At 43.9% G+C, this 135,432-nt stretch overlaps 7 protein-coding genes across 10 annotated transcripts; 5 read left to right on the top strand and 2 right to left on the bottom strand.

The window, feature by feature from the left end:
* The first annotated feature begins 28,228 nt into the window (after positions 1–28,228).
* Positions 28,229–47,692, top strand: LOC120034520 (calcium-binding mitochondrial carrier protein SCaMC-3-like). Its single transcript, XM_038981112.1, has 10 exons — positions 28,229–28,447; positions 41,116–41,239; positions 41,992–42,079; positions 42,260–42,371; positions 42,766–42,924; positions 43,116–43,268; positions 43,739–43,852; positions 43,990–44,157; positions 45,453–45,603; positions 47,511–47,692. Exons 1-10 carry the CDS (start codon positions 28,229–28,231, stop codon positions 47,690–47,692), a joined length of 1,470 nt encoding a protein of 489 aa, XP_038837040.1.
* A 14,539-nt stretch (positions 47,693–62,231) lies between these two features.
* Positions 62,232–76,447, top strand: LOC120034114 (pyridoxal-dependent decarboxylase domain-containing protein 1-like). 3 transcript variants are annotated; one of them, XM_038980552.1, is made up of 24 exons: positions 62,232–62,387; positions 63,836–63,912; positions 64,079–64,147; positions 64,302–64,382; positions 64,956–65,105; positions 65,184–65,373; positions 65,525–65,593; positions 68,348–68,426; positions 68,915–68,999; positions 69,110–69,158; positions 69,287–69,388; positions 69,587–69,712; positions 69,801–69,851; positions 71,521–71,581; positions 71,798–71,868; positions 71,951–72,056; positions 72,352–72,523; positions 72,695–72,813; positions 72,962–73,083; positions 73,267–73,359; positions 73,473–73,569; positions 73,656–73,754; positions 73,895–74,115; positions 74,452–76,447. In XM_038980552.1, exons 2-24 carry the CDS (start codon positions 63,836–63,838, stop codon positions 74,527–74,529), a joined length of 2,367 nt encoding a protein of 788 aa, XP_038836480.1. In that variant the 5' UTR covers positions 62,232–62,387; the 3' UTR covers positions 74,530–76,447. The 3 variants fall into 3 exon arrangements, with proteins under 3 accessions (XP_038836480.1, XP_038836481.1, XP_038836479.1); XM_038980553.1 differs by having other exon boundaries at positions 64,959–65,105; positions 73,895–76,447; XM_038980551.1 differs by having other exon boundaries at positions 73,895–76,447.
* An 838-nt stretch (positions 76,448–77,285) lies between these two features.
* On the top strand, positions 77,286–93,961 carry LOC120034092 (eukaryotic peptide chain release factor GTP-binding subunit ERF3A-like). Its single transcript, XM_038980522.1, has 14 exons — positions 77,286–77,732; positions 79,708–79,752; positions 87,115–87,366; positions 87,753–87,786; positions 87,934–88,011; positions 88,131–88,311; positions 88,583–88,737; positions 89,036–89,176; positions 89,414–89,507; positions 89,832–89,912; positions 90,183–90,356; positions 90,485–90,574; positions 90,722–90,890; positions 93,134–93,961. Exons 1-14 carry the CDS (start codon positions 77,540–77,542, stop codon positions 93,184–93,186), a joined length of 1,740 nt encoding a protein of 579 aa, XP_038836450.1. The 5' UTR covers positions 77,286–77,539; the 3' UTR covers positions 93,187–93,961.
* Positions 93,962–97,203: 3,242 nt separating this feature from the next.
* Positions 97,204–99,098, top strand: LOC120034458 (transmembrane protein 238-like). Its single transcript, XM_038981023.1, has one exon. The coding sequence runs from the start codon at positions 97,376–97,378 to the stop codon at positions 97,898–97,900; it is 525 nt and encodes a 174-aa protein (XP_038836951.1). The 5' UTR covers positions 97,204–97,375; the 3' UTR covers positions 97,901–99,098.
* Positions 99,099–109,867: 10,769 nt separating this feature from the next.
* Positions 109,868–117,043, top strand: LOC120034282 (zinc-binding protein A33-like). Its single transcript, XM_038980786.1, has 7 exons — positions 109,868–110,206; positions 111,603–111,941; positions 112,878–112,973; positions 113,128–113,358; positions 113,501–113,523; positions 116,230–116,348; positions 116,502–117,043. The coding sequence occupies exons 1-7, from the start codon at positions 109,868–109,870 to the stop codon at positions 117,041–117,043; spliced, it is 1,689 nt and encodes a 562-aa protein (XP_038836714.1).
* Positions 117,044–117,859: 816 nt separating this feature from the next.
* LOC120034197 (long-chain fatty acid transport protein 1-like) lies at positions 117,860–129,626 on the bottom strand. 2 transcript variants are annotated; one of them, XM_038980667.1, is made up of 13 exons: positions 129,133–129,626; positions 128,570–128,737; positions 127,975–128,369; positions 126,891–127,058; positions 122,381–122,450; positions 122,133–122,224; positions 121,860–121,969; positions 121,501–121,710; positions 121,163–121,289; positions 120,837–120,974; positions 120,520–120,684; positions 119,702–119,848; positions 117,860–119,554 (listed from the first exon to the last, which is right to left on the bottom strand). In XM_038980667.1, the coding sequence occupies exons 2-13, from the start codon at positions 128,734–128,736 to the stop codon at positions 119,397–119,399; spliced, it is 1,947 nt and encodes a 648-aa protein (XP_038836595.1). In that variant the 5' UTR covers position 128,737; positions 129,133–129,626; the 3' UTR covers positions 117,860–119,396. The 2 variants fall into 2 exon arrangements, with proteins under 2 accessions (XP_038836595.1, XP_038836596.1); XM_038980668.1 differs by lacking the exon at positions 129,133–129,626 and having other exon boundaries at positions 128,570–129,106.
* A 1,132-nt stretch (positions 129,627–130,758) lies between these two features.
* On the bottom strand, positions 130,759–132,193 carry LOC120034281 (prostaglandin E2 receptor EP1 subtype-like). Its single transcript, XM_038980785.1, has 2 exons — positions 131,276–132,193; positions 130,759–131,022 (listed from the first exon to the last, which is right to left on the bottom strand). The coding sequence occupies exons 1-2, from the start codon at positions 132,191–132,193 to the stop codon at positions 130,759–130,761; spliced, it is 1,182 nt and encodes a 393-aa protein (XP_038836713.1).
* Between the last annotated feature and the right edge of the window lie 3,239 nt (positions 132,194–135,432).

Genomic DNA, 135,432 nt, shown 5'->3' with positions numbered 1-135,432 from the left:
AACACTACCTCTCCAGGTGCCTGATCTATAACACTCCTCAAACACTACCTGTCCAGGTGCCTGATCTTTAACACTCCTCAAACACTACCTGTCCAGGTGCCTGCTATATAACACTCCTCAAACACTACCTGTCCAGGTACCTGCTATATAACACTCCTCAAACACTACCTGTCCAGGTGCCTGCTATATAACACTCCTCAAACACTACCTGTCCAGGTACCTGCTATATAACACTCCTCAAACACTACCTGTCCAGGTACCTGCTCTATAACACTCCTCAAACACTACCTGTCCAGGTGCCTGCTCTATAACACTCCTCAAACACTACCTGTCCAGGTGCCTGCTCTATAACACTCCTCAAACACTACCTGTCAAGGGAACATGCTATATAACACTCCACAAACACTACCTGTCCAGGTACCTGCTATATAACACTCCTCAAATACTACCTGTCCAGGTACCTGCTATATAGCACTCCTCAAACACTACCTGTCCAGGTACCTGCTCTATAACACTCCTCAAACACTACCTGTCCAGGTACCTGCTCTATAACACTCCTCAAACACTACCTGTCTAGGTACCTGCTATATAACAGTCCTCAAACACTACCTGTCTATGTACCTGCTATATAACACTCCTCAAACACTACCTGTCCAGGTACCTGCTATATAACACTCCTCAAACACTACCTGTCCAGGTGCCTGATCTTTAACACTCCTCAAACACTACCTGTCCAGGTGCCTGATCTATAACACTTCTCAAACACTACCTGTACAGGTGCCTGATCTTTAACACTCCTCAAACACTACCTGTCCAGGTGCCTGATCTATAACACTTCTCAAACACTACCTGTACAGGTGCCTGATCTTTAACACTCCTCAAACACTACCTGTCCAGGTACCTGCTATATAACACTCCTAAAACACTACCTGTCCAGGTGCCTGATCTATAACACTCCTCAAACACTACCTGTCCAGGTACCTGCTCTATAACACTCCTCAAACACTACCTGTCTAGGTACCTGCTATATAACACTCCTCAAACACTACCTGTCCAGGTACCTGCTATATAACACTCCTCAAACACTACCTGTCCAGGTGCCTGATCTATAACACTCCTCAAACACTACCTGTCCAGGTACCTGCTCTATAACACTCCTCAAACACTACCTGTCCAGGTACCTGTTATATAACACTCCTCAAACACTACCTGTCCAGGTACCTGCTCTATAACACTCCTCAAACACTACCTGTCCAGGTGCCTGCTATATAACACTCCTCAAACACTTCCTGTCCAGGTACCTGCTCTATAACACTCCTCAAACACTACCTGTCCAGGTACCTGCTCTATAACACTCCTCAAACACTACCTGTCCAGGTACCTGCTATATAACACTCCTCAAACACTACCTGTCTAGGTACCTGCTATATAACACTCCTCAAACACTACCTGTCTATGTACCTGCTATATAACACTCCTCAAACACTACCTGTCCAGGTACCTGCTATATAACACTCCTCAAACACTACCTGTCCAGGTACCTGCTCTATAACACTCCTCAAACACTACCTGTCTAGGTACCTGCTATATAACACTCCTCAAACACTACCTGTCTATGTACCTGCTATATAACACTCCTCAAACACTACCTGTCCAGGTACCTGCTATATAACACTCCTCAAACACTACCTGTCCAGGTGCCTGATCTTTAACACTCCTCAAACACTACCTGTCCAGGTGCCTGATCTATAACACTTCTCAAACACTACCTGTCCAGGTGCCTGATCTTTAACACTCCTCAAACACTACCTGTCCAGGTGCCTGATCTTTAACACTCCTCAAACACTACCTGTCCAGGTGCCTGATCTATAACACTCCTCAAACACTACCTGTCCATGTACCTGCTATATAACACTCCTCAAACACTACCTGTCCAGGTACCTGCTATATAACATTCCTCAAACACTACCTGTCCAGGTACCTGCTATATAACACTCCTCAAACACTACCTGTCCAGGTACATGCTATATAACACTCCTCAAACACTACCTGTCCAGGTACCTGCTATATAACACTCCTCAAACACTACCTGTCCAGGTACCTGCTCTATAACACTCCTCAAACACTACCTGTCCAGGTGCCTGCTATATAACACTCCTCAAACACTACCTGTCCAGGTACCTGCTATATAACACTCCTCAAACACTACCTGTCCAGGTACCTGCTCTATAACACTCCTCAAACACTACCTGTCCAGGTGCCTGCTATATAACACTCCTCAAACACTACCTGTCCAGGTGCCTGCTCTATAACACTCCTCAAACACTACCTGTCCAGGTACCTGCTATATAACACTCCTCAAACACTACCTGTCCAGGTACCTGATATATAACACTCCTCAAACACTACCTGTCCAGGTACCTGCTATATAACACTCCTCAAACACTACCTGTCCAGGTACCTGATCTATAACACTCCTCAAACACTACCTGTCTAGGTACCTGCTATATAACACTCCTCAAACACTACCTGTCCAGGTACCTGCTCTATAACACTCCTCAAACACTACCTGTCTATGTACCTGCTATATAACACTCCTCAAACACTACCTGTCTATGTACCTGCTATATAACACTCCTCAAACACTACCTGTCCAGGTTCCTGCTATATAACACTCCTCAAACACTACCTGTCCAGGTGCCTGATCTATAACACTCCTCAAACACTACCTGTCCAGGTACCTGCTCTATAACACTCCTCAAACACTACCTGTCCAGGTACCTGTTATATAACACTCCTCAAACACTACCTGTCCAGGTACCTGCTCTATAACACTCCTCAAACACTACCTGTCCAGGTGCCTGCTATATAACACTCCTCAAACACTTCCTGTCCAGGTACATGCTCTATAACACTCCTCAAACACTACCTGTCCAGGTACCTGCTCTATAACACTCCTCAAACACTACCTGTCCAGGTACCTGCTATATAACACTCCTCAAACACTACCTGTCTAGGTACCTGCTATATAACACTCCTCAAACACTACCTGTCTATGTACCTGCTATATAACACTCCTCAAACACTACCTGTCTATGTACCTGTTATATAACACTCCTCAAACACTACCTGTCCAGGTACCTGCTATATAACACTCCTCAAACACTACCTGTCCAGGTGCCTGATCTTTAACACTCCTCAAACACTACCTGTCCAGGTGCCTGATCTATAACACTTCTCAAACACTACCTGTCCAGGTGCCTGATCTTTAACACTCCTCAAACACTACCTGTCCAGGTGCCTGATCTTTAACACTCCTCAAACACTACCTGTCCAGGTGCCTGATCTATAACACTCCTCAAACACTACCTGTCCATGTACCTGCTATATAACACTCCTCAAACACTACCTGTCCAGGTACCTGCTATATAACACTCCTCAAACACTACCTGTCCAGGTACCTGCTATATAACACTCCTCAAACACTACCTGTCCAGGTACATGCTATATAACACTCCTCAAACACTACCTGTCCAGGTACCTGCTATATAACACTCCTCAAACACTACCTGTCCAGGTACCTGCTCTATAACACTCCTCAAACACTACCTGTCCAGGTGCCTGCTATATAACACTCCTCAAACACTACCTGTCCAGGTACCTGCTATATAACACTCCTCAAACACTACCTGTCCAGGTACCTGCTCTATAACACTCCTCAAACACTACCTGTCCAGGTGCCTGCTATATAACACTCCTCAAACACTACCTGTCCAGGTGCCTGCTCTATAACACTCCTCAAACACTACCTGTCCAGGTACCTGCTATATAACACTCCTCAAACACTACCTGTCCAGGTACCTGCTATATAACACTCCTCAAACACTACCTGTCCAGGTACCTGCTATATAACACTCCTCAAACACTACCTGTCCAGGTACCTGATCTATAACACTCCTCAAACACTACCTGTCTAGGTACCTGCTATATAACACTCCTCAAACACTACCTGTCCAGGTACCTGCTCTATAACACTCCTCAAACACTACCTGTCTATGTACCTGCTATATAACACTCCTCAAACACTACCTGTCTATGTACCTGCTATATAACACTCCTCAAACACTACCTGTCCAGGTTCCTGCTATATAACACTCCTCAAACACTACCTGTCCAGGTGCCTGATCTATAACACTCCTCAAACACTACCTGTCCAGGTACCTGCTCTATAACACTCCTCAAACACTACCTGTCCAGGTACCTGTTATATAACACTCCTCAAACACTACCTGTCCAGGTACCTGCTCTATAACACTCCTCAAACACTACCTGTCCAGGTGCCTGCTATATAACACTCCTCAAACACTTCCTGTCCAGGTACCTGCTCTATAACACTCCTCAAACACTACCTGTCCAGGTACCTGCTCTATAACACTCCTCAAACACTACCTGTCCAGGTACCTGCTATATAACACTCCTCAAACACTACCTGTCTAGGTACCTGCTATATAACACTCCTCAAACACTACCTGTCTATGTACCTGCTATATAACACTCCTCAAACACTACCTGTCCAGGTACCTGCTATATAACACTCCTCAAACACTACCTGTCCAGGTACCTGCTCTATAACACTCCTCAAACACTACCTGTCTAGGTACCTGCTATATAACACTCCTCAAACACTACCTGTCTATGTACCTGCTATATAACACTCCTCAAACACTACCTGTCCAGGTACCTGCTATATAACACTCCTCAAACACTACCTGTCCAGGTGCCTGATCTTTAACACTCCTCAAACACTACCTGTCCAGGTGCCTGATCTATAACACTTCTCAAACACTACCTGTACAGGTGCCTGATCTTTAACACTCCTCAAACACTACCTGTCCAGGTGCCTGATCTATAACACTTCTCAAACACTACCTGTCCAGGTGCCTGATCTTTAACACTCCTCAAACACTACCTGTCCAGGTGCCTGATCTTTAACACTCCTCAAACACTACCTGTCCAGGTGCCTGATCTATAACACTCCTCAAACACTACCTGTCCATGTACCTGCTATATAACACTCCTCAAACACTACCTGTCCAGGTACCTGCTATATAACACTCCTCAAACACTACCTGTCCAGGTACCTGCTATATAACACTCCTCAAACACTACCTGTCCAGGTACATGCTATATAACACTCCTCAAACACTACCTGTCCAGGTACCTGCTATATAACACTCCTCGAACACTACCTGTCCAGGTACCTGCTCTATAACACTCCTCAAACACTACCTGTCCATGTGCCTGCTATATAACACTCCTCAAACACTACCTGTCCAGGTACCTGCTATATAACACTCCTCAAACACTACCTGTCCAGGTACCTGCTCTATAACACTCCTCAAACACTACCTGTCCAGGTGCCTGCTATATAACACTCCTCAAACACTACCTGTCCAGGTGCCTGCTCTATAACACTCCTCAAACACTACCTGTCCAGGTACCTGCTATATAACACTCCTCAAACACTACCTGTCCAGGTACCTGATCTATAACACTCCTCAAACACTACCTGTCTAGGTACCTGCTATATAACACTCCTCAAACACTACCTGTCCAGGTACCTGCTCTATAACACTCCTCAAACACTACCTGTCTATGTACCTGCTATATAACACTCCTCAAACACTACCTGTCTATGTACCTGCTATATAACACTCCTCAAACACTACCTGTCCAGGTACCTGCTATATAACACTCCTCAAACACTACCTGTCCAGGTGCCTGATCTTTAACACTCCTCAAACACTACCTGTCCAGGTGCCTGATCTTTAACACTCCTCAAACACAACCTGTCTAGGTACCTGATCTTTAACACTCCTCAAACACTACCTGTCCAGGTGCCTGATCTATAACACTCCTCAAACACTACCTGTCCAGGTGCCTGATCTTTAACACTCCTCAAACACTACCTGTCCAGGTGCCTGATCTATAACACTCCTCAAACACTACCTGTCCAGGTGCCTGATCTTTAACACTCCTCAAACACTACCTGTCCATGTACCTGCTATATAACACTCCTCAAACACTACCTGTCCAGGTACCTGCTATATAACACTCCTCAAACACTACCTGTCCAGGTACCTGCTATATAACACTCCTCAAACACTACCTGTCCAGGTACCTGCTCTATAACACTCCTCAAACACTACCTGTCTAGGTACCTGCTATATAACAATGATGCTCGTCTCCATAAGACAGTTCTGTTTGAGGTTTTTGAATCCTTACTCTTCTATCCATCTGTCATTACTCCTTCCTCACTCATTCTCTCTCTATATCTCTATTTATTCTTATTTTATCCTATATTTTTCTCTATCCCCATCTGTCATTACCTCTTCATTTTGTTGCTTTGCCCCCCTCCCTTCAGTGAGGATTTTAAGCTGGACATCAAACGATCTCGCCGTAGATTTAAAAGTCCAAAGGCATCAAGTTTAGGTTGTTCAAAAAGGGTGAGTGAGTTTATCTCTTTGTGACTCAATTGACATTCTAACTGGTGTCTGCCGTTTTGACTGTTGTTTCTCTGTGTCAGTAGCTGTCTTCTCTTTCTGTAATACTTTCATATTTGTGGATCTTTGTCTGTCTCTGTTTTTTTGATTGTTTGTTTGTATCACTTTCCCTTTCTTCCTCTCTTATTCCATCTCGCTCACCCTCCCTCTCTCCAGTCTCTCTCTCTCTCTCTGCAGTGGGCTGTTTAAGACTGATAAAGGGATTGGCGGTGCTGGTATGAAGCTGGACTCTCTGGAAATGCAGTTTGAGACCAAACAGCTAATAAAGGTGAAATCACACACACACACCAAAATAGCATTCCAAGCTAATGTTGAGTTGTGTGTGTATGGTTGTGTTTGTGCGGTATGTGTACACATGTCAGCTGGCTGACCATATCTGGCCTGCCGGCCGACACATCCCATCTGGCCGGCCGACTGGTACTATCTGGCCGGCTGAACAGACTGGTCCTTTCTGGCCGGACGACTGGTACTAGCTGGCCGGCCGGCTGACTGGTACTATCTTGCCAGTCGAATGGTCCCATCTGGCTGGCCGACCTGTCCCATCTGTCTGGCCGATCTGTCCCATCTGTCTGGCCGACCTGTCCCATCTGTTTGGCCGACTTGTCCAATCTGTCCGGCCGACCTGTCCCATCTGGCCAACCGGCCGACTGGTCCTATTTAGCCAGCCGACTGATCTTATCTGGCCGGCCGACCGGTCTTATCTGTCTGGCCGACCGGTCCCATCTGTCTGGCCAACCTGTCCCATCTGTCTGGCCGACCTGTCCCATCTGTCTGGCCGACCTGTCCCATGTGTCCGGCCGACCGGTCCTATCTTTCCGGCCGACTGGTCCTATCTGACCGGCTGGCCGACTGGTCCTATCTATCTATTCTTTGTGTTTTGAGGGTGGACTGATTGTATTATTTGGCATTAATAGACTGGTTTTACACTCAACAATTTTCTATCCAAGCTGGGAGAGAGCGTGAGGATGGCTCATGTCATGCAGGTTCATGTAGCCTATACAAGACAGTTATATATTATAAAAAATATATATATTGGTAGCTGATTAGTATGCTGTTACATCGAAAATGTATTTTACAATCTGCAATGTTTGAATTTCACTAAGAACACATTGAGAACACCTTCCTAAACCCCCCACCCCTTTGCCCTCAGAACAGCCTCAATTCGTCGGGGCATGGACTCTACAAGGTGGCGAAATAAGTTCCACAGGGATGCTGGCCCATGTTGATTCCAATGCTTCCCACAGTTGCATGGTGGACCATTGTTGATACACACAGTAAACTGTTGAGTGTGAAAAACCCAGCAGCGTTTCAGTTCTTGACACAAACTGGTGCACCTGGCACCAACAACCATAACCTGTTCAAAGGCACTTGCATCTTTTATCTTGCCCATTCACCCTCTGAATGGCGTACATACACAATCCATGTCTCAATTGTCTCAAGGCTTAAACATCCTTCTTTAATCGGTCTCCTCCCGTTCATGCACACTGATTGAAGTGGATTTAACAAGTGACATCAATAAGGGATCATAGCTTTCACCTAGATGCACCTGGTCAGTCTATGTCATGTTTTGTCCACTCAGGGTATATCTGTGTGTCGTCTCCCCTCATCCATTCCTCACCTGTCCTATGTCCGCTGCAGAGACTGCCTCCTACCAGTGTCTGCAGGGCAGAGCGTCTCAACTGCTATCTACTCAGCCCTCTTCGGCCCCCGGGCATGACCAGGCACGGGCATCACCTCCACTGCAGGTTCCTCCTGCCTCTGCCTCTCTGCCTAGACCAGCACCCAGAGACCAGCACCACCTCACAGCCCGGTCCAACGCAGCCAGGCCGCTGGGGAAATAAGAACAGAGGACAACTTCGTCAAAACAACAACAATAAAAACAGGCCACTAGAGAGACAGACAGAGAAGAAGTCAGTAAAGGACAGGGTAATGTTCATAAGTTACAACACAAGAAAACACAGTGAAACAGGTCGAATACCATCTGAACTTATACAATATCAAATGCTTGTTTTGTTTTTTTCATTGCAACATATTTTGTTATGGTGTGTGTTCTAATGAACACAACCCGGTTTCAGTAAAGAACATGTTCAAATGAATAGAGGACAGCATCAACAGGGTTGAGTTCAGGTGGATGACAATGTACACGTTTAGTGTTTGTATGTGTGTGAATGAACAGACAATGGAGGAGCATCCTAGAATGGATGCCTGGCTGGACACACTGTAAAGTTTGCGGGAACAGTACACACACACACAGCCTCTTGATTGAATGGATACAACACAATGGAGTTAGTGGGAGGCACGCAATGGACACCACAAAAACAAAGCCAGGTAGCTAGCTAGGAGGCCTATACCTTTATTACTGAAGGAGCAGGGAATTGGATGGAAAGGTGCCACCACAGCCACACTCAACTTAGTATAGCAAGTTAATGAGAAATATACAGTGGTAAGCTAGATTGTTTTTCCATTCTTCCACACTGGTGTTGAGTGAAACTGCAGGCTCTAGTTTTATCTTGTCTTGATTATTGTCCAGACATATGGTCAAGTGCTGCAAAGAAAGACCTAGTTAAGCTGCAGCTGGCCCAGAACACAGTGGCTGGTCTTGCTCTTCATTTTAATCAGAGGGCTGACATGCTGACCACACTGCTCGTGTTACGTGCACGAGAGTTGCAAAATAAATTTACACACCTGTTATTCAATAATTTCATCCAAACTGTTCGCTCGCGTCAACAAGCCCCTACCTGGTCAGGCGCTAAAATAGAACTTGGTTCTACTTTTGACACTTCACACGCTGCAAGTCCCACCTCTCCTATCTCCTCATTGGATTTTAGTAGCATGTACCCACGTGGGTGATTGAAAGGTGAGGTCCACACTCCAGTCCAGTTGGTGGTGGAAATGCACCTTAAGGTTAGTTGCCAACTGCGATTATAAAGTCCACAGAAGAAGAAGAAGAATATGACTGAAGGAGGATATATTACTAGAAACTAACTAGGTTTCCCCTTTTATCTGTGGATTAATTGTCGGAGTAGAGAACACACAATATTGTGACAAAAAATGGGTCAAAATTATACAAAGATCCAGAGAAAAAGGATATTGTGCATTTAAGGTAAAATAACAAACCAATGGTTATATCCCAGGACAAATTAGCTAGCAACAATAAGCTAGCAAGCTAAATGGCCATGTATGTTCCATGTGTTTCGACCTGTTCATAGATTAATATAGTTGGTTCAGTTTGTTTTGATATTTCAACCTGCGTGTCCTGATTGCATCTGTGGATGAACTAAATCAACATGTGTGCCCGGTCTATTCAGCATGTGATCTTAATAATATGCATGCCAGTCTCTCTTGGCTGAGAGTTGAGGAAAGACTGACTGTGTCACTTCTTGTTTTTATAAGAAACATTCATGTGTAGGAAATTCCAAATTGTTTGCGTAGTCAATTTACACACAACACTGACACACACACTTACACCACCAGACATACTAGCAGGGTTTTTTCACAGTCCCCAGGTCCAGAACAAATTCAAGGAAAAGTACAGTATTATACAGAGCCATGAGTGCATGGAACTCCCTTCAACCTTATCTAGCACAATTGAACAGAAAACCTGGATTTAAAAAAACGAATAAAGCAACACCTCACGGCTGTCACGTTCCTGACCTGTTTTCCCTTGTTTTTGTATTTGTTTAGTATGGTCAGGGCGTGAGTTGGGGTGGGCATTCTATGTTGTGTGTCTAGTTTGTCTGTTTCTGTGTCCAGCCTAATATGGTTCTCAATCAGAGACAGCTGTCAATCGTTGTCCCTGATTGAGAATCATATATAGGTGGCTTGTTTTGTGTTGGGGATTGTGGGTGGTTGTTTCCTGTCTTTGTGTTTGTGTTCTGCACCAGATAGGACTGTCTCGGCTTTCACGTTTGTTATTTTGTTATTTGTTAATGTTCACCGTTTATCGTCTTATTAAACATGTTGAACAATAACCGCGCTGCATTGGTCCTCTCCTTCATCCCAGGAAGAAAGCCGTTACAACGGCACGCCTCTCCCCCGTGTGACTTACTTGATGTGTGTATGTACTGACATGTGTAACTGATAGATGCACACACACACTACATGTAAATATTTTTAAATGTATGTAAAGTATGTTTGTCTGGAATGTCTTTTTCATTATGTGTCAGACCTCAGTAAGACTAGCTATTGCCGACGGCAATCCTAATAAATCAAAAACAAACAAAAAATACGTTAAAAACATAAAACGTATCCATGATCCAGGCTGTATCACAACCGGCCGTGATTGGGAGTCCCATAGGACGGCGCACAATTGGCCCAGAGTCGTCTGGATTTGGCCGGTGTAGGCTGTCATTGTAAATAAGAATTTGTTCTTAACTGACTTGCCTAGTTAAATTAAGGTTAAATAAAAAATAAATAATAATAATAATAATTACATCAGACACAAGAAACTAGCTGGGTTAGCCCTTGCCAGAAGATATCGACCCTGCCGCTACACTTGTTTACACTGAGCTGCACTGAGGTTTGAACGCAATCATGGTTGCATTAAGACATCGTGGAGCCAGCACGAGATATGGGTCGGAAATCGTGCCTCAATGCAGGGATGGGATGCACTGTACTCCAAATTTGACCTTCATCCACACTGCTCCTTCGAGAAGATTGAAGTACTGCTAATTTACCTGGAAAACTGATGCTAGCTACCAGTTACCCACAGCAGACATTTTGGTATGGCACATTGTGTAGAACAACAAAGGAGCTGATTGGCTGACACTGCCATTCCAAAATGGCTGCGGTGGCTACATACAACAGTATAACAACATGCTCCACCTGGCTAACATTATGATTAGCTAACATTGATAACAATTTACCACAATTCATCAATGTGGACCTGAGGGAATAGCTGAGTTACTGCTCCAAAAATAGCACATGGCTAGCATCACGTTTGGCATCGATTTAGCTAGGCTAGCTAGATAACAGGCTAGCTAATCTAGCTAACATTAGCTAACGTTGGTGATGATATGAATCTGAAATAAGAACCTTAACTGCTTTTTGAGGAGTTTTTCAATGGATAACAGATGGAAAGTTCAATGTAATAGCCTACACATTCTTACCTTGGAAAGCAGCACTTGCATGTGTGTTGTGTGTCTTTGTGTTGTGTCTTTGTGTTCAAAATCAAATCAAGTGTTATTTGTCACATGCGCCGAATACAACAGGTGTAGTAGACCTTACCGTGAAATGCTTACTTAAAAGCCCTTAACCAACAATGTTGTGTGTCTTCTTGTATGTATTCCTGTTGGTCACTATTTGGGAATGGGTGATGGTGGTTTAGATTGTCTCCCTAGCCTCTTGGGAACGTTTTACAATTTGTGAGCTTGTTTTATCAATCATGAGCACATTTTATATCAATTCATGCACACGTTTTAGTAATTTGTGAGCGTGTTTTACATTTCATGAGCTTGTTTTATAAATCATGAGCATGTTTTATATCAATTCATGCACACGTTTAAGTAATTCATGTGCATTTTTTATAATCGTGAGCTCGTTTTATAAATCATGACAGGTTTTATATCAATGGGGCGTGCTCGGTCCTCCTTTTCCTGTAGTCCACAATTATCTCCTTTGTCTTGATCACGTTGAGGGAGAGGTTGTCCTTGTACCACACGGTCAGGTCTCTGACCTCCTCCCAATAGGCTGTCTCGTCGTTGATCAGGCCTACCACTGTGGTGTCAACGGCAAACTTAATGATGGTGTTGGAGTTGTGCCTGGTCGTGCAGTCATGAGTGAGCAGGGAGTACAGGAGGGGACTGAGCCCCTGAGGGGCCCCCGTGTTGAGGATCAGCGTGACGGATGTGTTGTAACCTACCCTTACCACCTTGGGGCGGCCCGTCAGAAAGTCCAGGACCCAGTTGCAGAGGGAGGTGTTTAGTCCCAGGGTCCTTAGCTTAGTGATGAGCTTTGAGGGCACTATGATGTTGAAAGCTGAGCTGTAGTCAATGAATAGCATTCTCACATAGGTGTTCCTTTTGTCCAGGTGTGAAAGTGCAGTGTGGACTGCAATAGAGATTGCATCATCTGTGGATCTGTTTGGGCGGTATGCAAATTGGAGTGGGTCTAGGGTTTCTGGGATAATGGTGTTGATGTGAGCCATGACCAGCCTTTCAAAGCACTTCATGGCTACAGACGTGAGTGCTACGGGTCGGTAGTCATTTAGGCAGCTTACCTTAGTGTTCTTGGGCACAGGGACTATGGTGGTCTGCTTGAAACATGTTGGTATTACAGACTTAATCAGGGACATGTTGAAAATGTCAGTGAAGACACTTTCCAGTTGGTCAGCACATGCTCGGAGTACACGTCCTGGTAATCCGTCTGGCCCCGCGGCCTTGTGAATGTTGACCTGTTTAAAGGTTTTACTCACATCGGCTGCGGAGAGCGTGATCACACAGTCGTCCGGAACAGCGGATGCTCTCATGCATGTCTCAGTGTTACTTGCCTCGAAGCGAGCATAGAAGTTATTTAGCTCGTCTGGTAGGCTCGTGTCACTGGGCAGCTCTCGGCTGTGCTTCCCTTTGTAGTCTGTAATAGTTTATAGCCGAGTCACTGGTGCTTCCTACTTTAATTTTTGCTTGTAAGCAGGAATCAGGAGGAAAGAATTATGGTCAGATTTGCCAAATGGAGGGCGAAGGAGAGCTTTGTACACGTCTCTGTGTGTGGAGTAAAGGTGGTCTAGAGTTTTTTTCCCTCTGGTTGCACATTGAAGATGCTGATAGAAATTAGGTAAAACTAATTGAAGTTTCCCTGCATTAAAGTCCCCGCCCACTAGGAGTGCGTTTTCCTATTTTCTTATGGCGGTTAACAGCTCATTGAGTGCGGTTTTAGTGCCAGCCTCGGTCTGTGGTGGTATGTAGACAGCTACGAAAAATACAGATGAAAACTCTCTATGTAGATAGTGTGGTCTACAGGTTATCATGAGATATTCCACGCAAGGCGAGCAAAACCTTAACACTTCCTTAGATATCGTGCACCAGCTGTTGTTTAGAAATATACATAGGCCGCCGCCCCATGTTTTACCAGAGGCTGCTGTTCTGTCCTGCCGATAGAGTGTATAACCCGCCAGCTGTATGTTAATAATGTCGTTGTTCAGCCACGACTCGTGAAACATAAGATATTACATCTTTTAAATGTCCCTTTGATAGGATATACATACTTTCAGTTCGTCCCATTTATTTTCCAGCGATTGAACGTTGGCTAACAGTACGGATGGCAAAGGCAGATTAGCCACTCGTCGCCTGATCCTCACAACGCACCCCAATCTCTTTCCGCAAAATCTCAGTTTCTTTATCCAACGAATGAAGGGGATGAGGGCTTGTTCGGGTATTTGGAGTATATCCTTCCAGTCCGACTCATTAAAGAAAAAGTATTTGTCCAGTTCTAGGTGAGTAATCGCTGTTCTGATGTCCAGAAGCTCTTTTCAGTCATAAGACACAGTAGCAGCAACATTATGTACAAAATTCACTACAAACAATGCAAAAAAACTAACAAAATAGCACTGTTGGTTAAAAGCCAATAAAACGGCAGCCATCCTCTCCTGCGCCATCTCATCTCAGCTGGGGTTATAATTTACGCAATAGGCTACAAACACACACATTCACTATAATGTCCCATGGACAGGCTCTTAAAAAGGACAGATGGCAACTGAATTCACAACAGTGTGACATGCCACGATATGTATACTGAAGAAAAATAATAACGCAACATACAACAATTTAATTGATTTAACTGAGTTACAGTTCATATGAGGAAGTCAGTCAATTGAAAAAAATGCATTAGGCCCTAATCTATGGATTTCACATGACTTGGAATACAGATGTGCATCTGTTGGTCACAGATACCTTATTTTTGTGCATTCAAATTTCCAGCAATAAAATGCAATTGTGTTCGTAGTCCATAGTTTATGCCTTCCCTTATACCATAACCACACTGCCATCATGGGGCACTCTGTTCACAATGTTGACATCAGCAAACCGCTCACCCCCACAACCTCATACAAGTGGTTTGCGGTTGTGAGGCCGGTTGGACGTACTGCCAAATTCTCTAAAACAACATTGAAGGCAGCTTATGGTAGAGAAATTCAAATTTAATTATCTGGCAACATCTCTGGTGGACACAATTGGACGCTCCCTCAGAACTTGAGACATCTGTGGCATTGTGTTGTGTGACAAAACTTCACATTTTAGAGTGGCCTTTTATTGTCCCCAGCACAAGGTGCACCTGTTGGTTTGATTATCCTGTTTGGTCAGCTTCTTGACATGCCATGCCTATCAGGTGGATGGATTATCTTAGCAAAGGAGAAATGCTCACTAACAGGGATGTAAGCAAATTTGTGCACAAAGCTTGAGATAAATAAGCTTTTTGTGCATTTCTGGGATCTTTTATTTCAGCTCATGAATCATGGGTCCAACACTTTACATGTTGCATTTATATTTTTGTTCAGTGTAGGTTATGGTTAAACAACTGTAGCCCATAAGTAGGGGATTTGGTTAAAAATAAATATTAAAATGATGGCGATGTTGATAATTATAATGATAAAAATAATTATAGTGATATTGATGATGACTGCAATAATGTTGGTGGTGATGATTTTGAGTCTGTATGTCATTGTGTCTGTCTGTTCAGTTGGTAGTAATGTTGATGAATAGCGGTTGCCCCTAGGAACCCCAAAATCAACACCACTCACCCTCCTGCTGACAGATGGCCAATCATCTAAAGCACCGTGAGATACCTTTATGTGTATGAACAGGAATGTTCTGTGTATGTGTGTGTTTGTCCATCCGCCCTTCCGTCCATTTGTCTGTGTATACCGGTATGTTAGAATCAGTATTTGTATATGACCACATGCTAGCTGGCGATTGCTGTAAAGCCCAATGGGATGGCTTTATATACTATGCACCCAGGGGGTCATTGGAGTGTGGAGAGGTGTGCTGTGACCACACACTGGCTCACACTCTACATGGAAAGACAGAGAGCCATTCATTTTGTGTCCATGACAGCAAGATAAACAGAGAGATTGAATGAGAGAGGGAGAGGGAAAGAGAGAGAGATGGAAAAAGTAACAGAAAAGGGGAAATAATAATGGAAGAGACTCAAAAAGAGAAGGAGAGAGCAAGAAAGGGAGAGGAATATAGCGACGAACAATAAAGGGAAGAACGTTACAATGAGTTTATAATAAATAAGTACTGTGAAGAAAGTGGACGGAGCAGTCAGAAGAACGAGAAGAGAATAGCAGATAGCATATTGTAGTCGTATCTGAGCAAGAGGAAGTCATTAAACACTACTCTGAGTGAATTAGGCTCAATGTAATATAGCTAACTGTATTCATTCCATCATCTGAACACTGTTGGTTCTTGGCAGTTTGCCATACTTTAGGGACCCCAAGAGTATTACAGTTGTAATTGCACTCACTTTCCAATCCAATCTCATTCAAATGCGGTAGCAGGCTGGTTACCAAATTTCTTGGAGCCAGGGAACCATGAAATACACTGAACAAATGTGTCTTGCCACAATTTACTCCTTAGCCACGAAGGAACTAGCCATGACCTGCTGTTTGATATGCAGATCCAAAGCACACTCTCTGCACGCCCACCACACAACCTGCGTGTGTGTGTGTGTGTGTGTGTGTGTGTGTGTGTGTGTGTGTGTGTGTGTGTGTGTGTGTGTGTGTGTGTGTGTGTGTGTGTGTGTGTGTGTGTGTGTGTGAAAAAATGTGTGCGTGCGTGTCTGTGCATTTGACCAAACTCACCCCTGACAGCGTACAACAATCCACCTCAATGGCACCATAGCAACCGAGAAAGCAATTTACACTGGAGTCCAGTAAACGCCAAATTAAAAGACTTCTGTGAAAATAGTTAGTTATATCCACATGCATTGCTGCTCACCGAGGCGTGAGTCTGTTCTTCGGTGCTTCACTTCAGAGCAGCAGTCCTCAGCAGTCCTCACTCCTCATTGTGTAGTCACAATCGTGGCCAGAGCCTCGGGGTGAAGCTCTATTCAGGTTTAGGATGAATCTCAAAAGTGGCTGCCTTTCCTCATCTCCTCCCTTTCATTTACACTGAATCTATGGACAGGATTGGTGAAAGCTTCTGTATATAATCGATGTCCACCAGGTATTTTCTCGCAACTGTCATGCACTTTCACCACAGTGCCTCAGAAATTTGACGAATAGAGAAAGCCGCTATAAACAATTGAGATGCACAGATTAGCTAAAGAGAAGTTCAGCAGAAGGAAAGGAGTTGAGGGGAGAAGGCCACTTGAGACTATTGAGATGTACCCTTGACTCTAGAGGGGGAGAAGGTCTTTGTTGTGGGACTGGAGAGTTGCCTCAGTGATGATGGAACACAACAAGTCAGTGCCAGTAAGGCCGACTGATTTCCTGCTATCAACACTAGGCTGCTATTCATCACTGTTATCACACTGCTAAAGTATTGCAGTTGGTGAGGTTTCATTTTATCTAATCAAATCCTGTAGCCTACAGACTTACTTACATATTAGCTAGATTGCATCTGGTTTTCCTTGTTTCATCTTTTGCTCAGGTACACCAACTTAATACCAGCTGATCTTACAGTCTACACTCCTTGAAAAAAAGGGTTCCAAAAGGGTTCTTTGGCTGTCTCCATAGGAGAAAACTTTTTAGTTCCATGTAGAATCTTTATAGGTTCCGGCTGGAATCTTTTTGGGTTCATTGTCAAACCCTCTGTGAAAAGGGTTCTATATGGAACCCAAAAAGGTTCTAACTGGAACCAAAAGGGTTGTACCTGGAATTGAAAGGGGTTCTCCAATGGGTTGTCCTATGGGGACAGCCGACTAACCCTTTCAGGTTCTAAATTGCACCTGTGCAATCATAAAGTCTGGGATCGTATAATATAGCAATATATGTCCTATACTCTAATACACTACTGTAGGATATAGTGAGACTTCATTTCACAGAGAGGCCCATGGTTTAATGGCTGTTCTGGTAAGGGAAGCGATCAGACAGGACTATGATAGGTGGCAGCTGCAGACAGTCACATCAAGCTGTTCACAAGGTGATACCCTCTGTGCATGTGTGTGTGGGAGAGAAAGAGAGAGCGAGCGAGAGAGAGAGAAAAGGAGAGAGAAAAGGAGAGAGAAAAGGAGAGAGAGACATGGAAAGAGAGCAGGAGGGAGTAAGAGAGGTGGGGAGAGAGAGATGTGGAGAGCAGTGGCGTGTCCAGGGGGTGGCCTGTGTGGCCACGAACCCACCTAAAATTTGATTGTTCCCCTCTGAAATGGTCACCTCTGAAAATGTTGATAGTTTTGACGAAGATGCACACCGACAGCAAGACTCATCCATCTCACCAGAGAAAGCATTTCGCTACACCCACAATAACATCTGCTAAACATGCGTATGATACCAATAAAATTTGATTTGATTTGATTTTGAAACAGCGCCCCTCTGTCTTAGTGTGTGTACCCCATGTATATGATACTGTCTGGCCAAAAAGAGTATGACAGGTCATATTCTTTTTGACCCGACGGCATCAGATACATGGGCTACAGATACTATGACAGAGGTGTAAAGCGTCTGTGTGTAGCTGGTGAGATGAGTCAGGCGCAGGACAGCAGATATGAATAATGAAAGCAATTTTACTCAAATATATCACAATACACGTCGTAATAAATACAAGGCCACAAATACGGACTGCAATACAATAAACAATTACTCACAAACAAACATGGGGGAACAGAGGGTTAAATAATGAACAAGTAATTGGGGGATTGAAACCAGGTGTGTAAGACAAAACAAATGGAAAATCAAAAGTGGATCGGCGATGGCTAGAAGGCCGGTGACGTCAACCGCTGAACGCCGCCCGAACAAGGAGAGGGACCGACTTCGGCGGAAGTCGTGACAGTACCCCCCCCTTGACGCGCGGCTCCGGCAGCACGCCAACACCGACCTCGGGGACAATCCGGAGGACGAGGCGCAGGGCGATCCGGATGGAGACGGTGGAACTCCCGCAGCAACGAAGGGTCCAAGACGTCCTCCACCGGCACCCAGCATCTCTCCTCCGGACCGTACCCCTCCCACTCCACGAGGTACTGAAGGCCCCTTGCCCGACGCCTCGATTCCAGGATGGCTCGAACAGCATACGCCGGGGCCCCCTCAAGGAGTCTGAGGAACCTCCCGCACCTCAGACTCCTGGAGCAGACCAGCCACCACCGGCCTGAGGAGAGACACATGGAACAAGGGGTTCATTCGATAATCGGGGGGAAGCTGTAACCTGTAACATACCTCGTTCAGTCTCCTCAGGACTTTGAATGGTCCCACAAACCGCGGACCCAGCCTCCGGCAGGGAAGGCGAAGGGGCAGGTTTTGGGTCGAGAGCCAGACCCGGTCCCCCGGTGCGAACACCAGGGCCTCACTGCGGTGGTGGTCGGTGCTCGCCTTCTGCCGCCTCACGGCCCGTTGCAGGTGCACATGGGCGGCGTCCCAGGTCTCCTCCGAGTGCTTAAACCATTCGTCCACCGCAGGAGCTTCGATCTGGCTCTGATGCCAAGGTGCCAGAACCGGCTGATACCCCAGTACGCACTGGAAGGGAGAGAGGTTAGTGGAGGAGTGGCGGAGTGAGTTTTGGGCCATCTCTGCCCAGGGGATGAACGCCGCCCACTCCCCCGGCCGGTCCTGGCAATAGGACCGCAGAAACCTACCCACATCCTGGTTTACTCTCTCCACCTGCCCGTTACTCTCGGGGTGAAAACCTGAGGAGAGGATGACCGAGACCCCCAGACGTTCCAAATCAAATCAAATCAAATTTTATTTGTCACATACACATGGTTAGCAGATGTTAATGCGAGTGTAGCGAAATGCTTGTGCTTCTAGTTCCGACAATGCAGTAATAACCAACAAGTAATCTAACCTAACAATTCCACAACTACTACCTTATACACACAAGTGTAAAGGGATAAAGAATATGTACATAAAGATATATGAATGAGTGATGGTACAGAACGGCATAGGCAAGATGCAGTAGATGGTATAGAGTACAGTCTATACATATGATATGAGTAATGTAGGGTATATAAACATAAAGTGGCATAGTTTAAAGTGGCTAGTGATACATGTATTACATAAAGATGGCAAGATGCAGTAGATGATATAGAGTACAGTATATACATATACATATGAGATGGGTAATGTAGGGTATGTAAACATTATATTAAGTGGCATTGTTTAAAGTGGCTAGTGATACATTTTTACATCATTTCCATCCATTCCCATTATTAAAGTGGCTGGAGTTGAGTCAGTATGTTGGCAGTGGCCACTAAATGTTAGTGGTGGCTGTTTAACAGTCTGATGGCCTTGAGATAGAAGCTGTTTTTCAGTCTCTCGGTCCCTGCTTTGATGCACCTGTACTGACCTCGCCTTCTGGATGATAGCGGGGTGAACAGGCAGCGGCTCGGGTGGTTGTTGTCCTTGATGATCTTTATGGCCTTCCTGTGACATCGGGTGGTGTAGGTGTCCTGGAGGGCAGGTAGTTTGCCCCCGGTGATGCGTTGTGCAGACCTCACTACCCTCTGGAGAGCCTTACGGTTGTGGGCGGAGCAGTTGCCGTACCAGGCGGTGATACAGCCCGACAGGATGCTCTCGATTGTGCATTTGTAGAAGTTTGTGAGTGCTTTTGGTGACAAGCCGAATTTCTTCAGCCTCCTGAGGTTGAAGAGGCGCTGCTGCGCCTTCTTCACAACGTTGTCTGTGCGGGTGGACCAATTCCGTTTGTCCGTGATGTGTACACTACTGTCCCGTCGATGTGGACAGGGGGGGGGGCTCCTTCTGCTGTTTCCTGAAGTCCACAATCATCTCCTTTGTTTTGTTGACGTTGAGTGTGAGGTTATTTTCCTGACACCACACTCCGAGGGCCCTCACCTCCTCCCTGTAGGTCGTCTCGTCGTTGTTGGTAATCAAGCCTACCACTGTAGTGTCGTCCGCAAACTTGATGATTGAGTTGGAGGCGTGCATGGCCACGCAGTCGTGGGTGAACAGGGAGTACAGGAGAGGGCTCAGAACGCACCCTTGTGGGGCCCCAGTGTTGAGGATCAGCGGGGTGGAGATGTTGTTACCTACCCTCACCACCTGGGGGCGGCCCGTCAGGAAGTCCAGGACCCAGTTGCACAGGGCGGGGTCGAGACCCAGGGTCTCGAGCTTGATGACAAGTTTGGAGGGTACTATGGTGTTAAATGCTGAGCTGTAGTCGATGAACAGCATTCTCACATAGGTATTCATCTTGTCCAGATGGGTTAGGGCAGTGTGCAGGGTAGTTGCGATTGCGTCGTCTGTGGACCTATTGGGTCGGTAAGCAAATTGAAGTGGGTCTAGGGTGTCAGGTAGGGTGGAGGTGATATGGTCCTTGACTAGTCTCTCAAAGCACTTCATGATGACGGAAGTGAGTGCTACGGGGCGGTAGTCGTTTAGCTCATTTACCTTAGCTTTCTTGGGAACAGGAACAATGGTGGCCCTCTTGAAGCATGTGGGAACAGCAGACTGGGATAAGGATTGATTGAATATGTCCTTAAACACACCAGCCAGCTGGTCTGCGCATGCTCTGAGGACGCGGCTGGGAATGCCGTCTGGGCCTGCAGCCTTGCGAGGGTTAACACGTTTAAATGTTTTACTCACTTCGGCTGCAGTGAAGGAGAGCCCGCAGGTTTTGGTAGCGGGCCGTGTCAGTGGCACTGTATTGTCCTCAAAGCGAGCAAAAAAGTTATTTAGCCTGTCTGGGAGCAAGACATCCTGGTCCGCGACGGGGCTGGTTTTCTTTTTGTAATCCATGATTGACCTTAGACCCTGCCACATACCTCTTGTGTCTGAGCTGTTGAATTGCGACTCTACTTTGTCTCTATACTGGCACTTAGCTTGTTTGATTGCCTTGCGGAGGGAATAGCTACACTGTTTGTATTCGGTCATGTTTCCGGTCACCTTGCCCTGGTTAAAAGCAGGGGTTCGCGCTTTCAGTTTCACGCGAATGCTGCCATCAATCCACGGTTTCTGGTTTGGGAATGTTTTAATCGTTGCTGTGGGTACGACATCGTCAATGCACTTTCTAATGAACTCGCTCACCGAATCAGCGTATTCGTCAATGGTGTTGTTGGACGCAATGCGGAACATATCCCAATCCACGTGATCGAAGCAGTCTTGAAGCGTGGAATCAGATTGGTCGGACCAGCGTTGAACAGACCTGAGCGTGGGAGCTTGCTGTTTTAGTTTCTGTTTGTAGGCTGGAAGCAACAAAATGGAGTCGTGGTCAGCTTTTCCAAAAGGAGGGCGGGGGAGGGCCTTATATGTGTCGCGGAAGTTAGTATAACAATGATCCAAGGTTTTACCAGCCCTGGTAGCACAATCGATATGCTGATAGAATTTAGGGAGTTTTGTTTTCAGATTAGCCTTGTTAAAATCCCCAGCTACGATGAATGCAGCCTCAGGGTGTGTGGTTTCCAGTTTACATAAAGTCAGATAAAGTTCGTTCAGGGCCATCGAACGCTCTCCAGACTCTGGACGTGAACTGGGGACCCCGATCAGAGACTATGTCCTCAGGCACCCCATAGTGCCGGAAGACGTGAGTGAACAGGGCCTCCGCAGTCTGTAGGGCCGTAGGGAGACCGGGCAAAGGGAGGAGACGGCAGGACTTAGAAAACCGATCCACAACGACCAGGATTCTGGTGTTGCCCTGTGAGGGAGGAAGATCCGTCAAGAAGTCCACGGCTGTTTTGGAACAGGTAGGGGTTGTAACTTCCCTCTGGGCAGGTGCCTGGGAGCCTTTGCCAAGGTGGACCACCAGTACTTCCCACTAAGGCAACGCACCGTCCGACCGATGCCAGGATGACCAGAGGAGGGTGACGTGTGGGCCCAATAGATCAAACGGTCGCAGACAGCAGACGGAATGTACAGGCGCCCAGCTGGACACTGGGGGGGAGTGGGCTCTGTGCGTAACGCCCGCTTAATGTCCGCGTCCAGCTCCCACACCACCGGTGCCACCAGGCAAGAGGCCGGAAGTATGGGAGTGTGATCCATGGACTGCTCCTCTGTGTCATACATCCGGGACAGTGCGTCTGCCTTAGCGTTCTGGGAACCTGGTCTGTAGGACAGAGTGAAAACAAAACGGGTAAAGAACATGGCCCACCTTGCCTGGCGAGGGTCCAGTCTCCTCGCCGCCCGGATGTACTCCAGATTGCGATGGTCAGTCCAGATGAGGAAGGGGTGTTTAGCCCCCTCAAGCCAATGTCTCCACGCCTTCAGAGTCTTGACAACAGCCAACAGCTCCCGGTCCCCCACATCATAGTTTCGCTCCGCCGGGCTGAGTTTCTTCGAAAAGAAATCACAGGGGCGGAGCTTTGGTGGCGTGCCCGAGCGCTGAGAGAGCACGGCTCCTATCCCAGCCTCGGACGCGTCCAACTCCACTATGAACGCCAAAGAGGGATCCGGATGAGCCAGCACGGGAGCCGAGGTAAACAGAGCCTTCAGGTGACCAAAAGCCCTGTCCGCCTCAGCCGACCACTGCAGTCGCACCGGTCCCCCCTTCAGCAGTGAGGTAATGGGAGCAGCTACCTGACCAAAACCCCGGATAAACCTCCGGTAGTAGTTGGCAAACCCTAGAAACCGCTGCACTTCCTTTACCGTGGTGGGAGTCGGCCAATTATGCACGGCTGAAATGCGGTCACTCTCCATCTCCACCCCTGAAGTGGAAATGCGGTACCCTAGGAAGGAGACGGACTGTTGGAAGAACAGACATTTCTCAGCCTTGACATAAAGGTCATGCTTCAACAGTCGACCAAGTACCCTGCGCACCAGGGACACATGCTCGGCGCGTGTAGCGGAGTATATCAGAATGTCGTCGATATACACCACTACACCCTGCCCTTGCAGGTCCCAGAAAATCTCGTCAACAAAGGCCTGGAAGACTGATGGAGCATTCATCAACCCTTACAGCATGACGAGGTACACATAGTGCCCTGAGGGGGTACTAAATTCTGTCTTCCACTCGTCTCCCTCCCGGGTACGCACCAGGTTGTAAGCGCTCCTGAGATCCAATTTTGTGAAGAAGCGCGCCCCATGCATTGACTCCATCGCACTGGCAATGAGAGGCAGCGGGTAGCTGTACCTCACTGTGATCTGATTGATACCCCGATAGTCAATACACGGGCGCAGACCTCCATCCTTCTTCTTCACAAAAAAGAAACTCGAGGAGGCAGGTGAAGTGGAGGGCTGAATGTATCCCTGCCCCAGGGATTCGGAGACATATGTTTCCATAGCTGCCGTCTCCTCCTGTGACAGAGGATACACGTGACTCCTGGGAAGTGCTGTGTCTACCAGGAGAATTATCGCACAATCCCCCCGTCGATGGGGTGGTAATTGAGTCGCCTTCTTCTTATAGAAGGCGAGAGCCAAACCTGGTCTGGACTTTCCACCGTAGTCGCACCGATGGAAACTCCTACACACCTCCCTGAGCACTTTCGTGACCACCCCTTGAGAGCCCTCTGTTGCCACGAAATAGTGGGGTCATGACAGGCCAACCAGGGTAGGCCCAGCACCACGGGAAACGCAGGAGAATCAATAACGAAGAGACTGATTCTGTCCTTGTGACTTTCCTGCGTAACCATGCTTAGTGGAGTGGTGGCCTCCCTAATCAACCCTGACCCTAATGGTCGACTATCTAGGGTGTGCACAGGGAAGGGCATATCCACAGGAACAAGGGGGATCCCTAAACTATGAGCAAATGAACGTTCAATAAAATTCCCAGCTGCACCTGAATCTACGAGCGCCTTATGCTGGGAATGCGGGGAAAACTCAGGAAATTTAATAAACACATACATGTGAGCAACAGGGGGCTATGGGTGAGCCTGGTGTCGACTCACCTGGGGTGACACGATAGTGCCCTGCCTGCTGCCTCGACTCCCTGAGGAACCTCCCCAGCACCGACCAGCGGTGTTACCTCTGCGGCCACAGATGGTGCAGGGAATGGCCCCTCCTCCGGTCACCCTAAGCTCAGCACCTCCCAGCTCCATGGGCGTGGGAGCGGAGGTGCTGGGGGATGGAACTGACAGGCCCCGATCCGGACGTCCGCTGGCAGCCAGAAGGTTGTCCAGCCGGAAGGAATGATCCACCAGCTGGTCCAACGTGAGGGTGGTGTCTCGGCAGGCCAACTCCCGACGGACGTCCTCGCGCGGACTGAACCGATAGGGTTGTTCCATCCCGCCCTGGCGGCCAGGGTCCGGAAGTCCAAAGCAAAATCCTGCGCGCTCCTCGTCCCCTGCCTCAGGTGGAACAGACGTTCACCTCTGCGTAATGGTCCAACGCCGCGTCTCCTTCACTCCATACGGCGTCGGCCCACTCCAGGGCTTTTCCTGAGAGGCAGGAGACGAGGGCGGACACGCTCTCACATCCCGAAGGAGCTGGGTGGATGGTCGCCAGGTAGAGCTCCAGCTGGAGTAGGAACCCCTGGCATCCGGCAGCCGTCCCATCATACTCCCTCGGGAGCGCGAGTCGAATCCCGCTGGGACCGGGTGAAGGAGGGGTGGACAGTGGGGCCTGCTGTAGTGGGGCTGGTGGAGGCGCTGGACGACCTCCTCCTCTCTCCCAGTGATGCAGCACGCGGCCCATGGCGGTGCCCAGGCGTTGCAACATGGTCGCGTGCTGCTGGACGCGCTCCTCTACCGCCACCAGGAGGGCGTCTGCTCCTGCTGACTCCATTCACAGGTGAGTAATTCTGTAAAGCGTCTGTGTGTAACTGGTGAGGTGAGTCAGACGCAGGACAGCAGATATGAGTAATGAAAGCAATTTTACTCAAATATATCACAATACGCGTCGTAATAAATACAAGGCCACAAATACGGACCGCAATACAATAAACAATTACTCACAAACAAACATGGGGGAACAGAGGGTTAAATAATGAACAAGTAATTGGGGGATTGAAACCAGGTGTGTAAGACAAAGACAAAACAAATGGAAAATGAAAAGTGGATGGTCGATGGCTAGAAGGCCGGTGACGTCAACCTCCGAACGCAGCCCGAACAAGGAGAGGGACCGACTTGGGTGGAAGTCGTGACAAGAGGAGAGCTGTTTGTCTCACTCGGATGCTTTCTCTGGTGAAATAGATTCAGCTTTGTAACGGCGTTCCTCCTCCTCTTCATCCGAAGAGGAGGAGCAGGGATTGAACCAAAATGCAGCGTTGGAATATGACATACTGATTTATTAAACAAAACGAAAAAACACGAAAACACTTTAACAAACTACAAAACAACAAACGACATAGACGCACCTGAACATAAGAACTTACATATAACGAAGAACGCATGAAACAGGAACAGACTACATAAACCGAACAAACGAACAAACAAACCGAAAACAGTCCTGTGTGGCGCAACGTACATAGACACAGACACAGGAGACAACCACCCACAAACAAACAGTGTGAAAACACCTACCTTAATATGACTCTCAATCAGAGGAAATGAAAACCACCTGCCTCTAATTGAGAGCCATATCAGGTCACCCTTTAAACCAACATAGAAATAGAAAACATAGACTGCCCACCCAAACTCACATCCTGACCAACTAACACATACAAAACTAACAGAAAACAGGTCAGGAACGTGACAAGCTTCTTGTGAACTGGTGGAAAATTATGAAACACGGATAGACAAGAATGATAAATAATACGTTTTTCCCTTTTTTTATTGTTAAAATTTTGAGGGAATCCTGGCTTCCCTTGGCATCCATGAATACGTGCCACTTTGTAGGCTGAATTACATTACACTTATGGTGTTTGTAATAGATGTCCCTTACCATTCAAATGGCGTGTGCACAGTGCACTGGTCGGATGCTGGACTTATTTTGGAGTAGACTAATGTGAGCAGGTGACCTACTTAACCTGCTTTTTTAAGTGATTTGTTTGACTACATGTATATATTACCTCAATTACCTCGACCCCCGCACATTGACTCTGTACCGGTACCCCCTGTATATAGCCTCGCTATTGTTATTTTACTGCTGCTGTTTAGTTATTTGTATGCTAATACCCTTCTATTTTAATGCAAACACTGTAACATTACTTTTGGAATTGATTTTTGATTTATTTGAACAAGGAAATGTGCCTAAACTGAAGTATTTAATGCGTTGAACCATCATAATTATATAGAAAATATCCACCTAGCATCGATTAAGGTTAAGGAGAGAGAGAGAGAGAGAGAGAGAGAGAGAGCGAGAGAGAGAGAGAGAGAGGGAGAGAGAGAGAGAGAGAGAGAGAGAGAGAGAGAGAGAGAGAGAGAGAGAGAGAGAGAGAGAGAGAGAGAGAGAATATCTTGTAGTCCACTTTGGTTTTATTGAGCTACTACTGGTCCATGTCAACATTTTTAGAACTGTGTCATGAGCCTCCCTCCCACTGTCTCTGCAATCTCTCATATCCCATGCATGCTGACCGGGCGGTTTCCGTCACAGTGCGCCAGAGGCGCGTCACGGCGTGCAAACCCCATTATGTATCTACTAATACCCAATAAGAGCCTATCAATGGGTTCAATGGGGATGAGGCAGCCAACAGCACCCTTTACTTTCACTGTGAAAATGGAGATCACATTAATGTTCCTGCATTACAAATTCAGAATTCAGTTGAATGAAATGTCCGTCAGGTGTTTAGGCCTAAGGATACTGTGGTAGCCTGTTGTGTGGTAGAGGCTAGATTACAATTACAGTTTGAGGGATTTGATGCTGTGTGTGTGTGTGTGTGTGTGTGTGTGTGTGTGTGTGTGTGTGTGTGTGTGTGTGTGTGTGTGTGTGTGTGTGTGTGTGTGTGTGTGTGTGTGTGTGTGTGTGTGTGTGTGTGTGTGTGTGTGTGTGATATGAGCAGCTGCGATAATGATAACGGCTATGTAATGAACAGAAGGAAGCATCATAATCTTACGAGAGAGGGGGAGGAGAGGATGGACCTGCAGAGGTGAAAGTAGATGATGTTTGTTAGGCTTCTACTACTACAGCTACATCTAACCACTCTGTTCTAACCTCGAACCTTTAAAAGTAGAAGGGAACTCTTTCTCTCACGAACACTCACACACAAACACCGCATTGAGCCCGGTGTCAGAGATGACAGCATAGAAATTCCACCCGGTATCCTACATGCATACACAAAGCTTTAGCTGTGGTAAAATATAACGAACACCGGGAGCTTGGTACGCTTCGTTGCATGGGGGACTCACTGCATATCCAAAAGGCAGAGCCAGTCCCCTGACCAACAGACTAATTCATTTGAATTAGTTCATGGATTTAATCATCGCCGATGTTACGAGATACGTAACGGATACGGGGATTAATATTACAGGCACCGAGAGTTTACACCGCGCCCGGTGTACTGACATTCTCGACAACGACTCGGTATATTAAACCGGTGCCTCGGTAACGAGACCGAGGGAGAACATCAGTTATTTCAGTAAGGCTATCGTGCCATTTCGATATACCATGGTTCCGGGATTTGAATAGGTAGGCTATCGTAACGATACCCACTGGGAGTCATTAGAACAAAAAGCGCTCCTTCAATTTTCTACGCCTGCTTCGCGGCAGCAGGTTGGGATAATAGCCACCACCACCAGGATTGCACAAGTCTCCCATTCACATGGGTGAAGGCAGGGCTCGGTTCTGCTTTGGTTGGACCCGGGCCCGCTGTCAAGAACAAGACAAAAGTGTGTCGGACCCTGGGAGGGAACCGGAAACGCGAGAGAGATGGGCCGAACTGTTCGACCAACTGGACCTCAATAAAGACGGTAAAGTCGACATCAACGAGTTGAGGATAGGACTCGCTGCCCGCGGTTTACTTCGCAGTGACGCGGAGGAGGTGAGAGGAAAAGTGATGATGGGGTATTCCCAATAGACATGTGTATCCCTTGAATTATAGCCTGCATGGCACATTAATAGTGTGTGTGTGTGTGTGTGTGTGTGTGTGTGTGTGTGTGTGTGTGTGTGTGTGTGTGTGTGTGTGTGTGTTTATTTGTTTGTTCTTGGCTGAGTAAGGAGTTAGACGATTATGTCCTGTCAAACAACACAAACTGATCATACAGTATAGTATGTATGACATAGGCCAGGTGTTCCTAAACTTTTTTTTTCTGATAGCAAATTCATCAGGGACCCCCTCAAAATCAGAACAAACTCAGACTTTAGAGTGAGGTAAAAAATAAAAATAGCATACAAGAAGTTTCATGACTGCTGCAGTGCATGCACGGCCAGACTAACCAATACTTCAGCCATGGAAAGTAAAATGTAAACAACAATTGGATGGAATACAATAGGTTTTTAGTTGAAAACTGGATCATTGATGGAGTACTGTGAGCCTCCCAGGCCCTGTTGTGCATCTAAGGGTATATTGTATTGCACCAACTTCTTCCACAGACCCCTTGGCCAAATTTGTGTATTTTTTATTTATTTTACTAGGCAAGTCAGTTAAGAACAAATTCTTATTTTTAATGATGGCCTAGGAACAGTGGGTTAACTGCCTTGTTCAGGGGCAGAACGGCAGATTTGTACCTTGTCAGCTCTGGGATTCAATCTTGCAACCTTTACTAGTCCAACACTCTAACCACTACCACCAGTTGTTGTGACAACTGTTCTACATTTCTTAACGTTTAAACAACACATTTAAAAAAAATAGTTTTTCCTTTAAACAGTGAACATCATGTTTTCATAACATTTGAGGATATTTGGATGAAACCAGTGAAACATTACTGTAGCTGGTACATTAACAAAGTTGATCAAGTTACTGGTCCCCTCCCCCATGTCAAACACTTGAATTCAGGGATGACTTCTGTCTTTATTTAACTAGGCAAGTCAGTTAAGAACTTATTCTTATTCACAATGACGGCCTACCGGGGAACAGTGGCTTGTTCAGGAGCAGAACGACAGCTCGGGGATTTGATCCAGCAACCTTTCGGTTACTGGCCCAACGTTTTAACCAGTAGGCTACCTGCTGTCCCTATGCAATGTCAAGTAGGGCCATACACCAATGGTAGCGTCTTGTAATCTTAACTAATTTAAATATGTAACGCCTTAAAACTGCCATCACATGTGCGCATCATACGGCTTTGTTTACAAACCATAAATAGCTCAAGTAGAACGTGGCAGAACGATACTGGTAACTCAACTTTTCATCTGTGTTGTAACTTATAGCTAGCAAGCTACTTACCATCATGTCGGAAAAAACACACTGTGTTGTGACTGGATGCCATAGGGATAATTCAACATGACACTATTTTCTGAAGAACGAAGACATCCGAAAGCAGTGGCTGCTTTTCATTTCGGGTGGACAGGATCATAATATCGGTGTGCAGTGCACATTTCGAGCGACGTTGATTTATTCATTGGGGAGAATATTTGATGTGTCTTGCCAGGAAGCTAATCCTGAAGATGGATGCTGAACCATCATTGACAGTGGATCAGTTTATCTTGCAAGCACTGACCATAATGTAAGTATGAGTCTGACACAGTGGCTGGAACTGTGGCTACTTTGACGGTATATTTTCTGCAACACAGCTGATAGTCACTATATGGTTTTTGTTCTTCCATCCCTAAGCCCCCTACATTGAGTCTGAGAACTGACAGCACACAGCTGATATGAAGGAATGTTGTCCACAAAAGGAGTTCTGGTGTGTATAGTATTTATAATTTACCCCTGAAAATTATATTCTGCCATTCAATTATGTGGGTTGTTGTCTTATATTTGCTGTAGCTTGTGTCATTGGGGTTCTAATGATATACATTTTAGAAAATTCAACATCTACTCGGTTTGCACATCTTTCCAGACAACCACCGCAGCAGGAATGCCATGATACAAAATCAGCTTTCCCAAGGCAAAGAGGGATATGCTGTAAAGCCTGTGAAGACAGAAAAAATAAAGGGGGATATGCTGTAAAGCCTGTGAAGACAGAAAAAATAAAGGGGGATATGCTGTAAAGCCTGTGAAGACAGAAAAAATAAAGGGGGATATGCTGTAAAGCCTGTGAAGACAGAAAAAATAAAGGGGGATATGCTGTAAAGCCTGTGACGACAGTAAAAATAAAGGGGGATATGCTGTAAAGCCTGTGAAGACAGTAAAAATAAAGGGGGATATGCTGTAAAGCCTGTGAAGACAGTAAAAATAAAGGGGGATATGCTGTAAAGCCTGTGAAGACAGTAAAAATAAAGGGGGATATGCTGTAAAGCCTGTGAAGACAGTAAAAATAAAGGGGGATATGCTGTAAAGCCTGTGAAGACAGTAAAAATAAAGGGGGATATGCTGTAAAGCCTGTGAAGACAGTAAAAATAAAGGGGGATATGCTGTAAAGCCTGTGAAGACAGTAAAAATAAAGGGGGATATGCTGTAAAGCCTGTGAAGACAGTAAAAATAAAGGGGGATATGCTGTAAAGCCTGTGAAGACAGTAAAAATAAAGGGGGATATGCTGTAAAGCCTGTGAAGACAGTAAAAATAAAGGGGGATATGCTGTAAAGCCTGTGAAGACAGTAAAAATAAAGGGGGATATGCTGTAAAGCCTGTGAAGACAGAAAAAATAAAGGGGGATATGCTGTAAAGCCTGTGAAGACAGTAAAAATAAAGGGGGATATGCTGTAAAGCCTGTGAAGACAGAAAAAATAAAGGGGGATATGATGTAAAGCCTGTGAAGACAGAAACAAATAAAGGGGGATATGCTGTAAAGCCTGTGAAGACAGAGAAAATAAAGGGGGATATGCTGTAAAGCCTGTGAAGATGGTAAAAATAAAGGGGGATATGCTGTAAAGCCTGTGAAGACAGAAACAAATAAAGGGGGATATGCTGTAAAGCCTGTGAAGACAGAGAAAATAAAGGGGGATATGCTGTAAAGCCTGTGAAGATGGTAAAAATAAAGGGGGATATGCTGTAAAGCCTGTGAAGATGGTAAAAATAAAGGGGGATATGCTGTAAAGCCTGTGAAGATGGTAAAAATAAAGGGGGATATGCTGTAAAGCCTGTGAAGACAGATCAAGTGAAGACGGAAAAAAGAAGGGGGGATATGCTGTAAAGCCTGTGAAGACAGACCCAACAATACTGTAAGTCATAATTATTCATTTCAAATCATAATTATTAATTTCAAATTTCAGGCACACACAAATTCCAAATAAAAACATTGAAAAGTTCACTAAATATTGCATATTTCAAAATGAGTGCTTCAAAAACACCAGAAAACACATTGTAGAATGAGTAGATCACTACATCAACAACATGATAACGTCATAACTCAGAACAGTGAATAAAATAAAATAAATGTCACTACCCATTTACCATTTAACAAACATTTCCCTTTTCAAAACCCTTACAGGCTACGTAGACAGGCTCCTGGATCTCCTCTTCAACAAGGTCACCCTTGATCCAGTGCCGTATGTGGGGAAGATGTGCGAGCTGTCCATCCCAGAACCCCTATCTGCCCAGTGTGAGAGGCCTGACAAGGAGGAGGCCATTCCTGGATTTGTCTCCAGCTTCAATGTTGTGACTGAAGCCAAGTGGGTGACTGAAGCCTGCTTGATTGAAGCGGGGTACATGGGTCCCCCTCTGCTCCCGATCCCGTCCCATCAATCTCTGTAGTTGGTTGCATTTCCCAAAGTCTAAGTAATTTACTTTTACATGATATGATAACACTTTTTGTTTCATATCGTTTTTTCTTACATTTGGACGGTAGATGAAAGTTACAAATGGTAAGAATCAATGTACACTGTTGGGCAGCCGGGTGCCTATATTGCGGCTTATGGCTATTTTATTTTTTATGTCAAATGATGTCTCACCATTATTTCTCACCTTTATTTCTCATGAATGTCCATGTTGATCAATATTTCAGATATGCTTGCCTAATGTAAATGAACAAATAAATGTCTGATCAATACATACAATTCTGAACATATTGTCATTTATGAGGCTAATGCAGAGGCACCAATCAATTGTCCAGTACACTTATTGTATGCTGTTTTCATGTACATTCCCTTATGTCTAAGCTTCTAAGGGGACTCAGACTTGACTAATTCTTCTGAAGAAGTGTATCAGTGAACAGTAATTAGTTACAAAACAATAGAAATGCAATTGTGTATTGCTGCTGTTTGACTGATATCTAAGTCCATTATCAGCTCTGTTGAGAACATTTTGCAGAGAAAATGGGTTGAGGAATACTATTTAGGGTCAGAATGACATGTGGCCCATTGTTTACCCTGTTACCTGGCAACGACCGCAAGGGTGTTTCAAAGAGCTGTCATTCAAGGCGAGCTCATGATATAAGCTCCCCGCCCACTCAGCCTGTTCTTTCAGGTTCCTGATAGTTAGAGATGGGAGAAAGGGTACAATTTCTTCAATTCTGAGCATTTTGATATTGTAAAAATGTTATGGGTGATGTTTCGGTCATTCAAATGCATTTTTAATGACGTACAGAGCACTTTATTATTATATATTTTTTAATTGAACCTTTATTTAACTAGGCAAGTCAGTTAAGAACAAATTCTTATTTACAATGACTGCCTACCCCGACCAAACCCGGACAACGCTGGGCCGATTGTGCGTCGCCCTATGGGACTCCCAATCACGGCTGGTGATACAGCCTGGAATCGAAACAGGGACTGTAGTAATGCCTCTTGCACTGAGATGCAGTGCCTTAGACCGCTTTGCCACCCCGTGGCAAATCATTTGAAAGATGTATATCTCTTACTAACATTACAAAATTGTTGCGTTAGGTACAGTATTTGAACAAAATGTTTTTTTCCCTTTATGATGATGATCGGGACCTGTTAGTGGTAGTTTTGTAATAACAGCACTGTGATAAAATATATATATATAAAATACATAGTTTTTCAGTTAGGGATTTAAAAAAAATATTTATTAAAAAATTATGTAAAAAAATGGTTGATCTTGTCGCGGACCCCTTCAGTACCTAGTGGACTCCAGTTTGAGAAGCACTGACATAGGCAACTGTGTAGTTCCTGTGTTTACTATAAATAAGTATATTTGTTTATAGCCTACTAGTACAATGAACAGGAACTAACCTGCTTCACTTATTCCGAGTGTATAGGCCTCTCATATCAAGTCTTCAACTGCCTGAGCTATGAGCTATGGTCCAGTCTAGCCGGTGTCCCAGTGCTCTGTTTTGGCCCTGTGATGTCACAGGAGAAGCAGGCAGAGTGTTCTACAGGCAGTGAGAGGCATTTTAAAAGAGTTCCTTGGAAGAGTGCTCATTCAAATGTATCTATAAAGCCCTTTTAACATCAGCAGTCGTCACAAAGTGCTTATACAGAAACCCATAGATGACCAGCAGGGTCAAATAATAATCACAGTGGTTATAGAGGGTGCAACAGGTCAGCACCTCAGGCATAAAGGTCAGTTGGCTTTTCATAGCAGAGCATTTAGAGGTTGAGAGAGAGAGAGAGAGGTCGAGGGGGGCGGGGGCAGGGGAGGGAGACGAATCAGCAGGTCCGGGACAAGGTAGCGCGTCCAGTGAATAGGTCAGGGTTCCATAGCCACAGGCGGAACAGCAGAGATTGGATCAGCAGCACTGGATCAGTGCTCCATTACCCAGACATCTGGGACCTATTTCAAAACTCCACTGCTCTCTCTAACTCAAAACAACACAACATTAACCAGTGCTATTTTCACACATCCCTCCAACTCAAGTTGCCTGTCACCAGGGCTATCTGAAGACTCTCGCTTCAATACAATACTGATGCATGCTTTTCTGATCTGCTTGTCCCAGTACATGACAGGAAAGCAACACTTCCCTGGATGAATATTTTAAACGTATGACTGTAACACAAACCTGGTGCAGCCCTGACCCCGCCTGACCTTAATATCAGTGTCTGGCGCACACGCACACACACACACCACACACACACACACACATCTTAACTTCAGTCTTCAAATCAAATTTTATTTGTAAAATGCTTTGTAAACAACAGGTGTAGACTAACTGTGAAATGCTTAGTTACAGGTCCTTTTCCAGCAATGCAGAGAGAAATAAAACGTACCGATAACTTGGCTATGTACACGGGGTACCAGTACAGAGTCGATGTGCAGGGGTACGAGGTAATTGAGGTAGATGTGTACATATACTGTAACTAGGAATAAAGTGACAGATAATAAACAGAAGCAGCAATGTATGTGATGTGTCAAAAAAGTTAGTGCAAAAAGGGTCAATGCAGATAGTTGAATAGTTAATCAAAAAGCTACCCAGACTAACCATTTATGGCTTGTGGGTAGAAGCTGTTCAGGGTCCTGTTGGTTCCAGACTTGGTGCATCTTTCCATGCAGTAGCAGAGAGAACAGTCTATGATGGTTGGCTGGAGTCTTTCTTTTACAGCCCTCCTCTGACACCGCCGGGTATAGAGGTCCTGGATGGCAGGGAGCTCGGCCCCAGTGATGTACTGGGCCGTTCGCACTACCTTCTTTAGCGCCTTGTGGTCAGTTGCTGAGTAGTTGCCATACCAAGCGGTGATACAGCCAGTCAAGATGCTCTAAGTGGTGCAGCTGTAGAACCTTTTGAGGATCTGACTGCCCATGCCAAATCTTTTCAGCCTCCTGAGGTGGAAGAGGCGTAGTTGTGCCCTCTTCACGACTGTGTTGGTGTGTGTGGACCATGATCCTTAGTGACGTGGACACTGAGGAACTTGCAGCTTTCGACTCGCTCCACTACAGCCCTGTCGATGTGAACCGGGCGTGCTCGGCCCTCTGTTTCCTGTAGCCCACAATCAGCTCCTTTGTCTTGCTGACATTGAGGGAGAGGTTGTTGTCCTGGCACCACACTCCCAAGTCTCTGACCTCCTCCCTATAGGCTGTCTCATCATCGTTGGTGATCAGGCGATCGTTTGGGATCAGGCGTTGGGGATCACTGTCATGTCGTCGGGAAACTTAATGAGGGTGTGGGAGTCGTGAGTGGACATGCAGTCGTGGGTGAACAGGGAGTGGTGGATGTGTTGTTGCCTACCCTCACCACCTGGGGGCGGACTTTCAGGAAGTCCAGGATCCAGTTGCAGAGACAGGTGTTCAGTCCCAGGGTCCTTAGCTTAGTGATGAGCTTGGAGTGCACTATGGTGTTGAAGCCTGAGCTGTAGTCAGTTTATAGCATTCTCACATAGGTGTTCTTCTTGTCCAGGTGGGAAAGGGCAGTGTGGAGTGCAATAGAGACTACCTGAGCTGTGGATCTGTTGGGGCGGTATACGGATTGGAGTGGGTCCAAGGTGTCTGGGATGATGGTGTTGATGTGAGACATGACCAGCCTTTCAAAGCATTTTATGGCTACAGATGTGAGTGCTACGGAGCGATAGTAATTTAGACAGGTTACAATGGCATTCCTGGGCACAGGGACTATGGGGGTCCACTTGAGACATGTAGGTATTACAGACTGGGTCAGGGAGAGGTTGAAAATGTCAGTGGAGACACTTGCCAGCTGGTCAGCCCATGCTCTGAGTACGTGTCCTGGTAATCCGTCTGACCATGCAGCCTTGTGAATGTTAACCTGTTTAAAGGTCTTACTCACATTGGCTACAGAGAGTGTGATCACACAGTCGTCCGGAACAGCTGGTACACTCATGCATAGTTCAGTGTTGCTTGCCTCGAAGCGAGCATAGTTAGCTAGTCTGGTAGGCTTGCGTCACTGGGTTTCGTACTTGGATTCGAACTTATCCCAACCAGAAGCCATGGATTACAGTCAACATCTGCACTGAGCTAAAGGCTAAAGCTGCCGCTTTCAAGGAGCGGGACATTAATCATGACGCTTATAAGAAATCCCGCTACGCCCTCCGATGAACCATCAAACAGGCAAGGCATCAAAACAAGAGTATGTACTTACGGTCACTGTGGGGAAAATGTTGTCGATGCACTCATTAATGAAGCCGGTGACTGATGTGGTAAACTCCTCAATGCCATCAAATGAATCTCGGGACATAATTCAGTATGTGCTAGCGAAACAGTCCTCTAGCTTAAACTGTCATCACCAGCGATTTGGGATACTACTATGTCACTGCGCGTCTGCACAATCTCATGAGTTCAACTCAGCCTGGCTGGCAGAATGGCTGGATTTATGACTACTGAAGTCATCCCTTTTGCAAGACATTTTCCATTCAGTCCAGATAATATGGTTATGATAGTTGACGATTGGGGATTTCTCTTCACATAAAATTCTATACACCTTGCATCTGTGGTGTGCATAAACCGATTAGAAAAGTCCCCACAGAGCCCAGTAGAGCCACAGAGGCCAGTAGAGCCACAGAGGCTAGTAGAGCCACAGAGCCCAGTAGAGCCACAGAGCCCAGTAGAGCCACACAGCCCAGTAGAGCCACAGAGCCCTGTAGAGCCACAGAGCCCTGTAGAGCCACATAGCCCAGTAGAGCAAGAGAGCCTCGCCGGATTCAAGGGGTGTTTCTCAAAATGCATACTGCCATGCTCTGAGAACGTAAACTGGAGCACAGGAGGGTCGGCGTATGAGTCCAAATCAAAGTATGCGAAACGAAGAACAGAGGTCACTTCTCGAATACGTACTCTGTTTGCACATCATTTGAAGTATGCATCGGTGGCTGCATTATGTTATGGGAATGATTGTCATCGGCAAGGACTAGGGAGTTCTGAAACGGAATAGAGCCCTCATGTGAACCATTTTAACTTTGAGCCTGTTTCTTATACTGAGGTCTATAAAGCACTAAAGGCTATAGACACTAAAAAGTCTGCAGGTCCAGACATCCTGGACCCCTACCTCTTAAAGATAGCAGCTGGTATTATTACTGAACCTGTGGCTCACATTTTCAACTTGAGTTTCTTGACCAATTACATACCCAGCATTTGGAAATCAGCTTATGTCCTCCCACTGCTAACGGGTGGAGATCCCTCAGATGCTAATAACTATCGTCCTATCTCTAAACTCCCTATCCTAGCCAAAGTCTATGAATCCCTAGTGAACTCACAGTTTAAAAAACTTCTTAATTGAAAAGAACATACTGAGCGGGTTCAGTCTGGCTTTAGATCGGGGCACAGCACCACAACTGCAGCTATGGCAGTGGCAAACGACATCATTAATGGAATTGATAGCAACATTGTGCTGCTCTGTTTGTGGATTTAGCAAAGGCCTTTGATTCAGTTGACCATGAATTGTTGCTAGCTAGATTCAGAAACATTGGTCTCAGTGAAGGGGCAGTAAATTGGTTTAGGAACTATCTTTCTAATAGAACACAATGTGTATATACTGACAATCACAAGTCTAGCTTTCTAGAGATTAATAGAGGTGTGCCGCAGGGTTCCATTTTATCTCCTGTGTTGTTCTCAATTTGTATTAATGAACTGGGAAATGGGATGCAACCAGCAAAGTTACATCTATATGCAGATGATACATTTATACAATATATTAATGTGCTCCTTCTCTGGTTCAGTCTGTTGAAGAGCTCCAGACTGCTTTTCAGCCACTGCAGGCCTCCCTTTATGGTCTCAAACTGGTCTTGAATATACAAAAAACTAAATTCATGACCTTTACCAGAGCTAGAACTCTGCCAGAGAACATTAGCATTGTTACATCTGGTGGCTTATTCATTGAAAAGGTGTCATCCTACAAATACCTAGGTATTTGGTTGGATGACAAGTTGTCCTTTAAAGTTCATGTGGATAATCTTGTGACAAAGCTTAAATTGAAATTGTGTTTTTATTTTCGTAAAAGCTTGCTTCCCGCTTATGGCTAGAAAGAAGCTTGTTCACGCCACTTTTCTCTCTGTAATTGATTATGGTGACCTGTTGTATATGTGTAACAGTTTTTAACTTTAGACCGTCCCCTCGCCTCGACACGGGCGCGAACCAGGGACCCTCTACACACATCAACAACGGTCTCCCACGAAGCATCGTTACCCATCGCTCCACAAAGGCCGCGGCCCTTGCAGAGCAAGGGGAACCACTACTTCTAGGTTTCAGAGCAAGTGACGTAACCGACTGAAAGGCTGCTAGCGCGCACCACCGCTAACTAGCTAGCCATTTCACATCCGTTACATATGCATGCAACCTCCTCCGTCTTACAGAGACTGAACTCTGTTTATCATGCATCCTTGCGCTTTATTACAAATGCCAAGTCACTCATTCACCATTGCACATTGGACCAAATGCTTTTATTAGGCTGGATCATGTTGTTGTATTGTTGTATGTTTTAATTCTGTAATGTATTGATTGTTTCTGCCTTCTTGGCCAAGTCTCCCTTGAAAAAGAGACTCTGGGTCTCAATGGGCTTTTCCTGGTTAAATAAAGGTTAAATAAGATTGAAAAAAGAGCTAAGCACATGCAGAATCCTCAAGGAAAACCTGGTTCAGTCTACTTTCCAACAGACACTGGGAGGTAAATTCACCTTTCAGCGGGACAATAACCTAAAACACAAAGCCAAATATGCACTGGAGTTGCTTATTAAGACAACATTGAATGTTTGTGAGTGGCTTAGTTACAGTTTTGACTTAAATAGTCTTGAAAATCTATAGCAAATATTGTACAATCCAGGTGTGTAAAGCTCTTAGAGACTTACCCAGAAAGACTCACAGCTATAATCGCTGCCAAAGGTGATTCTAACATGCATTGATTCAGGGGTGTGTTTTTACTTTGTCATTATGGGGTTTTGTATGTAGATATGTGAGAGAAAACAATCAATTTAATCCATTTTGAATTCAGGCTGTAACACAACAAAATAAGTCAAGGGGTATGAATACTTTCTGAAGGCACTGTAGGTGATAGTGCACTTGCTTTAAGTAACACTCACACAGAAGCACACAGATAGCACTCCTCAGGTTATATCTAATCAGTCATTTAGGTTAGCATAAAGGAAATTAGCACAGTCAGAAGTTTAGTTTAGCATCACTCCTTTCACATAGCATCATCCCTCCCCAGCCATGCAGCAGATTAGTTTAGCTTTATCTCCACACTCAAATAGTAGGCTAGTTTAGCTAAGCATCATCACCCACAGCTGTGCTTGTCCTTCAAATCTCCTCTGGGAGTTTTCAGACACCACAGGCAATATCCCTCTAGACCAGGATGTATTTGTCTGGGAATGCTTAAATAGACTTGCTCTGATTATATTTGTGTCATGGAGGAGGGTGTAACGCTCGTCGTTAGGTGGAAGAGAGGAGGACCAAAGCGCAGTGTGGTAAGTGTTCATGTCTTTTTAATAAGCAACACGGAACACTGGAACAAAACAATAAACGAAGAATAACAAACGAAACAGTACCGTGTGGCGAACAAACACTGACACGGCAACAAACACCCACAAACCAAAAGTGAAACCCAGGCTGCCTAAGTATGATTCTCAATCAGGGACAACGATTGACAGCTGCCTCTGATTGAGAATCATACCAGGCCGAACACAAAACCCCAACATAGAAAAACACACATAGACAACCCACCCCAACTCACGCCCTGACCATACTAAATAAATACAAAACAAAGGAAATAAAGGTCAGAACGTGACAGAGGGGGCCAATTCAAAGGCATATTTAAAGTTATACTTGTCATGTGTTATACAGACAGCTTCCATCAGCTACACTTAGAGTTACAATTCAAGCATTTATACCTAACAGAAAGTTGAAATGGTGAGGATAAGTGGCAGGATAAGTAGGATATTCTCATTTGAATTTCATGAGAATATGCAAATCCTCCCCGCTATCTCATTAACAATGTCAAGGATTTTGTGGATTCTTGAACTGCTTATTCATCGTGGATGTATTCATTAAAAATACAAGACGGACAGACTCAGAAAGAACCCCTTGATAGGCTTAGACAAGATTCTGAAATCGTTGCTGCCAAGATTGAGCAAATCTCTCCTTTCCGTGTGTGTGTGTGTGTGTGTGTGTGTGTGTGTGTGTGTGTGTGTGTGTGTGTGTGTGTGTGTGTGTGTGTGTGTGTGTGTGTGTGTGTGTGTGTGTGTGTGTGTGTGTGTGTGTGTGTGTGTGTATTGGTCAAGTGTATTGGTTCAGGTCAGATTCCAGTAGCATGTGATTGTTACTGAAGATTAACTGGACACTGGGCACAGGAGTGAAGCGGATTATGGCGAGGTCAGAGTAGGGGTTCTCTCACTCTCGCTCTCTTGCTCTCTCTCTATACTATTCTCTCGCTCTTTCTCACTCTTGTTCTCACTCTATTTTCTCTTTCTCTCTCTCTCTCTTTCTTCCTTTCTTCCTCTCCTTGTTTGAGGAAGCACTAGAGAGGATGAATATAGAACAGTTCTGCTGATTGTTTTATGTTTGCAGGTTATGACCTTATAAAATAACGATAGGCTTTGTTGTCATTTCTCACGCACTCCTTCCTGCTTCTTCCCTTCACTCCCTCCATTTACCTCTCACCCCCTCAAACTATCACCTTACCCTAAATCTCACCCCTGGCCCCAACCCACCCCACACTTTTTCACCTTGTCACATCCCCCTCAACCTCTCTCTCACCCCCTGTCCCCTACACTGTTTGACCCTTCACCCCCTCCCTATCTGCTATTTTTACCCCTCCTCTCACCCCAATCCTACTCCTGCAGATAGTGCGTGAGAGTGACACCAACCATGATGGCTTGCTGGACTTTGAGGAGTTCTCTCAGTACCTGTGGGCCCACGAGAAGGAACTGCGGCTCATGTTCCACACACTGGACCACAACCATGACGGTCGGCATGGCCACCTTACTCACACACGCACATGCATACACATTTACATTTGACATTCTAGTCATTTAGCAGACATTCTTATCCAGAGCGACTTACAGTTAATGCATTCACACACACAGAAAATAAGTATTTAAATTACATTATAAACTGGGTGGTTCGGGGGCCTGAATGCTGATTGGCTGACAGCCGTGGTATATCAGACTGTATACCACAGGTATGACAAAACATATATTGTTACTGCTCTAATTAAGTTGGTAACCAGTTTAAAATAGCAGTAAGGCACCTCAGGGGTTTGTGGTATATGGCCAATATACCACGGCTAAGGGCTGTATCCAGGCACTCCGCGTTGTGTTGTGAATAAGAACAGCCCTTAGCCGTGGTATGTTGGCTATATACCACACCCCCTTGGGCCTTATTGCTTAGATAATCATGTATTTGAACCCAAGTCTGATCTAAACACACATAAGTAGACACATGTAGGAGGGCCATTTGGATACAATGTCCTTTCACTCACAAAACACTGTTTAAATTGTTCATACATGCACAGAGCATTCTATGTCACATTGCACTGCTATGGTAATTTATCCGAATGTGTGGTATGACTGCATGAATGGTATTTAGTATCATACCACATTAATGCATGTAGTTCACAAAGTGGCCACACACACACATCACTGTGCTCTAACTGTACTGTATGCCTGTAGGTACATATTACATATTGTGGGCACTGATGGGATTCACTGTTTATGCAGGGCGCATTGATGTCGGGGAGATTCAACAATCGCTGCACAACCTGGGACTGGAGGTGTCCACAGAACACGCCATCAAAATACTACAGAGGTGTGTGTGTGTTTGTGTTTGTGTTTGTGTTTGTGTGTGTGTGTGTGTGTGTGTGTGTGTGTGTGTGTGTGTGTGTGTGTGTGTGTGTGTGTGTGTGTGTGTGTGTGTGTGTGTGTGTGTGTGTGTGTGTGTGTGTGTGTGTGTGTGTGTGTGTTGACACTGCTCTGTGTGTTCTCTCAGTATGGACAGGGACGGCACCATGACTATCAACTGGAATGAGTGGCGAGATCACTTCCTGTTTAACCCTCTTCACAACATGGAGGGCATCGCTCACTACTGGAAACACTCTCTGGTCATTCAGTACTGCCTATCTATGCCTTCTATCTCTACACTCTGGTTTAGATCTTTGCTTGACATGAAGTAGCACAGATAGCGTTACATGGAATTTTCAAATATTGATGTAATAAAATGTAATTACATAGTAACTATAGAAACAAATAATTTAGCCAGTATCCTTTCATTACAACTGTGGCCATTTTCTCAATCTATGTTTCTATAGTTACTCTGTAATTACATTTTATGTTATAGTTTACATAGTTCACATTGTTTCTGATGCTTTATCCAGGAATTTTAGTTTGGAAACCTTAGAGAAGGGATCATGTAATTTACATTTGGTGAATACAGATAGTTCTGGATGCCAATCAAGTTTATTTCACTGACCAGTGTGTTTCTCTGTGATTTCTCAGATGTTTGACATCGGAGAGCACATGACAGTCCCGCCAGAGTTTTCCCAACAAGAGCGCCAGTCGGGGGTAGTGTGGAGGCAGCTGGTTGCCGGGGCGATGGCAGGGGCGGTGTCACGTACAGGAACCGCCCCCCTCGACCGTCTCAAGGTCTTCCTACAGGTGAAGGGTTACTGTTGTGTTTACTACAGGCTCAGAGGTTAGAGGTCAGTGCAGTGCTGATTAGTAGAATTAGGTGTGCTAGAGCAAGGCTGGAACAAAAGCCTGCACATCCAGTAGCTCTCCAGGAGGAGGGTTAGCCACCCCTGATGTACAGAATGTTATTAGAGTAACTGAGCCTGCTGTCTCTCTAGGTGCATGGCTCCAGCTCTAGTGGGATCAAGCTGTGGACGGGGCTGAGGGGGATGGTCCAGGAGGGGGGTGTACGAGCCCTCTGGAGGGGCAACGGCATCAACGTCCTCAAAATAGCCCCAGAGTCTGCCATCAAGTTCATGGCCTACGAACAGGTGAGGGAAGAGGACTGTACACACCTATATACAAATGTGGGTGTAAGAGGCCCCAGAGGTTGATTTGGATTTATTATGGACCAATGTAAGGAGAACACTGATACACACATCTGTAAATAAGTTCTGGTGTATGGGGTAGTCATTAGTGAAGCATAGGAATGAAGGAGTCACACACCCACACTGAGGTGTGAAATGTTGCTCAAACACACACTCTGTTTCTCACCCTGTCAGACACACCCTGTGTCTCTACGTGTTGTGTCTCTGACTCTCCTCCTCCACCCCAGTGTGACTCACGTATTCCCCCCTCACCCCCATCTTCCCCAATCTACACCTCCCCCTCACTTTGTATCCCTGCCTCTCCCACCTCCCACAATCTATCCCCTCATGCCTTAATCCCTGTATATCCCTGCCTCTCTTCCACCTGCCTGTCTCTCCTCTCCCCCCTGTCTCCTCTGACTCCTCCATCTTAGATCAAGTGGTTGATCCGGGGCAGAAATGAAGCGGGTACTCTGCGGGTGCAGGAGAGGTTCATCGCTGGCTCTCTGGCTGGAGCCACCGCACAGACCATCATCTACCCTATGGAGGTGAGTGAGGGGAGACAGACCGACAGAAAGATAGACAAACTTTTTATTGAATATAGAAACAACTTTTCTCTAATTTTCCTTCTCTTCCTTGCACACCCACTCTCTTTCCCCTTTCTCCTCCCTCTCTCGCTCCCCAGGTGCTGAAGACTCGTCTTACCCTGAGGAAGACTGGCCAGTACTCTGGCATTGTAGACTGTGCCCATCAGATCCTGAGGAAGGAGGGGATGCGAGCCTTCTACAGGGGCTACGTGCCCAACACACTTGGCATCATACCGTATGCTGGCATAGACCTGGCCGTCTACGAGGTGTGTGTGAGAAAGTGTGTGTGTGTGAGAGAGAGAGCGTAGGGCTGTCCCTGAAGAAAAAACAAACATCTTGGTTGACCGTCGTCGAAATGTATAAACGTATATTTTTCCATATTGTAAGGCCTTGGTGTCGGAGTGTGAAGGAAAAGCGCAGGAGCAGCAGGTGCAAATACAAATGTTCTTTAATGAACACGTAACAAAATAGGCCACCCTACTAACACACTGGGAGTCCACTATAAACTACCCCAGACACGGGGGAAAATGAACACAGTCCAGAATAACGTGAAGCACAAAACCAACACCACACTTACATACAAACAATCCCGCACAAAGAAACGTGCGGGCCGGCTGACTAAATAAGCCCAACTAATTACACCCTCATACAAAACAGGTGCACCCAATAAACACATAGGGAGGGGGAGAAAAGGATCAGTGGCAGCTAATAGGCCGGTGACGACGACCGCCGAACGCCACCCGAACGGGAAGGAGAGCCTGCCTCGGTCGAAGTCGTGACACATATATAGACACACCTTTATATGTTTTAATAAAATCAACTATATGCACTGAGCTTGTCTGATGCTTTAAGCGCACTGCTTGATGAAATAATTAAGACACACAAATGACTCAAGAGGGAGCCAGAGATCAAGATAACCAGAAGAAAAAAATCTGTTCTCGACCCTCCTCCTCCCGCTGCTGCTAGCCTTCGTAGATTCTGCCGGTACGCTCCTGAAGTTGCCGGTAATAGGATAGAGTGATGGACTGTGCCATCCCCATGACCTCCGCAATGTTTTAGTCCACTGAGACAGGCACGAGTCAGACAAGTGTCTCGTCTGCCATAAAAAAAAAAATGTCGACCAACAGCCTATCGACCAAGCAATCGACCAGTCAACTAAATGGGGTCAGCCCTGTGTGTGTGTGTGTGTGTGTGTGTCTACCTGCCAGCTGTGTTTGATGTTTTCTGGGAAAGCTAAATCTCATCACTGGCCCTGTCCCTTGTACTCAAGGAAATGCCAGTCAGTATGTATGCTGCTGTTACCGTTGCCCAGCTCTCTCGTAAAAATGACTTTTATGTGTTTAAGTGAACTTTGAGTTTTACTTTTACTAGCAGTCAATGAGCCGTGATTCTCTATACTATGTTCTCATTTTTTTAACACAATAAAATATCTGTCAAATTAACAATGTAGCCTATCTATCCCTTCTCTCCTCTTTCTCCTCTCTCTTTTCTCTCGGTTTATTTTTTCCTTCTCTTTTCTTTCCTCTCCTCTTCTCTCTTCCCCTCCCCCTTTCTATCTCAGACTCTGAAGAATGCCTGGCTCCAGCGGTACAGTCAGGGCTCTGCTGACCCGGGGGTGTTGGTACTGCTGGGCTGTGGTACTGTGTCTAGTACCTGTGGACAACTGGCCTCCTACCCCCTGGCTCTCATTAGAACACGTATGCAGGCCCAGGGTGAGACTGGTGTACAACTGAACTGCAATTCTACCTTCTACCTTACTACATAACATAGATGATATTACATAGATAATATAGATTCTACTACATTCTATAACATAATCTATAATAAATGAATTACTACCTACTATGTCAACCTATTACCCTATATCTACAGGGCCTTCGGAAAGTATTCAGACCCCTTGACTTTATCCACATTTTGTTACGTTACAGCCTTATTCTAAAATGGATTTAATAAAAGATTATCTTCAGAAATCTACACACAGTACCCGATAATGACAAAGCAAAAACAGGTTGTTAGACATTTTAGCACATTTATTAAAAATAAAAAACAGAAATACCTTATTGACATAAGTATTCAGGCCCTTTGCTATGAGAATCGATGTTGAGCTCAGGGGCATCATGTTTCCATTGATCATCCTTGAGATGTTTCTACAACTTGATTGGTCCACCTGTGGTAAATTCAATTGATTGGTCATGATTTGGAAAGGAACACACCTGTCTATATAAGATCCCACAGTTGACAGTGCATGTCTGTGCAAAAACCAAGCCATGAGGTCGAAGAAATTGTCCATAGAGCTCCGAGACAGGATTGCTTCGAGGCACAGATCTGGGGAAGGGTACCTAAACATTCCTGCAGCATTGAAGGTCCCCAAGAACACAGTGGCCTCCATCATTCTTAAATGGAAGAAGTTTGGAACTACCAAGACGTTCCTAGAGCTGGCCGCCCGGCCAAACTGAGCAATCGGGGGAGAAGGGCCTTGGTCAGGGAGGTGATCAAGAATTCGATAGTCACTATGACAGAGCTCCAGAGTTCCTTTGTGGAGATGGGAGAACCTTTCAGAAGGACAACCATCTCTACAGCACTCCACAAATCAGGCCTTTATGGTAGATTGGCCAGATGGAAGCCACTTCTCAGTAAAAGGCACATGACAGCCCACTTGGAGTTTGCCAAAAGGCACCCAAAGACTCTCAGACCATAAGAAACAAGATTCTCTAGTCTGATGAAACCAAGATTGAACTCTTTGGCCTGAATGCCAAGCGTCATGTCTGGAGGAAACCTGGCACCATCTCTACGGTGAAGCATGGTGGTGGCAGCATCATGCTGTGGGGATGTTTTTCAGCGGCAGGGACAGGGAGACTAGTCAGGATTGAGGAAAAGATTAACAGAGCCACATACCGAGAGATCCTTGATGAAAACCTGCTCCAGAGCACTCAGGACCTCAGACTGGGACAAAGGTTTACCTTCTAACAGGACAACGACCCTAAGCACACAGCCAAGACAATGCAGGAGTGGCTTCGGGACAAGTCTCTGAATGTCCTTGAGTGGCCCAGCCAGAGCCCGGACTTGAACCCGATCTAACATCTCTGGAGATACCTGAAAATAGCTGTTTAGCAAAGCTCCCCATCCAGCCTGACAGAGCTTGAGAGCATCTGCAGAGAAGAATGAGAGAAACTCCCCAAATACAGGTTTACCAAACTTGTAGCGTCATACCCAAGAAGACATAATACTGTAATCACTGCCAAAGGTGCTTCAACAAAGTACTGAGTAAAGGGTCTGAATACTTATGTAAATGTGATATTTCAGGGGGGGTTTGTATAAATTGGCAACAATTTCTAAAAACCTGTTTTTGCTTTGTCATTACGGGGTATTGATGAGGGGGGAAAACTATTGAATCAATTTGAGAATAAGGCTGTAACGTAACAAATGTGGAAAAAGTCAAGGGGTCTGAATACTTTCCGAAGGCACTGTATTACTGTTCAGGCTATCCAAACAAAGTTGAATGCATTCAGTTGTACAACTTACTAGGTATCCCCCTTTCCCCTATCTATTAATAGCTATCTAACGGATATAACTGAACTGAACAACAGACGTTTTCGCCCTCTTTCCCTCTTTCCACCAGCCTCCACTGAGGGGGGGCCCAAGCTGTCCATGGTTGGTCAGTTCAAGCACATCATATCACATGACGGGGTACCTGGGCTCTACCGCGGCATCGCCCCCAACTTCCTGAAGGTCATTCCTGCTGTCAGCATCTCGTACGTGGTATACGAACACATGAAGAAGGCTCTGGGTGTGAAATCGTAGAGAGAGGAAGTGAGAGACAGATAAAAGAGAGGGATATAGAGTGCAGCTCTTGGATTTCAAGATGGAGAGGAAGACAGCAGAGGATTGAGGGATAGAAGACAGATAGTCCACCCTTTTCATACACATTCAGTAAGCTTCCCGTTTACACCTAGCTAGACAGATATACTCACTGTTTGAATCTCTCAGCCCCTCAGCCCCTCAATGACGCTGTACCGTCATTAAGAAAGAGGGAAGAGTCTGCTATCAGGCTGAGCTGAAGTCTGTAAGAAACTGCTGTGTGTGAGACAGATTAGGAGGAGGAGGTGTGAGGGGAAGGAATGAGAGAGAGAGAGAGAGAGAGAGAGAGAGAGAGAGTGTGTGCGTGTGTGTCTCGGCAGAATCTAGGCCATTCTTCCTCTTTGTTTATGAGCTGTAACCCCCATTATAGTCACATCTCCACAATAAGTCTGTGTGTTGCCCTCCAACCAAACACAGTGAAGCACACAGTACAGTTTGTATACCTATATGTAGGCACTTATCTAAGGTCAGTTTCATGTTTTGTGAATATAAAGTGATCTTCCTCCAATGACCTTGACATGTACTGTATATTCGCTCTTTACTACACAGCAGAAAATGTGGGGTTGTTCCACAGTGTGCTGTTGCTAGAACACTACCAAGCCAAAGTACCCTACTCTTTATTTCAATATCTCAAAAGAGATTAGAATTGGATTACATGCACTGTGTTTGTCTTCAGTTGCTATTCTCAAAAAAGTACATTCTAATGGGGGAGTTTCTAAAGTTCTTAAACGAGGAAACTTTTTTGACGTTTACATGATGTACTGCATATTGATACAGTATGTATTTTGTAAGGGAAAGATTCTGAACACATTTGCAAGAGATACTTATACAGGGTCTTATACAGAGCTGTTCCTCTGACCTAGTCCATGAAGGGCTTTGCACTTTTCTCCCCTATTTGTTTAGGGGAATGTTTCCCCCCTATTTCAAGTGGCTCTTATATACATACAGTCAGGTCCAAAATTATTGGCACCCTTGATAAAGATGAGCACAAAATACTAAATAATACACATTTTGAGCTATATTGTCTGCTTCAAAGAAATTGAACATGATATAATTTTATACTAAGACAATTACTCAGAGAAAGAGATTTTGTTTAAATCTAGAATTCTTAAATAACAAAGCGGTCAACCAAACACTTTTTTGGTAAAAATCTGAGGGAAGGGCCTGGAGAAATGTAACCACTCTCAAATTCATAGACAGAGCTACGGATGCAAGGACTGACCATCAATGAGATGAAAATGATAGTTTTAACCATGTTTTGACATTGTTTACAAACATTGGAGTAAAACAAGGTTATATTTTGGGTTCTGATGGGGTACGACAGTTGAACTAAGCTCTTGAGGCATTTATAAGTTATATTCTTCAATAATCAATGGGTATATATCATTAATTTATGAGTCCAAAAATGGATGTAGCAACTAAGGATTCTTGCTTTAACAAGTAAAAAAACATATTTTAAAAAGGGGTCAAATTTACTGCCACCCCTGTTTTCATTACCTTTCAATACCAAACCTTGCGAGGATAACGGCACTGAGCCTTTTTCTAGAATGTTTTATGAGATTGGAGAACACATTGGAGGGATCTTAGACCATTCCTCCATACCACTGGTTTTCAAGTGGATTCATGTCTGGAGACTGAGATGGCCATTGCAAAATGTTGATTTTGTGGTCAATTAACCATTTCTGTGGCTTTTGATGTGTGCTTGGGGTTATCGTCTTGATGGAAGATCCACTTGCAGCTAGGTTTCGGCCTCCTGGCAGAGGCAACCACGTTTTTGGCTAAAATGTCCTGGTACCGGGTAGAATTCATGATGTCGTTGACCTTAACAAGGGCCCCAGGACCATTGGTAGCAACATTTCCCCATAACATGAAATATCCACCACCATATTTTACAGTAGGTATGGGGTTATTTTCTGCATATGCATTCTTTCTTTCCACGCAAAATCCAGCACTGATGTGCATGGCTAAAGAGTTATATTTTCATGTCGTCCAACAAATGGAAACTACTGGAGTTTGTTAAACAGCTTTGGCACTTGGATTTGAATCAGTGCAATGGTCAGATGATGTGAAAATAAAGATATTTGGCCACGCACACCAGTGGTGGGTTTTGCATTGAAATAAATATGCATATGCAGAAAATAACCCCATACCTACTTTAAAACGTGGTAGTGGGTCTTTCATGTTATGGGGCTATTTTGCTTCCGCTGGTCCTGGGGGATTCACACTTCCTGGCCTCAAAATCAGCATTATTGCCAGTTGTCTTGTCCTGGTAGTTAATAGATCAATTAATGTCAGTAATTGTCCAGAGAGCTCACTCCCCTGGTTTCCTAGGTCTGAATCAGTCCCTGATTAGCAGTGGTGGAAAAAGTACCCAATTTTCATACTTGAGTAAAAGTAAAGTGAAAGTCACCCAGTAAAATACTACTTGAGTAGTATTTGGTTTGAAATATACTTAAGTATCAAAAGTAAATGTAATTGCTAAAATATACTTAAGTATCAAAATTAAAGTATAAATAATTTTAAATTCCTTATATAAAGCAAATCAGATGGCGTCATTTTCCTTTTTTTTATGGATAGCCAGGGGCATGCTCCAACACTCAGACATCATTTCCAAACAAAGCATGTGTTTAGTGAGTCCACCAGATCAGAGGCAGTAGGGATATTCTCTTGATAAGTGTGTAAATTAGACAATTTCCCTGTCCTGCTTTTGTGTTTCAGGGAAAATGTATGGAGTAAAAAGTACATAATTTTCTTTAGGAATGTAGTGAAGTAAAATTAAAAGTTGTAAAAAATATAAATTGTAAAGTAAAGATACCCAAAAACACTACTTAAGTAGTGTTTTCAAGTATTTTTACTTAATTACTTTACACCACTGCTGATTAGTAGGAAAGTTACCCATCTATGATGGGCTCCCGTGTGGCGCAGTGGTCTAAGGCACTGCATCTCAGTGGTAGAGGTGTTACTACAGACCATGGTTCGATAGGGCGGCGCACAATTGGCCCAGCGTCATCCGGGTTTGGCCGGGGTAGGCCGTCATTGTAAATAAGAATTTGTTCTTAACTGTCTTGCCTAGGTAAATAAATAAATTTGTGTCATAATCAGGAATTCCATGCTCTTGGTGGAAGTGAATGTGCTGTAGGTTATCTCCCAGTCTGGAGTGCATACTTAGTCCATGTTCTGTGTGTAATGGCTCCTGCATCATGTGAGGTAGTTAGATAAAGATCAGACCTGAAAGGATGGGCTCAGTTTGAGGCTTGGCCAAACCATTTTGTTGCAGATATTAAGAGACTATGTTTGTCCTCCATGACACCATTGTGTTGTGTATCTATTTAGTAGGTTTTGCACTACAGTACAGTTTGTTTCCTAACTAACTAACTCCTCACTATAGTGTGGACCTCATAATAGCGTATACTGAAAGCAGCAGGATGAATCGTCCAGGAGGTATCTGACAGTGCCGCAAACCTTTCCATGACACCCTAATGCAAACATTGGGGAAACCAATTACTGTATAGGCTGGATGAATGCTCCACAGAGATCTTAAATCGGTTCTAGAATTATATGAATAGTAACCAATTTTATGGGATTCTACATGTAATTCTACGAAATGCACATCATCATCATTATAATTTCATAGCCCAGGCACAATTAACTTTTACTGTAGTTTAATTTAGGTTTAGAATGAGAAAGTAGTTACCTTTAATTCTATGATAAGTTATGTGATTAATATAATTTTTCTACCAATACTCTGCCCTCGTTGTATTGGGATACAGTAATGGTCTCTCTGATGGATGTCAATAGGTTTAAATTAGAGCAGTAAATTGAATAAGCTGCTTAGGTGTTGTTACATACTGATGAGCAAAGACCATAACATAGATTCTATCAAACATTGCTGCTGACATAGATTCATATTGATTCATATGTCACACGTGTTATTTGTCATTTGGAAGCCAATGACTTGCTTTCCCTGATGAGATTTCCACCATCATGTCCATCATGACTATTGAAAGCCATCTATTTGCCTAATTAACTGGTGATTCAATTTTAAATATCTTTCCTAAGCCTTTATATCTTTGCTGGCTCTTTGGCCAGACTTGTATCACTTTTTAACAGGATGGGAAATACGTGAAAGGGAGGAGTTTTAGATAGTAGTTCCTTGAAATGAAATAGAAAGGGGAAAAGGGAATGAAAAGGGTAGATGAGAGAGAAGTTATTAAGAGATAACTGTAGACAGATGAGTAATGCATTTACTTGAAAAATACTGAAAGCAACTCCTGTATTTTAGATAAGAAATTAATTGAGCGTAACCTCCATAGTAAACAATAATATTGTAAAAAGATATATACATTGTTAACATTGCAAGCTATGGTTGTGAATGCTTGCTTCATGGAGTATTTTAAGATCATATTTTCTTTCAAAATACTTTGAATGCTTGCTTGATTGCTTCTTAGTGTTGGGATGCCTTGAATTTGCAGAATATGTCATCGTAGAGCATGATTAGTGCATGCTAGTATATTTAAAAAAAACATTAGACTCAAACTGTATTTTATGTCTTTAGACTGCTCTGTCTTTCAGATTAATTATACTTATTAACACCCTTTATAAAACTGTGCAGTCTAACCCTCTTCTTTATAATATGATAATATATGCCATTTATAAAGGCTACTGGTGGAAAACCCTTTCCGTTCACTGACTCGTCGACAGTCTTTCCTGTTCAGTAACATCCATTTGTTCTCTCTCTGCACTTTATAAACAGCCATTAAGTAAAATTAGCCTTCACTCTGTTTTTATTGCATGAGTTGTAATTGCTTAATGACAGATAGTCTGTCATTGTTAATGTTCTCTGGAGCTCTTGTAGTGATTAAGACTGCTGCTCCGTCCACAAGTTTTGTGTTTACTTATCTTCCTAAATCTATATTATATTTACTTCATTTACAAACAGATAAAATATTTGCTGGATATATGTTTTGAATATAGCTGCTACCACCCCCTACCTGCCTTTTTATTCTAAGTAATAATATTCACTATCTAATCGTCGTCTTCATAACAGACATCAATGCGGGCGTAGATTGTATCAAGAAGTAAAAAATGGGAGACTAGAATGCACATTTTATTATTTTCATTGCTTGATATTTTGGGGCTACTGTATTGTATAGAATTTGGGGGGTTGTTGGTTCTGTCTGGTATGAAACCAGAAACTCCCATGCTGGGCATGTACACTACTGTAGCTGCAGTGCCAATAGGACTAGCCCTCTTGGCAGTGGCCGTAGTATGTGTATAACAGGGTTGCTACAATATGTTTATTGAACTCTGCGTTACATATACTCTGCAAGTATTATGATCAGTATTATTTCTAAAATGATCTATTGTGTATGTGTAGAAAATGATACAGAACTGTAGTTATTGTCTATAGAAATGCATTGCCATGGCATGGTTGCTCGTATGGCACTTTTATTTTCAAGGAAATTGCTATTTACCTTGTCTGGTGAATGTGGTGGATTGGGTTGGCCCAAATTGGTAGATCTACAAATAAATACAGCATTTTATTGCATGAGGTGATGCCTGTGCATCTCTGACTGTATATCTGCATTATATGTCAATAAGATGTACATACTCTTACAGGTACAGATTCTGAAATTGCTACAAATCAAGCTATTTTCAAGTCATTTATCTTTGCAGTTTTCATTTTCCATTCACTGTCTGTCAAACCTTTCCCACTTATAGGCCTGCATTCTATTGACGTAATGAGAATGTTTAAACCTGCTGTATGAGCTCAGCCATTGGGCAAACCACTTAATTTTTTTATTTCACCTTTTGTAAGGAATGCGTGCTGGTGGCAGGGAAGTCAGGCGCAGGAGATCGAACTTGGTATAAACGGAGCAGTTTAATAAGTGCTCAAAAACTCTGAAAACCAACATATACAAAATAATACAAGTGGGTACAATACCCGTCGCACACCAGAACATATCTTGCACATAGCTTACAAACAAACAATCACCGACAAGGACAATGCGGGGGAACAGAGGGTTAAATACACAACATGTAATGAATGGGATTGGAACCAGGTGTGATACAAGACAAGACAAAACCAAAGGAAAATGAAAAGAGGATCAGCGATGGCTAGAAGGTCGGCGACTTCGACCGCCGAACGCACCCGCCCGAACAAGGAGAGGGACCAACTTCGGCGGAAGTCGTGACACCTTTATTTAACCAGGTAGGCTAGTTGAGAACAAGTTGTCATTTACAACTGCGACCTGGCCAAGATAAAGCAAAGCAGTGTGACACAAACAACAACACAGAGTCATTTCAACGTGGATAATGTGGGTCATTTTTGGATGAGATGTTGATCAGAGATATTTCTACCTTTATTGACCCACTCAAAAAGAGAGACAGAAGTTTGTTGAATTCCCAATGTGTTATCACTATGCATTCAACCATCTAAAAGCACAACCAAATTCCAATGGACATTTTTGGGGGGATTTTTGGTTTAGTTGTCATCTAAATGTGTTATCACTGCACTCAACCATTTAAAGGGACAACAAAGTTGAAATGGAAATACAATGTCAGATATTTTGTATTTATACAGCAATGTGATATCACTGTGCTTCATCTAATAGCACAACCAAATGACCTGAATTGCAGTTGAGGTTACATTAAAAGTACATAATGCAAGTGATCAATGCTGTTCGAGATTCTGTGCAGATATTTATATTGTGGATCTCCACCTCCGACCTTTGCCTGCCATCTTGAAATTCTATGATTACATAATAAGACTTTTATAGTTATAGTTCCCTCAAAATGTGGCCATGGATGAGTTACTCATTTTAAGGTTGAATTAAAACTGTTACATTAGTCTGTATTACAAAAGTCATATCGAATTGTGTTAGGTTGACAACGCAACTAAATATCAACATTTAAAGGAGATGTATCTAATGCTTGGACAGTTACATACTGTATAAGCCACTGCTGTAATTCTAGTCTTTAACTTACATTTTTTGTTAAGTTGGAGACGTGAATCCAACATAATTTGTTAACTTATTGACAAGTTAATAGGCTCTTTACTGTATTGAAAAAGTTATATTGCATTGTGTTTGGTTACCAACACAACTGTCACGTTCCTGACCTGTTTTCTCTTGTTTTGTATTTATTTAGTATGGTCAGGGCGTGAGTTGGGTGGGTTGTCTATGTGTTGTTTTCTATGTTGGGGTTTTGTGCGTTCGGCCTGGTATGATTCTCAATCAGAGGCAGCTGTCAATCGTTGTCCCTGATTGAGAATCATACTTAGGCAGCCGGGGTTCACGTGTGTGTTTGTGGGTGTTTGTATTTCGTGTCAGTGTTCGTGCCACACGGGACTGTCTTTCGGTTTGATTCGCTTTTGTTATTTTGTTTCGTGTAGTGTTCAGTTTATTGTTAATAAATCATGGACACTTTCCACTCTGCGTCTTGGTCCGATCCCTACACCTCCTCTTCAGACGAAGAGGAGGAAATCAGCCATTACAGAAACACCCACCACCAAAGGACCAAGCGGAGTGGAAAAGGGCAGCAACAGCAGCAGCAGCAGCGGCCAAAAACCCAGGACTCCTGGACTTGGGAAGAGATCCTGGACGGCAAGGGACCCTGGGCTCAGCCAGGGGAATATTGCCGTCCCAAGGCGGAGTTGGAGGCAGCGAAGGCAGAGAGGCGTTGGTATGAAGAGGCTGCGCGGCGACGCGGTTGGGAGCCCGAGAGTCAGACCCAAAAATGTCTTGGGGGGGGGGGAACACGCGGAGTGTGGCAAAGCCGGGTAGGATACCTGAGCCAACTCCCCGTGCTTACCGTGGAGTGAAAGGGCGTCGTACTGGTCAGACACCGTGTTATGCGGTGAAGCGCACGGTGTCCCCAGTACGCGTGCTTAGCCCAGTGCGGGCTATTCCACCTCGCCGCACTGGTAGGGCTAGGTTGGGCATCGAGCCGGGTGTCATGAAGCCGGCCCAACGCATCTGGTCTCCAGTGCGTCTCCTCGGGCCGGCGTACATGGCACCAGCCTTACAAATGGTGTCCCCGGTTCGCCAGCATAGCCCAGTGCGGGCTATTCCACCTCGCCGCACTGGCAGGGCTACGGGGATCATTCAACCTGGTAAGGTTGGGCAGGCTCGGTGCTCAAGAGCGCGTGTCCTCCTTCACGGTCCGGTAATTCCGGTGCCACCTCCACGTACCAGTCCTCCGGTGGCAGCCCCCCGCACCAGGCTGTCTCTCCGTTTTCTCTCTCCAGTTACTCCCACCTGTCCAGCGCTGTCAGAGCCTTCCTCCTCTCCAGCGCAGCCAGAGTCTGAACTGCCTGCCTGCCCAGCGTTGTCTGAGCTGCCTGCCTGCCCAGCGCTGTCTGAGCTGCCCGCCTGCCCCGAGCCGTCAGAGCTGTCCGTCTGTCCCGAGCCGTCAGAGCTGCCCGTCTGTCCCGAGCCGTCAGAGCTGCCCGTCTGTCCCGAGCCGTCAGAGCTGCCCGTCTGTCCCGAGCCGTCAGAGCTGCCCGTCTGTCCCGAGCCGTCAGAGCTGCCCGTCTGTCCCGAGCCGTCAGAGCTGCCCGCCAGACAGGAGCAGCCAGTGCCGTCAGCCGGCCGGGAGCAGCCAGTGCCGTCAGCCGGCCGGGATCCGCCAGTGCCGTCAGCCGGCCGAGATCCGCCAGTGCCGTCAGCCGGCCGGGATCCGCCAGTGCCGTCAGCCGGCCGGGATCCGCCAGTGCCGTCAGCCGGCCGGGATCCGCCAGTGCCGTCAGCCGGCCGGGATCCGCCAGTGCCGTCAGCCGGCCGGGATCCGCTAGTGCCAGCCGGCCGGGATCCGCCAGAGCCAGCCGGCCGGGATCCGTCGGAGCCGCCAGCCAGCCGGGATCCGCCAGAGCCGCCCGCCAGCCAGGATCTGCCCCTCAGTCCGGTGCTGCCCTTTGGTATAGTGGGATTGACATGGAGGGTGGTTGTTAGGAGGAGGCCACGGGGGCGAGTAAGGAGGCGGACAAAGACATTGTTAAGGTGGGGTCCACGTCCCGCGCCAGAGCCGCCACAGCGGACAGACGCCCACCCAGACCCTCCCCTAGAGTTTTAGGGGGTGCGCCCGGAGTTCGCACATTGAGGGGGGGGTTATGTCACGTTCCTGACCTGTTTTCTCTTGTTTTGTATTTATTTAGTATGGTCAGGGCGTGAGTTGGGTGGGTTGTCTATGTGTTGTTTTCTATGTTGGGGTTTTGTGCGTTCGGCCTGGTATGATTCTCAATCAGAGGCAGCTGTCAATCGTTGTCCCTGATTGAGAATCATACTTAGGCAGCCGGGGTTCACGTGTGTGTTTGTGGGTGTTTGTATTTCGTGTCAGTGTTCGTGCCACACGGGACTGTCTTTCGGTTTGATTCGCTTTTGTTATTTTGTTTCGTGTAGTGTTCAGTTTATTGTTAATAAATCATGGACACTTTCCACTCCGTCTTGGTCCGTTACAACAACCAAATATCAACATTTGAAGGAGAGGTATATTTTGTGCCACTGACTTAGTCTGACTTTAATTCCATTTTGCCTAAAACTTTGTAATTGATATGTTGGATTCACGTCTCCATCTCAACCAAAAATCAAAGTTAAAGAATAGGACTAAATCAAACTTTAAATGTCCTATTCTTTAACTTAGATATTTGGTTGAAATGGAGATGTGAATCCAACATATTCATTATTAACTTGAAGATTAAATTTGACATCAACCAAAGCATGAAACACATGTATTGTCTATTTTTTTATTATAACCTGTATATAACTCTGGTTTGAATTGAAACAATAGCTGTTGATGACTTCACAAATTCTATATAGGCCTAAATAGTATCATTGATGACTTATAGAGTATGGTTATATTTCATTTGCGCTATTAAACCTACCCTTTGGATTGACTTCAATAGCAACGGTGAATCTATTTAGTTATTAAGATATATCTCTGTAATCATTCTGATGATAGCACATTGGTAGTAGTCCGTGACAAAGCTAAGCAGGGTTGAACTTGGTTAAAACCCTGGATGGGAGATCAAATTGATAGCTGTAGATAGATCAAATCTCCAGTAGGAGGTTGTGGATATAACATTGAAGATCTGACGCGTTTCAAAGGTACAAATCTAACATATGTTATACAAGGTTTGTCTATGTTTAACATTTGTTACCATTAGGACAATTCTGTGGTTAAAATTTCATGATGACTTTTTGTAAAAAAAAATATTTTCCACATAGATTCCACATCACAAGATGTTGACAAATGACGCTGAAACAATGTTGATTGAACCAGTTTGTGACCAGTGGGCAGAATCAATACCTGATACATGTGAGGTTGAGAAAATGTTATACAATACAGCTTTATTGCCCATATGTTACAGCAAACAACAGAAATGTGTCTTCTGCTCTGTACAAGTATGTGTACATCACCACACAAACAATTGAGATGAGCACAGGGTAAAGCTGCAGTGCAGCATCCCTGGATGGAGAGTGGGGTTAAGGACCTTGCTCAAGGGCTCAACAGTAGGGGAATAGCTTGAGGATGTGAACCCAGCAACCCTCCAGTTGCCGGATCAATTCTTCCCTTCTTCCAGCACCCGGCCCGGGACACCAACTGAACACTTTTCGGCTACAGGTCCAACTCCCACTGGGCTACCTATAACAGTTGAATGAACTTGCATTTGCATGTTTTAACGGTGCAGCTATATACACTCCCCTACATATTATTTGGACAGTGAAGCTAAAACATTTAAATTTAGCTCTATCCTCTATACATTTTGGATTACAGATGAAATATCCTTTTAAATTAGGGTATTTTCAAACATATCTGTTTTACGGTTTAGAAATGAATGCACTTTATGTATCTAGTCCTCTCCATTTGAAGGTGTATTTGGACAAATTCACTTATATTGTAATCAATTTACTCACAAGTTTAATATTTGGTCCCATATTCCTAGGACGCAATGACTACATCATGCTTGTGACTCTACCAACTTGTTCGATGGATTTGTAATTTGTTTTGGTTGTGTTTCAGATTATGTTGTGCCCAATAGAAATGAATGGTAAATAATGTATTGTGTCATGTTGGAGTCACTTGTATTGTAAATAAGAATAGTATATGTTTCTGAACACTTCTACATTAATGTGGATGCTGCCATGATTACAGATAATTGTGAACATTGCACACTCACTGGACACTACCCACACACTCACACATACTTCCACTGACACTCCAACACACATACACACACTAAATACACTCAAAGACACAAACCCCACACACACATGCATATTGACACCCCACATACACACACTGCACATACACTGCTTCTACTCTGTTATTATCTATCTTGATTGCCTAGTCACTTTTACCCCAACCTAAATGTACATACACTATACAGTGCATTCAGAAAGTATTCAGACCCCTTGACTTTTTCCACATTTTGCTACGTTACAGCCTTATTCTAAAATAGACGTTTAAAACATGTTTACCTCCTCAATCTACACACAATACTCAATAATGACAAAGCAAAAACAGTTTATAATTTTTTGCAAATGTCTTACAAATAAAAAACTGAAATATCATATTTACATAAGTATTCAGACCCTTTACTCAGTACTTTGTTGAAGCACTTTTGGCAGCGATTTCAGCCTTAGAGATGGTTGTCCTTCTGGAAGGTTCTCCCATCTCCACAGAGGAACTCTGGAGCTCTGTCAGAGGGACCATCGGGTTCTTGGTCACCTCCCTGACCAAGGCCCTTCTCCCACGATTGCTCAGTTTTTCCGGGTGGCCAGCTCTAGGAACAGTCTTGGTGGTTCCAAACTTCTTCCATTTAAGAATGATGGAGGCCACTGTGTTCTTTGGGACCTTCACTTCAATGCTTCATACATTTTTTGGTACCCTTCACCAGATCTGTGCCTCAACACAATCCTGTCTCGGAGCTCTACGGACAATTCCTTCGACCTCATGGCTTGGTTTTTGCTCTGACATGCACTGTCAACTGTGGGATCTTATATAAATAGGTGTGTGCCTTTCCAAATCAAGTCCAATCAATTACATTTACCACAGGTGTACTCCAATCAGGTTGTAGAAACATCTCAAGGATGATTAATGGAAACGCACCTGAGCTCAATTTCAAGTCTCATAGCAAAAGGTCTGAATACTTCTGTAAATAACGTATCTGTTTTTTTATATGTAATACATTTTCTAACATTTCAAAAAATCTGTCATTATGGGGTATTGTGTGTAGATTCATGAAAAAAAAAATATTTGATCCATTTTAGAATAAGGCTGTAACGTAGCAAAATGTGGAAAAAGGGAAGGGGTCTGAATACTTTCCGAATGCACTGTATATACAAATATATGTGGACGCTCCATCAAATTAGTGGATTTGGCTTTTTCAGCCACACAGCCACGCAATCTCCATAGACAATAATTGGCAGTGGAATGGCCTTACTGGTCAGTGACTTTCAACATGGCACAGTCATAAGATGCCACCTTTCCAACAAGTAAGTTCGTCAAATTTCTTCCCTGCTAGAGCTGCTAAGGTCAACTGTAAGAGCTGTTATTGTGAAGTGGAAACGTCTAGGAGCAACAACAGGTCAGCCGTGAAGTGGTAGTCCACACAAGCTCACAGAACGGGACCGCCGAGTGCTGAAGCGCGTAGTGCATAAAAATCATCTGTCCTAAGTTGCAATGCTCACTACCAAGTTCCAAACTGCCTATGGAAGCAATGTCAGCACAACTTCATGAACTGGGTTTCCATGGCCGACCAGCCGCACACAAGCCTAAGATCACCATGTGCAATGCCAAGCGTTGGCTGGAATGGTGTAAAGCTCGCCGCCATTGTACACTTGAGCAGTGGAGACGCGTTCTCTGGAGTGATGAATCACGCTTCACCATCTGGCAGTCCAACGGAAGAATCTGGGTTTGGCGGATGCCAGGAGAATGCTACCTGCCCGAATGCATAGTGCCAACTGTAAGGTTTGGTGGAGGAGGAACAATGGTCAGGGGCTATTTTTCATGGTTCGGGCTACGCCCCTTAGTTCCAGTGAAGGGAAATCTTACCGCTACAGCATACAATGACATTCTAGACGATTCTGTGCTTCCAACTTTGTGACAACAGTTTGGGGAAGGCCCTTTCCTATTTCAGCATGACAATGCCCCCATGCAGAAAGCGAGGTCCAAACAGAAATGGTTTGTCGAGATCGGTGTGGAAGAACTTGACTGGCCTGCACAGAGCCCTGACCTCAACCCCATCGAACATCTTTGGGATGAATTGGAACGCCAACTGCGAGCCAGGCCTAATCGCCCAACATCAGTGCCCGACCTCACTAATGCTCTTGTGGCTGAATGGAAGCAAGTCCCCCCAGCAATGTTCCAACATCTAGTGGAAAGCCTTCCCAGAAGAGTGGAGGCTGTGATAGCAGCAAAGGGGGGACCAACTCCATATTAATGCCCATGATTTTGGAATGAAATGTTCAACGAGCAGCTGTCCACATACTGTTGGTCATGTAGTGTACTTCTGGCACCTTCAAATGGGGGCACTTGATTCACAGTCCTTTCATTTCTAAACGGTAAAACAGATATTTATGAAAAAAACTCAAATAAATGATGACATTCTGTACTGTCTCATGTTCATTTGTTTCTCAAATTCAAAATGCTGCAGTATAGAGCCAAATTAAAAGTTTCAGCATTACTGTCCAAATAGTTACATAGTAATATAATTACATACACACATCCATATTCATTATTAGTCATCGTCATCTATTCTAGGGTACTACCACTGAGGTATAATAATAAGAACGTGTACTGCACTCTGGGAGAATCTCAATTGCATTTCTTTGATTCTTCACTTCCCCTCCCCTTTGACCTCATCCAATTGGGAGTGGTTTCCACTAGATAACACAAAGCTGCTTTTTGGTCTTAATTTAAGATTAGGCATAAGGTTTTCTGTGTGGTTTTTTAAGTCGGTTAAGAACAAGTTCTTATTTACAATGACGGCCTACCAGGGAACAGTGGGTTAACCGGCTTGTTCAGGGCAGAACGACAGATTTTTGCCTTGTATCGAATCCCCGAGCTGACAACAACAGTTATGGCCCAACACACTAGGCTACCTGCCATGGTTAAGGTTAGGTTTAAAATCAGATTTCAAGAAGATACATTGTAAAATATATCAAATTTTGACTTTTTGGTTATTTTATTCTCCCTCTGTTTGAATACATCCTACCTTCACTGAAATAATCACGTATCTGTCTATGATGGACTGGTGCATTATGCACTAGATGCCCTGCTCATCCAAATAGATCATTACTTCAATGAATGGAGGAATTAAACTAGGCTATTTCAAAGTAATACAGGGGCCCAATTTAAAAACCCTGCACTCCACTGCCTGCTAGTCAGCTAAGTACCTATCAGCCAATCAAGATACACACAGCACCACATTGGTGGTGTAGCAAACGTAGCGATACGTCAGCTCTGCCAGCGTGGAATACGGAGCGCCAGTCCAGGAAGTTAACATTTACAGGAGTTAGCAGGATAACGAAGCTGTTCAGCCGTCAATATTATACTATTCCCCACGTCCGTACAGAGTGGATAGGCGGCGTATCCTTTTCTCAAGCGTTCCAACTGTCTGAAGCCACCGCGTCACAAGGTAAGCACAAACGAGCTGTCAATCTTGGTGTGGTCCAAGCGGTAACGCTAGGCAAACTATGGCTAGCAATGCTAGTTAGGCTAGTAGCACCAACAGCGGTAAGCCAGCTGTCATTGCTAAGAATTACGCGGAACTAGCTTTATTTCCTTTATTCACGCAATGCAATGTGGCATTTAACCCTTGCATGTCCTTGTTTTTTCATGGCTTATGTCGTCAATTAAGAAGCTGCCACCTTCCATTCATAAAACAGCTTATCATCGTGATGACGATGCTGCTAATTTGTTATGGATGGTCACGGATAACTGACTGACTAGCGCAGGTGCCGCGTTCAAAACAACTGGGAACTCTGAAATCTCCGACTTCAGCGCCCCCAAGACAACTGAGAACGCGGGGGGAAACGAGCTCCGACTGGGAAAATCGTTTTGAACTACAATTCCGATGCTGTGTTTTAACATTTAGAAAGGTCAATAATCACCCCTTTCAAACCGGTTTTCGAAACATGCTGATATGTCCCTTTTCATATCAGTAATAAATAAAATAAAAATATACACTTACTTTAGCAGTTTTGCACATAACCACAAGATGTGTGTGCTTCCAGTCGACGAACTACACTTTCCACAGTTACGATTACACACAGATATTTGGAGCATGCTAGATGGCTATTTAGCATAGGTGGCCACCTATGTCTTCCGTAAACAAGTAATGCAACTTGGAGATATGGCTGTGTATTATTTTCATTTGATATGGAAGATACGTTCCTTATGTTTCCAAAACCGTACGGCAAGCGATGCGTGTTATAGAGCAAGCGTCAGGGCTCTTAAACTCCCCTGGTCAGAACATACTTCAGTAGACAGCCAGAGTCATCATGATCAAGGATGTTATTTGTTGCTTAACAGACATTTTACTGAAAGACAAATATTTAGGCAGATCATAAATATATTGAGTGGCATGTTGTAGAAGCAGAAAATCCGGTTTGATGAAATCAGCCAGGTAATCCAACTCTATCACATAACAGGTGTATCCATAACCACACCCATGATCATTTCAGACAGAAATTAGGACCTTGAGGCACCACTGGTAATGAATAGAGGTTATAGTCAGACTGTATTTACTTTCAACTGATTCTCCAGTTGCCTGGAATTGGCAATAACATGAGCTAGACTATGGTAGAGTCTGTTACATCATGCCAATGTCAATATTTGGCTAATGTTAACAATTAGATTGACCTCTGTCTACTATACCTCTGATCCACCTCAATGTGCAGTCCAATAGGTGACAGAGGAGGGTAGAGGGAGGATTAGTGTTAAATATAAGGCTTTAGGGGGAGAGAGAACTGAAAGATGTGTTTTTAGCTAGCCTCTGGCAATGGCTCTGTCTAACCCTGAGATTGAATGAGGTATCCATCTGCTTAAGTGTCTTTTTGCTCAGTCTCTGACTTCTGACCGTAGATGATGGTCGACCCCACACTCGCTGAAATGGGCAAGAACCTCAACGAGGCCATGAAGATCTTGGAGGATGGCCGAAAGTAAGCTTTTATGAATTGGTGTTTGTTCATAAAGATGTATTGACGGGTATTACACTGGCTGTTAATGGCACACATCTCTTCACACATAATGTATGTTAACACAAGTCAGATGCACACACCTGAAGGACTATCTGACTTGTTGGTTTTGTTGTTTGTTTCTCTCCAGGGCATCAGATCCGGATGCAGATAGACGACAGTTCAGCAGGAGTAGTATCCCTGGACCCCTACAGGGAGAGTGAGTACAGCAGATACCCCTGTTTCTCACTTTCAATCTAGTATCTTTCTCTGTCTCTCTCTCTCACACACACACATACAAATGTGGATGGTATTTCACAGAAGCAATGAGTTCCCTCAAGCAACGCGTTGTGTGTTTTGTTACAAACTTCCAGTGGGCAGGATGTGGCCAGTATACTCCAGCTGGTCCAGAATCTCATGCATGAAGATGAGGGGGAAGATAAGCCAAGCCATCGGTAGGTCTGACATTAAAACACCACTACTGAGAGCATATGTCAGTTGGAAGGCCATCTTAGAATTTTCTTATCAGTATAATAAGAATTTCCAAGTGAACAAAAATAAGTTGTTGATAATATCAATAAAAAATCTATCCGGTTTATTAAAGTTGCAACAGGGAAACGCCTCCAGATCAGAGGCAGAGAAAATGTCTATCTGGCCTCTTGGAGACAGGCCCTTTATATTCTAATCAGACAGTACCAAGTGTTCTGTAAAAAACAGCCCAAGAGGCTTGTAGGAAGTCAAAACAAATTGCAGTGACATTGTCAGCTGCTACAGAATCACACCGTGTTTCACAGAATACAGTAATAATCAGTGTCCTTGTACCTCCAGTCTGGCGTCAATCACTATCAACAGAACCTTGCACAAACAGAACGTGAAAACATATAAATATGCTAAGCATTGTGTTAATCACTCTTCACTGTATATGAACTTTAATATTCTTAAATATTCCCAATACAATCAGTATAATGCAGTTTATCAACATCACGTCTTTGTGACCTCACTTCCTGTGCATGTCTTGTCCCCCCCAGCAGGATGCAGAATGTCGGAGAGCAGGGTCACATGGCGTTGCTAGGACACAGCCTAGCAGCCTACATCTCAGTGCTGGACAGGGAGAGACTCAGGAAGCTGATCACACGCATCGCGTCTGACACAACACTCTGGCTCTGCAGACTCTTCAGGTGTGTGGGTCTGTCTGTCGATTGCATGTGTGTGCTTGTTCCATGTGCATTGCTAAGTGGATTTTGATGTCCTGCCAGGTATGAGAGTGGCTCAGCATACTACCATGAAGATGACAGAGAGGGCCTGCTGAAGGTGTGTCGTCTGGTCATCAACACCCGCTATGAGGACTACTCCACAGAGGGCTACACCGTGCTCAACTCCAGACAGCCTGTCATTTACCAGAGCGCCACCTGCAGGCCTGGCCTGGGACAGCACCTCTGCAGCCAAGTAGGCGTAGAAGCAGGCATAGAAACACATTGTGTGTTCTTACATGAAGACACAGACAGACCTTTTTGATGTTACTTTAGTATTATAAGAGCAGATATTTCAGAAGTTATTCAATGTAGGTTGACTTTAACAGAAATCCTCTCTTCCTTAGCTGGGTCTGCCTCTGTCCAGCCTGTGCACCGTCCCCTGTAACACCATGTTTGGATCCCAGCACCAAATGGTAGATCAGCCTCATTTAGATAGGGCTCATACAATGTACACCACCAAAAGTATGTGGACACCTCATTCCAAAATGATGGGCATTAATATGGAGTTGGTCCCCCCACTTTGCTACTATAACAGCCTCTACTCTTCTGGGAAGGCTTTCCATTAGATATTGGAACTTTGCTGTGGGGACTTGCTTCCATTCAGCCACAAGCGCATTAGTGAGGTTGGCCTCTGAGGTTGGGCGATTGTGCCTGGCTCGCAGTCAGTGTTCGATGGAGTTGAGGTCAGGGCTCTGTGCAGGCCAGTCAAGTTCTTCCACACCGATCTCGACAAACCATTTCTGCATGGACCTCACTTTGTGCATGCTGAACCAGGAAAGGGCCTTCCCCAAACTGTTGTCACAAAGTTGGAAGCACAGAATCATCTAGAATGTCATTGTATGCTGTAGCGTTAAGATTTCCCTTCACTGGAACTAAGGGGCGTAGCCCGAACCATGGAAATATAGCCCCTGACCATTGTTCCACCTCCACCAAACTTTACAGTTGGCACTGCATTGGGGCAGGTAGCATTCTCCTGGCATCCTCCAACCCCAGATTCGTACGTTGGACTGCCAGATGGTGAAGGGTGATTCATCACTCCAGAGAAGGCAGCGAGCTTTACACCACTCTAGCCGACGCTTGGCATTGCGCATGGTGATCTTAGGCTTGTGTGCGGCTGGTCAGCTATGGAAACCCATTTCATGAAGTTCCTGACAAACAGGTATTGTGCTGACTTTCCATCCAGAGGCAGTTTGTAACTTGGTAGTGTGTGTTGCAACCGAGGACAGATAATTTTTACGTGCTACGCACTTCCAACACTGGTGGTCCCGTCCTGTGAGCTTGTGTGTCCTACCACTTCGCGGCTGAGCTGTTGTTGCTCCTAGACATTTCTACTTCACAATAACAGCACTTAAAATTGACCGGGGCAGCTCTAGCAGGGCAGAAATTTGACAAACTGACTTGTTGGAAAGGTGGCATCCCATGACGGTGCCACGTTGAAAGTCACTGAGCTCGATTTTATACACCTGCCAACAAAAATAGCCGAATCCACTAATTTTAAGGGGTGTCCACATTCTTTGTGTGTGTATATATATATATATATATATATATATATATATATACACGTGTGTGTGTGTATATAAACTCAGCAAAAAAAGAAACGTCCTCTCACTGTCAACTGTGTTTATTTTCAGCAAACTTAACATGTGTAAGTATTTGTATGAATATAACAAGATTCAACAACTGAGACATAAACTGAACAAGTTCCACAGACATGTGACTAACAGAAATTGTGTGTCCCTGAACAAAGGGGGGGGGTCAAAATCAAAAGTAACAGTCAGTATCTGGTGTGGCCACCAGCACCGCAGTACTTAATGCAGCATCTCCTCCTCATGGACTGTACCAGATTTGCCAGTTCTTGCTGTGAGATGTTACCCCACTCTTCCACCAAGGCACCTGCAAGTTCCTGGACATTTCTGGGGGGAATGGCCCCAGCCCTCACCCTCCAATCCAACAGGTCCCTGACGTGCTCAATAGGATTGAGATCCGGGCTCTTTGCTGGCCATGGCAGAACACTGACATTCCTGTCTTGCAGGAAATCACGCACAGAACGAGCAGTATGGCTGGTGGCATTGTCATGCTGGAGCGTCATGTCAGGATGAGCCTGCAGGAAGGGTAACACATGAGGGAGGAGGATGTCTTCCCTGTAACACACAGCGTTGAGTTTGCCTGCAATGACAACAAGCTCTGTCCGATGATAATGTGACACACCGCCCCAGACCATGACGGACCCTCCACCTCCAAATCGGTCCCGCTCCAGAGTACAGGCCTCGGTGTAACACTCATTCCTTCGACGATAAATACAAATCCGACCATCACCTCTGGTGAGACAAAACCGTTACTCGTCAGTGAAGAGCACTTTTTTCCAGTCCTGTCTGGTCCAGCGACGGTGGGTTTGTGACCATAGCTGACGGTGATGTCTGGTGAGGACCTGCCTTACAACAGGCCTACAAGCCCTCAGTCCAGCCTCAGCCTATTGGGGACAGTCTGAGCACTGACGGAGGTGTTGTGTGTTCCTGGTGTGACTCGGGCAGTTGTTGTTGCCATCCTGTACCTGTCCCGCAGGTGTGATGTTTGGATGTACTGATCCTGTGCAGGTGTTGTTACATGTGGTCTGCCACTGCGAGAACGATCAGCTGTCCGCCCTGTCTCCCTGTAGCGCTGTCTTAGGCGTCTCACAGTACGGACATTGCAATTTATTTCCCTGGCCACATCTGCAGTCCTCATGCCTCCTTGCAGCATGCCTAAGGCACGTTCACGCAGATGAGCAGGGACCCTGGGCATCTTTCTTTTGGTGTTTTTCAGAGTCTGTAGAAAGGCCTCTTTAGTGTCCTATGGTTTCATAACTGTGACCTTAATTGCCTACCGTCTGTAAGCTGTTAGTGTCTTAACGACTGTTCCACAGGTGCATGTTCATTAATTGTTTATGGTTCATTGAACAAGCATGGGAAACAGTGTTTTTAACCCTTTACAATGATGATCTGTGAAGTTATTTGGATTTTTACTAATTATCTTTGAAAGACAGGGTCCTGAAAAAGGGACGTTTTCTTTTTTTGCTGAGTTTATGTATTTAGGATACTGGGGTGCCTGTATGCGTACTACCTACCATATTACCCTGATTTTTAAATGGAAAACAATATCTGTCTCCCTGGGTGTTTTGCTGATTGCAGGACATTGCGTTGCTGGACAAGCTGATTAGAGAGGATGTGGAGACTGGGAAGCTTCCATTGCTGTTGATTGCCAACGCTGGTCAGTGGGGAATTTTATCACCTTTTTAATACAAGAAATGGCTAAGAACACACATCTACTCTTTAAAAGTGTTTTATTTTCTCCAAGGTTGTGTGCTTATTGAAAAACCTAGCATGGTGACAGTTTTTTCTATTTATTTAACTAGTCAAGTCAGTTAAGAACAAATGTATGATCTACAATGACAGCCTACCAAAAGGCCTCCTGCTGGGATGGGGGCTGGGATAAAAATAAAAATAAATGTATGTATGTGTACAGACATCACAACAATGACAACGCAACACGGAGACCTAAGACAACAACACAGCATGGTAGCAAAACACATAGTATTACACTCTAAAGTGAAACAATGTTTACCCCTTGACCAACCAGGATGTTATTGTATGACTTACCTGGTCAAATAAAGGTTAAATCAACATGTCTATCACTGACTTATTGACCAAGACGTACAGCAGAGTGACTCCGAGCGTACTCACTGCCTGTCTTCCCAGGCACCCCTGGGGCGGGACACACAGACAAGCTGGGCCGTCTAAAGGAGCTGTGTGAACAGTATGGCATGTGGCTCCACATAGAAGGGTGAGTAACAACATTACACATACTTGTAATACTTTTAATATGTCTTTAACCAACCATATTGGAGGGGTTTGTAAATGCTTTATAACTGCTTGGTCTTTTCTGTCTCTCAGGGTCAACTTGGCCACCCTGGCTCTGGGGGAGGTCTCGTCCCCCGTGACGGTACGTATAGGATATGCTCTCCCATTCTGTGACCCTCAGAACTCTAAATGAATACACTGTAAGATGCCTGTATAGTACGGTAATGTAATATGTCTACTATGTGTCTTTGCCCCCTCCCCTGTCCCCAGGCGGCCACCAGGAGTGACAGTATGACCCTGACCCTGGGTCCGTGGCTGGGCCTGCCTGCTGTCCCAGCTGTCACCCTCTACAGACACGAGGACCCAGCCCTGGTACGCTTTCTCCTTCCTGTTCTCTCTTCTTTGGTATCCCCTTTTAACTCTCTCCCTGTCTGTAGCTGTAGGGCCTTTAAACTTGCATCCTTCCTTTCTTCCTGCCTCCCTTGAAGTTACTAGAGATCTGATATGACTGGATTGGTGTAATCTTTGCTTTCACCTATCCATTTGAGTTCTCTCTCTCTCCAATCTTAGTCTCTGGCAGCTGGGTTGACCTCCAGTCAGCCAGTAGAGAAGCTGCGTGCCCTGCCTCTCTGGCTCTCCCTGCAGTACCTGGGCCATGATGGGATAGTGGAGAAGATTAGACACGCTGTAGAGCTCGTAAGTACTTTGGGTTAGAAGTTAATACAGATCGCTATCACCTTACTGCTAACAAACTGACCTGTGTTGTATCTCTTTTTGTCTGTAGAGCCAACAGCTTCTGGAGAAACTGAAGACTCTGGCTTCCATAAAGACTTCAGTAGGTCCACAACTTAATGTTTAACTATCTACTACTATTAATGTGTGTGGAAAGCATTTATGCATTGAGGCTGTTCTAAGCAGTCATAAGCTGTTTATTGTATTTAATAACGCACTATGGGTGTAAACGAAGGCACTATAAAGCCATTACACATAGGTGGGTCATATGATGAAGGCCCCCAATATATATGAGCTTTTGTTTGAGTTTTAAGATACGATAACTTAAGAAAACAATCATAAGATCACACTTAACTCTAACACATAACATTTATAAAGATGCGGGCGTCTGACGTCTGTTTTGTCATCATCAGGATGAGCTTGACTCTGAGATCTCTTTCGTCGATGCTTTGACTATGGTAAAGAAACAGCACTGAGCCTCGCTAACAGAGACCTCCATCATACTGTTGCAAAACAAAGACCTTGTTCACAGGCATCAGCTCTGAGCAGATAGTGACCTTTATATAATCTGAAACTGAGTGTGAATATGATTTACACATGTAGACGATATAGAGATCATTGGAACGGTGCAGTAACTGCTGAAGCTGATCTGGTGAACAAGCAGAGTGTGTGGGTCTGGTTACTGTGTTGATGGTGGCTTTGAGTACCGTTTGTTGTAGTGAGTGTCATGTGTAGGAAGTGTGTGTATACTGTAGATAGTGAGCTGTTGGGTTGCCTTGGTTACAGGGTGTGGTGTCTCTCTCTCGGATCCCGCCGATCTCAGGGGGCTCTCTACGGGACTTGCTGGGCTCTCTCATTCTGTCTATTGTAGGTGGGACCAACCCTCTTTCCCCTGCCTGCTCCCACCTTTCTTTCTCTGTTTCACTCTGTACCTGACCATGTTTTTCCACCTGAATGCCCTGAAAGGCACTGTATTTGAGACACCGCTCAAATCGAGGGCACTCATTTGCTAAAACTGCAATCAGTCCACTTCCTGGTTCCTGTCCAATCATCACTACAGGCATGTTTTAGGCACAGCAGAGAATGTCCTGTCCCCCCACCACCACGTCTTCACAGAATCCTGATGACTCTAAAGTTGAACTTTGGCCCAGGCGTCATCAAAGATGAACCTCACTGTGTTTACATGACTACCCTGTTAGGGTACAACAGTAACAATCCAACATGTCACTTCAACCAGTCAATCCTGCTATGGGTACTGGGTAGTACATACCCTTACTGTGAATTGTTAGAGGTGGGGAGAAATTACCAGAAGGAAAGAGTAGTGTCTTTTCTGTGCTGAGATTTTCTCCAAAACTAACATTTACCCGACTCAATGATTTATGTACAAAGTACATACAATATAATGGTCAGTTGTGGCTGTGTCGTAGGTTGTAAGAGTTAGTCATGTATATAAAGTCCATGGAAAACACAGACATGTCCATTGTGAATGGAAGTCATAGGCATTGACATTTATGCCCAAACATTGAACTTTTTTTTAAAGCTGCATGATTTAACAATCTCCATGCAGACCAGTTTGACTGCTCAAACAGAGGATGTGTCACAAACCCAGGCATCTCCATAGCATCACATCACACAGCTTCTCCGGCCCATTCTCACACATTACACCTGTTTGCATGTTAATGACAACAGAGTTTTTTAAAGATCAAAGGTTATTTATGATCCTGGATGTGTGGAACCTCACCTGTGTGTCTCTCACCTTTCCTGTGCTGCAGGTGGAGGATGAGCTCAACTCTCCAGTAGTAGTGTTCAGGTTCTCCCAGGAGACCAGTGCAGGTGAGTGGTTAACATTACTCTTCCTGTTCTAACACATTTTCCTCAACTAACCAGGAACTCTTATTCAGCTGCATCCAACTTACTTTAGATGCAATGTGGGCATTCAAATGATGTTATAATGCATTCAAATGAGTATCATGTAAATGTACTATGTGTTTGAATTTGGCATGTTATATGTAATAGGTCATAATGCTATGCCCTCTTCCCTCTACTCAGAATCCAGTGGTGGTTCTGTGGAGGGCTACTTTGCTGGAGAGAGAGAAGTGCTAGATTCCCTCAACAGATGGGTGAGCATTTGTTTACATGTGTAATGGGTGAGACAATGTTGGTTGCTTGGTTGGTTGGTTGATTGATTGTGTCTGCCTGTAGCTGTGTGAGCGGTTGGCACAGCTGGTGCCCGCCAGCGGGGTAGACATAGTGGAGTTGGAGGACGAGGGCACCTGTGTCCGCTTCACCCCTCTTATGACCGCCGCAGGTAACACACACACACACACACACACACACACACACACACACACACACACACACACACACACTCACCTGTAGGACAGACATGCATCATAAAGAAAGGCACACACTCACCTGTAAAATAAACATTCACATGTAAGACACACACTCACCTGTTAGACATACCATAATTTGTATTACACACACTCACCTGTACAGTTAATGAAGAACACCTGATCATCGTCAGTCAGGCACAACTCTCCTTTTGTTGACCCTGTAGCTGTTGACCTCTGAACTCTGCCCTCTGACCTGTTCCCTCCCAGCCCTGGGGACCCAGAGGTGTGACGTGGATCTGCTGGTGGAGCGGTTGACTGAGCTGGTTCCTGTGCTGAACTGTACGCTGCGTCTCAGACTGGACTTCAGAGAGGAGGTGTACCGCCACTCTGCCCTCAGTTACATAGAGGACCTCAGCTGGCCTGGCCTGGGAGCCGTCAGGTAGGAATATACTGTTATTCATTCAGTATTTGTATCATTAGTAGCTGTGTAATTACCATTTTACCATGCCATTTCATAGTAAATACGTGGTCATTTCTGTACAGTAAAATGTGTGTAATTTGTGTAAAGCAATGTGACTTGTCCACAAAATGATTGTGTGTATCCACTCAGGTATGAGCCGAGGATTGAGGAGCTGAACGACAGTAAGAGACAGTTGGAGGTGGAGAAGATCAACAGTGAGCTGCTGGTGAAACTAGGGGATCTGGATGCAGACCTCATCTTCTCCACCGGTCAGTACTGTGCCTGTCCACAGCACAGAGCTTCTTTTATCACATCTGAAACTCAAGGTTTCATTCTTCCCCTCAATTCAAGGAATGATTCAGACCTGGTTCTGATTCTGCCTGCTTTACCTCTTAACTTCTCTCCCTCCATCCTCAGGCCTGGAGTTCGGACCCGAGAAGGACTGCATATTTATTGGCATGGCAACGGAGGACCTAGACGTTGCAGAGCTAGTGGATACGATAGCCGCCCTGGGGAGGGACATAGAGGAAAACGGCAGGGTAACGCTATCTCCTTCTACTCTGTTTACCTACAGTCTGTCACTTCCTCCAACATGGCTTGTACTTCCAGATTATATAGATTTTTGATGATAACATATAATAAAGAATCTATGCAATACTACAATCCTATTGCATTGATTGAGTTGTAAATGACTATTTTCTTCTGTCCCATCTTGTCACTAGCTATTAGAGAACATGACAGAGGTGGTGAGGAAAGGCATCCAGGAGGCAGAGCTCCAGCTCCAGAAAGACAACCAGGACAAACTCATGGAGGAGGTGTGTGTGTGCCCATTTTTGTATGTGTATGACAATAATCAATGCTTTGTATACATGCACATTTTATGGACTGATTTGTATTTAAAAAATTGCACCATCTCTCTCTCTCTCAGGGTGTGTTGAGACAGATTCCTCTGGTCGGCTCCGTGTTGAACTGGTTCTCTCCGTTCCAGAGCACTGTGAAGGGCAGAACCTTTAACCTGGCTGCAGGTACACAACTGTGTGTGTGTGCCTGCTCCTAGGTTGCTCCTGTACATCTGCATTCCGATGGTATATTAAGTGACTGTTTCCCATAGGTTCCCTGGACTCCACAGAGCCCATCTACTCCATGAAGGCCCAGACAGGTGGGCTGGCGTCGCCAGAAACCCCTACCTCCTCTGCCAAGAGACTGCCAGGTATGGTCTCACAGAATCTATAGATGGGATATTCTTGTTCTTTCGCAGTAATTCTCTTTTAAAATCAAGGGACATATTTTATTTATTAAAAATACTGGAAATCTTAGACTACTATTCTCTGATTCCTCCTCCACGTGCAGGACAGAGGCTGTTCCGGCGCGAGGGTGCGGGGGGCTCTGACTCCCACAGTGAGACAAGCTCCGTGGGCCAGGCTGAGGATCTCTCCAGGGAGAGGTTCCCACAACCCACCACACCCAACCCACCTTCCCCTGTCCCAGACGAGGCAGTTTCCGTGGCCCCTGAGAATCCAGAGACCCCCCAGGTGCCGGCTGAACCCGAGCCCACGCAGGAGAACGGCGAGGTGGGTACACAGGAAGGGGAAGAGGAGGAGAGACGGCCTGAGGGCCAGGAGGCACCAGTGGAGGAGACGGGCAGATAGGACAGCCCCCAAGGCAGGGTTATTTGAAACCAGCTCTGAAAGGTTCCAGGCCAGTCCAGCAGGTGTTGCAGAGCAGGGATTCATTCCATTCTCAAATAATTCTCCCTTGCATCTTTTCTTGACAACTGTCTCCTTATAGATCTAAAGGGACTGGAAACTTTGATGAGAGATAATTAGACAGCTACGGCTTCACTTAGCCTACCAGAAGGGTAGGGAGTGCTTTTGTAATTTTATCTCTACTTTATTCTTTCTTTCCAGTCCCTTGATGACTGGGAGAGGTCAAGGACAAAGGGAAGGAACCAGGATTTCAGAATGGAATCCAGCCTTAGTCTCTAGGGTTGTGTCTGAGGACTCAATCATTGTGGGTTAATAAGTAACTATGTAGGAGTAGGACCTAAGAACTCTGGTCAAGCAGGAACTACACCTGAGGCAGGGAGTCAAAGGTGAAGGGTCGTCTGAGGACTTCCTGGTTCATGGCCTCCACTCTACTTCAGTCGGTCTCGTCATGGCCCGGAGGTAAAACAGCTTATATGCAAGCCAAGTAACGTGTGACTAACACTGGAAATAAAACAATTTTAGTTTGTATGTAATGTATGCACACCTATTTCTATCCACTCAATCACCATCATGATCAGTAAAACCAGATCTATATAGGGAAATGTAGTAGAAAAATGAAAGCATACTGTGATATGAATTGAACGAGAGAATACTCACATCCACCTGCTTCTGATCTTTAAACACACCCACAGTATATGTGCACTACCCCAATAGACCGTCCATGGTTTGTCAAACACCCTCCTGTTAATTTTTGCACATACTTGGGTCTGATTGGTGTATGTTTAGTTTTTTTTTTACAATATAAATGTATGTTTTTAATAATCTGACCAATGGGGCTAACTTTTCCTTACAAGCAAAGTCTTGCTTAACATGCATTCTGAGGAAATCGTTTTTTTTCTTTGCCAAAAAATATAGTGGCTGTAAGTTATGTTGACGTTTCCTGTGAGAAAGACATACTGTAGCCTAGTAGCTATTATAATGCCTAGACTGATGATAGCATATTTGCAGGTTAAAGGATTTGGTTTCAATGCAGGGTTGTTTAAAAATATATATATATTCCATTTGTTCTGTCCATTATTACTGCACTACCTTATTTAATGTTGCACATAGTATGTATTAATCAAAACCTTTTCAATTCATTTTATTTTTTAATTCTCAAAATAAGTCTATAATTTGTTGCAATAACTACTTTGATGAATTATGATTCCTGACTTGAAATGACACAACAATATTTCCGTCCTGCTTCCAATACACTCTCTTTGATTTCACATACCTTTTCTCTCAGCCCTTTGTCAAGTATCCAGTTTTATGTTCCTTCCATACCATTAACTTCTCTCTTTTGAAGACATCTAGAGAATTTAACTATTCTCGACCTACAGCTCTAAGGGGGTTTACGACATGTTTTGTACACAGTTGTAATTATTGAAATGATAGCAGAAATATGATTGGACAACGAGAATGTAACACCTATGTAGTCATAAAAATTGGGAGAACTTTAATGACCTAGGGTGTCAGTAGACTACTGACATTACAATGACTTTCAAATGTGATGAATCATTTGCTTATAAAACTGCTTTTGTATCCACTGTACAACACTGTGCCGTTAGACATTTTTATATCCAAAGCAGACAGAATGGAATGAGCTTAGACTTTTAAAGTTTTTCTTAACTTAGGATGTGCACTTAACTTGAAAATACAACCGTAACTGTTGTCTTCTGAATTGATACTATAAAGATGATCTTGGTTCACTGTACTCTGATATAATTTCCATTTGTTGTATATCTGTTTAATGTCGTAAGGCTTTGTTGTTATGTCTTTATCACCTTACTTTATTGAGGACATTGTTTTCATATTCATTAAACATGTAAGTACATGTTACTTTTTATTCTGCTCCTAATCAGCAATTCTGGTGCAATATTCTACTCATAGCAAAGGAGAAAAATAACTGATATTTAATGTTGAACTGGGAGTGTTATTTTTGATACACCATTAATTTAGTTTTCTGAAGTGAAAATATTTAATAGATTCATGTTTTAAGGACATAGGTGGTTGAAGTACTTACTGCACTAATCTCATTGAAGTTCAATGCCTGTTTCTCAAAGATGTCTGAAAAAACACTGGTCAAATGTAATTTCATGGGATGGAAAGAGGGATGTATTGAAGAATCCAATCAGCTTTATTAAAACATGATATAAAACACTTGTGTCATCAATCATTTGCAGGGACTCTTGAATTTACAAGTCAAAGGTGTTAATCAAATTGTTAACTTGGTAACTATCAGTAATTCCACAGTCAACATCACTGAAATCCTGATTTAGTACCAATGTCAGGTTGATGTGTTTCTCCCCGTCAGAAATAACCAATGGAATCAGTATGGGGAATTAAAGAACCCAAATACACACTGCAATGCTCAAACTTTTTCCTCAATGTTATTAAGCCCTGCCTTCGTTGATGCACTGTTTTGTGCTGCTGGACATTTTGCTACAGTGTCTGATTTCTGATTTCCATCTATGAACAGTAACTCAGTAAACACGTTAATTGTTGCATGTTGCGTTTATTTCAATGGGAATGAAAATGAACTAAACTTGCATATGTTTACTTATGTGAAATGGACTGCAATGCCATTAGATACCCACTGTCTGTCAATAGAGAAGGCCTGTGGAAAGAACTCAACTCAGACAGGCCTATACAAAAATATCCAATGATAGTTTGTTTCAGATGCACTTCCTGGATTTTTGTGCGAGATGTTAATTTGAGGTAAAGAAATTGACGTTTAAACGGGATACGTGTGTAATGTAAATAATTATTTTCAGTGTTCAGACTGGCCTTTGAGCGTCTCGTGCAACGTTTGCCGAATCGGAACTAAAAAATGTTGAACCTGCAAGATGGGTCAGCAACGTTGACGTAAAACGTGTGCTTTCCGTGTGTATGGAAATGTAGTTTTCTCGCTTCCTCCATAACGTTCTACCGAATAACGGCGACACTTGCAATGCACAACATCTCCCAGTATGCAACTGGTTGTCGCTCCCATCGGTTGGGGAGAGTCAGCAGCACACGAGGACTTGCTGGGAGTGCTGAGTCGAATCTTGCTTTCGCGTATCCCTTTACCGAGAGAAACCGGCTATTTTATTGCAAGTAAATCGAACACATAGACAGAGAGGGGAAGTTTGATCAATTTTATCGGGTGATCTCAACAACGGGTTAATAATAGGGGCGGACACTAGCCAGTTCAGCAACTGCGTAACGCAAGTATTTATCCACAGTAGTGAACATCTAGCAAAGACCCACGATGGACCCGAGAGACGCTGCCCCTGATTCATGGGAACAAGAGGATGATGTTGAGGCCCCGGTTGACGGGAAACTCGATTCTGAATTCGCCGCCCTCAACGTGAATGCCAAACCGTTTGTCCCCAACATAAATGCCGTCGAATTTGTCCCGTCCTTCTTTCAGAAAGGCCCCTCGGAAGATCCTGATTCCGGTGGTAAGTTCGTGGTCGCAAACGTTTGCGTTTGGCTAGATGGTTAGCTAGCTTGTTTGCAAGTTAACTTAGTTTGCTAGCTAACAAGCTCCACAACACACATGCGTCTACACTTTAGAGACCGCGTAAAGTAGCTAGTTAACGTTGAAGGCGAGCATTAGTTACCAAATTAACGGTATTTAGTTAGGCTAGTTAGTTAGCAACTGAACGTTAGTTTGTTAGTTCACTGTAACGTTAGCTGTATTCGGTAGTTAATGGCTTGTTTGTAACTAATATTTTCGTTAGGGTTTAGTTAACTATAGTAACGTTATGTTTCTAACCACTACTTACTAGCTAGTTGCCGGTTAGCTAACTTAGCTTGCTTTTAGCCAACTGTCGCCGACAGTGTCTATAGTTACATACGTTAGCTAATATTAACCATATGTGAGGTTTTGGACATTCGAGGTTTTAGTTAACTAGGTAAAGTAGCAAACGTTATCATTTTACCAAATCTTAGTTACTGGCATAACTAAGTTTAACGTTAGTTAGCCTATCCTATGTCAGTCGTGTGACAATTGTGTACCTAACGTTGGTAAGACAAACGGTCCCACATTTTTTTTACTGTCTACGTGGGCAATGTAGTCAAAAATGGCTAGCTAAGACGTTCTTGGCCAATTGTGCTTTTGTTTTTGTCTATACCCTTCCCACAATGTAAGTTAGGATTTCAAGCTATGTACCCAACTAGCTACTGTAGATAGATAACTAGTAATTATTTGAAAGGGTACAACCTTGCCCCTTATAAATGGCAAGACATGACAACTTTAGGAACTGGTAACTAGTGTTGACATTATTGGTGTGACGTGGACGATCTTGCTTTACATACGGTCCATAAGTGGAAGACAAACTTGTGAACAAAGTGTCTCATTTGAGCAGACCAAGAAAGCAGAAATAACTAGTCAGAGCCATTCATAGATGTTTCTCTTTTACGTTTTGATGTAATGCAAATGAGCTGTGGCATGTTTTGGTCAGTTATGTCTTTTGCCAAATCCAATATGGAGGGGAATATGTAAGGTTCTTTGTCTTGAAACATAAATTACCATCCTTTCTAGAAAAGCTCTTAGGTTGTGGTGGTTATGCATTCTCTATTAGGCAATACTAACTTGTAAGTCATGAGGGGATTCAAATCGAGCTATTTTCCCAGTCTGATATTTTTGACCTACGGCCATTTTCTTATCCTTTAACCTCAGCTTACCTGTTAGCCTGTACAGGCGTGTTCGGCAGGTTTTCTGCTGTTGATGGACATCACCAATGTGTGTTTATACTAAAGATATTCAACCGCTCTTGAGGAAAATGGCAGCCCAGTAAAAGTATAGTAAACATCAAGCTGTTGGTGGGTTGTTGCATATAGATGGGTTAGCTGACAATGTCTCAAGTGGTTGACGCTTCAATGGGGCAGAAGTCGGATGTTGTGATTCTGGATGGCCAGATGGCTACCAACAATGACAAGAAACTGCCATGTGGGGAATTGTGACTACTGTCAGCCAGTTTCATCTTGTTCTTGAGACCATGTCTTGTGTTTAGGTGTTTTAACTGATTCCATGTTAACTGAAATTTGCTAGCTAACCAAGAACTGTAACAATGTATTTGAGATCACAGGTGCTGATTTTGCAAAAAAAATCGACGAAAGTTGAAGAAATATAGGTTGCATGTTGTCAACAATCTAAGCCAACCCGTATGTTTTGCCCCATAGTTGTGCAGGCTTTGGTTGTTGCTAAACAACCAACCTGTCTATAGTACATATTGCGAACCAGTTAACTGGGGGAACTGGTGTTGCAGTTTGTTGGCCTCATAAGAACTGTATTAGTTGTGACCATTGTGGTAGACTGGAAGAGCGCTGGTCGGTAGATTTCACACCAATCCCACCTTACGTTTTATTTGATGAAAAATGTCTGATGAAAGAAGCGTTCATGTGAATACGCTCTACCTCTTTTTTTTTTAGCGGACGTTGAACCAGTTGCCACCATGGAGGTCGCAGAAACTGCAGGTATGTATACGTGTGTGTTTTACACCTGTGGTCATTTTGCTCTGTTCAGCATTATCCATGAATAGCTTAGCTAGCCACACAATCTATGGGCCCAGCCTCTGGCCTCTAACAAAGTCCTCCGTAAATCCAGTCAACCCACTGTTGACTGGATTGACAACGTCCACCAAAGCAACTGTCACTGGTATGAATCACTAATTGATGTTTGTGGGCCTCAGTCTTCTCAATTAGCAGTCACAAAGTTCTGACATGTATCTAGTACAGCTTCTAGAGCACATGTTTTGTGCACATTCATTGTTGCCATGGAAGCATTCTGTATGTCAGCTATTTTTGACCGCTGTGTGTCCCTTCTAGTCTAATTATGTGTAGATGACCGCCAATTGACTAGCTAATGTCTTGTTACATTATATTTAGACAAGAACCCACCCTCTCTATTATAAGTACAAATTAAGGTGTGTTGTAATGCCAGTGAATTCTGTGAGGGTGCTGTACTGTGTCATAATAAACAGATTGATGCTGACTCGCTTTGGTGCAGACAAAGACCAAACTTGATGTCTGGTGTGGCAACTTAGTGCCTTATTCCATTGAGAGTGGCTGCAGTTCCTAATTTTCTGCGAAACAGAAGTTTTGGACTAAAGAGAGATTTATGCGCATGTGCAGGATCCGTTGCGTGCTTTCCCCTTCGAGTCCTTTGAGCTACTGCTCAGTGCTTGCTCACTCCGTGACTCCGCTGCCACTTGTTCGAAGAAACGCTGTTCTCTGTCTGTTGTAACAGTAATCAAAGCGAACATAACCACGACGCAACAGGCAATTTATTTTTCATGGGGGGGTTGTTAGGCAAGCTGTATGTACACAGCCTATCAACAAAGCAAGACTCAGACAGGCAGTCAATAGTACGGGTGTAACGGTACAAACATTCGTACTGAGCCGTTTGGTACAGGGACCTTGGTTCATTCCGCACTGTGAACCTGAATGAATACATAAATACTCAAATCAAAATGCTAGGCCTGCGCTGCGTTGTATGCCTCAAGTAAGTCAAAGTTGGAAAAAACATTTTGGGCTATCCCGTTAACAACTAGAGCTTATGCGCACATTGTAATCAAAACTCAAATCTTATTTGGCGCATTTCAATCTGTTCTTTTGTGAGGCGCAGCCGGGAACTAGTTCTGTACGATTGTGAGTGGTGTGTTTGAAAAACCAGGACGATTCTCCGTTGTTTAAATCTTCAGTTTGGAAACCTTTTTGTTTCCCAGAAGATTACAGCGGCAATGAACAGAGTATGTCGCCACTGATCAACAAAAATGCCTATACAACTGCCAATGCCTCAAACATGACACATTTAAGTCAACTTCACCCCAGTGGCGCAAGATGGAAATGCAAAACAATAACTGTCTCCCCTCTGCATTCAAGCAACCCTTTCCAGCTGATTCTGCCACAGAAATTACAAGAGCGATAGCTATGTTTTATAGCTGCAGATATTTGCGCCCATTCTCATTTGTTGAGAAGAATAGGGGGTTTCATCACCTCGTGAAAGTGCTCAAGCCACGTTATGAACTTTGCCCTCTCGCACCTGTTTCAGCAAAAAGAAGTTAGTCCCCCCTCTATGTAAGCAAGCTGAAGAGGAAATTGTCAATTAATTGACCAATGCACCCTGTGTTGCACTTACTACAGATGGCTGGACCACCAGGGCTACAGAGCTACTTCACTGTGACAGCCCATCACTTTACCCTGGAGTGGGAAATGAGAACTACTGTGCTACAGACGCGCCTCACTCGAGTCACACGTGCGCATATTTTTCTTTGTAAGAAAACATTATAGCATAGGCCTGCCTACACAATGTCTGAGTCATGTTTACATATTGATTTTACACACATTGCACTTTTATTTTATTGTTGTTGATGGGTAGTCGTGTGTTTATTTAAGAAAATTCAAAGTGTTTTTATTCCTTATTGTGCTCTCATCTGGTATTATGACTCATGATCATATATGGAATTGGTAACTGTTGGCATTTCATTTTCCGCTTTACCGAACCATGACCCCAAAACTGCCATACCCACCTACCTAACTGGGTTTGGTGAACCGTTACAACCCTTGTCAACAGCGATTTTTAATATGCAAACGTTGGCTATTGGGAGGCAGTGTTCTTTATCAGTAAATATGTCGGCATAAATCGAAAGATTTCATCACAAACGCTGATTGTTTTTGCGCCAATGCAAAGTGCAGACTACATCTTGCTTGTGCTATAGCAATATCTGTTACAACAGACAGAGCCTTCATATATACACTGCTCAAAAAAATAAAGGGAACACTAATATAACACATCCTAGATCTGAATGAATGAAATATTCTTATTAAATACTTTTTTCTTTACATAGTTGAATGTGCTGACAACAAAATCACACACAAATTATCAATGGAAATCAAATTTATCAACCCATGGAGGTCTGGATTTGGAGTCACACTCAAAATTAAAGTGGAAAATCACACTACAGGCTGATCCAACTTTGATGTAATGTCCTTAAAACAAGTCAAAATAAGGCTCAGTAGTGTGTGTGGCCTCCACGTGCCTGTATGACCTCCCTACAACGCCTGGGCATGCTCCTGATGAGGTGGCGGATGGTCTGAGGGATCTCCTCCCAGACCTGGACTAAAGCATCCGCAAACTCCTGGACAGTCTGTGGTGCAACGTGGCGTTGGTGGATGGAGCGAGACATGATGTCCCAGATGTGCTCAATTGGATTCAGGTCTGGGGAACGGGCGGGCCAGTCCATAGCATCAATGCCTTCCTCTTGCAGGAACTGCTGACACACTCCAGCCACATGAGGTCTTGCATTAGGGGGAACCCAGGGCCAACCGCACCAGCATATGGTCTCACAAGGGGTCTGAGGATCTCATCTCGGTACCTAATGGCAGTCAGGCTGCCTCTGGCGAGCACATGGAGGGCTGTGCGGCCACCCCCCCAAAGAAATGCCACCCCACACCATGACTGACCCACCGCCAAAACGGTCATGCTGGAGGATGTTGCAGGCAGCAGAACGTTCTCCACGGCGTCTCCAGACTCTGTCACGTCTGTCACATGTGCTCAGTGTGAACCTGCTTTCATCTGTGAAGAGCACAGGGTGCCAGTGGCGAATTTGCCAATCTTGGTGTTCTCTGGCAAATGCCAAACGTCCTGCACGGTGTTGGGCTGTAAGCACAACCCCCACCTGTGGACGTCGGGCCCTCATACCACCCTCATGGAGTCTGTTTCTGACCGTTTGAGCAGACACATGCACATTTGTGGCCTGCTGGAGGTCATTTTGCTGGGCTCTGGCAGTGCTCCTCCTTGCACAAAGGCGGGGGTAGCGGTCCTGCTGCTGGGTTGTTGCCCTCCTACGGCCTCCTCCACGTCTCCCGATGTACCGGCCTGTCTCCTGGTAGCGCCTCCATGCTCTGGACACTACGCTGTCAGACACAGCAAACCTTCTTGCCACAGCTCGCATTGATGTGCCATCCTGGATGAGCTGCACTACCTGAGCCACTTGTGTGGGTTGTAGACTCCGTCTCATGCTACCACTAGAGTGAAAGCACCGCCAGCATTCAAAAGTGACCAAAACATCAGCCAGGAAGCATAGGAACTGAGAAGTGGTCTGTGGTCACCACCTGCAGAACCACTCCTTTATTGGGGGTGTCTTGCTAATTGCCTATAATTTCCACCTGTTGTCTATTCCATTTGCACAACAGCATGTGAAATTTATTGTCAATCAGTGTTGCTTCCTAAGTGGACAGTTTGATTTCACAGAAGTGTGATTGACTTGGAGTTACATTGTGTTGTTTGAGTGTTCCCTTTATTTTTTTGAGCAGTGTATTTTTGGAATGTTCGTTTCAATCAGCTTTCCAGAACTGAGGCAGATAGACGGGCTACATGTCAATCAAATTGGTTGAGGGTTCAGTAAAGTGTGAGTGAAGCATAGTTTATTTCACTTTTGTATATTATCCACTTCACTTACTTTAGCAATGTTAACATATGTTTCCCATGCCAATAAAGCCCATTGAATTGAGTAAAGAGAGACTTGAACGTGCGCGTGTGTGAAATAACATGCGCAGAACATGATTCGGCTCATTTGTTTTGAGAAGTTAGCGGCGGGGCTGGAAACTCTGTATTTGTAGCCTCTGCCTATTCCATTTTCCACTTTACCCCAAAGTGTGCACTCAACCTCATGGTGAAGTATAATTAAAGTTTTACCGATGAAACGTCTGCATATACCAACCATTGGATCTCAATCAGTTTCGTGGGGATTTTCATTTAGATCTTGAGTTCTACAGTTTGGAAGTAGCCTGCAGTTGTCTAAAATGATGAACAGTAACCAGGTTTCCATCCATTCTTTTTATGCTAGTAAAGTACGTCGGATAAAAATGTAGTGACAGGCCTGATGGGAGTAAAAAATTTGGAACTTTCAAAATGTCGACAAAACTAACTACGCTAGACAATGTGGGATCTTTTTTTTGGTTTAAAACCTTTCTGCACTCCCCATCCCGGATCTGGGATTTTTGTCTTCAAAAACCCTGACTAGCATAGCCTAGCGCCAGAGGTAAATCATAAAATATAATTTCATGAAATCACAAGTGCAATATTGCAAAACACAGCTTAGCCTTTTGTTAATCCATCTGTCGTCTCAGATTTAGAAATTATGCTTTACAGCGAAAGCAATACTTGCATTTGTGTAAATGTATCGATCGCTCTACAAAACATTACGAACAGCTAGCGCCAGGTAACTCGGTAACAAAAACCAGCAAAGCAATCAAATTAATCGTTTACCTTTGATCTTCGGTTGGTTTCACTCACGAAACTCCCAGTTAGACAGCAAATGTTCCTTTTGTTCCATAAAGATATGTTTTATATCCAAATACCTCCGTTTGTTTGATGCGTCAAAATTATATCCATAATGTCCACATAAACATGTCAAACGTTGTTTTTGATCCAACTTCATTGTGTTTTTCACATCTATTCGATAATAAATCAACCGGGACAGTTGGCTTTTCACTAGGAGCGAGAGAAACAATGGCTACCTTTCACAATTGCGCAAAAATCACCCGGAGAGCCCCCACCTGTCCACTTACCCAATGTGCTCTTGCAGGCTCATCCTTCAAAATAAAGGCCTGAAACTACGTCTAAAGGCTGACACCTTAGGGAAGACATAGAAAAAGAGGTCTTATTGATGTGACTTCACATATGCGATAGGAAGGCATTGGAACACAGAGCTCTCAAAAAGAGTGCCACTTCCTGTTTGGAATTTTCTCAGGTTTTCGCCTGCAATATTAGTTCTGTTTAACTCACAGACAAAATTCTTACAGCTTTGGAAACTTCAGAGTGTTTTCTATCCTAATCTGAGTATTATATGCATATTCTAGTTTCGGGGGCTGAGAAATGGGCAGTTTAAAATGGGTATGCATTTTTTGCCAAAAGTTAAAATTGCGCCCCCTAGTTAGAAGTTAACTGAATTATATGAAATGTCTGTGGAAACACTTGTGTGCAAATATTGATATAATAACCATCAAACTTTGAGTCAGTCGATGACATGTTTGGTCCTCCCACTACGACTCGTTGTGAAGCATGCGGTTTAGGCCTATTAGGCTACAGATGAAATAAATTATGAACTTCACAGGGTGGTGAGCTTGATGCTCCTTTCCTATAAAGATTGAGGGTCTTATTCTGGTGACATGATGATCGATGCTTGGATGCCGTTTTGACAAATTTAAAATGATCTCGCTTTTTTTGTCTAAAAATAATAATATCAGGTAGGCTATATGTGCTCTTTAGTCAAAATCATGCAGATAGCGCTGTTGGCTAGAGCGCGCGTGCCAATTCCAGAGTTGGCACACGCTATATAACGCACATTTTTTTGTGTTGAGAAACCCATCAGTTGAAAATGTGAAGGAAACCCATTTAACTTGACCCGCAAAGGGTATTTTTATGTGCACTGTCATCACGCGCAGCCTTATATCTGCCTTATATCTTTGATGGAAACACATCTCTGGTGGGGAAATGCGCATGTTGGTTTTTATACAGATTTGAGAATGTTAGCGTGAACCTGTGGTCAATTGGATGGTAACTGAGCCAGTGAGTGAAGTTTAGAGCAGATGGTGTTAAGAAGCTGTAGCATAGCCTACCTCTGTGTTTAGTTTAAATCAAAGCACTTATTTTGAGTTTTGAACAAGAGTAACATGTAACATTATACATGTTATTATGTTGAAGACTATCTTTATGTGATCTAGCAGACATTGATTCAGCTTTGATCTAACTTTATTGATTGAGCACCATTCGTCTGAGTAGAGCAGAGACTGTGGGTAAAGTAGAGAATCCGACACATGTGCAGAAGCTTTGGAACCTTTCGCTGTTGGGAAGAGGGGTCCAGAATGATCCCCAGCCACTCCATTCCATTAGTCTGACTTTTCTGTGACTGGCAAAATGACTTCAGCCTTCCTTACTGTTGAGGTCTTACATAATTTACATTAGGCTAAAAGTTATGAATGTGCAGGATGGAAGAAAGGCTTGAAGTCCAGCCAAACAGGTCCGGGCCCAGGCAGCCTTGGAGCACTCACTGACCTCTAACCCATATTCTACTGCAAGTGTTTCCTGGTCCTGGGCAACCAAAGGGGTAGACATCTTAGTTTTCCCCCTAGCATTACATACCTGATTCTGCTAATCAACTAATTTAACCTTTGATTAAGTGGAATCGGGTGTGTAGTACTAAGTTAAATAAATGTGCACCGCTTTGGGTCCTCAGGACCAGGATTAAACACTACGGATTTCACTGTCTCATAGTTGGAATGATGAGCCATGCTCTCCGAGTGTCAGCATGGTCTGTCTTCACTACTACGGTCTTTAAAGCCTATAGGGTGCTGAATGGTTACACTATTTCAGGTGTTGAAAAATCAAAAGAAGGGAAATTGTATCAATCTTATTGGAACGAACTCTGACCTTAAGCTCTAATGTTCTGTAGATTTTGCTGTAAAATCTTGTCAAAACTGATGCCAGAAGTTTAGCTGTAGTAACCATTGACAAGCTTCGTAGAACAATACCCTCATGTCTAATTAATATGCTCTAACTGTACTGTATGAGTACTCTGCATCATTGCCAGCCTGTAGTGTAGCCCTAGTTGTTAGGTTTTCCCCTTTGAATATTACATCTTATGGCAAACTAATTACATAGATAAAATACATCTAAACTAAAACATTTGTAGAGAAACTTAATTGACCAAATTCTTAGCTACGGTGGAAGGCTTTTTCACATCAGACCTGAGACCAGAGGAATCTATTTTCAAACTTAAATCATGATTACTTATTCCACACCACTAATGCTCTGTTCGGTTTGTCCCTGGTCAGCCCCGGTGGAGAACGGCGACTCTGAAATGACCACAGAGGAGACATGGGACCTGAAAGGGGTGGAGCCCAATGATGAAGAACCAGGAGGAGGGCCTGGTGGCGACGGGGGACCAATAGTTGTTGAGGAGATTCTGGAGGAGGAAGTCCTAGAGGAGGAGGAAGAAGACTTGCCAATCATGCCTAAAGTGGTCACCCTCCCACCAGACGCGCCCAAGAAGGAACATGTGAACGTGGTGTTCATCGGGCATGTTGGTGAGTGGGGGCACATCTGCTTCTTTCTTCCTCTTTTTCATGGCAATTGCAGTGGTTTCACCTACTATCACTTAGGTGTGTGGGTCATCTCGGCGTTACTCTGTTATTTCTTGGGGTTTCATTTGATCCAATAAAACATGTTTATTGGCAGCCCTATATAACATCCATGGTGTATTGTTGTCACTGTCACACCTGGATTGCTGATTGGGGGGTCTGTCAAAGAAGCAAATCTAGGGGAAACGATGCTATTGCCTTAATAGGAAACAGTGGAAAACCAGGCAATGTTTTGTATTTATTTTTCATTTAATCAGCCCTGTTACAAGGCCAGACAGCACAGGCCATTTTTATCTGCTCTCACCACTTCCTGCTGTCTCATCTCTCCCCAGATGCTGGCAAGTCTACCATCGGAGGTCAAATCATGTGAGTATCTCTCTTTCTGTTGTGGTTATGATTCATTCAGTCCAATGGGGCTTAACACCTGTTGCATTTCTGACCACCCCTCCACTCTTTGCTCTTTCCCCCTCTTTCTTCATCACTCCCTCTGGTTATCCCCTTCCTCACTGGTAGGTATTTAACAGGCATGGTGGAGAAGAGAACTCTGGAGAAGTATGAAAGAGAAGCCAAGGAGAAGAACAGGGAAACCTGGTGAGTTACACTCTGCTTTTTACCAGGGTCTACTGCAAAAAGTATATGAAATGGCATGACTAAAGCCTGTCAGTATAACAAGGGTTTAACCCCCCCCCCCCCCTTCCTCTTTTTGCCAGGTACCTCTCCTGGGCTCTGGACACTAACCAGGAGGAGCGAGACAAGGGGAAGACTGTGGAGGTGGGCAGAGCGTACTTTGAAACTGAGAAAAAGCACTTTACCATCCTGGATGCGCCAGGCCACAAAAGCTTTGTGCCCAATATGATCGGAGGAGCGTCGCAAGCTGACCTGGCTGTGCTGGTGAGTCCATAGTGTCATGCTGTTTTTCAAGGTGTGTGTGTGTGGGGGGGGGGGCTGAAATAACTTGTGGCTGCAAATACCAAAATATCCAGTTGAGAGACAAAGATCTCTTGAAATGGTAAATATAAAGATGATAAAAATAACGATTTGAAATTAAGAAGGAACCATGATAAATATTTGTTTACTTGATCGTAAAATACATTGTTTTGAAATCTACACAGCAATGTCATGGTTCCTTGAATGATTTTCAATGTGTATTTCTCCTGCCTAGGTGATCTCAGCCAGGAAGGGAGAGTTTGAGACGGGCTTTGAGAAGGGTGGACAGACACGGGAGCACGCCATGTTGGCCAAAACGGCGGGGGTGAAGCATCTGATCATCCTCGTCAACAAAATGGACGACCCTACAGTGAACTGGAGCCTCGAGAGGTGCGCAGTTACCACTTAGAGCACAGAAATCACACCAGGCTACAGGGAACTGGTAGTCATGAGTGCTTGCTCCAGTTTCCATAAACATGATAACACCCATTACAGACAAGATGATATAGGGATGGTCAAAGCCTAGGGTGGAATCCATTGTTGATGTAGGGTCTTTGTAGAACCTTAACGGAAATCATGCATACATTGACATCATTTCAGGATTTGCTTGAGAGTTTAACATTTATTCTCATGCATCTGAAATCCAGCTCAACCCACAATTAATTTTTTGTTTAACCTGAAACCTTAGGTACGAAGAATGCAAGGAAAAACTAGTGCCATTTTTGAAGAAGGTTGGCTTCAACCCCAAGAAAGACATTCACTTCATGCCCTGCTCCGGCCTCACAGGAGCCAACCTCAAGGAGCCTGTTGAGTCGTGCACTTGGTATACGTGAGTATCACCAGCTTTTACACTGCTGTTCCTGGGCTGTGTTCACTAGGTACGAAACGGAAGAAAACAGTCCAAAATGGAGAGGTACTATCTGTTCTTGTCCAGTAAGAAACGCTTCTTCCTTCTCTGTTAACGAAGCCACACCAAAGGTACTATAACGTTCCAGTGTGAATGGATTGAATATTCTCCTGCCGCTACTGTCCTGACCTGTTTATCTCCTCTCTGTCTGTCTTCCAGGGGGTTACCATTCATTCCACATCTGGACAGTTTGCCAAACTTAAACAGAGTGAGCGACGGACCAGTCAGATTACCCATCGTAGACAAATACAAGGTGAAGACGACCACATTATGAAACCTTCATATTTTTATTCTATTGCCAGAAATATGGCAACGAACTCATTATATTTAAATGTTTATTTAGATATGGTTGTCCTTTACATGACAGTATTTTGATGGTCAACAACTGTAGTGAGCCATGTCATTCGTACGGCCCACATCAGCAGCTACACTGTACATGTAACATCCTATTTCCTGGTTTAAAAAAAGCCTATTAAACCACACTAGTTTTTAAGCCTCTCACACAACTGGAGAAGACCTTCTTCTGACTTGGGTTACTTAATCTGTCCTCTTTCTCCTGTTGTTCCCCACCCTATAGGACATGGGTACTGTCATCCTGGGGAAACTGGAGTCAGGGTCCATCAGTAAAGCACAGCAGCTTGTCATGATGCCAAACAGGGTAAGACATTCTCCAGCAGCCTGCCATGGAACATCCAACGCCCATCAGAGCATTAGAGCTATAGCTAATCCTAGCTAATGTGGTGGCAAGTATCTTAAGCCAGAGTTGTTTAGTCATAGGTCTTTTCTTCTCCTATTTTCCATTTCACTCTGTGCCACACGGTATCTCCCTCTGTTGTTGTTTTTTACCATAAAGGTGTTCGCTCCATCTCTTATTATGAAAGTGTGTTAATGGCTGCGTATCCCTTCCTCCTTCCATCCCTCCCTGTAGCACACAGTGGAGGTGTTGAGCCTGCTGAGTGATGACGTGGAGACAGACGATGCTTCTCCTGGAGAGAACCTGAAGCTGAGACTGAAGGGCATCGAGGAGGAGGAGATCCTGCCAGGCTTCATCCTCTGTAACGCTGAGAACCTCTGCCACTCTGGACGCACCTTTGACGCCCAGGTATGCCAGTCACCACAGATACTAAGGCGGTTGGAGTTGGACCGTAGTCCTGTCTGAATGTCGCCCTAATGGCAAACATATTGGATTTATTGGTGTTTGTTTTTACTCAGTGTTGTGTGTTCTCACAGATTGTCATCATTGAACACAAGTCCATTATCTGCCCTGGTTACAATGCTGTCCTCCACATCCACACCTGCATCGAAGAAGTGCAAATTACGGTAAAGATACTGTCATAATGCCATAACCTACAGAAGGAACCATCTTCATTTTGAATCTGCAATGTATTCCCTTTGATCTGCATCTGACAAATAGTGTTTTAAAGACATGCCAGTATAGTTATTGTGATGGTTCTGCTCCATATCTAGGCCTTAATCTGTCTGGTAGACAAGAAGTCGGGAGAGAAAAGTAAGACGCGACCGCGCTTTGTGAAACAGGACCAGGTGTGCATTGCCCGTCTGCGCACCGCCGGAACCATCTGCCTTGAAACCTTCAAAGACTTCCCCCAGATGGGACGGTTCACCCTACGGGATGAAGGTACGGGCCTCTGCCATCACTGGGACTGTTAGTAGGTGGCAGGTAGCCTAGCATTGAGCCAGTAAATGAAAGGTCTCTTGGTCGATTCCCCAAGCTGACTACTTGAAAAATGGCGATTTGCCCTTGAGCAAGGCACTTAACACTGATTACTTATGTAAGTCGCTCTGGATAAGAGCGTCTGTTGAATGATGAAAGTGTATATGTAAAATGTTAGTAGTCCCTAAATGGCCATGCTGGAAGGAACAATGGTTTAAATGTAGTCCAAACTGAAACTAAGGTTAAAGTAGGGCTGGGTGATATACTGTATTTTATGATATACCGGTATTGATGCAGGGATCAACCGGTTTGGGTTTTTACTTTACCTTCTATACCGGTATTTGAATGTTTGGTTTGTTAAATGTGATACGCCGTGTGTAAAGTCAATTTTTCTAGGTTACTTCGCTACTTGAGTCATCACTCCGCTCTTTTTCTCCGTGCCACTTTCCACACAGACCTAGCCACGCCCCCTGTCACTCAAGGAGCGCATTTAATGTTCCTCAACCAGGAGACACTTGCGTTGAGTCTGCATGGTCAATGCAGCACATGTAACAATGTTGATGACGACAATGCTGTTTTCACTTTGCTTCTTAATATAAATCCACTAGCGTTCTATACTGACACCATTAGTGTGTTTCTTACTTCAGCAAACGGCTAGTTTGTCTTTTCTTAGCAAGTTGCCCTAAATCTTGTGAGACGCTAATTGTTAGCCACTAATGCTAATAGCTAGCTAGCTAATAAATGTACTGAGTAAGAGCAAACGTAGCTAGCTAATACAGCCTGATAATACCAGTGATGATGTAGACCTAAATCAGCATGTTTGTGCAACAGTATCTTCTAAATCAAAGAGGAATATGCAAAACAAGAATATGTTAGATACATGAAGTAGTTAAGAGAAAACATGCAATGTAGCCAAAGATTATAGAGTTCCCTAGGAAACACGTATCAACACTTTAGTTCCTTCCCTGTCACAATAACTCCTCCCTGGTATTTTAATTCGTTGTCATCTCAAACCCTGTATTCAAAGTGCCCACTATTATATTCTAACTATAGAATTAGAATAGTCATATTTCCATGATTCAAACCGTTTTACTCTTAATTCGCAGGTTGTCACAATTGCAACATTTGGTTAAAAATAAGTCCTTGATTATTTTCCCATATCGTGCAGCCCTACATGGCAGTATGGAAATTCTCAATTGAGCAGTGGTGTAAAAATATTTTCAAGTACTACTTAAGTTTTTTTTGTTGACAATTTTACTTCACTACATTCCTAAAGAAAATAATGTACTTTTTACGCCATACATTTTCCCTGGCACGTAAAAGTACTCGTTACATTTTGAATGCTTAGCAGGACAGGACAATGGTCCAATTCACGCACTTGTCAAGAGAACATCCCTGGTCATGTACTGCCTCTGACCTGGAGGACTCACTAAACACAAATGCTTTGTTTGTAAATTATTGGTGATTGTTGGAGTGTGCCCCTGGCTATCCGTAAGCAAGAAAATGGTGCAGTCTGATTTGCTTAAAATAAGGAATTTTAAATTATTTTTACTTTTGATACTTAAGTACATTTTAGCAATTACATTTACTTTTTATACTTAAGTATATTTAAAACCAAATACTTTTACTCTAGTATTTTACTGGGTGATTTTCACTTGAGTAATTTTCTATTAACGTATCTTTACTTTTACTCAAGTTTGACAATTGGGTAATTTTTCCCACCACTGCAATTGAGTGCAGGAGATGCAGAAATGATAACGGCTAACATTTGTTTTGGTTGAATTGAACAGTATAAAACAATCAGAATGGGGAAAGATTCATTGAAATCACTTAGAATGTATGCGTTGCCACCCTAGGATCACTCACTACTCATAAAGCAAATGTACAAATTTGATTATTCAAAAACTAAACAGTCATACCGTCATTTTTTTATATTTTTATACCGTGATAGAATATTTTGGTCATATTGCCCAGCCCTAGATTAAAGTCTGTTTGTGGTTGAGTTGCATTCGTGGTGAAAAAGTACTGTTGGTTGGGGAGTGGGGTAGAGGGGATGGGACCCTAAAGAGGAGAAAGTCTGTTGGAGGGGGTCGGAGAGTGGAGGGGCTCCACTTATGACGTTTTGATTTAAATTTAAAACTATCCCGTTTGGACATGAGTAGACAGGGGCTTTGCTGTTAACCCACGTCTCTGTGTCCTCTCCCCAGGTAAGACCATTGCCATTGGTAAGGTGCTGAAGCTCGTTGCTGAGAGGGACTGAAGCGGTTGCATGGGAGTCCCCGGTCAGTCTGGCACCATGGTGGGGGTGAAGAGTGGGGTCAGGGGTCATTGATGGGAACACAGGCGGCGGTGACGGCAACTCTGCTCGCGGCCCTCTCTTCTCTCCTCCCTTTGACCTGTCGATGATCAGCTTAAAAAACTTATCTGAAAAAGAAACCTGTTTTTAAGCAAATGAAAAACGAGATCAAGTACACACGAGTCAGCTTTCTCATATTGAGAGCTCAGCTATGCCATTTTTGGGTTAGGCCCTGCCCCCAAACCCATTCCCTCACACCCCTACTCTGGTCAACTCATGACCATAAAACACAATTGTTTTCTCATCCAGTTTTTTTATTATTTTTTTCTTCCATCATTGAAAATGTAAAATGGCAGCAGTTATATCTGTAACCAGACGAGGACCAGGATTTGCTTGTAATACAGAAAAATATATTATTTACAAAAAAAGACATTTGAGAATTTAACAAGTTGAAACCAAAATGTTATCTTGGTTGTACAAAGGGTTGCATATATCCACTAACTTCCCAAAATTCACAATCAGGGGGGAATAGGCAGGGAATCCGGAATCCTCCAGCCAGGATTTCTGGAAAACCTGGGAATTTTGTGAATATTAATGGATTTTGCAACCCTAGTTGTACATGTCTCCCATTGCTTTTACCCACTTTTGGTTTCTCTTATATGGCGTTCTGGCGGTGTGCTTGAGCGCCTTCACGTGTTATTAAAGCAAACTACTATGACAATAAAATATAAAAATTGGAGAAGTGCTAGTTCTTTATTTGGGCTGTTTCACAGAAGTGTTTTAACATTAGAGGAAAAATATAATTAAGTTGACATGACATTTGTCATTTAATCTTTATCATGCATACCAAAAAAATTAATCTTTACCCTGTGAGAAAGATGGAATTTAGTAGAGCTGTTTCATGGCACAAGTGTGTTCAGGCAGTCCTTTTCAAAGCCTAAAATACTTCATTTCAACCCATACAGAATGTGCCCTACAGCTGGATACTTGCCTGTGTGTAATGATGACCAATTGTGTACCTTTTGTACTCTACTAAATTACATGACCAGCAGGTGGCGCCTTTTATCTCCTTTTCAAGTTTTACTCTATTGTATTAATCACAGATCAATTTGATAAATCAAACATGACTTGTATTTACGCTAACCTAATTATCCATACACAACTGACATCTGGACCCAATTAGAATGTCTATAATACTCTCCCATACCATAAATTACCCATTCTTCATAAGTATCATGTCCTTTTCAAACTTAAATTCTATAATTTTGTAGCATTCAAATGTACAGTATTCAATTGATTTTATTTGTAGAATTTGGCTATCAGGCCCCATCAAAAACAGTCATGATGGCATGCCCCTGCCATAGCCCTTCCATCTGCCATCTTAGAAAGAATAATGTACTGTTCCATTTTCCCATAATACATAGCCTAAAATGCCATATGGGGAGAATATACTGTATGTCAACAGGGCACAAACTGGAGCAAAGCAGAGATTGCGGGATAGGGAACTACAGGGTGGGGTCACTGTTCTGTGTGGGCGTGGCTTTGGCCATAGTAGTGGCTTTGGCCATAGTAGTGGTTTTGACAGTAGTCATCAGAGGAGCAGCCAGCCAGCCTCTGACCAACACTGGGCAAAGAGCGAGAGGCAACACAGGCGAAACGCCTAATGGTAAGTGGTTTTGAATTAAATTGGAGACTACAGGATTTGATTGAATGTAAAAATGGGATGGAATTTCTTTTTACATGTAGTTTTATTGCAATTTTAATAAGTCAAACAAGATCTGAAATGGTGAGTTCTGCAATGACAGATTGGTTGATAAAATAGTAAACCGTACATCTCTGAATGTATATCTGTGAAGTATCAGTGATTGATAAAGTCCTATACTTTTAAGTGGTGTCTGATTTGTTATCCCTTCCTCAGCACAACCCAAGGATGCAATCCACAGTGGTCACGGTGTCAGACATGGATCGTAAAACCAGCCGCACCAACCATGAGACTCAGGACACTGAAGCAACGACCCCACTGAACCATGTCCCTGACGGGGTCACCCTGGGCACTGACGTCCCCTGCTGGTACTACTTCACCAGGCCCATCCTGGCCATCCTTATCGGCGGAGTGCTGTTCGGCTTGGGCACGGCCCTCTCCCTGCTCTACTTCACCCAGGTGGGGAACGTGCCCTACCTGCTGGGTCCTGTGTTCCTTTCTGTGGGGCTCATGTTCCTGGTCACGGGGCTGGTGTGGGTGCCCGTGGTGAAACAGAGACTAGAGCACAAGGCTCTGACCAAGGTCAATGGCAAGGCGCTTCAGGTGCACGAACAGCACCGAAGAGCCATGGACTCTTCAAGCTAAAACTATGTTGTTTTGTAGAGTAGGTCAACCGTGTTAGTGGGGTTTTCTCCCAACATAATTCTGAAAAGCACACTTCCTAAAAGATGTATAAATGTGTGAGGAGGCAGGTGTAACATAACATAGATGGATTTGTGTTTATTAAATATTTTATTTTTGCAGGTTAGTCTTATTCATATAGGTTCCATTTTGCAAGAGAGACCTCTGTGAAATGCACTGTTTATTTTCTGTATGTAGCTGTTCTCTAGGCCCTAATACAAATATGGGATTGAATGACCTCGTCCTGTAAAAGGGAACATCATGTGATTGCTCTGTTGGAGGGTTTTAACATGATCAGAACATGGCCGTGCTGCTGCGGCCCAGGCTATCCCATCTGTCTGTCTGATTGTGATCTGTAATAGTTGTTTTTCCACCATAAGCTGCTGTTTTCCTTGTAGCTGCTGTTGTAGTGAATTGCTAAATCCTTTAGAAACAGGATTACAGAGTCAGAAAATTCTACCGGACATTATTATAGCTGATTGTTGAAATCATGATGGACAGTTGGACACTGAGTGGTAGTGGGTGCACGCTCCCTCTGTCCCTCAATACTGCTGCTGGATTAAATAATCTAACCTTTTATGTTTCTGGGTCAAAAAGGCTGTGTCCATCTGGTCAAAAGCAAAACAAAATTAAAGGAGGTGGGGCCAGTGGGATTTGAATTTGGTCTAAGTTAGCCAATATGTTTACATTTTTACCTAAACTTGAGATGTTAGTTTTACATTGCATTTGTTCATTCAATCATTCATGTAGGCTACTCTGATTCCATGTAATATCCAACATTATGAGAGCAGCAAGTCTTCAGGTACCCTTTATCTTCTTTCTAAATGTGTAATTTTATTCATGAACATAATGCAGCAATTGTGTAATGAATAATAAATTATATTTGATATACTAGTCTTACATTTTCAATGTACAGTAATAAATTGTATGGGGGCACATGTTTTTCTGTACAAAAGACCACAAGGTGGCAATAGGCCTACATGCCATTATTTAGCAGTCAGGTGAGAGGTTGGGTGTATCACATTATACTAAGGCTGCAGACAGGCAGTCCTAATCAGATATTTTTTTCCACTAATTGGCCAATCAGATCAGCTCTGATAAGGATCTGTGAAAAGATCTGATGGGATTGGTCAAACGAGTAATTAGTGGAAAAAATATCAGAATATGGCTGCCTGTGTAAACACAGCCTTAGAGGCTTTTGTGTCTGTCATTACTGTTTTAATTTATAGAAACAATCTGGCTGTGAATAGATTTCTGCCATTATGTTCTTTAGAAATGAGGGAGAGAAACACGTAATGAGTCAAATGTTGTCCAGAATGTCATTCCACAGGTGAAAGGAATATCATGATGCTTGTGAACAGACCTTAGTGTGCCATGTTCGGCGTCTCTGCATATTGGACTGATGACCGATATCTAGAAAATCAGAAACATCATGGCTCCTTTCTACAATGTATGTCACACATGTCCTACCTCCTTTACAGTATTAATATGGCTGGTGTCATGCCAGTATCCCGTCTACCCAGCCCTCCCTCACCTGTATACGGCTACCACGCCCCACCTCTCTCTGTGCCCTGTGCTGTGACACAGGAAAACCTGAATAGGGGCGAGCTTCCTCACCTGTCTCACCTTACCTGTTCAAACAAACGGCTCCGTTCGAAACTCTACCCCAACCGAATTCCACCAGGAAACCAACCGCAAATGATAGTTAGAAAAGAAAAGGTGGTCTAAACAAAGTATTTGTTAGGCCTATCTCCAAGCCAATTTAGAGCCATGGAGCCGACGTACCGCGGTCTAGGGCGCTGTTCCTGCGCCTTTTGGTTGGCAGTGTCCTTCGACATATTCGGGCTGCTCGTTCTTTTGATCGGTGTTTTTGCGGACATATTCTTCTATGACTTTTTAATCTACGCCGGGGCCATCATCATCTTCCTCAGCCTCGTCTGGTGGGTGTTCTGGTACACGGGCAACATCGAGGTCCCCCCGGAGGAGCTGGAGGATGACGTCGGGCTCTTGAAGAAGGAGCGGGGCATCGCAGGTGCGGTGAGGCGGTTATCCAGCCGTCTCTCCAACAGTGTCAGGAACTCTCTGCGGTGGAATGGAGGCCCCCCCCGCGGGGTCGCGAGAAGGACAGGGACCGGGCTGTCTACGACGCACATGAGGGATGCCCAACAGCAACCGAAGCCCCCGCCTGTCGTATTGACGATGGGGCCGCTTTATGAGGACATGCACATGGTGTCTGCATCCGTGGACACTGACATACCTGTCCCACACACAGCTACAGAGACCTCGGCCATATGATGCGCAATGCGCACAAGGTTAGCCTATTATTTCCAATCGGTCATTAAGCCATTTAGGCTATAGCCTAGGGATACATTTTGTTATTGGATAGGCCTAATTTTCATTAAACATGTGCATAGATTATAGGTTTTATAGGCCAACTTCATTCTAGGCTATTGTTTTTGCTTGATAATAGCCCACAACTTTGATCCACAATTCAGTAGGCTATAATGTTCCTTATAATACAATTAAATGACAATGTGTTTCAGTGAATGAGGAAAGAAACTGTGTGATCTAATGGAAACAGACTTCCTTTATCTTTCTGTTAACCATTAACGTCATTGAATGGCAGTGCACGCCTAAAGACAAGCCCTGTTCCAACAATAAAACTGTTTCTGAGAGGGCGAAATAGAGCTGCTGCTACATGAAACAAAGAAACGTAGGTTGACCAGGAATTGTCTATCTTAGGAGTTAGGACACATTTTTGACATCGATCTAAACTGATGTAAGCTACAGTATGACTGTATGTTGCAACTATGACATCATGAGGTGACCATATATTTTGTCCAACAGAAGTTAGAGGCTTGGCAGCACTGAACCCCATAAGGACATTTCACTTGTCCATCTCACAATGTTTACAAGTACATTTCGTTTTTAATATTGTCCTATGAGCTTTTTTCTTTGAAACATTATGCTCCTCAGTGAGGACTTTTTGTTTGTTTTATATTAATTTTGTGAATACTTTGTGGATAATTGATGCAATACTTTGATAACACAGAGATTTTTTCTAGCAAATATGTCAGACTTAAATTTTTAGGTCTAAGTGCTACTGAGAAGGTGCTTGTGAACTTGACCTGGCACCTGTATTCTACATACCCGTCCACAGTGGTGATAAGCAATATAGCACATTAACGACCTTTGTACCCTATGGATTTCCCTACCATTATTTATACAGACATTACTTTTGTATGTCCATATGGCTGCCTCATCATGCTTTATGATTCCGAAGGTGAAAACAAAACCTTTTACCTGTTTGTATTTCCAACTGACAATTCTCAGATTTTTGCCAAACACAGTACCTACACATTGACTAGAATAACATATGAGTGTTACTGTGTGGAATGACAACACTTTGATTATCTAAAATAGGGTAGCTTAGACCTTGACACCTTGTTACTCCACACAATAAAGTATGGGAGCGGTGTACTGTACTATGTTTTTGAGCTTCAGTGAGGGTCCTTTTATCACATTGACAGTGATTATATGAGGAACTGCAAAGTTTTTTTTAATGGCTGAGCGGTACTACAGATGTAGGATCTTAATTTGATCACCTGGTTGCAGGAGAAATTTCCTGGTTTAAGAAGGCTTCTGAAGTTTGTAATTTCCACTTTGAAATGTCAAACTTGTCCATTAATTATAATCCACATAACAATTCACATTTCTTGTTGCTGCAGGATTATTTTCCTGCTGTAGCAAACTGGCTCAAATTAAGATCCTACATCTGTAGGCTACCCTGCCAAATTTCAGGTGGCTGAAATTTTTGACATTTTACATATACTACATGATAGACTTTTGTATGAGGAAATAATCCCACAGATCTCAAATCATTAGTCACCAAACAAATGATCAATCACAAACAAACGCTTTGTCAGTCAGCAACAGTGGCGACCTGTCGTTCAGGGCAGGTGGTGCTTTTGAGCCCCACATTTATAGCAAAAAAAAGCAGTTCTTTGGGGGGGTTGCCTATTTTGGTATTAATACGTGTCACATATCAGTTTGCAAACAATGCAAAAAATAAAATAATAATAATCATAATAATCATTGAGTTAATAAAGCTGCATACAAACATGGTCTATTTTTTGCTCTCTTGAGGAAGGCAGCTCCAAAATGCAGGTGTTTCAGTCTAGCTCAGTGCTTTCTGTGGTGGTGGGGCAGCCAGCGGAAAATACGGAGCGTAGGGGTTGGCAGTGTTCTCTAGTTGCGCCTTAATTTGCTCAGTTTTCTGTCACTCATGGGGACACTACGTCACCGCCAACTCTAAGCCCCTTGGGTGCTGCCATAGAGTTACATTAGAAGTGCCCATCCAAGAAGGCTCAAGGTCATTGGCCACAGATAAAATGTCAAATCACGTTATATCTACAGTAGCTTTGAATGGACTGATCATGTCAATGTCATACTTTCAAAATCTTAGCTAGCAGTCATCATCATTAATCAAGTCGACAATCTACAGGGAAATCCTTTTTAATCCTTGTCATATGAAGATAAATAATAGATAAAAACGTATCGGTACTCATCGGCCATTGGACATAAACACTACACATCAAGTTGGAAATCGCAAATTCAACAATGGTTTGGAAGTGGTTTGGAAGGAATCAGTGGCTAACTGCAAGCATTGCAAAACAATCACTAGCCTGCTATTCAGTGGAGTGGCTGTGTGGTCCCAAGTCTGGGTTTAAGGTTCTATTTTCCAAGCTTAAAATTATAAACATTCAACATCGGCCATGCTGTCAATCCAGCATGATTTCTGCCGCGCTCAAAACAACTGTTAACTCGGAACTGAGAAATCTGACTTCAGTGAGTTCAAGACAACTGGAAACTCGGGGGAAAAACAAGCTCCGACTGGGAAAATACGTTTTGAACGGTCATCCAACTCAGAATTGTTAGTCGGGAACTCGGGCCTCTTTCTAGAGCTACGACCTGAAGATCCCTGACGCGTTCATGATTCAATCTTGTATTTTTCTGAGTTCCCAGTTGTCTTGAGAGCACCATAAATCCAGAGAATGCCAGACTTTGATGACAAAATTTGCCCACAAATGACCACTGCGCCACCTTCCTGTTCAAGTGAGCACAGCACAATAAGGTGAGTCCAAAAATGTCTTGTATGCTGCTGCATAAATTATGTAATATGACAGGGAGATATGTATACTGTTGCTAAGAAAGTAATACTAAGTGTATGTTGTGTAGTAAGCTGTTAGTAGCCCATGTGCCTCACCCTAATAATTTGGTCCATTTTCCCCTCTTAATGTCACCTACTGTTCTGACTTGGTGGTACACATGTAGCCCATAACCTGTTTTAGAGAAATGTAATCATCGAATATTGGAAGAGCTTTCATTGTCTGCTTATATGCCCCCTTTATTTATTATATGGTTCTGACTTGTTGTACAGGGAGAACACTGTAAGAACAGCCCATGTTCTGAATTCTGTCGCTGTACATTTCAAAAGTGCTCAACAAATAGTTATATTGACTACGTCCGTCCTAGATCGCTCATTAATGTCTTAATCGAAATTACGGATTGCCTCTTATCCGCTTGTCGTCCCCTTATGCCATAGTTTGTACATCTCAATTGTCAGTAGAAACCACATTTGTTTAAGCAAGTCAGCCATATCAGCTATGTTTTTTTAAAAGGCAGTAAATGAGGCTGAATGAAATGTTTAGCTGCCAGACAAGGCTCAGCTGATAGCCAGGTGTAGCAGTGGTAAGGTGTTGGGACTGCTGTTGGGACAGATTTAAGTAGGTCCTAACAGTTTGTGGGCTCAAGAAGAGGCAATGGGTTAAACAAGAGGCAATTATGCTAAGCTTTGGTTTGGAATTCCCCTTCCTGTAACTATATCTGGCCTGCCAGCCATGTACATACCGTACATACAGTGCCTTTGGAAAGTATTCAGACCCCTTGACTTTTTCCCCATTTTGTTACGTTACAGCCTTATTCTAAAATTGATTAAATCGTTTTTTTCCCTTATCAATCTACACAGAATACCTCATAATGACAAAGCAAAGACAGGTTTTTAGAAATTGTTGCATATTTATATTGTCAGGCGTGTGCGTACTTGTGCTGAAGTCAGGTGCAGGAGAGCAGAGAATTGTGAACAGGCGCACACTTTATTTCGGCAGGAGAGATATAGACTGACGCAACCGCGTCCAAAAAACCTCCAGCCAACAAGGCAAAGTGTATAATGCGCAAAACAGTCACAACACATCAAATGTATACAAAACAGGCTTCGTGAAAATAACACGGGAAAAATGCACACAAGCCTAGTGCGTTCAAAAACACATAACACACAAACAATCTTCCACAAAGACATGAGGGGGAACAGAGGAATAAAGACATGTAGTGTAATTGGGGAATGAAAACCAGGTGTGCAAGGAACAAGAGAAAACAAATGGATACATGAAAAATGGAGCGGCGATGGCTAGAAAGCCAGTGACGTCAACCGCTGAAAGCCGCCCGAACAAGGAGAGGAGCCGACTTCGGCGGAAGTCGTGACATATATATATATATTGTGGAAGGACCACCAGAGGGCAGACTGGACTCACGGATAGTAGCCCAACTAGGCATGTGAGTCAAGGGGACCTGAGGCAATTAAGCACAGCTGATGGTATATAATGACCTATTATCTTTTCCCTACAAGAGAGAGGAGGGAACCAGCAAGAGGGAGGAAAAACCTATCTCTGGAAGATGGCTACCAAGAGAGAGAAGCTAACAACGAAGAACCATTAAGACGGTGACAAACACATGACTTTTGTTGTAGTTTAAAGATAATTGTGTTCCTGTTTCATCTGGAGAAGAAGATGTATGTTTTTCCTTGGTAGATGTTCATTGATTATGTTGGAGTGTTTGTATTGACCAAAATCCCTCAATAGAGAAAACCTATTCCTGACTCGTTTATTCCACCTTTCCGCTTTAGAGTGACGCCAAATTACTTGGTCCGCTCACTATATATATATTTTTATATTACATTTACATAAGTATTCAGACCCTTTACTCAGTACTTTGTTGAAGCACCTTTTGGCAGCGATTACAGCCTTGAGTCTTCTGTATTTGGGGAGTTTCTCCCATTCTTCTCTGCAGATCCTCTCAAGCTCTGTCAGGTTGGATGGTGAGCGTCGCTGCATAGCTATTTTCAGGTCTCTCCAGAGATGTTCGATCAGGTTCAAGTCTGGGCCCTGGCTGGGCCACTCAAGGACATTCAGAGACTTGTCCCGAAGCCACTCCTGCATTGTCTTGACTGTGTGCTTAGGGTCGTTGTCCTGTTGGAAGGTAAACCTTCGCCCCAGTCTGAGGTCCTGCGTGCTCTGGAGCAGGTTTTCATCAAGGATCTCTCTGTGCTTTGCTCCGTTAATCTTTCCCTCGATCCTGACTAGTCTCCCAGTTCCTGCCGCTGAAACATTCCCACAGCATGATGCTGCCACCACCATGCTTCACCGTAGGGATGGTGCCAGGTTTCGTCCAGACGTTACGCTTGGCATTCAGGCCAAAGAGTTCAATCTTGGTTTCATCAGACAAAACAATCTTGTTTCTCATTGTCTGAGAGTCTTTTGCTGCCTTTTGGCAAACTCCAAGTGGGCTGTCATGTGCCTTTTACTGAGAAGTGGCTTCCGTCTGGCCACTCTACCATAAAGTCCTGATTAGTGGAGTGCTGCAGAGATGGGAGAACCTTCCAGAAGGACAACCATCTCCACAGAGGCACTCGAGCTCTGTCAGAGTAACCATTGGGTTCTTGGTCACCTCGCTGACCAAGGCCCTTCTCCAATTGATCAGTTTGGCCAGGCAGTCAGCTCTAGGAAGAGTCTTGGTGGTTCCAAACTTCTTCCATTTAAGAGTGATGGAGGCCACTGTGTTCTTTGGGACCTTCAATGCTGCAGACATTGTTTGGTACCCTTCCCCAGATCTGTGCCACGACAAAATCCTGTCTCGGAGCTCTACGGACAATTCCTTCGACCTCATGGCTTGATTTTTGCTCTGACATGCACTTTCAATGGTGGGACCTTATATAGACATGCGTGTACCTTACCAAATCATGTCCAATCAATTGAATTTACCACAGGTGGACTCCAATCAAGTTGTAAAAACATCTCAATGATGATCAATGGAAACAGGATGCACCTGAGCTCAATTTCGAGTCTCATAGCAAGTCTCATTAGTATACTTCTGTAAATAAGGTATTTCAGTTTTTTATTTGTGTTATGAGAATTATATTCTCAATGTTCATAAACTGAACTTCAATTAAACTACTCGGTCTGTTACCAATAATTTGTAGGGTTCTTGTTGAAATGAAACAGACAGAGGCCAGTCTACAATAGTCAGAATGTTTATTTATGAGAGCTCTCCTTATCATTTCCTATACATTGGTTTATATACCTCTCATTTCATCATAAATGTCCCTCTCAGACAATATAATTCACAAGTCTTCTCCTACTCATACATTGCCTGCCACCTGTTATACAATCTACTACAAGCCCAAGGTTTCTCCCCTCCCTGGGTGGGGAGACTTCCTTCCCTGTTATCAGTTCCACAGTGGTCACAAGTTGTCTCACACAGTTCCTCTTCTCTTATGGACAAACATTCTCCATCATTATACAGAGACAGGGTAGAATTCTGTTAGTTATAGTTTTATGTTAAATGTATACATCATTTAGTCATTATTCATAAAATTCATAACAATTTGTAATACATTTGCAAACATTTCTGAAAACTATTTAATCCATTTTAGAATAAGGCTGTAACGTAACAAAAAGTGGAACAAGTCAAGGGTTTTGAATACTTTCCGAATGCACGGTACAGCTGCAATATCAGTGGCTGTAGTTTCTGCAAACCCTGTCTGGAGGAGTTCTGGGAGCAGCATGGCTCTGAAAAAAGTCCTTCCCACTTTAAAAAAAATACTATACTACACACTGTAGTATCCCTTGATCATGTGTAGGACTTAGTATATCATTTTGTAGTGTCAGCTAAAATACTACAGTCCACAAAAAAAGACTACAATTTTTAAACTGTAGAAAATACTACAGTATTTAATTTGTATAGACCCTGCACATTCCCCTCACCCATATTCCAATATGTGGAACCCGTAAGTGAAAAGCCTACATGACAAGTATAGACTTTCTATCTATCCTTTTGTTATGGAAAATTTGCTCTTTTAGTGTTCCTCAAGGAGAAGCCTCCACTTCTGTGTCAAAGATAATAAAACAGAAACACTTTAGCACTACTATCACACCCTGATCTGTTTCACCTGTCCTTGTGCTTGTCTCCACCCACCTCCAGGTGTCGCCCATCTTCCCCATTATCCCCTGTGTATTTATACCTGTGTTTTCTGTCTGTCTGTGCCAGTTTGTCTTGTTTGCCAAGTCAACCAGCGGTTTTCTCCTAGTGCCTGGTTTTTCCCCAGTCTCTGTTTTTCTCATCCTCCTGGTTCTGACCCTTGTCTGTCCTGACTCTGAGCCTGCCTGCCTCCCTGTACCATTTTGGACTCTGACCTGGTTATGAACTCTTGCCTGTCCCCGACCTGCCTTTTGCCTACCCCTTGGACTATAAAAGATATCAGAGCTCAAACCATCTGCCTCCTGTGCCTGCATCTGGGTTTCGCCTTGTATCGTTATAACTACAGTAAATAATATAGTATATACTCTTTTTTTACTACAGTATTTATATTATAATAAACTGTAAATACTACATGAAAGTCTGCAAAAACACTACAGTGAATACTATAGTATTCCTACCATAGTATACACTGTAGTATTTTTTTCAGGGAAAGTGTGCTGTATTTTACTACTTAATGTAGATGTCTGAAAGAATTCTATGGGCTAGGAGAAAGTGTAATCTATGGTTTTCTTTAAATAGACACTACAAACAAGCCTCTGCTAGCTAAAAATCAATGGGACTGATACGGGCAACCATGCAATTTTCTAAAATGTATGGCTTAATCAAGTGAAATCAACTCAATTATTTTGTTTGACATTAGTTAGGGGATTTGTCAATAATACAAAAATAATGTTGCATGGTTGCCCCTATCACTTCCATATATTTTTAGCTAGCTGTGGTGGATAATGTTAGCTGAAGTTTGTAGTGGCTGTTTAAAGAAAACCTAATCATGAATTGCCGTTTCTTCTGGCCCATAGACTACTTTAACAATACATATTTTTTGGCAAGTATCATACCAAAACAAGCAACCTACTGTACAACGGTCTCTTTCTTTGTTGGTGGCCCACTCTTTGATGGTATGCACGTCTTACAGAGTGTGACTTTAAAGTTGGTCTCTTCAGTCAGCTATATTGTAGTTTTGGGTGAACAGCCATAAGTTGGGTCAGTTGAATGTCTGTTATTGGATGGCTGTGTGTGTGGGGGGGGGTCTGTCTGTGTAGGTCTGTCTGTGTGAGAGAGAGAGAGATCTAGAGATATGGAGAGAGAGCTGGAGAGAGAGAATCAGTATCTGGGAATCAGTACCTGGGAATCAGAAGGGATGTGCATGCTACTCTTCAGAGGGGTCATCCTATGTAAAATTGTTCTCAGTTGATATATACTTTTTCTGTGAAGTGATAATGTTCTGTTCATGTGTAGATAAAAAAATTGCTGCGCAAATTCACTGTTCACTTGTGGATTCCCCCTTCTCCCATTCAATGCCACATTCAATAACACTGGATTTACAAATATTTGGAGAAAAATGTGTCAGAGGGGCGAAACCTTACAGTCCATATGTTCAGGTCACTGTAACCATGTCTGAGGCAACTGCAGCCTGTTATAGACACATGCATGCAGTAAAGAGCCGTACATTCAACTCCAGCTCTGAGGTAGAATGGAGGCTAAAACTCTCCAGGAACACGTGTTCTCCTGCTGTGCTGTATGTACTGAGGTCTTCACTGTCCCATTGGACCTCAGCTGCCAGACCTGTGGCTGTAGCTTCTGCATACCCTGTCTGGATGAGTTCTGGGAGCAGCAGGGCTTTGAAGTATGTCCTATGTGCATCATCAAAGACCTCCTCAGAAACCTCCACAGAGATAGTGTGAGGAACATTGGATCAAACTGTCACTCTTCTGTGTCACTGACTTGCAGCCTATCTTTTCTAAGTGTCCTCTAACAGGGCAGTATGTGGACCACAGGGTGTATCCCATTAAAGAGGCACTGGAGCACTACAAGTTATGCTTAAAGGAGTAGTTTGTTATGGTCTGTTTCACAGACATCTGCATAACCTTAAAGGATAAGTTCAGTATTTTACAACTTAATGTTAGATGGTTCCTTAACCTGAAAGTAGTACATGGGCTTAGAGAAACCACAATCTATGGTGCAAACTTGAGCCACCGCTAGATGGGAGTGATAGGGGCAACTGTGCAATATTCTACATTTCAAAGTCAAATCAACTGAAATTAACTCCATGACTTAATTTGATGTTACTTTAATGTGATTTGGTCAAAAAACTTTAGAAAATTATGCTGTTGCCTCAATCATTCTATTGAATTTTAGCTAGCGGTGGCTAATCTTAGCTGAAGTTTGTAGTGACTGTTTAATGAAATCCAAACCATGGACTATAGTTTCACCTGGCTAATAGACTACTTTCAGGGTTAGGAACCATCTAACATTAAGTTGTAAAATAGCCTAAAGATAAGGCTATTTATGTCTCATGCATCATTTATCCAACATTTTGAGGACCTTAAAAGTTTGGGCAGTAACACCCAGTTTTTAACCTCAGCCCCATGTCAGTCTCTTCAGTCAGCTATATTGTAGGGTGGGATGAACCACCATATGTGGGCTCAGTTGATTGTCTCTGTCATTGGATGGCTGTGTGTGTGTGGGGGTGTATGTGTCAGTAGTACCTGGGAATCAGAAGCGTCCCAGTGTCTGCGCTGGTGTACATTTGCATAGTAGCTGGAGTCTCTGTACTTACTTCATGCTGCTTTTCAGAGTCATTCTGTCAGGGAAATTGATCTCAATTTATTTTTTGTTGTACTTTTTACCCCTTTTTCTCCCCAATTTTCATGATATACAATTGGTAGTTACAGTCTTGTCCCATCGCTGCAACTCTCGTACGGACTTGGGAGAGGCAAAGGTCGAGAGCCACGTGTCCTCTGAAACACGACCCTGCCAAGCAGCACTGCTTGTTGACACACTGCTTGCTTGACCTGGAAGCCAGCCGCACCAATGTGTCAGAGGAAACACCGTACAGCTGGCGACAAGGAGTCGCTAGAGCATGATGGGACAAGGACATCCCGGCCGGCCAAACCCTTCCCTAACCTGGACGATGCTGGGTCAATTGTGCACCCCCTCATGGGTCTCCCGGTCGCGGCCGGCTACGACACAGCCTGGGATCAAACCCAGGTCTGTAGTGATGCCTCTAGCACCGCGATGCAGTGCCTTAGACCGCTGCGCCACTCTGGAGGCCCTCAGTTGATTTTGAAATTTTGTCTGAGGTGATAATATTCTTCTCAAAAGGTAGTTAATTATAATCACATTATAATAATTTTCCAGTTCAGGTTCTCTTTTGGCACAAATTACAGTGGCTTGCGAAACTATTCACCCCCCTTGGCATTTTTCCTATTTTGTTGCCTTACAACCTGGAATGAAAATCGATTTTTCTGGGGTTTGTATCATTTGATTTACACAGCATGACTACCACTTTGAAGATGCAAAATATATTTTAAGTCAATACTTTGTATAGCCATATTTTACAGCAATTACAGCTGCAAGTCTCTTGGGGTATGTCTCTATAAGCTTGGCACATCAAGCCACTGGGATTTTTGCCAATTCTTCAAGGCAAAACTGCTCCAGCTCCTTCAAGTTGAATGGGTTCCGCTGGTCTACAGCAATCTTTAAGTCATATCACAGATTCTCAATTGGATTGAGGTCTGGGCTTTGACTAGGCCATTCCAAGACATTTAAATGTTTCCCCATAAACCACTCAAGTGTCGCTTTAGCAGTATGCTTATGGTCATTGTCCTGCTGGAAGGTGAACCTCATTCCCAGTCTCAAATCTCTGGAAGACAGAAACAGGTTTCCCTCAATAATTTCCCTGTATTTAGCGCCAGCCATCATTCCTTCAATTCTGACCAGTTTCCCAGTCCCTGCCGATGAAAAACATCCCCACAGCATGATGCTGCCACCACCATGCTTCACTTTGGGATGGTTTTCTCAGGGTGATGAGCGGTGTTGGGTTTGAGCCAGACATAGCGTTTTCCTTGATGGCCAAAAAGCTCAATTTTAGTCTCATCTGACCAGAGTAGCTTCTTCCATATGTTTGGGGAGTCTACCACATGCCTTTTGGCGAACACCAAATGTGTTTGCTTATTTTTTTCTTTAAGCAAAGTCTTTTTCTGGCTACTCTTCTCTAAGCCCAGCTCTGTGGAGTGTACGGCTTAAAGTGGTCCTATGGACAGATACTCCAATCTCTGCTGTGGAGCTTTGCAGCTCCTTCAGGGTTATCTTTGGTCTCTTTGTTGCCTCTCTGATTATTGCCCTCCTTGCCTGATCTGTGAATTTTGGTGGGCGGCCCTTGCTTTGCAGGTTTGTTGTGGTGCCATATTCTTTCCATGTTTTAATAATGGATTTAATGGTGCTCCGTGGGATGTTCAAAGTTTCTGATATTTTTTTAGAACCCAACCCTGATCTGTACTTCACAACTTTGTCCCTGACCTGTTTGGAGAGCTCCTTGGTCTTCATGGTGCCGCTTGCTTGGTGGTGGTGTTGTAGACTCTGGGGCCTGTCATAACAGGTGTATATATACAAAGGTCATGTGACCCATAGATTGCACACAGGTGGACTTTATTTAACTAATTATGTGACTTCTGAAGGTAATTGGTTGCTTCCAGATCTTATTTAGGGGCTTCATAGCAAAGGGGGTGAATACATATGCACACACCACTTTTCCGTTTTTAATTTTTAATTTATTTTTAAAACAAGTCATTTTTTTCATTTCACTTCACCAATTTGGACTATTTTGTGTATGTCCATTACATGAAATCCAAATAATAATCAATTTAAATGACAGTTTGTAATGCAACAAAATAGGAAAAATGCCAATGGGGATGAATACTTTTGCAAGGCACTGTAGATATTCACTTGGGCCGCTATTCAATTTCACTATAAAGTTCACACTTGATTTACAAAGCTTGGAGTAAAATAAATGTCAGAGGGGCGAAGGCTCACAGGCCAGCGTAACCATATCTGAGCCACTGCGGCCTATTATAGATGCATACCGGAGTCCAGCTCTAGCTCTGTGGGAGAATGGGGGCCAAAGCTTCCACTCTCCTGGAGGATGATGATCTCTCCTGTGCTGTATGTAGAAAGGTCTTCTCTGTTCCCGTGGTTCTCAGCTGTCATACCTGTGGCTGTAGCTTCTGCAATCTCTGTCTGGATGAGTTCTGGGAGCAGCAGGGTTCTGAAATATGTCCTCTGTGCATTATTGACTACCCTGGAGGTCCTCAGAGAACGTGTGAGGAACACGGGGACAAACTGAAGATCTTCTGTGTCACAGACCTGCAGCCTATCTGTGATTATCATTGGTCAGTTGACCATAAGGATCACAAAGTGTACCCAATAGCTGAGGCAGTGGTGGACTGCAAGGTAAGCTGCGACAGCAAATCTATTTAGTGTTTAAATCTATTCCCAGTGCAAGAGTTGATCCTTGTGGGCTAACTCCCACTACCCAAACTATTAGGTTACTATAATAATAGTTTCGGCAACCAGAATGCACACTCAGCTAAATGCCACTAAACTTTAATGACTTCGTCCCCAATAAATAGTCCCTAAGTCTGCCCAAAAGTGTTGCTGTTTTGATGTTCCTCTTATAAAACCCATGATTCTGATTTGAATGAGAGCATCAAGCACCAGAAAGCTGGACAGAACAACAAAATGAATACATTAAAGGGATAGTTTGCTTTTTTTTTTTTTAAAGTTTGGCTTATTTTCAACTTCCCTAGGGTGTTGTTTCCACCAAACCGTTTTTAAATGAGCTTGCTGTTTATTTAGTAACATCCAGAAACAACAACACCCTAGGTTGAAAATGAGCTAAACTTTTTAAAAAGCAAACTATCCTTTTAAGACATTATAGGTCTTACAAATGCATTACAACCACATCATAATGCATTATACCTGTAGGCTTTGGGTAAAGTGTTACCAACAAATGCAGGTTAGTAATTTACAGTGACTTAAATTGACTTTTTTTAGGTAAAAATAGAAAAGAGTAGATTATGGCCCGTTTGTACAACAATTTAGTATTTTAAGACATCTTGGACCCTGGGCTGTTTTTAGGACAGGGATTTGTCAAATGTTAGACCCAGCACTTAGTCAAGGCTAAGTTGGACTGTGGAAAACTTTGCAGGGGTCAGTGGAGGGGTATTTTCTTACCCTCCTCCCTCCCACCTAATACATTCTCTCTATCTATTAATACTCACCGCCTTCCCATCTTTTCTTGGTTATTGTGTTTCTTCCCAGACGTCCCAGATGGACCGTATCATTCTTATGGAATACGCTGGCCCCACCAGTCTTGTGACTTATTAAATGATCAAATGATTATTGCATCACCCTCATCAAAATGTTTTTGGCTGTATAAGGCAGATCCCCTTGCATCATCACTCTGACGTGCCAATCTCCCCCCTTTCCAACAACACTGATCTCAGAACACTGCATCAATTAAATAGGACTATCACTCGCTCTCTGGTCTTCCTTCAAAGATATCTGGTGGATAGCTGTGATTTATCATGCAGTGGGAGGTGTTTATTTGCATATCCACTACTCAAGCAGATGGAAGCCCTATGGACATATTCATTTCCTTTAAGCATTCAAGTTTAATTGAGGTAGACCCCAGAGAACCCCGGCAACAGCGGTGGGAGGAGCATAGTAACCTTATCTGACCCTGCTGCTGCTCCAGCCCTGTTTTAAAAACCTGACAGGCAGAATGGCATCCAGGCACCGCGAAGACAATCTCTCCTGCCCACTCTGTGGAATTATCTTCAACCAGCCGGTTGTGCTCTCCTGTAGACACAGGTTCTGTAAAACATGCCTTCAAGACAGCTGGAGTAACCAGGATGGTGAGGACGACTGCCACTTCTGCCCTCTATGCTGGAGACGTTCCTCCATGACTGAGATTGTGGTAAACACCATTCTGGAGAAGACCTGCGAGTCCTTCAGGAAGGAGATGAGCAGCAGGAATAACCCTATGGGGTGTAAGGAACACGGAGAGACACTCTCACTCTTCTGTCTGGACGATCTGCAGCCCATCTGTGCTGCGTGCCAGACGTCGGCGGTACATAAGGGGCACAGGCTCTACCCCATTGGGGAAGGTGCACACGACTGTAAGGTAGGCGAACACAACCTTGGTTGTCTTCACTGTGCCGTCAGTGTCACTGTCACTGAATGTGTCTCATCAGCCATACCCTCGCTCTTAACTTTGCTTGTCAGAGGGAAACTAACTTTCAGCTGTACGTTCAGTCTCATCTAACCTCCGGCTGCCATCCTTTACCGTCCGCATTGTCAAATAACTTGCCCAAAACTTTCACAAGTCGCTAAACCAGCAGCACTTCTTTCATCATGAACAGGAATATATTACTTTTTAAGTTTTTTGTTTGACAGTTTTGTTTTGTAAAAACGTGTGTGTTATAGAAACCATCTTTGACACAGTGGGATGGTTAACAGGGGGGTTTGGAAAAGTTGATCATTCTATTAATAGATTAATATGTTGGGTTGGTCGATGCTTGAGCCCCTGGGAGGAATGAAACCAGATCCCAGGTCTCTCAAGTGTACCCCTCTACATTCCCCTCCTCCCCTGGCCCACCAGCTGTCTTTGACCCTGTTCTAGGAACAAGAAACATTTTAATGTTAGAATTTAATACTCAGACAACATCAACAGAGCATGGATCATGAGCTTGAGTGTGCCTCAATGCAGAAAACTCAATGTCCAAACTTTCCACATTGCTTTGGCACGTTGACTTTCTGAATCTGTGTGTAGTCTTTTGTTTCATCATCGTCTCCACCCTCTCTGTCACTCAGTCACATGATCCAGACTCTATTGATGTTGCAGTGGCATTAGCTAGGTCCAGCTATCAATTGATCTGGATCTTCCAGTTAAGGGGGTATTGGGAACTTTTACACATGCAGCTGAATGCTGTGATGGGGCTGCGATGCAGCGGTACCTGACAGATGAAACCAACACATTGTGCTGTTGACAGCCTGGCTTATGGCCAGCCTGACCCTGTAGTATGTGTTAAAGTGTAAATATCTTGCCATTACATTCCAGGAGGAACTCAAGACTGCATTGACCCCATTGAAGGAGAAGCTGCAGCTGTTCAAGAAGGCCATGGTCGTCTGTGATCAAACGGCAGAGCACATCAAGGTGGGGTATTGTATTTCTAGCACTTTAAACAGATTTTGATGGCGTCCTTTCTGGATCAATACATCTTCTAACGCTCATGGAACCATCATCAGTAATGTAACCTGGGTTCATTGAGTGTTTCAGGTCTTTCATGTCTAAACATGTCTAACTCCAGAACCAGGTTGAGCATACTGAAAGGCAGATAAAGGATGAGTTTGAAACCCTTCGCCAGTTCCTGAGAGATGAGGAGGCAGCCAGATTGAATGTTCTGAAGGCAGAGGAGGATCAGAAGAGTCTGCTTCTAAAGGAGAAGATTGAGGAGATGTCCAACGAACTGACGTCCCTCTCAAACACCATCAGAACCGTAGAGCAAGAGATGAGGTCTCAGGACATCCCATTCTTACAGGTATACATAGTATGAAGTTAAACCCTACTTACAGTACAAAGGGAATTCCCAAAGCAAAATAAAGACAAAAATATAGAAACATAACATGCATGTGGAATATTGTAGCTGTCCATCTAAAAGTGATACATTTACTTGCTTTCAGAACTACAAGGATATCATCAAGAGGTAAGTGGAGTCAGGAATAGCCATTCGTTTGACCCATGGGTTGATGTCATGAGCTAACAGAGGCAAAATACAAAAATAGACAGAGACCCATACTGCCTCACTATCATGTGCCCATAATATACTAATGAAAACAGTCATCTAGCTAGTGAATGTGGCAGACACATCTAAGGCTAATGTGTGTTTCCAGATTCAATTATTATCTTAACTTAGGCCTAGAATCAATCAGATCAATCTTTAACCAGCGATAGCCAACACCTGCATTGCTGATGTTTTGGCGGTGTCGAAGGTGTACAGTCGTATGAAAAAGTTTGGGCACCCCTGACAATTTCCATGATTTCCATTTATAAATAATTGGGTGTTTGGATCAGCAATTTCATTTTGATCTATCAAATAACTGATGGACACAGTAATATTTCAGTAGTGAAATTAGGTTTATTGGATTAACAGAAAATGTGCAATATGCATCAAAACAAAATTAGACAGGTGCAGAAATTTGGGCACCCCAATAGAAAAATCACATCAATATTTAGTAGAGCCTCCTTTTGCTAAAATAACAGCCTCTAGACGCTTCCCGTAGCCTCTAATGAGTGTCTGGATGAAGGTATTTTGGACCATTCCTCCTTACAAAACATCTCCAGTTCAGTTAGGTTTGATGGTTGCCGAGCATGGACAGCCCGCTTCAAATCATCCCACAGATTCTCAATGATATTCAGGTCTGGGGACTGGGATGGCCATTCCAGAACATTGTACTTGTTCCTCTGCATAAATGCCCGGGTAGATTTTGAGCAGTGTTTTGGGTCGTTGTCTTGTTGAAATATCCAGCGCCGGTGTAACTTCAACTTTGTGACTGATTCTTCAACATTATTCCCAAGAATCTGCTGACATTGAGTGGAATCCATGCAACCCTCAACTTTAACAATATTCCCAGTACCGGCACTGGCCACACAGCCCCACAGCATGATGGAACCCCCACCAAATTTTACTGTGGGTAGCAAGTGTTTGTCTTGGAACGCTGTGTTCTTTTGCCGCCATGCATAACGTCCCTTGTTATGACAAAATAACTCAATATTTCATCAGTCCACAGCACCTTATTCCAAAATGAAGCTGGCTTGTCCAAATGTGCGTTTGCATACCTCAAGCAACTCTGTTTGTGGCATGTGTGCAGAAAAGGCTTCTTCCGCATCACTCTCCCATACAGCTTTTCCTTGTGCAAAGTGCCCTGAATTGTTGAACGATGCACAGTGACACCATCTGCAGCAAGATTATGTTGTAGGTCTTTGGAGGTGGTCTGTGGGCTGTTTTTGACCGTTCTCACCATCCTTCGCCTTTGCCTCTCCGATATTTTACTTGGCCTGCCACTTCTGGCCTGAACAAGAACTGTGCCTGTGGTCTTCCATTTCCTCACTATGTTCCTCACAGTGGACACTGACAGCTTAAATCTCTGTGATAGCTTTTTGTAGCCTTCCTCTAAACCATAATGTTGAACAATCTTTGTTTTCAGGTCATTTGAGAGTTGTTTTGAGGCCCCCATGTTGCCACTCTTCAGAGGAGAGTCAAAGAGAACAACAACTTGCAATTGGCCACCTTAAATAACTTTTCTCATGATTGGATGCACTTGTCTATGAAGTTCAAGGCTTAATGAGCTCACCAAACCAATTGTGTGTTCCATTTATTCAGTGCTAAGTAGTTACAGGTATTCAAATCAACAGAATGACAAGGGTGCCCACATTTTTGCATAGCCTATTTTTCACATCTGATTTAATTTCATACAACTTAATATTGCTACACTAAAAATCTTTGTCTGGACAATACCCCAGTACTCAGCTTTTATTAGAAAATGAATGGCATGCCACTGTGATCATTTTCTGTGATGACAGAGTAAATTATTATGCAGCCCCAGAGGGGTGCCCAAACTTTTTCATACGACTGTAACTGTGTTGGAGCTGTCAAAAGGGTGAGCAGATGCTCTTGATCAAAGTCACAAAGCCACACCCCCCCCACTCACGTTGAAAGTTTAAAATGAGAAAGTTTAGGCAATATAGAAATAATGACACTCAAATAGAAAATCATAAAACTAAATAATAAGGATTTGTATCAGCCTAATTCAGGTGTAGATTACATCTCAAACTCTAGTATTCGAAATTGTAAACAAGGCGACTCCGTGCAGCCAACAGCAATGTCCACTTTAGGTATAATGCCAGGAGCCGCTTGTGTATTTAACAGCTCTAACACAGTTCCACCTCTGACACCACCAAAACAACAGCTATGCGGATGTTGGCTTAAGCGTAACTGATTGAATAGAGCCTTTAAAGGTAGACTCAGCGATATGACGCAGGTGCACAAAGTAAACAGCATACAACAACTAAGAGCGTTGAAGCGCGAGGCTATACTTCTTAGCTGTTTTGGTCCCTACCACGCTCTAACAGCATGAAGCGAACTCATGCACACATAGATACTGTGTATGACTGTGTGAAAGTCTTGCATCTCGCTTATCGCAATATCTGCGGTGCTGCTCGTGGCAATGTCATTTCACTGAGTCTACCTTTAACAAAAACAGATCATCATGTTAAAATGAACTGTACTTTGACACAAAATAGCAATAAATATGATACAATCCATCATACATCAATTTCATGGTAAAAGAAGATATATTTTCGCTGGAATAATAGACAGGATATGACTCATCACTGAATGTCGTCATTCCAGAACCTGGCATATGCCGCTGGATCCAAAGATGATTCCTGGAACTCTGATTGATGTGGCAAAGCACCTGGGTTCTGTAAAGTTCAACATCTGGGACAAGATGAAGAGCATCATTCAATATAGTGAGTATTAATCAAATATGAGTCGGTAGAAGTGACTGTACTTTTTCCTCACAGGAAATAAAGTTATTCTATATATTTAATTTAATCTCAGTTCTGCCCTTTCTATCATCTCTGTCTTCCATTTGAGGCTCATCTCTTCTCCTCTCTCCCCAGCTCCTGTGACTCTGGACCCCAACACAGCCGCTAGCTGCTTCATCCTGTCTGAGGATCTGACCGTGGTCCAGTGCTGCTCCCAGGTCTTCAAGCTCCCAAACAACCTCGAGAGGTTTGACATCAGTGCTGAGTTACTGGGCTCTGAGGGGTTCTGCTCTGGCCGCCACAGCTGGGAGGTAGAGGTAAAGGCTAACACATACTGGGTGGTAGGCGTGGCCAGCGAGTCCATCAACAGGAAGGGTAAGCACGTGCTTACGCCAGCCGAGGGCTTCTGGACTATACGCTTCCGCAACGGCGAGCACAAGGCGTGCACGGCACCGTGGGCGCCCTTGACCATGATGAGGAAGGAGCCCCAGGTCATCAGGGTAGTGTTGGACATGGACAGGGGCAAGGTGACCTTCTTTGACCCCCGGGAGAGGACGCCCCTCTATACGTTTACAGACCTCATCTCACCCCGGGTGTTTCCTTACTTCTGCACTGCCTGTAAGGAACACCCTCTGAGACTGCTGCCTGTCAGGCTGTCTGCTGCTGTGGTGCTCTAGAGGGCTCCATGGGGGTTCATTACTAACAAGCAGCGGAGGCTCAGTTACTTGCAGATAGATCCAGTTGAGTTTACCACCTAGTCCTAGATGATGAAGGCTGATCACTTGGAAGGGACAGTCTGGAATAAAGCATGTAATGGTCTTATGTTTGTGAGTATTGTGTCTACAGATGATATACACCGAGTATACCAAACATTAGGAACAACTTCCTAATATTGAGTTGCACCCCTTTTGTCCTCAGAACAGCCTCAATTTGTCAGGGCATGGACTCTACAAAGTGTAGAAAGCATTCCACAGGGATGCTGGCTCATGTTGACTCCAATGCTTCCCACAGCTGTGTCAGGTTGGCTGGATATCCTTTGGGTGATGGATCATTCTTGATATACACAGGAAACTGTTGAGTGTGAAACACCCAGCAGCGTTGCAGTTCTAAACACACTCAGACCGGTGCCACTGGCACCTACTACCATACCCCATTTATCCTGCCCATTCACTCTCTGAATAGCACATATACACATTTGTCTCAAGGCATAAAAGTCTTTCTTTGACCCATCTCCTCCTCTTCATCTACACTGATTGAAGTGGATTTAACAAGTGATATAAATAAGGCATCATAGCTTTCACCTGGTCAGTCTGTCATGGAAAGAGCTGGTGTTCCTAATGTTTTGGACCATCAGTGTACATGTTGACTTGAAAAGTAGCAAGTCTTGAAATAGGTAGACCTGAAACTAGTTAGCAGCCCTAAAAAGATACAAGTTTGTCCTAGAATGTCAGAGCCCTTATAACTCTGTTCTGAATCACAAAGTAAAACACTGGTGTCTTTTACAAACCTTTATTTTGAGTTACACCTAAACAAATGTATGAAAATGGAGAGCTAGAATAATGTTCCCAATCAATTATATCTACAATATTACTCTGAGAAATTGCTTTATTACATAATAATAGGGAATCCATGATCGCTGACTAATTGACAGATTTTCAAGATATTGTTTAAATAATGTTCTTTCTTATGTATTGGAGTTCCTTAGTCAGGCTAAGCATAAACCCCCAATAGTTCCAGGACACACAGGGTTCCCACAAGGCACATAATATCAATGTGTGTGAACCTGAGTGGTCAGTCAGTGCATATCATCCATTACTTCAAACATGTTACGTAATCAGGTTTAGTTTTACATTAAAAAAATGTAATCTCGCAATCAAAACTCCTACAGTTAGTGTTTGGAATAAGAGGCATGTTCAGCTGTGACATGTTCTATCATACTACTAGCACACAGGTAGCAACACCTCATCCAACATGGACACGCAACTATTGCTAAAAACCTGTTCACTATTTTGTTCTTTACATGGTGGCACACTACTATTACAAGGTTGGGAGCAAATAGCCTGGAACACCATCTTCCAGAGACTGGTATCTCAACGACTGTGGTATATTCAGTCCCAGCTCTCATCTTTTACACTCTCATTGTAACAAACAGACAAATGCTGTCATTGTAACAGACATCCTGGTTTCAAGTGAAAACTTGCTCTACTCTATGTGCATTGTAGTGTTGAAGGCTTGAACGTTTTCATTTGGCTAAACTAAGAAACAACACAAATGAAGACAAAAAGGGGGGAAAAGCCCTCATTCAACCTTGTCCTTGGACGTTATTGCTAAAACATGGTTTTGTAACAGTTCTAAGGTTTCCCTATTGATTGATCAGTAGCCCTTCGGTCCCCTGATCTAGACTAGATCCAGGGGGCTGGTGTAGGGAGAAACACTAATACATGGAGACTTCAGCAATAACACTACTTAAAGCCTGCAGGTGTAATGCTTTATAACGTGTTCTAAGCACAGATTAGCCTTTATAATACTATGTTATTTTTCACAACGTATGAAAATATCAACTGACAAAAAATTGCCGGATGTTTAGACAGGATCATTATGAGTTGATAAGACATCATAAGGGGTCATGCATGCTTATGACAAGTCTTACAATGCATTATAACGGCATGATAAGGCTTTTCCACTCCAGCATATCAGTCTCCAGTATCTGACACCTCGACAGTCACTTTCCTAAAGCCGGGTGTGCACTACATGACTTTCAAGATCATAACATGGCTGAGCCTCTCGCACTAAACGACCGTCTTTCCTGTAGTATTTTGTTGTCTTGCCAACGTAGTGGTGCCATCCTAACAATGTGGCACAGACAGGGGTCACACACTACAAGATTCCTCACTTGGTCGTGAGGATTGTCCATACCACCAGATCTCGCAAAAACAGTTATGTGATTAGATTTAACGTAGCTACAACAAGCTGTGGCTCATTCACAGCCTCATAAACGTGTTGTGTAAACCCAGCTTAAAGTAGTCCATCTCATAGAGCCATTCTACCCTCCACTATAGCACTGTGTAGCTCCTCATTCACAGCCTCATAACGCCCTGCTCTGGAGTTCAAAAAGTAGATCTGGTCGGTTGATACGCGCGGATCGTATCCCTCCCTCTGCAACCGGGTCTTCTGGATTTTAAAGGTACCTAGGAGGAGGGAAACAAAGAAAATAGGTCATTAATATATTTGATTATTTCTTGGAATGAGCATTAGACGCTTCATGCAAGGCCTTATAAAAAATACAATTGATCGATATTTCACATTAGAATTAGCCTTGTGTCCAGTCCACTCACCTGTGGTGTCTACTTGTGGGGAGATGCGTAGGAACACGGGGCGGGCGTAAGGAGGCAGGGCCTGTTGGACCTCTCGCAGGAACGCATCACAGTCAAATGTCCCTGTTGGGTCTGCGATGGCAGCCATCCCTGCCTTCCCTTCCACATCTACGGGGAGACAAACATACACGTCAGGCTTTTCACAACACCATGCTGCAAAGGGCCAAAGACAAGTCTTCCTAATCACTCAACCTCCCTGTTGACTGGCCGATTTTAACATTTATTTAACAGGGACAATGCTGCCAAATCAATATTTAAAAGGCCCAATTCAGCTGTTTTTACATCAATATCAAATAATTTCTAGGTAACTATTAAGTACAATAGTGATATTTTTCCATTAAAAAAAAAGCTTTTTTTTTTTTTTTAGCAAAAAACGATTTCTCAAGCAAGAATTTTGCCTGGGAGTGGTTTGAGTGGAGAGGAGACAACTGAAAACTAGGTGTTACTGGCAGAGAGGTTTGGAACTCTTATTGGTTGATTAACTATAATTACCACCTGGTGATGTCACCAGGCAAGTCGAAACTCCACCCATGCAAAACCTGCTGATTAGAAGTTCCTGTGTAGATTATATTTTCAACCAGCAACTATCAGGAAATAGCACTGGTCAATTTTGTTAACACTTTTACAGAGTTTGTTTCATCAGCTGTACAATGATACAAAACACAGGAAAAACAGAATTTTGACTGCACTGGGCCTTTAAGTGGAGAGTAACTCCTGGTTTCACCTCCTGTCACTATCATACATGTAACATGGTGCACATAATGTGAACGTCATCTCACCTGGTACAGCTACCCCATACACAGCCACATCGGCCTGGCCCAGCAGACCACTCAGTGTTCCCTCCACCTCGGTGGTGGAGACGTTCTCTCCTCTCCAGCGGAACGTGTCCCCACTGCGGTCCCGGAAGTACATGTAGCCCAGCTCATCCATCACCAACACATCCCCTGGGAGGAGGTAGAGAAAGGTGAGTTAATGACACATTACATTGTGGTAAAGATAAGGACTGATATAATAGCATTAATTCCAAGTATGATAATCGAAGTAAACATTAACTCCATAATTATTGTTTAATCACACTAAGGGCCTGTGGGTTTACCTGACAGATATGCCGAGTCATTTTTCTTGAAGACGCTGTTGGCGATCTTCTTCCTGGTGGCGTCCTGGTTGGCGTAGCCATCAAACCTCCGAAGCGGGTCCTGTTGGTTGATCCTTCCCACCAGCAGCCCTGGCTCCCCTGAAGAGAGGAGTCGTACATGGAGAGGTCAATCTATCCAAGTGTAGTTATGAATCCCTTTTTACGTACATTTTTCACAACATGCTTTACAGTTACCCAGGTTAACATTCACACAGTTGGTTTTGTAAAAGTCCTATATTTATCGATATCATGTCTAAAAATGTTGATATTGGTGCCCATTTACTTACCAGGACGGCAGGGCACACACAGGCCGTGCCTGTCCCTCACCAGCTCCGTTGTCTCCTCATCCACTTTCATGAGGCGGATTGGGTACACATTGGGCAGGATGCGGCTGTTGAACCCACAAGCTCCCACCTTGTCAGTGGAGAAGACATAAAAAGTATTTGATACCACAGATCCTTTTATGTAAATAAGAAATAATAATGGCCCAAGAATAGATCCTTGAGGTACACCACATTGTATTGTGGCTCTATAAAAGTTGCAGTCTTTAGCAAAAATATATTGCTCTCTATTATTTACATACTTGTTGATTGAAGCAGTTGACAACATTGCCCATGACCCCTACCTTGCCGTCCATGTTGGCGATGCTACAGTTGCATTCTGTGGCTCCGTAGAACTCCCCAACCTGGGCCACCCGAAAGCGCTCGGTGAAGGCCTCCCAGACGCTAGGACGCAGCCCATTCCCCACCGCCAGGCGAACCCGGTGACCCTTCTCAGATGGCCGCACCGGCTGGGAGAGCAGGTAGCGACAGATCTCCCCTATGTACTGCACCACCTAGTGGACGGATGGGGAACAGTGTAGACATCAGATTTAAATTCAATGTGGGTTTCAATCAAAAATCTTATAGCTGCACATCGACCACTCAAGAGTCAGGATGTTCTTCCTATGCTCATAGAAGGATACCTAAGCTTTTTTCTACTTACAGTGCAGTTGTGCTTGATGCAATCTTCCCAGAAGCGACTGGCTGAGAATTTCTTCTTCACCACCACAGTGAGTCCATTGATGAGACACTGGCCTACACCCATGATATTACCTGTAAAGGAGAAGAACATTGGACAGCCAAGTGAGGGTGACAGGTTGAGGAGGAGAATCAGGACCACACTGTCAGACCAAAACAAATGACTCCTGAAAGACGGTGGAAGGTGATAGGACAGAAGCAAAAGACAGAGAGATGGATGAAGAGAAGACACACACACCTGCAGAGTGGTAGAGGGGAAGGCAGTCGTAGATGATGTCATCCTGGCGCATGCGGAAAGCATGGTAGCCAAAAGCAGCGATACGGTAATACCTGAAGATAGAACAACACAAAAAGGATTCAATAATCAAATACATGAATGCAGTGGGTGCTAAGCTATGCTATAGCATTGGGAATTACCATACGCAGAAACACACCAGACAAGTGTATCGCTGCTGGATATTAGGATGCTGAGAATGAGAGACTCACCGACTGTGCACCACTATGGCAGCTTTAGGGAGTCCTGTGGTGCCTGAGGTGTATATATAGAAGAGACGATCTGTTGGGGTTGGTGGTTGTGGGGGAGGATGGAGAGAGGAGAGGGTGAAGAGAAGGAGAGGGTGAAGAAAAGGACAGGGGGGAAATGGGAGGGTGGAGGAAGGATAAAAGGAAGGGAGGGAAGAGGGAAGCAGGGGAGGATGGAGAGAGGAAGGGAAGGTTAAATAACATTACATTCTATTTACAACACTGAGACTGATACTGACAACTAGAGGTCGACCGATTATGATTTTTCAACGCCGATACCGATTATTGGAGGACCAAAAAAAGCCGATACCGATTAATCATCCGATATTTATTTATTTGTAATAATGACAATTACAACAATACTGAATGAACACTGATTTTAACTTAATATAATACATCAATAAAATCAATTTAGCCTCAAATAAATAATGAAACATGTTCAATTTGGTTTAAATAATGCCAAAACAAAGTGTTGAAGGAAGTAAAAGTGCAATATGTGCCATGTAAGAAAGCTAACGTTTAAGTTCCTTGCTCAGAACATGAGAACATATGAAAGCTGGTGGTTCCTTTTAACATGAGTCTTCAATATTCCCAGGTAAGAAGTTTTAGGTTGTAGTTATTATAGGAATTATAGGACTATTTCTCTCTATACGATTTGTATTTCATATACCTTTGACTATTGGATGTTTTTATAGGCACTTTAGTATTGCCAGTGTAACAGTATAGCTTCCATCCCTCTCCTCGCCACTACCTGGGCTCGAACCAGGAACACATCGAGAACAGCCACCCTCGAAGCAGCGTTACCCATGCAGAGCAAGGGGAACAACTACTCCAAGTCTCAGAGCGAGTGACGTTTGAAACGCTATTAGTGCGCACCCCGCTAACTAGCTAGCCATTTCACATCGGTTACACCAGCCTAATCTCGGGAGTTGATAGGCTTGAATTCATAAACAGCAGAGCTGCTGGCAAAACGCACGAAAGTGCTGTTTGAATGAATGTTTACGAGCCTGCTGGTGCCCACCATCGCTCAGTCAGACTGCTCTATCAAATCATAGACTTAATTATAACATAATAACACACAGAAGTACGAGCCTTAGGTCATTAATATGGTCGAATCCGGAAACTATCATCTAGAAAACAAAACGTTTATTCTTTCAGTGAAATACAGAACCGTTCCGTATTTATCTAACGGGTGGCATCCCTAAGTCTAAATATTCCTGTTACATTGCACAACCTTCAATGTTATGTCATAGTTACGTAAAATTCTGGCAAATTAGTTCGCAATGGGCTAGGCGGCCCAAACTGTTGCATATACCCTGACTCTGCGTGCAATGAACGCAAGAGAAGTGACACAATTTCACCTGGTTAATATTGCCTGCTAACCTGGATTTTTTTTAGCTAAATATGCAGGTTTAAAAATATATACTTCTGTGTATTGATTTTAAGAAAGGCATTGATGTTTATGGTTAGGTACACATTGGAGCAACGACAGTCCTTTTTCGCGAATGCGCACTGCATTGATTATATGCAACGCAGGACACGCTAGATAAACTAGTAATATCATCAACCATGTGGTGTTATAACTAGTGATTATGATTGTTTTTTTATAAGATAAGTTTAATGCTAGCTAGCAACTTACCTTGGCTTCTTACTGCATTTGCGTAACAGGCGGGCTCCTCGTTGGACTAGTTAACCGTAAGGTTGCAAGATTGAATCCCTGAGCTGACAAGGTAAAAATCTGTCGTTCTGCCCTTGAAGAAGGCAGTTAACCCACCGTTCCTAGGCCGTCATTGAAAATAAGAATGTGTTCTTAACTGACTTGCCTAGTTAAATAAAGGTGTACATTTTTAAAATAAAAAAATTAGGCAAAATCGGCATCCAAAATTACCGATTTCCAATTGTTATGAAAACTTGAAATCGGCCCTAATTAAATCGGCCATTCCGATTAATCGGTCGACCTCTACTCACAACCACAGAGAGACAAGTGGTAACTGGTACCCACGCAAACCAAGATGCGGACACCCACTCACACTGTCCTAAATGAGAGCACAGAGACCCCAGATAGCCCATTTAGCAAAACCCCAGCATCTCCATAATACTCACCGGGATGGCCAGTTGACTGATTGGGCTGCCCACGGATACGCCTGAGACTGACTAAGCAATACCCTAGAGAAAGTTTCCCAAACCTCTCCTTGAGTACTCCCAGCCTGTTCCACTTATTCAATCTATTCCCATTCTAGTACACCTGATAAAAATAAATAAATATATACAGTTGAAGTCGGAAGTTTACATACACTTAGGTTGGAGTCATAAAAACTCGTTTTTCAACCACTCCACAAATTTCTTGTTAACAAACTATAGTTTTGGCAAGTCGGTTAGGACTTCAACTTTGTGCATGACAAGTAATTTTTCCAACAATTGTTTACAGACAGATTATTTCACTGTATCACAATTTCAGTGGGTCAGAAGTTTACATACACTAAAGTTGACTGTCTTTAAACAGCTTGGAAAATTCCATACAATGATGTCATGGCTTTAGAAGCTTCTGAGGGGCTAATTGACATAATTTGAGTCAATTGGAGGTGTACCTGTGGATGTATTTCAAGGCCTACCTTCAAACTCAGTACCTCTTTGCTTCACATCATGGGAAAATCAAAAGAAATCAGCCAAGACCTCAGAAAAAAAAAACTTGTAGACCTCCACAAGTCTGGTTCAACCTTGGGAGCAATTTACAAACACCTGAAGGTACCACGTTCATCTGTACAAACAATAGCACGCAAGTAGAAACATCATGGGACCATGCATCCGTCATACCGCTCAGGAAGGAGACGCGTTCTGTCTCCTAGAGATGAACGTACTTTGGTGCGAAAAGTGCAAATCAATCCCAGAACAACAGCAAAGGACCTTGTGAAGATGCTGGAGGAAACAGGTACAAAAGTATCTATATCCACTGTAAAATGAGTCCTATATCAACATAACCTGAAAGGCCGCTCAGCAAGGAAGAAGCCACTGCTCCAAAACCGCCATAAAAAAAGCCTCTGGTCTGTCCTCTGGTCTGATGAAACAAAAATTACTTTTTGGCCATAATGACCATCGTTATGTTTGGAGGAAAAAGGGGGAGGCTTGCAAGCCGAAGAACACCATCCCAACCGTGAAACACGGGGGTGGCAGCATCATGTTTTGGGGGTGCTTTGCTGCAGGAGGGACTGGTGCACTTCACAAAATAGATGGCATCATGCGGTAGGAAAATAATGTGGATATATTGAAGCAACATCAGTCAGGAAGTTAAAGCTTGTTCGCAAATGGGTCTCCCAAATGGACAATGACCCCAAGCATACTTCCAAAGTTGTGGCAAAATGGCTTAAGGACAACAAAGTAAAGGTATTGGAATGGCCATCACAAAGCCCTAACCTCAATCTTATAGAAAATTTGTGGGCAGAACTGAAAAAGCGTGTGCGAGCAAGGAGGCCTACAAACATGACTCAGTTACACCAGGTCTGTCAGGAGGAATGGGACAAAATTCACCCAACTTAATGTGGGAAGCTTGTGGAAGGCTACCCGAAACATTTGACCCAAGTTAAACAATTGTGCGCTGCCCTATGGGACTCCCGATCACGGCCCTGGGGAACGAACCAGGGTCTGCAGTAACGCCTCTAACACTGCAATGCAGTGCCTTAGACTGCTGCGCCACTCAGGAGGCCTGATACATCTAATCAAGGGCTTGATGATTAGTTGACAGGTTAAATCAGGTACGCTAGTACTGGAATAAATAAAATACATGTAATTGGCTGAGGTTATGTGAGGAGAAGTTAATTTGCTCTGGAGATAAGTTCATACTAACAACACATAATTTACTCAAAGCTCAGCAGACACCTGAAGCTGTCAATCAAAGCCACATCTGCCCTAGATTGAATCTGTGACACGCATACCAAAAAATAACCAGGACTGAGTAGAATACAAAATCACCAGGAAATTGGGATGGATCAATCATCTTAGGGAAAGAGCTTCCAAGTTAGTCTTGGTAATTACAGCTCTTTGTCTGAGCGAGACAGTGAGTGACAAGGAAAAGTGACTGAACTGTTTTATTTCACTTGAAAAAGTTAGGATGACAGTGGAATATTCATGTGGAAAACACTCCATGCATACAGATCCATTCTTTTCTTGTGGGCTCATTTTACCCGTCAGCTCTGACCTACTAAGCTGTCAATGTGAGATGGGTATTAGCAGATAGTTGTGGACTCTAGCTAAACTGTTTTACATATGGCGAGATACATTTTATCTTGTTGGAGACTGGCCAGAGATTGTGAGGTATATGTTACCTTGGCAGCAAGAGAGTATAGTAGTGTGTAGCATTATGATGTTATACACAATATTACATTCTGAAATGCTTCAAAATAAGTGTCCAGCCACAGGTATCTGTACGTTATAGGAGACTGGATGAATAATAAGATGTGAGGGGAAGGAGGACACTCACCATTGAAGCTCTTGGGTGGGATGCAGGGAGGAGGGGGCAGTGTAGGGGCAGAGGCCAGGATATAGTCCAGATTCTGGGCAGCCAGGGAGGCCAGACAGTCTACACTGAGCTCTCCTGTACAAAACCGCACCATCGACGGGCTCAGGGATGAGCTCACCTCCAACATGGCTGAGGAGACAAAGAGATAGAGGAGTGCAAGAAATAGAGGCAGAGATGAGGCAGAGAGAAAGAAGGGAGAGAGATGACAGGAGAGAAATAATAGGAATAGAAGAGGGATAGGGAGAGTAGAGGGAGAGTATAGGGAGAGTATAGGGATAGAAGAGGGAGAGGAATAGAAGAGGGATAGAAGAGTTGAGGGAGAGGGATAGAAGACGGAGAGGGATAGAAGACGGAGAGGGATAGAAGACGGAGAGGGATAGAAGACGGAGAGTAGAGAGCCACAGGATATTTCAGAAGGGGACTTTCACTGGGAGAGTGAATACAGAATTGAAAAGTAGTTATCGATTAACTACCTGGTCAAGGGAAGAGACAAATCATAATTACAAGAAAGATAGTGTACTGATGCATTATGCATAGAATGTTGACAATAAAAGTGCAACAAAACAAATGAGCAGACAGAACATCACTGTTGACCCAGACATGACCCAGACAGAATACTGACATAAGCAGACGGAACACTGTTGCCAGACAGAATGTCGACCCACCCAGACAGAATCAACAGACAGAATTCTGAGATGGAATATTGCAACAGACCATCAGAATTTTTTTTTTGGAACACTTTATAATGATAGTTAGATGTCTGAAATAAGCAGACGTAAGACTGTTGCCAGACAGTTGACCCACCCAAATGTACAGAGACAGAATTCTGAGATGGAATATTGCAACAGGCCATCAGAACATTGGAAATTATCTTTGGAATGCTTGCAATAAGAAGCCTGCATTGACTGATTTAGGACCAGTTTTGCCTTTTAAATCATAATGAATAAGAGGGGTGACCCGATCCTTGATCAGCACTCGTACTCTGAGACGCTTTGTGAATACAGACCCCAAACCCCACATTTCCCCATCTCTGAATCCCACCTACCACCAGCCAGCTCGGCTCCGAATACGATCCCTCTGGACGCAGACACTCCAACACAGTGCAGGAGAGCGTCCCTCTGCAGGTTGAAGTTGATGAGTGCTGCCTCCACCCCCACCTTGGCCAGGCCTAGCCAGAGGGCCACCTGCAAGGGCCGGCTCTCCATGAAGAGGGCCACCACATCCCCCGGGGTCCAGCCCTGGGCCAGAGCCCATTGGGCCACAGCGTTAGACAGCAGGTCCAGCTGGGTGAAGGTCCACGTCTCTCCTGTGGCATCGTAGATGAGGGCGGGTTTATTTGGGTGCTGCTTAACCGTCTGGGCAAAGATGGAGGGGATATTGCTGTTGCGCCGTAGGTGGTGCCACAAGGCTATCTTGACTCGTAACAACACGTAAAGGCCACTGGAAGGAGTACAGAGAGGGAGATTAGGGAGGGAATGTTACTATTTTACCATTACCTATAGTGATGATGACTAACTAGTAAAATGTACATTTCCTGAAGAAAATGTGTGTGCCTGCTTCAGCAGTCTTAATGTGTTTTTTATGGTAGTAGAAGTTGACGCAAGCACACTACATATTCTTAAGAAATTAAAGGCACTCACTTTAGGTCTCTTTTGGCAGTACGGACTACGATGTAGAGGTACTTCCAACCACCTGTGCCCAGAAAGACCCCGAAGCCTGCTGCTAAGCTCCAGGACCAGGGGACCCCGAAGAGACGCAGCAGACCCAGCGATCCCAGACACAAAGAGGCACTCACCGCATTGCGCATCCTAGCAGTGGAGGAGAGGAGTTTCAAAGGGTTATAAGGGTGGGATAAGTGAGAGACAGGCCTACAGCATGGTGTTAAAATGTAATGGCAGAGGGGTAAGGATAGAGGGTGTACAACACGTGGCAGTGGATGACAGAGAGGTAAGAGTGCTTTTGGACCAGTCTCTTATAAAAATGACTAACTTGACTGTAAATGACTACCTAACTTGACTAATTTCAACAGTGAAATGCGAGGTAGCCTCGACCTTATAGCATGGCTTATAGGATTACATACTGTATAGTTGGTGTTAGAACCATGATTTATTTGTTGTTTTAGGCAAGCTAGTTAAAATGCACTGTGCAAAAATGTTATCATATAATGCAGCGCTGCCTACAGAGCGTAGGCCTAGTCTCTTACCTATGATCATACACGACCCGACGACGAACTATTTGAGCGATGTCCCTAACCTTTCACCTAGTAAGTTAACCGAGTATTCTACAAAACGTTCAATAGCGCTTTAGCCACTACCAGGCTTGTATACAAATTAGAATCGCCACCACACGCTGTTGAGTTCGTTGCAAGGATAACATTTATCATTTGAAATATTGCTACATTAATACGTATCTAAATGTTACAACAGTTTGACAGTTTAACTGTCACCGCACAAAATTGCTATCAGAACAACGCCTCTCATGTAACAATGCATCAAATACATAGCCTACATAGCCTAAAGAATTCCGAAACAGATTCACTAAATGATGGAATGACTAGACAGTTAATGGATACTTATCTACTTGTAGTAGCCGAAATATAAGAATCACAGTACTATGTACTCCATATTGAATGTTATTGCATTGCGACGACCACCAACAGCACCGCCCAAATAGTATCGTCCTTTCTCTGTGAACTCAGCCATTAGCTCCTCATCGAATTACCGACTCAATCCCATTGGCCGATGTTATGATGACGAAGGGGAATCCGCCTCTTGACCCGCCTGTTTCAGGTTCACTTCATCCAGTTGACCAATGATTGCAGGTGCTGCTACAAATTGAGAATATTAAATCACATTCAGACAAATACTGTGTACTGTATACAGATATCCTACTGAAACGATATATGTGTGTGATGAAAAAAATCCCTGATTTTTTTCTCTACTTTGTCATACAGAGGCACTCAGGTAGGCTATACTTTCCTTATGAGTCAAATAGTTTTGACCCCTACAGTAGCCTAATTGGTTCTACAAATGTTGAAATTAAACTTTGTGAAGGAGCACCTGTTTATTTTGAATCACAATGAAGCAATTCCATGCGGCCATTTAAAGTGAACATAAACATTACAGTCTGGTGGGTTACAACAAAGATGATCTATTATATTGACAAGACAGTCAAGTGGCCGATCTAACAATGGAAATACATGTCCTCAAAGATGGAAAGCAGGTGTGGGAGGCGAGTCAGGTGGGACCATTCTAGCCAATGAGAGGGCAGAAAAAGCGTGTGAACAACAGGCGTAACTCTGATTTAAATTACTTTTTTTCAAAGTTGCCGAAATGCCACGTGTAATAACCTAACCATTACAAAACGTATATTCGATCAAATAAGCCTCACTTAGCAAATTAGCAAATACATTTTTTTGTTGACCAAATTTGACACTCTCATTGACCATTCAAAAATTCCTCAATTCGTGGTCTTATTTTCATGGAAAGATTTTGGGCAGAGTAAACCCTCTCGCTTCGCCTCCACTTCTCTGTTTACAAGCTTTTCAACACAAATGCAGTAGTACAAATTAGAGACTGAAAAGCTTGCAGGTGTTTACAGGTCACCAAACTAAGTGAAACATCTCTAATGTGTTTATGAGTTGACTATCCCATGATTGCCAACTGCTCTTCTGCTATGAGTATATGTCCACATTCTTGTACTGTAGGCCTATGCATCGATGTGCAGCATCTCAAACCTGTTTCACTTGGTGTTTTTTAGTTCTCTCTTCACTCAGTTCATCACAGAGAGTGTATCCACAAATGGGAATATCTTTACACACATTCATGGGTCAGTGTAGTCCGATCCCCTGTCTGCGTGAGGCTGTAGTGCAGGAGCTGCTCTGTGTCAGGGTGGACCTGGAGTCTGGTTGGAGGACGCGGAAGACCCTGCGTAGCACAGCCCGTCTGAGCAGGATGTAGACCCAGGGGTCCAGGATCTGGTTCCAGGTGGCCATGCGGAGGCCCAACAGAACCAGCTTCTCTGACTGACGTACCGTGTGGCTGGAGCCTCGCCCGCCGCGACAGAACTGACCCACCAGCAGAGAGATGGAGATCTGGTGATGGTGGACAGAAAAGCCACTATGTTAGGGACATAAAAGCCACTGTGGGTCACTGAAAGGCACACTGTATATGAGGTGGGCCTGAATCCATGAGGTGAATATGTTGTAATCTACTATTCATTTTAGAAACACTTATGTGTCTGTGTTTAAACAAGCAAAAGCCTTGTCTACGATAAGCAAGCTACCAATGTTAAACCATCTACAGTATAAACAAGGTCAAATGTTGGTGGAGGCGCTAGCTACTCACTAGAAAGGGGCTCCAGCACACACAGGACACCATCGTGATCAATGTCAACTGGGCCATCATCTCTACATCCAGCGAGCGTAGGGGAGAGGAGGAGGTTCTTCCATATCGTCCTGGTGCTGCTGTAGTGTTTGTCCTGATGCCCTGGGAGCTGAGCCTGGCCTGCAGCAGAGCCAGCCCACTCAGGGTGTTACAAATCAGGGAGAGGCTGAGCGCCGTGAGCCCCAGGCCGGAGAAGGTGAGGGCCAGGCTGGCGTCAGCCGTGGAGAGCGGCCCGTGGACTGTCAGAAAGCACCAGGTACCAGGGAATTGGGTTGTGTAACTACCCACGTCCACCAGGGGGAGCCCGGCCAGCAGCAGGGCCAGGGAGGACAGCAGGAGGACAGCCAGACGCATGTGGGCCACCGTGATCAGGGCAGAGTGGAGAAGGGGCTGGGTAATGCCCATACAACGCTCCACGGCCATGGCACTGCCCAGTAATAGAGGACACAGGCCGAAGAACACCAAGCTGGCACCGAACAGTTGGCAGAACATCCCGGTAGGCTCGGTGGTGTCACACATTCCTGCAGCCACCCTGTGCCTCCGACTCTGACCCAGGTGCAGATGGAGGGCAAAGGCACCAGGGATCAAATTACCAGCCAGGTCGGTTAGCAGTAGAGCCCCCACTAACAGCAGGAACGGAGCTTTGGCCCGATGTCTGAAGCGTACATAGGACTTAGCCAGGATGCCCAGGGCGCTTAGGTTGGAGAGGCCACCCAGGGTCATGGTGAAACAGTACAATCCAAAGGAGGGAGGGTTGATGGGGGGTGGCAGTGTGGTGGCATTCAGGGTCTGGATGGATGGACAGGGGCAGGAGGAAAAGTTGAGTTCAAGGAGGTGGTGGAGGACTGAGGGAGAGGAGGGGGCAGAGACTGTAGCCATGATGTCATAGAGGAGCAAGGAGTATTCAGCTTCAATGCCATCTGCAAAGAATGAGAGATATTAAGTTGAAGACTGGTTCAAACGTTTGTAAGCAAACAGTACTTGCGTATTAGATCTATGTAATCCAGCCTGGTCTCATAGACTAGATGAAACATAGTACATTTAAATCCAGGGCACACACATTTGTATCATACGTTACGTTTGGTATGGGTACATAAGACAGATGATTACTTAAGTTGGGGTGGATGGGTGCGTGAATAACGCAAATGTCTGAATCTCATCACGGACAACTTTAGCATTTTAGCTAATTAGTAACTTTTCAACTACTTACTACTTTTTAGCTACTTTGCAACTACTTAGCATGCCCCTAACCATAGCCCCTTTAGCTAACCCTTCCCCTAACCCTAACCTTAACCCTTTAACCTAACTCCTAAACTTAACCCTACCCCTAACCCCTAACCTAGGTAACGTTAGCCATCTAGCTAGAATTCATAACATATCATACTTTTAGCAAATTCATAACATATTGTATGTTTTGCACATTTGTAACATTGTCCTTTTTGCAAATTTGTGACATAATACGAATTGTAATTCGTAACATATCATACGAAATGGGTGATGGACATCAACAAATTAATGCATACCATACGAAACTAAACATATACTAAATGGAGTGTCATGGATTTACGTGCAGAATTATTCGACATGCTCTGAGACCAGATTGTGTAATCAGTTGTAATAGGACAGGGATGAATACTGGCGTGACTTTAATAGAGACGATTTGAGAATCTGAGAGTCATACTTACAAGGCCATTGAACAGTTAAAAATAAATTATGTTGAATTGTCAAAATGAAATGTCTCTAAGGGAAATTCATTTTCTGCATGACTACAACTTAGTACTAATTTAATTTAACAAAACTCCTAGATATCTGAAGTGCACCTGTGTGATTACGAGCATTGTATGCTTCACTTTGAGGAGGCACATTGAGTGATTATAATAGTGACAGGTGGTCTGTGTAGGACTCTTGAGGATTTTAACTTTGCATTAGAACAGACCCTGATTGCACTGAAAAGTCTGTAATGAGACACTAATGGGAACTTGCCTGGCGCTTTCTTTGCCTCTGTGCCCTTTCAGGAACCATATCCAAACACTTACAGTGCCTTCGGAAAGTACTCAGACCCCTTGACTTTTTCCACAATTTGTTACGTTACAGCCTTATTCTAAAATTGATTACATTTTCCCCCCTCATCAATCTACACACATTACCCCAAAATGACAAAGCAAGAACAGGTTTTTCGAAATTTTTGCTAATTTATTATATATAAAAAACTGAAATATCATATTTACATAAGAATTCAAACCCTTTACTCAGTACTTTGTTGAAGCACCTTTGGCAGCGATTACAGCCTCAAGTCTTCTTGGGTATGACGCTACAAGCTTAGCACACATGTATTTTGGGAGTTTCTCTCGTTCTTTTCTGCAGATACTCTCAAGCTCTGTCAGGTTGGATGTGGAACATCACTGCACAGTTATTTTCAGGTCTCTCCAGAGATGTTTGATCGGGTTCAAGTCCGGGCTCTGGCTAGAGACTTGTCTCGAAGCCCCTCTCTCCCGATTGCTCAGTTTGTCCAGGTGGCCAGCTCTAGGAAGAGTCTTGGTGGTTCCAAACTTCTTCCATTTAAGAATGATAGAGGTCACTGTCTTCTTGGGGACCTTCAATGCGGCAGGCGTTTCTTGGTATGCTTCCCCAGATCTGTGACTCGACACAATCCTGTCTCGGAGCTCTACGGACAGTTCCTTCGACCTCGTGGCTTGGTTTTTGCTCTAACATGCACTGTCAACCGTGGGACCTTATATAGACAGGTGTGTGCCTTTCCAAATAATGTCCAATCAATTGAATTTACCACAGGTGGACTCCAATGAAGTTGTAGAAACATCTCATAGATGATCAATGGAAACAGGATGTAACTGAGCTCAATTTTGAGTCTCATAGTAGAGGGTCTGAATACTTATGTAAATAAGGTATTTAGGTTATTTTTGCAAAAAAAAATCAAAAAACCTGTTTTGTCATTATGGCGTATTGTGTGTAGATTGATGAGGAAAAAATATAATTTTAGGATGAGGCTGTAACTTAACAAAATGTGGAAAAAGTTGATGGGTCTAAGAGGGGTCTGAATACAGCTCTCTGGGAAGAGGTCATGATTAATGACTCATGGTGTATTCATAACAACATACAGGAACTCAAGTCCTTCTGCTCACCCGAGCTATAATTCCTTACAATCAACTGCCAGCCATTTTACCTACCAAGAGAATTCTCGTCAGTTATAGTCACAGCTGTGTACATTCCCCCTCAAGCAGACACCAAGACTGCCATCAAGGAACTTCACTGGATTATATGCAAACTGGAAACCATATATCCTGAGGCTGCATTTATTGTAGCTGGGGATATTAACAAAGCAAATTTGAGAAAAAGGCTACCTAAATTCTACCAGCATATTGATTGCACTATACGAGCATGGGCAAAATCTTTGATCACTGCTACTCTAACTTCTGCGATGCATACAAAGCCCTCCCCTGCACTCCCTTCGGCAAATCCGACCACGACGCCAATATGCTCCTACCATCTTATTGGCAGAAACTCAAACAGGATGAACTAGTGACGTGAACCATTCAACGCTGGTCCGACCAGTTGGAAGCCACGCTTCAAGATTATTTTGATCACGCGGACTGGAATACGTTCTGGTCAGCCTCAGAGAACAACATCGACCTATACGCTGACTCGGTGAGTGCATTTATAAAGAAGTGCATTGGAGATGTTGTGCCCACTGTGACTATTAAAACCTACCCTAACCAGAAGCTGAAAGCCCGATCCACCGCATTTAACCATGGAAAGAGGTCTGGGAATTTGACTGAGTATAAACAGTGTAGTTATTCCCTCCGCAAGGCAATCAAACAAGTGAAATGCCAGTACAGGGACAGCAATTCATTGGCTCAGACACGAGACGTATGTGGCAGGGTCTACATGAAATCCCGGACTACAAAAAGAAAACCAGCCACGTTTCGGACACCGACGTCACGCTTCCAGACAAACTAAACACCTTCTTTGCCCGCTTTTAGGATAATACAGTGCCACCGTCGCGGCCCACTAACAAGGACTGCACCCCCCCCTCCTTCTCCATGTTAACCCTCTCAAGGCTGTCTCTTATTCATCCCTTTACATTTGTGTGTATAATGTAG

This window comes from Salvelinus namaycush, chromosome 41, assembly GCF_016432855.1.
Source record: "Salvelinus namaycush isolate Seneca chromosome 41, SaNama_1.0, whole genome shotgun sequence".
Taxonomy (NCBI): Eukaryota; Metazoa; Chordata; class Actinopteri; order Salmoniformes; family Salmonidae; genus Salvelinus; species Salvelinus namaycush.
This window is presented reverse-complemented; position numbering and strand designations above follow the sequence as displayed.

Excerpts from the sequence above, each read along its gene's own strand:
- LOC120034520 (XM_038981112.1), top strand. The coding sequence starts at position 28,229 with ATGGGTGAAGGCAGGGCTCGGTTCTGCTTTGGTTGGACCCGGGCCCGC. Across the intron at positions 42,372-42,765 it reads ACTACTGGAAACACTCTCTG|ATGTTTGACATCGGAGAGCA; the intron begins GTCATTCAGTAC and ends GTGATTTCTCAG. Across the intron at positions 44,158-45,452 it reads TAGACCTGGCCGTCTACGAG|ACTCTGAAGAATGCCTGGCT; the intron begins GTGTGTGTGAGA and ends TTTCTATCTCAG.
- LOC120034197 (XM_038980667.1), bottom strand. The coding sequence starts at position 128,736 with ATGCGCAATGCGGTGAGTGCCTCTTTGTGTCTGGGATCGCTGGGTCTG. Across the intron at positions 122,451-126,890 it reads CCCACCCAAGAGCTTCAATG|ATCGTCTCTTCTATATATAC; the intron begins GTGAGTGTCCTC and ends CAACCCCAACAG. Across the intron at positions 120,975-121,162 it reads GTGTGTGCCCTGCCGTCCTG|GGGAGCCAGGGCTGCTGGTG; the intron begins GTAAGTAAATGG and ends TCCTCTCTTCAG.
- LOC120034458 (XM_038981023.1), top strand. The coding sequence starts at position 97,376 with ATGGAGCCGACGTACCGCGGTCTAGGGCGCTGTTCCTGCGCCTTTTGG.
- LOC120034092 (XM_038980522.1), top strand. The coding sequence starts at position 77,540 with ATGGACCCGAGAGACGCTGCCCCTGATTCATGGGAACAAGAGGATGAT. Across the intron at positions 89,913-90,182 it reads TTGTCATGATGCCAAACAGG|CACACAGTGGAGGTGTTGAG; the intron begins GTAAGACATTCT and ends CCCTCCCTGTAG. Across the intron at positions 90,357-90,484 it reads GACGCACCTTTGACGCCCAG|ATTGTCATCATTGAACACAA; the intron begins GTATGCCAGTCA and ends GTGTTCTCACAG.
- LOC120034282 (XM_038980786.1), top strand. The coding sequence starts at position 109,868 with ATGGGGGCCAAAGCTTCCACTCTCCTGGAGGATGATGATCTCTCCTGT. Across the intron at positions 113,524-116,229 it reads TACAAGGATATCATCAAGAG|AACCTGGCATATGCCGCTGG; the intron begins GTAAGTGGAGTC and ends TCGTCATTCCAG. Across the intron at positions 116,349-116,501 it reads GAAGAGCATCATTCAATATA|CTCCTGTGACTCTGGACCCC; the intron begins GTGAGTATTAAT and ends CTCTCTCCCCAG.
- LOC120034281 (XM_038980785.1), bottom strand. The coding sequence starts at position 132,193 with ATGGCTACAGTCTCTGCCCCCTCCTCTCCCTCAGTCCTCCACCACCTC. Across the intron at positions 131,023-131,275 it reads TGTGCTGGAGCCCCTTTCTA|ATCTCCATCTCTCTGCTGGT; the intron begins GTGAGTAGCTAG and ends CACCATCACCAG.
- LOC120034114 (XM_038980552.1), top strand. The coding sequence starts at position 63,836 with ATGATGGTCGACCCCACACTCGCTGAAATGGGCAAGAACCTCAACGAG. Across the intron at positions 73,755-73,894 it reads CTCTGCCAAGAGACTGCCAG|GACAGAGGCTGTTCCGGCGC; the intron begins GTATGGTCTCAC and ends CTCCACGTGCAG. Across the intron at positions 74,116-74,451 it reads CCACGCAGGAGAACGGCGAG|TCCCTTGATGACTGGGAGAG; the intron begins GTGGGTACACAG and ends CTTTCTTTCCAG.